Source organism: Bos mutus, chromosome 5 (genome assembly GCF_027580195.1).
Source record: "Bos mutus isolate GX-2022 chromosome 5, NWIPB_WYAK_1.1, whole genome shotgun sequence".
In the NCBI taxonomy this organism is placed as follows: domain Eukaryota; kingdom Metazoa; phylum Chordata; class Mammalia; order Artiodactyla; family Bovidae; genus Bos; species Bos mutus.
In genome coordinates, this window is record NC_091621.1 from 4775655 (window position 1) to 4919833 (window position 144179).

Genomic DNA, 144179 nt, shown 5'->3' on the forward strand with positions numbered 1-144179 from the left:
GAGTGACTAAGCACAGCACACCACATCCCTGGGAAGGGAAAGACCCAGGGTTAACAGTTTTAATTACCACTACAGACATGATCCGTTTACCTGTAAAACAGATCCAGTAATCTATACTTCAAGAAGAAACTGAAGCTCTGAGAGGTTAAGTCATTTGACAAATGTCACACAGCCTAGCCACTAGGAAGCCAGGCTCAACCTGCATGTTATTTATACTGACTTTCTAATCTACATATGCAAAGTCTACAGATTTTGTATAAAAGCAGAATAGTTGCAGGAGGCAGGCAGGGGGACCCTGCAAGGGTGGAGGACACATTATGGTGACTAGTGTTACAGGCTATTACTCTGGCAGCGCAGAGGGGGCTTGCAGGGAGGACGTGCTGTTGCGGGATCCAGGGTAAGGTGATAAGGTATAGACAGGCCTGAAGACAGCAGGAATGCAGAGGGATGAACCTGAGAGCTGCGGAGGAAGGGCGAGTCCGGCTCACTGGTGAAAAAATGAACCACCACGCCATCTGCAGAACGCACCAGACATTCCTCACCCCTCACTCTTCCCATCCCAGTCTGGTATACCACACTATTGAAACAACTCCCGAAGCCTTCTTTTTCTCTTGCCTTCTTCCTTATTTTCCCTTGCTACTTCTTAGAAGGTGGCAGTCTTGCCACAGTCGTAGCCGTTCCTGCCTGACCCTCGCTTGTGGGGGTGGGGTGCCGGGTACCATCTCCAGGATCTGGCCATTTCAGTTAAAGGAGAAATACAAACGCCCAAGGGGCCAAGAGGCCTGCCTATCGCCTCTGGCTTAGCTAGTCTCAGGCCCTGCTCCATCCGAGGTCCCTGGTTTGCCCACCTCCAAACACAGCCTTGGCGGGCAGGGTAGGCGCCCAGCTGCATCCAGGCACCTCTAGCGACCCAACTCTCCTCCTCTCCCAGGCGGGAGTCCTGGATAGTGTCGGAAGGCTGCAGTGCGGCGACCGGCCGCAGATTCAGCCTCGGAGCCTCCCTTCCTCCCCGCCTTAGCCTTTCTCCGGCGAGGGCGCGGGGCCGAGGTCAACGCGCCCCTCTTGGGGTTTTCAGGGGCGCGCAGCTGCCCCGACCCCGGCCCGGGAGAGCAGCCCTTCGCCAGCCGGGATAGGGGTCTGCGAGGCGCGGGTGGCAGCCTGGGCTGAGCGCGAGGGGGTGCGCACCGCGGCGGGGGAGGGGGAGCCGTGACTCACCGCCTGTAACCCAACACCCGCGCGCCTCCCCTCCCCCACCTCTCCCCGTCTCCGGCCTGGCGGCCGCGGCGACACCCAAAAGAAAATGAAGGGGCGCCCGAGCCCGCAGCGCCCCCGGCCGGATCGCCAGCGGGCCCCGGGGGCCCCCGGCTCCGAGCACTCTCGTCTACCCGGCCCCGGGGCTCGGCGAGCCGCCGCCGTCGCCGCCGCAGCCAGGGCGCGAGCAGGAAGGGAGGCCGAGCGGCCGGAGCCGGAGTCCGAGGAGGCGGCGGCGGTGGAGAGCCCGCGGTAGCGGCGGCGGCTGCGGAGGGCGAGCCGGGGGAGGGGGCGCCCGGGCTGGGAACCCCCCCGTCTCTTTCCCAGCCGAGCGAGGACAAAGCCCCCTGGCCGCCGGCACGGCCTAGCCGGCGCTGCACAAAGGGCGAGTCGCGACACGCTTCCATCCCCCTCCCAGTTCGGGGTGGCCCCGGGCCCGGGAGGCGGGCGGGAGGTGGGGGGAAGCCCCGGCCGCGCCGCCCCTAGCCCCCCTCCCCGGGGGCCGGCCCGCGCGCCGCCCCCGCCCCCGCGCCCGCCCAGTCTGCGCGTCCTCCCGGGGAGGGGTCTGGGGGCGCGGCGCCCCACATAACACTCCCCCTCCTGCGCTCGGAGCCACCCCTCTCCCCTCCCTTCTGCGAACACCACCGCCTCCCCTGCCACCGCCGCCACCTCGCCCGACGCGCCGCAGCTCGCCGCGGCCGCTGGGCGGTGCGCGGATCGTGCGCGCCGGGGGCGCCAGATGTGCAGTCCCCGCCGCCGCCAGTGACCCAGCCGCAGCCCCGGCGGGAGCCGGCCGCCTTCCCGATGCTGCGGGGGCGACCTTGAGCGCGCCCCGCTTTCTCTCGGCGGGGACCCCGACACCGCGAGCGCTGTGCTCGGTCCTGCCCTCTCCGGCCCGGCTTGCCCTGCATTCGGACATGGAGGGGGCCGCTGCGCCCGCGGCCGGCCCGGACTTGGGGCCGGGGGCGCCAGGCTCTCCGCCGGAGGCGGGGGCGAGTGCAGCCCCCTCGGCGGCGACCCCGGAACCCAGGAAGCCGCACGGTGTGAAGCGGCATCACCACAAACACAACTTGAAGCACCGCTACGAGCTGCAGGAGACCCTGGGCAAAGGCACCTACGGCAAAGTCAAGCGGGCCACCGAGAGGTTTTCGGGCCGAGTGGTGAGTTGGGGGGACACCCGGCGGGCTCGGTCTAGACGCGGCTGGGGACGCAGCGCTCACGCGACGGGGTTTGGGGGCGCAGAGGGGGGGTCTCTGGTCCGAGAGGGGGCTTCCCCGGAACCCCCAGACAGATTCCTCACTCTCACCCCCGCCCCCGCCGCTCCAGCCCCCCGTGGCTCAGGCGTGTCTTTCTCCCGAAACACTTGTTACATCCTGTCTGCGCATATTTTGGGGGTTTTGATCCCAGCAGCAAAGTAGTGTTTATGATTTGCAAACACTTTGCACCATCGGGACCGTTGGGGTCTCCCTCGCGGGCACGCATTCATGCCCTGGAATGCCTTATTGCTGTAACTCCACACACAGCCACATCCGCAGCTCGGAGCTGGTTCGCCTGGTCCCGTATCCTATGGATGAATGAGACCCCCCCCCCATCCCCCGCTCCCCTTCATCCTCCCAGTCCCCGTCGCCGCGGTGCTGAGGTCGCTGCAAGGGAGGACGGACTCCTGCCTGTTTTTAAGAGAGAAGGTTAGGGAATAGAAGTGAAGGTTCAACACTCATGCCTGAGGGTTGTGACAGTTTGCTGCTGGCTTCTGGAAGGACTGAAATGCCTAGGGCATGGATAGCCATACTGAGTTGCAGATTCAATGGCCTTTCAGGCCCCGGCTGCAAGACTGCTGTATTGTGTAAGGGGTCTGACCCAGCCTCCCCACTCTTTGTGACAGCTGTAACCCTGCCAGGGTCCTAAGGCCATTTACTCAGCCCCAAGTAACATCTTGAGTGCTTTGGAGTCTTTGCATTGTCCCAACTTTGGCTTGTTGTCATTTTCCTTTCTGCAGAACAGGCCCTTGCAATCCACGCTGCTTGTGGCTAGAGGGTTGGGTTTAAAGTGACTGACTATTGTAGAAAGATTTTGTGTGGTGTGTGGCAGAAAATTAACATGGTTCTTTCATTTTCAGCGTTATCAGATGGATTTTAATCGATTGAGGGCCAAAGTCAGGAAGTAATTATGAAACTCCTTGTGCACACTTTTGGGGGGTGTTTGGGAGCCCAGGGTTGCTTATAAACTTAACAAATGATCACAGGGGAAAAGCAAAATGGGCTGCTGAATAAAGTAAGTGGTGGGTTGATGTCAGTATTTTTCTTTTGCATCTGTGCAGTGACAGTTCTGTGGACAAAACCTGACACCAATCAGAAAGTTCAGCCAGTCCAATTCTCAAATATTGGTTTATCTGGATAATTCCTTCATTCTAGGCTTCACTCTTTGGGTTGATACAGCTTTATCCCAGATCCTAAAAATTAAAGTCCATTATAGATTAACTGGAAATTTGAGAGATTGTACATAGTATTTTAAAGCTGTCTCCTATCAACAAAATCTATAGCAAGTAGTCGAGAGGGCAGGTGCCATTTTTGTAGATTGAAAATTTTCAAGAGGAGATGCAGGAATGTCCTTTGAGGAGCACACTCGAAGGTCTGTGGAAGAGGAGGCTGAGAAACGTGCGCTTCATTCATGCTTTTTGTCTGAGGTGATATTCCCCAGGCTGGATGTTGAATAAGCAAAACCTAAGCCTAGCTCCTTGCTCATGTTGTCTTAATAGCTGTTGAAGAATCATGCTGGGAAGTTCGAAAGCGGAGTAATGAAAACCAGACGCGGTTGGAGCTGCAGGTTGAGGATGTGAGCTTGTGAGGGGTTGAGTGGTAAGGGTGTGTCTGGGATCTGTGAGGGGGCACAGACTCCGGAAGGCTGAGTAGCTTGCCGCCAACTGCAAGAGTGAAAGCTTGTCTTATGGCAGACATCTTTCTGAGCTTCACTGGGGCCTCAGGTATTCCCTCTGATAGCTGTCTGATCCACGGACTAGGATAGAACGAAAGGGACTGATTGCATCAGTAGGCGCGAGCCTGCCTTTCTCTTGTGGTGGGTGTCTCTTTCCCTTTATTTGCAGAAACTCTGAACATTCCTTCGGAATTTAATCGAATGGCCACTAGGGGGCGCCCTGAGAACGGAAGAGGCTCATTTCACAACAGCAAGCTGTTGGGTCCTCCTCTGTTGTCCAGCTCTCCGTTCAGTTTCCCATTGTGCTACTCATTACAGCTCAATCTCTTGTTTTACTCAAAGATTATGTAAAGATTCTCAATCTGGTAGCAGATCCACATCCAGAAACTGGCAATCCCCAGACTGCTTTCTACCTGATAAGCTTAGGATGTTAGCAAAATCATCTAAGTAGATGCATTAAGCAGATGAGAAAACAGATTGAGTGAAGGGAAGGCTTCCTTGACTTCAACTCCGTCCCCTCAGCCCCCCTCGTGGAGCACACTGCTCACAGATGGTGTCAGACCTTAAGTGAGAAACAGAAATTGTCAGGTGGAAAATTCCCTATGCCTGACTGGACAGAAAATAAAACATACGTTAGAAAAAATTGGTCAGCAAGTTGTTCTTGCCTGTACAGTGCTTGGTGACTCAGAATCTGTCAAGAGCAGCAAGAAATTTTCATCTGAAGTGTGACTTTGGAGTTTTCTTGTGGTTCCAAGGATACACTGAATATCCACTTGCTTTTGAGGTGCGATTCCAAATTCAGAGCACATTGTCTCAATTCTGCCTTTTAGGTCTTTGGGTAGAATTGCAAAGTGATGCTTTATTTTCGTTTGTACTCAAGCCTTTCCGAGCACTTTCCAAGAGGCGCCGCGCCTTTCAGCTGCTTTGCCAACGCAAGTGGCCCAAGTACAGTGCTGGGTGTTAGGCTGCCTGAGATGCTATGAAATCAGCACCCTTGAGACAGAGAATTGTTTAAGAATCTTGTGGCTTTTAATTGCACGTCTGGAATGGCCTTCTGAGTCAAACAGCACACCACGGAGCATCAGCATTCTGTGAAAGACAGTTCGGAAGAGAGAGTTTGCAGAATCAGGAACTTGGAGTCAGCTGGTCCAGCCCTCTACGTGGTCCAGGCATTCTCCAGGCATCCTTTTCATCCCAAATGTAGTCTTGCTGCTACTGTCTGGGCATGTCTATGAGAAAGGACTCAAAGTGGCTTCTTCCAGAGTTTATAAGCTGCACAAGTGAGGCACTCTGGCAGAAGGACTAAGAGCCCTGGCTTATATTCAAATCCTGACTGATTCCTGACTAGCTTTGTGACTTTGGGCAAGCTATGTTAACCTTCAGAAGCCTCCATTTCCTCATCTGTAAAATGGGCTAATATAGTACCACCTCATGAACTAGTTGTAAGAATTGAATAAAATAACCTATATGAAAGTGAAAGTTGCTTGGTTGTGTCTGACTCTTTGTGACCCCATGGACTATACAGTCCATGAAATTCTCCAGGCCGGAATACTGGAGTGGGTAGCTGTTCCCTTCTCCAGTGGATCTTCCCATCCCAGGGATTGAACCCAGGTCTCCCACATTGCAGGTGGATTCTTTGCCAGCTGAGCCACCAGGGAAGCCCTTAGAAAGCCTTAAAAGGGGAAATTAGCAAATTCAGTTTCTTTTTTTAGCAGATTTTTTTCCCCTTCATTTCACTTGGACTTTCATTTAGGTTTTAAGACCATCAGAGAGGCATGATGCATTGGACAATTAACTCACTCAGAGAGAGGTAGGAGAAATAAGCAACTTTTCAGGTTAATTAGGGAAGTGCACCCATAGGAAGCCAAGACCATCAGCCAGATTCTGATAGGATCTGAACACATTTCTAAGGCCTTGAATTTGGGCTTTGTTTATTGCACAACTTTCGTTTTGATACAGTTTCGGGCAGGGCTGCAGAGCGGGCCCTGTGTTATAACATGGCATTTTCTTTGAGCCAAGCTCCCTGGACCCTCAGGCTGCACTGAGAATTGCCAAAAAATCCAAGAGCAAAAATAAACAACGTTTTGGGGAGAGGTGTTATGCGATCAGCTCACCGTCAACTAAGTTCAACTCTCTCTCTGCTCCAAGTTATCTCTTGTGAGTAGTTTGAGGTGTGGTGTGAGCAGGAAGCAGGTCTCCGGGAGGGTCTGGCATGGGAATGGCAGAGCTGGTGGGTCAGTTGTGCCCCCAAATTACTATGATGCCTTGGGATGGGTGATGGAGCATCCTTACCCGGCAAAGCAACTGATTTGACTAAAAGTGGGCATTTTAAGCACTGGCCCAAAGTTATTCATAGCTTGATGCTGGAAAACTGCAGCTCAGGGGTGCAAATTAGTAAGCTGGCCTGCCGAACCAGGGGTGGATGACTGTCATATGCAGGGTGGCTGGGGTACCATATTGCAGCTAAGGCCCAAACCCAGTTTTAAGGTATAAGGGACCTCGACAGATGTGTAGTCCAAACTTTTCATCCATCCTTAAGGTGAGAAAAATAAGGCACAGAATTGTCAAGTGACTTCTCTGAGGTTGCACAGCTGGTAACTGAGTAGGCTGAGTCTAAAAAACCCGATTCTTCATTTGGTATTTCTCCATCACTCATTTAATACATCTTTACTAGAACAAGACATGATCTTTACTCTTAAAGAGTTTATAATCTAAAAAAAAAAAAAAGAGTTTATAATCTAGTAGCAATGATGAAATGTACTTACAAATATTGAACTAATTCTGCTCAGTTCAGCAAAGATTTATTACCATCTGCCATATGCTTCTCACCATGTTAAATTCTGGGGCATACACATGGATAAGACCTAAGGAACTTATAGTCTGGTGGAAGAGACAAGAGTGAGCAGTTGCTAGGCTGTGGGTACCTCTTCTGTACAGGAATTGATTACTTCTGGAGATTTTCAAGTTGAAACATAGCTCATTGAAGATCAGTTCATTAACTTGAGTGCCATGCTAGATAGGAACACCCCCTCCCTCAAATGCCACAACTGCTCTTATTACTACCAGCCAATATTTTTGAGAGTTTGGGGTATGTCAGGCTGTGCTAAGTGCTTTACAGATATTTTCTCATGTCTGATTGTCACCATGACCCTAAGAGGCACACACTTACCTCAGACCCATTCAACAGATGGGGAAAACAATACTTGGGAGTTTAAGTAACTTGCCCAGGGTTAAGTAGCAAGGAAGCATCAAACAAGTCTATTTTGAGACCCACTGCTGCTGGAGACATGGAGAACCTTTTATCTTTGTTGTGACCTCCGGATTTGGATGTGGTATTTTGCTCCTGTTCAAGAGAACTATCCATGAGGAGATGCTTTTCCTGAGAGGTTTCTCATTGTTCAGGAAGGGGATTGAGAGAGGGCCAGGGAATACTGTAGGATTAGGGAGGGCAAGGGCTGTTGAAGATGACCCTTGATTTGTATTTCCAAAGACCGAAATATGGAAGCTTTCAGGCAGAGGGCAGATTCTGGGGTGAGCAGGCCAGATGTCTTGGAATATGGGCTTTATGCAGTAGGAGGCAAGGCAGGTAAGATAGGAATAGGGGGATAATAATAACATTTAATAACAATAAATAATAGCAGCTAATTCTTCTTGAGTGCTTATAACGTGCCAGGTCCATTTAACTAATTTAATTCTCATAACAATCCTGTAATCCTCTCATCTTCCAGATGAAGAGGCTGAGTCACAGAGAGGTTCGCTAGCCTGCTGAGGTCACACGCTGCAGCAGAGTCGGGGCCTGGACTCAGGCAGTGTGAACGTGAAGACTGTGGCCAGCTCCCTTCCCCTAGGTGGGCTGAGCTGGGCTCTGATCACAGCGGGGCTCCGAGCCCAGGGATCTGCAGTGCTGGCTTGGAGCAGGGAGCCAACCTGGAGGTTTTCTCAAGAGCTGAGCTATGAGAAGATAAAGATCGGAATGGTGTCAGGGGTGAGGGCGGGGAGAGAGGTCTGCTTGTTGGGCCACAAGTCTGTTAATGAAGCAGGTCCAGGAGCGCTTCTCCTGGGCACACACTGAGTTCTTTGTGCCTTCAGCAGCCTCAGGTTCTGGAATCCCTTGGGGCCCTCTGGAGGTCACCTGGTTCACTTTGCAGCGACAGAAGTGCTCCCTCACCACTCCAGGATGTCTGATCTCACTTCCTCCCAGGAAGCTGCAGGAGATAAGGATTGAGTCAAGGTGTCTTGTCTGCTGACAAGTCCCATCCAGCCATCTTGGATCTGCTGTCCATTCCTAGCAGAGTGCCAGGCACATAGGAGGTCCCGGGCAAAAGGCTTGTGGGATGGCACAGAAGGGAATACAATAGTGAGTAACTATTTCAGGAGGTATGGGAGCTGTAGGTCATCACCCCTGACCTCAAAGAGCTTTCTGATTTGTGGGCTTGAAAAGACAATGGCTGGAAATGAATGGCGGGTAACATAGCAGTGTCTGCAAAGTCAGGCAGACCCTTCCCTGCTCGAATTCCCATTCGGTCTTGTGCTCGTGGAGAGGAGAGAGCCGTCCTGGCTGTGGCTTCCTGTCCTCAGTGGCCCCGGAGTCAGACAGCTTAAGTCTCATTTGTCTTTCCCACATGAAAGTCCTGGAGCATCTGTAAGTTATGATTTGCGAAGTATCTGCTTTAAAGCAGAATGCATTTATCATCCCGCCAGCCCAGACGACACTGTGCAGTGCAGGAATGAGAAGATCCCAGGCCCAGGGCCCAGGAGGGGCCGGGCCAGATGACCCACCCGTGAGTAGAGTCTGGCTGTATTGATAAAATTCTCTGGAAATGGTCCAGAGGCAGCCAGATGTTGACTTCACAGTGAGGCTCTTCAGTAAACTTTTAACTGCATGTTCAACCCGGGGCTGGGCTAAAGATTCCCTATCATGAAGACACAGCCTCCACTAGGGTCGTCCCATCTTTTCCTTTCCTTCTGGCAAGGTATATTTCCCGAGGGCTTCCTAAAGTGCCCAGGACAGTGGGAAGTTTCAGAACAGAATATGACAAGTCCTGCCATGGAGGTACTGAGGACTTAGTTGGGGCGTGTCATGAACACATCTGGAATAACTGAGCACAGCACAAGGGTATGAATGAGGAGGAAGAAATGGCTGTAGAATCAGACAGACTTGGGTTCCTATTCTCCCCTGCGGCTCAGCACCTGGATGATCCTGGGCAAAATCACATATTTCCTCTGAGCTTCTGTTTTCTCTTCTAGAAAATGCGGCTGCCAACATACAACAAAGTGGGATTGCCATGAGAAGTAGGACTGGGAGCCTTCCGATGCAGAGCTTGTGCATATTAGGCTCTTGGAAATCAGAGCTAGTGAGAAGTGCAAGCAACGAGCACCTTGGTGGCCTTCTTATTCCTGGTCGTGGCTGTCCCTGCTTTAAACTTTCGCATGGATGGCTGAGGACTTAAACTCTGAATTTGCATATCCTTCAAGTCCTGCCTGGCTGCCCAACTCTTGCTTCCATATCCTCTTGTCTTGGGCCTGTATCAGTTTCCTCCAGAGCTTGTGGGTTTGATGATTTGTCTGTACACACACCCTCCCCTTCCTCCCCCATTAGGAGGGAGGCAGGGTCACTGTCTTACCACTGCATCCTGGCCTGTAGCCAGGCAATATAGTAGATGCTCAGTGTGAATGAATGAATGAATGAATAAACAGCTGCATGAAGAGTACACCAGCAGTCCTGAGAAGGGAGGGGTCTGTGGAGGTGGGAGGCAGCAGGGAAGGCCCCTTGGGCCCCCATCCTCCCCCTTTTCCGGGTCACCCCTCTCCTTATCACCCTTTGGACAGCTGTGGAGGGTCGGCCCAGCATGGCCAGGTGCCTCTCCATCATAGCTCTGCGCTGAGGCTGCAGGGAGGAAGAAGGGAGCTGATTCCCACCCTTGGCGGCTGCTTCCCGCAGTTCTTTGCAACTCTCTGGTCTCCCTGGTCACTCCCACACTTCCGGGAGCCACCAGCAACCGCCCCCCTTCACTGCATCCCCCACCCTGTCTGAGAATCCCCGGTGATCAGCTCTGGGAGTAGGCAAGCTTGAGATGCAAAATGCATTTGCAAGATTTTCAAAACATTTTCTCCCTGGGTTGTAAATCAAGTACTTAAAGAATTGTAAACCAGCTGGAGTGCAGAGTTAATGTATGTCTGGAAAAGACACCGTCGTGATTTGCCTTTAAAACTTGAGAAAAGAATTCCACTTGGTTTACTTTCCTTAGAGGTATTGAGGGGCAGCCGGAGGTGTTTAATGGGAGGGTGCTAAGAGGCCGCCATGGTTGGTTCCCTCTTTCCCTGGAAGGGAGGGGAAGGGCGGTGTCCAGATGGCTCAGAGCGCAGCTTGCATCTCTGTGGCCAAAGGGGCAATTCCCCAGCGTAAGAAAAGGGAGCTGCTGCTTTGTCAGTGTTTCCTTACGATCCCGTCCCCTCCCGCTGGTGTCACACTTTGTGTATCGCTAGTTCTTCTGACTCTAAAGCCACGGAGGCAACTGATGGGTGCAGGTTGGAGGGAATCCTTGCTGGCTGTTGTCATTTCATTGTGATTGGGCTCAGTTCATGTATGATTCACCCCAGCTGCCAAGGACACTCATAACCCCAAGCTCCTACAGGAAGGTGGAAGGAAAGTGTACAAAAGGAGTGGTTCTGAGTCTGCCTCTGGAGCCAGGCACTGGGGTTTGAGACCCTGCTCTAACATCCTGTGTAAATTTGAGACTCAGTTTCTTCATCTATGAAATGGGGAGTGGTTGTGAAGATCAACGAATTGTCTGTCGAATTCTTAGAAAAGTGTTTGGCCCATAGAGAAGTGTTATTCTTGAAGGAGCCCTCTTCTTGGGAAAGGCGGGACAGGGGCTCAGCTGTCTTTGTATCTCCAGCAGCCTGGGCACGGGACAGCACACAGTAGGTGCCCCAGTGTTGAATCCCTTTTCTTCACCTATAAATCGAGAGACCAAGACAAAATGCTCAGCAAGGTCCCTGCCAGCTCATAGGAAGAGAATCCTGGGATTTGCTGAATGGAACTGATGAAACAGACTTCATTTCCTCTTGCCTGGTTTTTGGCAGGAGGTCTCTTTGTTGCGGGAAAGGGAAGTATCTTTGGCTCCCCAAACCCTTTTAAGATTGTTTGGTGCAGGCTTTGTCAAGTGTAGGGAGAGCCTGCATTTCCTTTCAGCTCAAGGCAGACATTGCTTTTTAAGCTTGTTTATGAAGTGGGTTCTGGACAACCCATGTGAGTTAGAAAATACTTTCAAAGAAGCTATCAGTTTTCTCATCTATAAAATGGCATGATGGTAGAACCTACTTCCCAGGTTGTCAGGGACTGTGCCAAGAACAGTGCCTGACATGTAGCTGGTTGTCAATAATTATAGACTGTTATTATTCAGGATTCAGAGGAAGGCAGTCTCATGTTCTGCTGGGTTGCTTGATGGGATCTTCACTCATTCCTTGGGTACTTTTAGTTTAGGGGACTTTGCCTTGGAGGCTGGAGGCCTGTGGCCACCTCTGCTCTCTGTTGTGCATTTGGGTGTCCCGTGCTTTTAGCAGTGATGGGGGGCATTCGGCATCCAGGGAGTTCCTTCATCCGGGGGACAGGTGGGTGGAGGCAAGGCTTCAAGGAGGAGGCCCTCTCCCCACAGAAAGGCATGTTTTTGGCAGCCTCATTTAAAAGGCAGAATAGATGCTCATGTTTACTACTCTGCCATCCTTAAAGATGAAGTCACGCCATCAGACTCACTTCTGTGGAGCACTTTATATCCGCCAGGCCTTGGGGTAAGTGTGTTGCCTGCATCGTCTCACTGAATTCCTGGTCATTCTTAGACCCTCCCTCCTCCAAGAGAGATGCTATCACAGCCCCCGTTTTACTGCAGAGGGAACTGAAGCCCCCAGGGATGCACTGTCTGTGACGACCTGGGGATGATGGCTGGAATGAAACTCACGTCTGTCTGAGCTCTCGGCTGTGACTCTAGATGGCTTCCAAGAAGTAGAAACAGGTGTCAGTTTTCCTTCTGCCTCTCCCAGGTCGCACGTTTAAACATATTTGTGCACATTTTGGCTGAGCTCTTGTTCTGTGCCAGGCACTGTGTGGGCACTGGGGAGGCCGGGGCAAGGGGACAGAGTATAGCCTCTGCCCCAGAGGAACTCAACCAGCTCTGGGTTCTAGAACATGCAGCTGCCCTTTGTCATTTCTACATCCCCAGCCTCCCAGCCTTTGTGGTGCGCACTTACCCCTCCCGCCCGTCTATTGAAGGAGACCCATTCCCTGTTGTGTGTTTTTTCCCTTTCTCTCATCTCTTAGAATTTCATTGCTTTGTATCAGATACTTTGGTTATACAGCCTTGACTTTCTTGTTATCAACTAGAAGAGCTGCCAGCAAACTTTGAGAAGCTCTCAGCGGTCCTTGATGTAACATTCCAGCTTGTCTAGCTCTGGGTAGACTAGAAAGTGAATCTTTCTCACTTAGCAGAAGCCGTGGGAGGGAAGAGACTGAGACTTGGGTTGACCTGGTGAGCTCAGCCCAGCACATGGACGTGTTTGAATGGAAAGGCAGGACTGTGATGCACCCGCTCAGGAGAACCTCACTTTGCGTCTTCCTCACAGTTAATTGATCTCTGTTTCCCAGGCAGAATCAAATGGAATGCTCTGGGAGGGAATCAGTGTGTGAGTGGGAATGCTGGCAGCTGGTGGTATCAATCCTGGAGATGGGAGGGATGAAGTGGAAATCTCCACTGATTCGTAGCCACCTTCTTGAATGTGTAGGAAGGTCCAGAGTGGAAGGACGATCCTTTCCCTAATGATCATAATAGCAGGAAACACGCATTGAACGGTGCATGTATGCCAGGCACTGTTCTAACCACTTTAGGGGCCTTCTCTCCTTTGAACCTGCATTATTAGTATGTTCATTTTGCAGACCGGGAAGGAAAGTCTTAGAGAAGTCACATGACTTTCGCAGAGTCATGGAGCTGGGCTCTAGGCCTGGGCCATCTGCCTTCAGGTTCAAGGTAGTAATTGCTGGGCCTCTCACGGGTGTGGATCCTTGGAATCTTCTGCAGCTTCCTGCTTTGGTTCTTCACACACACTTGGGGGCCAGGGGTGGAGTCCCACTGAAGCCAGCCAGACTCACTGTTGTCTCCGGGCTTGTGAAAATAGCAACTGGAGGAACTTGTTTCTGTGAAGCCAGTTGTTCCATGTCTTACTCCTGGTGCCTGGTTCCGTGTCTGGTGCACAGGAAGAAGGCGGTCCATGTTGGTTGAATGGCTGTGGAGTGTTAGGAGTCTGGGGATGTGGTCAGGAAGCTTGGGGGCTGGTTCCTCCATTGCACCATGTGAGCCGCTTGACCTTGGGAGAATTATATCCCCTTTTCTGTACTTCTTCAGCTACTTTCTCTGTGAGATGAGCGTTCTAGGATTGATTTGGACTTCCACTCCAGCCCCATCCAGATTCTGCAATTGGTGAGCCTTTAGGTCTGGTCTCCAAATTGCTTCAAAGTGGGAGTCACTGAATCCTCCGTTGTTGGTCTCCCTTCCCTGGAAGGCGGGCTCTCCCAGGGCTTGGATTTTCACCAGTTTTGTCTCCTGGTGTAGCCCAAGTGCCTCGCACAGTGCCTGGCAAATCAGTATTGTTGACCTGCCTGCATGCATGCCTGAATGAATGATTGCAGGTATCTCTCTTGCTGATGAAATCTCAGGATATCAAAAATTCTGTCACTAAAGCCCAAGAAGAAAGTTAAGGAGCAAAAGTACAATTTTCCAGGAAAAACACCCTCTTTATAAAGCCAAGATGCAGCCGAGATGGGGACAGTTATTATCCCTGCTAGCCGAGGGATTAGGGAGGCCGGCAGGATTCCTCGATTTTTCATCATCTGGTGATGCTTTTTGCAAACCACAAAGAAAACAAAACAAAAACAAAAACTCTCCCAGCCCTCCCCTCCCCACCCCACCGCCTTCTTTAATGTCAAGCTGAAAGAGCCCTTGCTGGTTGAAACAGCTCATGAAGGAAGAAATTATAACAAATATTTTGCATTTCTCTGGTGGCAGCACAGTCTGAATTCCTTTCAGCCCCACAATGAGTTCTAATTTTATGAAATGTTTGGATTAGCCACCAATTTTCCGGTGGAATTTAGGAGGCTTGTATTCGTACTTATGCTTGAAGCAAAGAAATCTCGTAAAATCCATGCAAGGCCCAGTGGGATGTTGTAGCCAAGGACAAAATGACCGTCAGCGGAATGACGGGATGAGAGAGATCTCTTTGGCAGCTGTGGGCAGGCTTGGTGGACGATGGGATGTTCTTGAACCACGGTCTCTGGGGCTTGGCCGGGCTGCATACCACTTCCAACTGATCGTGGCCTATAAAAATTCCAGCCCAAGTACAATGCCTTGTACCTGACCTTGTTCTTTCGATTCCCAGAGCCAGAGAATGTTAGAGCATCTGGTAATTGGGTGAGAGGCATTTGATAACACATGGTGCTTGACCCCCCTCACCCCCCAGCATAGCACTGAGTGCCTTGTGTTATAATTTCCCGTTTACTAATCTCTTTCCTCCTCCAGACCTGCACTGTCTCTTGTGGACACATGTGCCTATTAAAATTAACATTCATTACAATGAAATAAAATTAAAACCTTAAGTTCCTTAAGCCACATGGTAAGTGCTAGATAACCCTACGGGGCCAGTGGCAACCATCGGACAGTGTGGGGAAGATAATTTCCATCATCACAGAAAGTTCTAAAGGATGGTGTTGCTCTAGAGGCTGAGCTTAATGACAGCATGCTCCATCCGCTTCCTTGTTTATTAGCTCCATTCATAGCTCTTGTCACCATCTGTAATTACCTCTAAGCAACCTCATTCATCATCTTTTCTGCATTTCCAGGGTCTAGTACAGTTACCTAGTATATAGTAAGCATGGTGAAGATTTTGAGTAAATGAATGAAGTTGTCTGTCTGATTTAGCATCACTTTGCATGTAGCTGCCATATAGCAGACCTTGACTGAATACTTTCAGAGTTGTAACGCTTGAATGGATTCACCTGATACCTGTCCAGCATGTAGTATATGTCAGGCATACTCTGTGCAAGGCTTAAAGGCTGTGATGGTGAGCAAATGGACATGACTCTAGTTAAGGAGCTTAGCCAGTCTAAGGGCTCTTAGATTTGCAGGGACATGGGAGTCTCTGGGTGTGCCTGTTAAAATGTACCATCCTTCACACCCACCCCAGAGAGCTTGGTCCAGCGGGGTAGGGGGACTTATGGAGACCTGCGAGTCTTCAGCAATTTGACCAAATACCACAAGGAAACGTGATGGGGTTGGTCCATGGTATGTCCTTGGGAAACACAACAGTGGGAAGCTCTCTGCATTCATCTGAGGATATATCACCCCACTTTCTTCATTCCACCTTTTGTGATAACTGGAGCCCTCCTAAGACTGCAGACCTTTATATTGGAGCCATAGTTTGAGATCTCTTTGTCTGTTATTATCCCATGGAGGAATAACAATAATAGCAAACAATTACTTAGCAGGAATTGGGTCAGGCAGTAGTCTAAGCTTGTTGAATCATTGACTTAATTCATGGTCCCCCTAGGAGATGCCCAGCATTATCATCCCCATTTTACAGTGGATAAACTGAGGCACAGAAAATTAAGTCACTGGCCCATGTTTACACTACTTGTAGGTGGAATTCCAACCCTGAAGTGCTGTGAAGCTGCTGCTCTCAGTCACTGGGCCTTGAGCTGCTGCTCCCCAAAAGTCAAATGTGCCTTTATATCCTTTTCTGCCAGTTACTCAGAATCAAAGTTCCAGGTATATTTATGAAATGCCTGTTTAGGGACTTAACACATGTAGGCCTTAGGAACTCTGTGGATCTACAAATGCCCATCCCTGGCTTCAGGGAGCATAATTCATTCAGACATTCCCTTGGGCTTAAGATGACCTTGCCCTGTGTGGTGCTGGAAGGTGAAAGAGGCTTGCAGCTCATAGAGGAGACAGAGGCAGGGGCAGGGACCTCCCAAGAAAGTGTTGCCCCCAGGTTAGGTTGTCCTCTGGACAGGAAGAGCAAAGCAAATCTTACCAACTAGCTGTTCCCTCATTTTGCTGCTTGGGACTCCATTCTTTACATAGTTTTGCTATAGAATATGCCTATTTCGGGGCTTCCCCGGTGGCTCAGCAGTAAAGAATCCGCCTGCAATGCAGGAGCCCACAGGAGACGTGGGTTTGATTCCTGGGTGGGGAAGATTCCCTAGAGGAGGGCATGGCAACCCACTCTAGTATTTTTTTGCCCAGAGAATCCCTTGGACAGAGGAGCCTAGCAGGCTATAGTTCATAGGGTCGCAAAGAGTCAGACATGACTGGAGCGACTTAGCACACAAGCCCATATCACCCAGTAGGGGTTCTGAGTGTGGATATTTTGTGTGTATGATGGGGGGGATTCAACATAAGGAACGACGTGCCCTTTCCCCCCACCTAGCAAGGCAGGCAACCCCTTAGAGTTGAGAGATGCCAGAACTCCTGACCCTCTTGGGAGAACCTTGAAAGAAGGAGAATAAAGTGAGCTTGGTAGGATAATCACCCTCTGTAAGTGTTTCCATGCCTCATTCCATTTCACAGTGACTCTGTCGTGAAGTGACCATTATCCTTACTTTGCGCTTAGAGAAGTTGATCCTCAGAAAGGGTAACTCATCTGCTCAAGGAAGCAGGGTAGCACCTGAGTTAAAGACTCAGGCACATTTGACCCCATTGTGGGCTCTTCCCCCTACACTGTGGGTTCTCCATCCCGCTGAGCATTAGAATAGCCTAGGGCCCTTTTAGAAGCTCTCGAGGATGGGGCCCATTTTTGAACAGATGCCTCAGTGCATAGCTGAGTCCATGGTGGAGCCTGTTGACAACAGGGGCCCTAGGGTCTGCAACTCCTGAAGGTGTCCCCTCTGTGCCTGGTTACCCTAGGACCTTGCCCGCAGCAAGGCAAGGCCCCTCCCCTGTGTGGCCTCCTTCCTCCAGGGAGGGCTGGTGGGGCCTAAGCCATCCCACTGGACCTGAGCCGGGGACCTTTTGCTCCGTTGCATCAGAGGCTGCCCGTAAATCGGCAGCTGGCTTGTTTTCTTTTTAGGCTTCAATTGTAGCGACCTTTGTGCATCTGTTTATTTCAGGGAAATAATTCCATCCTGCAAAATCGATTCCCTGAGTGCTACAGAAGTACATTTGGAGGGACTTCTTTACTGGGGTGACCCGAATTGTCCCCTTTCAAAAGAGGCTACAGCTGTTCCTTGTCTCCCAACCCCCGTCTCCCTTTGCCCTCTGACACCGTCCTCTCAACCTCGTATTTGGAAGGTTTTGCTGCAGGATTTTTACTTACACACATTTCTGCATATGGCCTATTTGTTAATAACAATAATTTAAAAAGCAGTTTCGTAGCACGTACTGTATGTTGGACAGTATTGGGCATTTTTTATACATTGTCTCATTGCATTTCGCCTTTTCTTGGCAATAATGAGTGTAAACACTTCTGAAATCTGGGGATCTTTATCCTTGAGTGGGGGAAGTTACAGTTGTAGCCTGGTTTGCTGGTGTTTTTTGGAGGATGAGGAGAGGGGGCTTCCCGGGTAGCTCAGTTGGTAAAGAATCCACCTGCAATGTAGGAGACTCCAGTTCAATTCCTAGGTTGGGAAGATCCGCTAGAGAAGGATTAAGCTTCCCACTCAAGTATTCTTGGGCATCCCTGGTGGTTCAGATGGTAAAGAATCCACCTGCAATGCGGGAGACCTGAGTTTTGTCCCTAAGTTGGGAAGACCCTCTGGAAAAGGGAATGGCTACCCACTCCAGTATTCTTGCCTGGAGAATCCCTTGGACAGAGGAGCCTGGCAGGCTGCAGTCCATGGGGTCACAAAGAGTTGGACATGACTGAGTGACTTTCATTCTTCACTTTCACACACTGGGAGGATGAGATGTCCCATGGACTATAGAAGCTGCCATATTGGGGCAGTTGGCTTGGCTGGGATGGTGGTCGGTCATTGGCTGATTGAACAGAAGAGGGCAGGAAAAGCAGAAAGCAGCCCAGCAGTCTCTAGGATTCAACCTGCCATGAGTCCCAATCAAGAAAGTGGAGAATTATCGTTAGTCTGATGCATTGGTCAAGTGGAAATACTAAAAAGTTATAAGAGAGCTCCGTATATATTTTTTCAGGTAATTGAAACTCATCCATGTACAAGCCAGTCTTTTTAAAAAAATTGTAGCCGTTTCTTAAGGAAATGTTTCTCAAGATTTCTCAAGATGTACACTTCCTTCCTTCTTAAAGCAAAGTACCTCGAAGGTAGTTAAACATTTTCTTCATGTCTTTGGGGGAACTTCTAGACTGTTCTCAGTGCTGTATTGTGGCGATCCCATGCCTGCTGTTCATAGTTTCTCAATCTGCTCCTTCATCAGCTTCCATGACTTTTTGTGACCCTTTTACACGATAATGTTTTTCTTTCACCTCTAGCAAACATAATGCATGCTCGGTAACTGAAAACTCACAAGGTACAGAAAAGTTAAAGATGAAAGGTAAAGCTAGTTATCCTGCCTTGATCCATCAGTGAGGCTGTCTGTAGTGGCTTCCTAGTTTCATGTTCCCACTTCCCTACAGATTTGCCATGACAAGCTTATTAGAACCATGGTAGCAGGAAGACGCTGGGCGACCATATTCAGGGGCTCAGTGGATAGATTCTAGGCCATTTCTTGGAGTGGCTTTTCTAAGAGTTTATTTCCCTTCCTCATACAATCTTCAGAGATGAATGGGCCACAAATCTAGAAATGAATCTAGAAATGAACCTAGAGTCTAGAATCGTGACAGTGAATCTAGAAAAGTACTGTTTTCTCATGTAATGGAATGAGCCATTTTGGGGGGAGTTGGGCCAGCCAGACTCACTCAGTTTAGTATGTGGGTGAGCTGGTTCTGTTGATTCAGGGTCCACTGCATTTTCCATTTTGTTCACATTTTGCCTGTGTTCCAGATTGTGGGTTAAGGGATAAATGACTTCGGAGTATTTGGAAAACTAAAACCAGGAGAAAACCTACCTTCACCTCATTCACCTAGGTTGCTCGAGTGACAGATTTTTTAACTTCTGAAGGAGTAGGAAGCAGGATGCAGGGCTTTCCTGGTGGCTCAGTGATAAAGAATCCGCTTGCCAATGCAGGAGACAGATTCGATTCCTGGCCTGGGAGGATCCCACATGCTGTGGAGCAACTAAGCATGCTCGCCACAGCTATTGAGCCTGTGCTGTAGAGCCAGGGAACCACAATTGCTGAAGCTTGCATGCCCTAGAACCCGTGCTCCGGCACAAGGGAAGCCACTGCAATGAGAAGCCCGCATACTGCAACTGGAGAGTAGCCTGGGCTTGCTGCAACTAAAGCCCGCACGGCCACAAAGACCCAGCACAGCCAAAAATAAATACATAAATAAATAAAATTAATTAAAAAAAGAGAAGCAGGATGCAGCCTCCTCTTCAGCATGCCAGACCTACTGTCTTTTTGAACATCAGTCTTAGATTAATACCGAGATGGACGCAGAAACACACTTGAAAGCAACTTGCATCAGTCTCCATACATAGCTTACATTTTATGACCTGCTTAGAGATGCAGGGCGCATAAATCTCGGGGAGGACGGTCTTATTTACTTGTTCGTGTTTTCTGCAGATGGGGCGCTTGCATCAGAGCCTGGCTGGCCTCAGATGTCGGCTCCAGGATATTTTAGCTGAACTGTATGAGTCCATTAAACAAATGTAAGAGTTTTGGGGCAAGGAGGGCTGTGTCTCAAACCAAATGTTTTACATGGAGAACATCTGGGGAATATTGGTATTTGTGTGTACAGTACATCAGAAAGCAGCTTGGCGGGCTTCAGCTGGGATGTTTCTGGCCTGTGGTTGCTGGATTTGACAGTTTTGTTGTAAGGGAATGGTTCTTATGAAGTGTTGCCATAAAGGCAAGGCTTGGTCCAGGAAGGGGTGTCCTCGTTTAGCCGTGCACTCAAATTGCTCTGATTAGCTCTCCGGCCAGATCGCCCACGGGGAATAGTTCTATATCTGAACTAGTTTTTCCCCAAGGTTTAAATGACAGAAAAAGGAAGCATCGCAGTGCTAGGACTTGGGGTGTTTCTTCTTTTCCCTGTGGTTCCATTTGATGACACTTGGAAACAGGTATGTCCCAGGTAGTATTGGGTGCACAATTCAGGTACCTCGGTTGAACTTGGGATGTTGCATTGATGACCTGCAGGGACTCGGGGCACTCCTTTCCCCAGTATTAGTTTCCTTCTTCTGCAAAATAAGTAGCCTGCCTTATGGGTTGTAGAAAGTGCAAAATAAAGTGGATGACATTGTATACATGGCAGTTGTTGTTTAGTCGCTAAGTCACATCCGACTTTTTGTGACCCCATGGATTGTGTAGCCCGCCAGCCTCCTCTGTCCATTGGGTTATCCTGGCAAGAATGCTGGGGGGAGGGGAGCACAATTCAGTTTATAACAACTGGTAAATATTTTATAGGGGCTTCCCAGGTGGCGCAGTAGTAAGGAATCCCCTACCAGTGCAGGAGACTCGGGTTTGATCCCTAGATTGGGAAGATCCCCTAGAGTAGGAAATGGCAACCCGCTCCAGTATTCTTGCTTGGAAAATTCCATGGACAGCGGAGCCTGGTGGGCTACAGTCCATGGGGTGGCAAAGAGTTGGACATGACTGAGCACACACACACACATATTTTATAGGGGTGAACATCATTTGGCAGAGAATATAGTTGGACTTCCTGTACCTCTTTTGCAAGATAGATCAAAATGACCTGACTGGACCCCCTGTCAACCAGAAAAGAAAAGGGCAAAACTCCATAATAATTTACTCTGGCTTTATTGGGGCGTGAGAGGAAATTGTAAAAATTAACCTTCCTGGGTCCTGATGATGGTATTTTGACTAGTACTAGTGAAGTGAAGTAGTCAGAGGTCCATCTTATACTGGAGGTGATGGAGAGTAAGGCTCACAACAAGAGGCGTATAAGGGGACAGGGCAGGGTCTCTTTGTTGGGGATGGGACAATTCATACTCTGAGCATAGTGGGACTCGTTTCCGTTTTTAGGAGCAAGAGTGAGACTCAGGGGTGGAGATGGGGAGTGAGGCAGGGAAGGACTTCTCACGAGGCCCTGCCTCTGCACACAGACATCAGTTTCTGCCTGTTACCTCACAAAAGAACCCTTTGCCAGGGACTCAGAGTCCTAGAAAGAGCATCTCCTTGGCCAAACCCTGGATCACGTGTCTACTCATTGGCACAGGGAACGTGAAGCATCTCGTCTGGTAGTCTCTATAAAACTGTATCCAGTGGGGTAGGGGTGATCCCCAGTGCAAAGTCAGGGTGCTCCTACTAGTAGAAGGATGAACAGGTGCAGGGCAGGACAGAGCCCACCTGTTCTTTGCCCTCTCTAGGGAATTACAAGCAACCGGAAGGGTAGGCCCATGATCTGCTAAACCTTGATCAGTGCCTTATCCAGAGCAGATTTCCCAGAATTGCTTGCTGGAGAATTGACTCGTTGTTGCATCATTTTAGGGGTGCACTTCCCAGACCCTCCTGTCTGATTCTGGCCTTTGTTCAGCTGTGTTGACTGATCCCACAGAGAGCAGCAAGGAACAGCAGAGGTTGTGTTTTTGAAGATGAAATGATTTAAATTAAAAAAAGAAAAGACTTAGGGTGGGGACAAAGCAGTGCAGTGTGGCTTTGGTGGGACCTGCATCTCCAGAGACTCTGATTCAGCTCTTTCTTTTTTTTTTCCTCTAAACATGCACTAAATGCCAGGCCCTGTGCTCCTTGCTTTGTCAGTGTTGGTACCGAATTTCGGAATGTGGTCTTTGGGTTTAGTGAGACCCAGCTCTCCTATTCATTAGTCGTGTGCCCTGGGGCAAGTTATTCACCTCCCTCAGACTCAGTTTAAATTAATCAAGCAAGCAGAAATAATGTTTTAGCAAGACTTTAATGAGTGAACGAGCAGTGGAGAGGTTTAACAGAGTGGTGCCCAGTGCCTGGCACACAATAAGGGCTTGATAACTGGTGATTATTATGATTACCATTAGCTGTTGTTGTGAATTCTCTTCCAGCCCTTCTGGAGTGGGCACTATTACCACTCCATTTTAAAGACAAGGAATTTCAGGCTCAATAATTTGTGGATAAGTAGGGATTTGACAGTTGAGAGTTCAGCAAGAGAGGAGTCAGTGACAGGAAGCTGGGGGCTAGGTTGGGTGGAATAAGATGCCCTGTTATTGTTTTAGGGTTTTATAAAGGTCTTTTTGATATGCGGGAGGGTCATTTCAGACACAGCTTTTTGGCATTTACAAAACACCAGTCACCTGCTAGGCACTGGAGACATTGCAGTGAATAAAAGATTAATGGTCTCTGTGTAAGTGAAAGCTACAAGTAATGGTGAGTGAGGTTATGAAAGGGGATCTGTGTATGTGCCATGGGGGCTCATTGCAGGGGGTGGATGTGGAGGAGGTGGTCAGCTGGAGAAGTTAGTTGCAGACAGTAGGGCATGGAGGGATCTGGGCAGAGGAAATGACAAGCACAAATGTCCAGGGGCATGGACACACCCAGGCTGCTCCCTGAGTCCTTGTGGAGACCAACAGACCCTGCCCCAGTGTCCCCAGGGGTGGGAGTTGAGTGATGGGTGCTGGGTGAGGGTCCCGGAGGCAGCCGGCCTGATGTGGTGGCGGATGCAAGGGGGCTGAGCTTGCTCCTTGAGAGTCAGGCTGTCAGTGCTGGGTGGGGTCTGTATGTTTGTAGCCGGAGGTCCCGCTGTGACAGCATCCCTGGAAGGATGGTAGGGCGGTAATTAGGGAGCTGACAAGCATCCAGATGGATTGTGGGTGTGTGTGCAGGGGGCTGTGGAGTAGGGACCAGCCTGTGAACTCTCTGGCTAATGGACACTGAGAGCCACTGCGAGCTTCCTCAGAAAGAAGCTGCTGCTTCTGAGGAGATGATGAATGAGGCCTCTGGGGGGACCGACTGCAGCCCATCCTCTTGTTCCTTCCTGTCTGCTCTGTCTGTGCACCCTAATTGCTATGCATCCCTTTTCAGACTAAGGGGGATTGAGTCAGGATAAAAATAACTTCTGAAGACTCCCTTCTTTCACTTGTCTGTGAAATCACCCATGGAAAAAAAGGAAAACTTAAAGCCTTGTCCTTTCATTTGTGTGTGTGTGTTATGTGTATCCTACCATCATAAGATATGAAGAATTTCTTTTCTTTCTTCTGTTCACCTGGATCAGCCAACTCAATTAGCTAATTTCCTCTCCCTTTGGAAAACTAATGTTGTTTCTTAGGTCTTTTCTGTCTCTTTTTCATTGGTTCCCGGGGTCACTGATCCAGTGGGAGTCTGAAGTTAAAATTTAAAAGAAGTGTTTTCAGTGAATTAAGAAAAAATGGGATAAGAACCTCCCAGGTATGCCTACCCATGTGTGATATCAAATCAGGCTTCAGGAATTGCAGCAAGGTTTGGACTGAGTTGGATTGCAAACTGCGTCCCTAGCATGTCTGTGTGAGGACAGCTCCTGGCATCAAATGGAATGAAATCACGCGTCGTGCTGTGAAATGGATCCTGATTTGCCAGCACACTTACGAATGGCTGTCACTGCCCCCCACCTCAATTTATTAATAATAGGAACTTTGTTGTGCTGGGGCCTGCTTTACATGTAAATGTTAATTTAAACCCCTTTAAAAATTTTTATTTTTAATTGGAGGATAATTGATTTACAATGTTGGGTTGGTTTCTGCCATACAACATGAATCAGCCATATTTATACGTAGGTCCCCTCCTTCTTAAATCTCCTTCCCACCCCCCACCCCATCCCGCTCCTCTAGGTTGTCACAGAGCACTGTAGGGAGCTCCCTAGGTTATATAGCAACTTCCCACTAGCTATCTGTCTTACATATGGTAATATATATGTTTCAATGCTACTCTCTCAATAGTCCCACCCTCTCGTTTCCCCTCTGGGCCCACAAGTCTGTTCTCTATGCGTCTGTATTCCTGCCCTGCAAATAGGTTCATCAGTATAATTTTTTTAGATTCCATGTATATGCCTTAATATATGATATTTTTGGGGTGGCAGTTTCATTTCTGAAGCTAGCTATGGTTTGGAATTTGTTAGGAATCCTCACCCTAGGTGTGTTATATCCCAGACTAGAGAGGAACTGAGGACCTTTGTTGCCGTTCCAGTGCTGCTGTTAACTTCGTGAACTTGGGTCTGTACTTTAACCTCCCTGGGACTCAGTTTCCTCATCTGTAAAACAAGGGGGTTGGCATAGAACATTCGGGGGTCCTTGCAGCTCAGACGTCTGCTGGCAGTAACGGTACTGGCTATGCCTTCTCACCCTTCACCACGTGCAAGATCTGATCTGATGTGATCCCTACGGCCACCTTGTGGGGTTGGTGCTCTGTCACCTCCCCTACAGATGAGGTAACTGAGGCTGTGACATGGTGGCCCGAGGACCTCCCTGTGAAGGGGGGGCTCCTGGGCCACGTTCCTGTGACTGATGACAGGGCCGAGGGGCTGAGGCTGGCTTTCTTAGCAGCACTGCTGGCTGGGGCTCTGCTGGGCTTGGAGCTGGATGAATCAGAGTTGCACAACCCTAAGCTTATTCAAGCCGTGGTGTAAACAGTGTCAGAGTGATCAGATGCTACTGCTTGAGGCTGTCCTACTTAGAAGTAACCTCAGCCCTCTGGTCTGGTCTGTCCTCTCCCCAGAATGATTAAAACCCGGAGCAAGAGCTGCTGCCCTTTAGATTTCCAAGTTGCTGTTGTATTTTATTTCTGAGTTGCTGTGGCATCTCACTTTCAGTGTGAGTCCCCAGATAAACCCTGCGGTCCCAGCCTTACGTTTTCAGTCGTTTTGGGACTCTGGTGTTGCCTTTGTGGCATCTCTTCTGCTACCAGATGGCCTTTCCTGCAAGGAGCCCTGGGGTTGTTTCATAGAGATTTCCAGCAGATCCCAGTAAGAGGGGGTTCCTCACAGCCCCAGGCAGACCCTCTCTCACAGAGCAGGCAGGACTGGGGGCGGGGCTCCAGAGCTCATTTGCTCTTTCTTCCTTCGGACACATTCACTTTGACCCGGCGTGGGAGCTCCAGGTGGCCTGCGAAGCCATAAGTAACCCATGAGCAGCAAGCGTCTGTGGTCTCTGGGCATCCACAGGCCTGCCTTGGGTTAAGACGGGCCCCAGACGTCCAGATGACCCAGATGTCCTCTGGGAACAAACCTTCCTTTTCCCAGGGGCAAATTCATTCAGGTCACTGAGTCTCCTCAAGGAAGTAACTTGCTTTAAATTCCTTTCTTTATAGATAGGCAGTTCATGAATTTCCCTGAATTATCTAGCTTTTTTAATTATCTAGCTTTTTGGCTACAGGGTATTTTTTTTCTTTCTTTTTTGACTCAAGCTCTATCTAATTCATCTTTATGTATTTATTTTTTATTTTTGGGTGTACCGTTTTTATTTTATTCTCCGTGTGTACGTGGTTAGTTGTGTCCGACTCTTTGTGACCCTGTAGACCATAGCCCGCCAGGCTCCTCTGTCCATGGGATTATCCAGGCAAGAATACTGGAGCGGGTTGCCATTTCCTACTCCAGGGGATCTTCCTGACCCAGGGATCAAACCTATGTCTCTTGCATCTCCTGATTGCAGCTAGATTCTTTACCACTGCGCCACCTGGGAAGCCCTATAGTTCCCTGACCAGGGATCAAACCTGTGCTCCCCGCTTTGGGAGGGTGAAGTCTTAACCACTGGACTACCAGGGAACTCCCCTCATAGTTTAAGTTATGGAATGAGTGCCCTTTTAGCCTCATTGATTGGGCTTTAAGGTGATGGGTCTCAGACATCACTATTGTAGGATCACCTGGGTGCCTACAGCTTGCCCTCATGCTCGAACTCAGTAGGTCTGGGGTGGACCCTGGGGTTTGCATTTGAACAATCAAATGCAAATGCTCGTGGCTAGCTTTGGCATTGCTGCTGGCACTAACTTTCCATCAGTGGCTCTTTTGGTTTCTACTTGGTCAGCCCTGGCCACTATCTCCTGTTTACAAACCTCAGTGCCATACAGGGAGTGTAAATCTGCCCTCAGTTTCTTAGTCATTAATTCTACTCCCCTTGCAGCATCGCCACGTGTAATGATGACATGCTCCACTCAACCCTTGAAGGGGCGGGCATGGAACCAGAGATGGCTATACAAGTAGATAGAAATGTCCCTGGGTCCTAGGTGGGCCCTGGCCTGGTCAAATCAAAGTCTGGTTTGCCATTTTAGTTCTGGAGATAGAACACATTTTTCATGGCAGTAGAAAAAAAAAAATCAGTGTCATCTGAGGAAACAGCATCTTTTATGGGGAATTTTGATAAATTGAAGATTGAGAGCTGATTTACTTAGGATTATATTTTCATAACCTCTTGCATGATTAAAGGGCTGGTGGCAGCAAATGGTAGGATGCTTTTCTTTGAAGAAAAAGCTCTTTCTTACACATGCCGTGCTCCCTGGCATCAGGATGCCTCTCCTCGGAGCCTGTTGATACAACTCTTGGCTTCCAACCCGCTTCTGTCTGAAAAAACATCCATGTATCGTGTATCGACATGAATCAACAGGCCAGAAGGGAAGAGGCCCAGAGGCCCTGCGGCGGAGCTGGCTTGCGTCCCTGCGGGGCTGGTTGCATCACGGCAACTTGCAGAAGTGAGTGTTGGCCTGAGTTGGCCGGACTCCTCACAAAATGCTGGGGGTCATTTGATGAATCAGGGGCTTTGGCTAGAAGGTGGCCTTCTGGCTGGCATCACCATGGTCACGGCTGGGCATAGCCTTTCTTAATGGGAGTTCTTTGGTGATCCTAGGGAACTTTGGACCCATGGGTCCCACAAGGAGCTGTGCCTGGCCTTGAACTCTGACCATCAGCCAGACCAGGGCAGGAACCCCCACCTCTCCAACTTGACTTGGGTAACCATTCCCACTGCTAGTGGCCTCTGGGCCCCTTGGTAAGAAAAGACCCCCCAAGCTACCTCTGATGCAGTGCCCTGCAGCTCCTGTGGAATGTGGCTGGCTATGAGATCATACCTATGAATGGCAGGGAAGTGGCCAGCTCCCGTTGCTGGAGCAGAACTCAAACTTGTTCTCACTAAGTGAGACTGATGCCATATTTATGGCCCCATTTCTTCCCTGCTGCTTGGTCCCCTAGTCCTGCCTCCCCGGGACCTCACATGGGACCCTGTAAAAAACTTCATCTGCTTGGAGGATGCTCATCACACTGGGTTTTGGAGATTCTTTGGGATCTTCGGAGAAATTCTCTCACCTGCCGTGTTTGCTGTCCACCCCAACTTTATCCATAACTTCAAGAATCAGCAGCTTCTGGGCTCAGCCAGCCTGGGTTCAAATCTTCGCTCCGTCTTTTACAGGCTGTGGAATTTTAGGCAGTATTTATCTTCTTGGTGACTTGGTGGCTTTGTTCAGTGGGGATTAGGATTGTAGTTAGGATTAAATGAGATACGGTCCATTGGCATCTGGTTCAGTTCAGTTCAGTCGCTCAGTCATGTCTGACTCTTTGCGACCCCATGGATTGCAGCACACCAGGCCTCGCTGTCCATCACTAACTCCCGGAGTTCACTCAAACTCATGTCCATCGAGTTGGTGATGCCATCCAGCCATCTCATTCTCTGTTGTCCCCTTCTCCTCCTGCCCCCAATCCCTCCCAGCATCAGAGTCTTTTCCAATGAGTCAACTCTTCGCATGAGGTGGCCAAAGTACTGGAGTTTCAGCTTTAGCATCAGTCCTTCCAAAGATATCCCAGGGCTTATCTCCTTCAGAATGGACTGGTTGGATCTCCTTGCAGTCCAAGGGACTCTCAAGAGTCTTCTCCAATACCACAGTTCAAAAGCATCAATTCTTTGGTGCTCAGCTTTCTTCACAGTCCAACTCTCACATCCATACATGACCACTGGAAAAACCATAGCCTTGACTAGACGAACCTTTGTTGGCAAAGTAATGCCTCTGCTTTTGAATATGCTATCTAGGTTGGTCATAACTTTCCTTCCAAGGAGAAAGCGTCTTTTAATTTCATGGCTGCAGTCACCATCTGCAGTGATTTTGGAGCCCAGAAAAATAAAGTCTGACACTGTTTCCACTCTTTCCCCATCTATTTCCCATGAAAGGATGGGACCGGATGCCATGATCTTCGTTTTCTGAATGTTGAGCTTTAAGCCAACTTTTTCACTCTCCTCTTTCACTTTCATCAGGAGGCTTTTTAGTTCCTCTTCACTTTCTGCCATAAGGGTGGTGTCATCTGCATATCTGAGGTTATTGGTATTTCTCCCGGCAATCTTGATTCCAGCTTGTGTTTCTTCCAGCCCAGTGTTTCTCATGATGTACTCTGCATATAAGTTAACTAAGCAGGGTGACAATATACAGCCTTGACGTACTCCTTTTCCTATTTGGAACCAGTCTGTTGTTCCATGTCCAGTTCTAACTGTTGCTTCCTGACCTGCATACAGATTTCTCAAGAGGCAGGTCAGGTGGTCTGGGATTCCCATCTCTTTCAGAATTTTCCACAGTTTATTGTGATCCACACAGTCAAAGGCTTTGGCGTAGTCAATAAAGCAGAAATAGATGTTTTTCTGGAACTCTCTTGCTTTTTCCATGATCCAGCAGATGTTGGCAATTTGATCTCTGGTTCCTCTTCCTTTTCTAAAACCAGTTTGAACATCAGGAAGTTCACAGTTCACATATTGCTGAAGCCTGGCTTGGAGAATCTGGAGCATTACTTTACTAGCATGTGAGATGAGTGCAATAGTGCGGTAGTTTGAGCATTCTTTGGCATTGCCTTTCTTTGGGATTGGAATGAAAACTGACCTTTTCCAGTCCTGTGGTCACCACTGAGTTTTCCAAATTTGCTGGCATATTGAGTGCAGCACTTTCACAGCATCATCTTTCAGGCTTTTAAATAGCTCCACTGGAATCCCATCACTTCCACTAGCTTTGTTCGTAGTGATGCTTTCTAAGGCCCACTTGACTTCACATTCCAGGATGTCTGGCTCTAGGTCAGTGATCACACCATCGTGATTATCTGGGTCGTGAAGATCTTTTTTGTACAGTTCTTCTGTGTATTCTTGCCATCTCTTCTTAATATCATCTGCTTCTGTTAGGTCTATACCATTTCTGTCCTTTATCGAGCCCATCTTTGCATGAAATGTTCCCTTGGTATCTCTGATTTTCTTGAAGAGATCTCTAGTCTTTCCCATTCTGTTTTTTTTCCTCTTTCTTTGCATTGATCGCTGAAGAAGGCTTTCTTATCTCTTCTTGCTAATCTTTGGAACTCTGCATTCAGATGCTTATATCTTTCCTTTTCTCCTTTGCTTTTCGCTTCTCTTCTTTTCACAGCTATTTGTAAGGCCTCCCAGACAACCATTTTGCTTTTTTGCATTTCTTTTCCATGCGGATGGTCTTGATCCCTATCTCCTGTACAATGTCAGGAACCTCATTCCATAGTTCATCAGGCACTCTATCTATCAGATCTAGGCCCTTAAATCTATTTCTCACTTCCACTGCATAATCATAAGGGATTTGATTTAGGTCATACCTGAAGGGTCTAGTGGTTTTCCCTACTTTCTTCAATTTCAGTCTGAATTTGGCAATAAGGAGTTCATGATCTGAGCCACAGTCAGCTCCTGGTCTTGTTTTTGCTGACTGTATAGAGCTTCTCCATCTTTGGCTGCAAAGAATATAATCAATCTGATTTCGGTGTTGACCATCTGGTGATGTCCATGTGTAGAGTCATCTCTTGTGTTGTTGGAAGAGGGTGTTTGCTATGACCAGTGCATTTTCTTGGCAAAACTCTATTAGTGTTTGCCCTGCTTCATTCCATATTCCAAGGCCAAATTTGCCTGTTACTGCAGGTGTTTCTTGACTTCCTACTTTTGCATTCCAGTCCCCTATAATGAAAAGGACATCTTTCTTGGGTGTTAATTCTAAAAGGTCTTGTAGGTCTTCATAGAGCCGTTCAACTTCAGCTTCTTCAGTGTTACTGGTTGGGGCATAGACTTGGATTACTGTGATATTGAATGGTTTGCCTTGGAAATGAACAGAGATCATTCTGTCGTTTTTGAGATTGCATCCAAGTACTGCATTTTGGACTTTTTTAACTGGTTAACACATTATAAATATTAGGTGTTGTTGTTATTAAGAATATTGCTACTGTTTTAAGAATGTTGGTAATGTTAAGGCTCATGACAAAGCATTAAGATCTTGCTCCTCAAAGTGTGGTCCCTGGGCTGACATCACAGGCTCATTACCTGGGAGCTTGTTAGAAATCCAGAATCCCAGGCTCCATCTTAGACCTTTGGATTCAAAATCTTCACTTTTGACGTGAAACCCAGGACCCCTTTGACAGATACTCTTCTCGAACCCTCTCTTCAGACTGACATGTGTCAATCAATGAGCATCATGGGAGGAGGCTGTGGAGGGAGCAGGGTAGTGATTCTCTTGGTTAGAGGCTCAAATATGCAGTCTGCCTAGGATTTCCCCCACTCTTCAAAGCAGGCCAGGAAGATGGCTGGCTGCCCTGCTCTTTGTAGGCAGGCAGGGTGGATATAAAATTTCACCTATTGCCTCAGTACAAATATGGGGAAGGGGAGGATATGTGTGGGAGAAATCAGCAGGGGGGAAGTCAATATGATGATATACTGTGGGCTTGTCACGCCTTTACATGTGGCCCAGGACCCTGTATCACTATATTGTCCTGACAGACCTTGTTATAGTCACTGCCATTCAGTGAATACCTGAGTACCAGTCACTTTACTTACATTATTTCCCCTCCTTGTAACAGCCCCAAGAGTTAGGACTTGCCGACTCCATTTTACAGATGAGGAAACTGAGACCTGTGAGGTTTGGGTTCACCTGAGGTCACCCAGTCAGCAAAAGCCTGAATTTTGATCATACTGCTTTGCTCTGCATAGCCCTGCCTACATCCCTGAGCTCTGAACATTCACAATAGCCACTGTGGAAAAGTGGCTGCAGAGCAGGTGGTTTTGGGTGATTATTCAAAAAAGGAAAAATGAACACTGCAGAAGAGAAGGCTGTTACATTAAACAAGGGATCAGCGTTGGCTGGGCCGTTTGCCTCTTAAACAGGCAGGCACCGCGGGGCAGAATTTGCAGGTCCACAGCCAGAAGGTTTAATCATTAAACGATAAGGTGGCCTTATTTAAAAGCAGACCATTTTATAAGGCACACGATGCTGTCTAGACTTGGGAACACTTCGGAAAGGGGCCGGGCTGTGTGTTGGGCTCACACACCTGGGTTCCCAGCTTCAGTGAAATCTCTCCAACCCCTGCAGGGACAAACTGAACCTATTTTTTAGAGGGTTTATGATTTCAGACGTTTGGTAGTCTTTTCCTGCTGGGCCCTTTCCTTCTGTTTCTTTGTAGATGTGGGTGTGTGTGTTAGTTGCTCAGTTGTGTCGGACTGTTTGCGACCCCATGGACTGTACTCCATCAGGCTCCCCTCTCTGTCTGTGGGATTCTCCAGGCAAGAATACTGGAGTGAGATGCCATTTCCTACTCTCGGGGATCTTCCCGACCCGGGGATCAAACCCGCATCTCCCGCATCGCGGGCAGATTCTTTACTGTTTGAGCCACCTGGGAGATACGGGTGAGGGTTGAGGAAAACTGGAGAGGAGGTTTGCTCCATAACATCGTGTATCTGTGGGTCTCTTTGGTAGCCTTTGGCCATGAGGGTAATCATGTAATTACTTGTGTGTTTTTTGCTTATTGCCCTTGTCCTCTCATCCCCTGCTCCCCAAGGGCTGGGGCAGAATCACTTTGCATCACGACATCTCAGCACTGTGCTCAGTCCCAGGTGGGCACTCAAAAGGATTAAGTCCACGAACAGTCAAAATCCAGAAAGGCTCAAGTGGATGCCACGCGTCAGACTTCTGTCTCTAAGTGGGAACATTTGATTCCCATGTTCACCTGGCAGCCACTGTTAGAAGAAAGGGGAAAATGGCCCCGAGGCTGTGTTTTGGATTCCAGTTGTTACTCCTCCTGTCTGGTCTCAGACTCAGGAGCCACGATGCTCCCGTGAGCCCAGCTGCTCTGAGTTTCTGGACGTTTCCGCTGAGGGTACAATTTAAAGACCCAGGAGAGAAATTCTCATTCACTTAATGCCTTGTGAGAACAAAGCAGGGTCCCCATTCCCTAGACCTTCTCCTGCTGCCCCATGAGGAAGCAGGAGGAATTAAGTTTGTTCCCAGCGTGGAGGGTAAGAAAGGAAGGCTCTATCTATGGGGCGTTTTCTCTGCCTTAAACATTTGTTGAGCACTTATCCTGGGCCAGGCATATTCTGAGCCATTTATTTAATCTTTATAAGGACCTGTGAGACAGGTGCTGTATTTTCCTGCCTGACAGATGAAGAAACAAGAGCACAGAGAGGTTTTGCCACCTGCTCCAGGTCACACAGCTGGCATGTGGTTTCAGCCCGGACTCAAAGCCAAGTTCATAACCCATCCTGCCATACTGCTTCACTGTGTGCTGCCCTCCGTTTATATCCTTCCACTCCACAAAGGAGGCACTACCTTACGTTACAGGAGCGGCATTTAAGAGCTCATTCTCCTCTTTTAAACAACTCTTCAAAAAAGTGACAACCATTCTGAGCTCTCTGGGTTTCCTCTGGAAACATCTTGGTAGCTGGATTTGGCTTCCGGCTGAATATGCAGCAGGCTAATTTCAGATTGTGCAGGAAGGGAGTGAGAGGGTAGGGGAGGAGCTCTAAGCAGCTGGAGGGTCAGGAAAGGTCTCCCTAAGGGACCATGGAGCTGAAGCCTGAACATTAAGGACGTAAAGAACCACGGTCTGATGTCTGTACCATATATTAAGTGCCTCTTGAATGCCTGCTATTATTCTTATCCTTATTGCTCTCATGGTTGGCCAGTAATTGGATCTGTGACCTTGGGTGAATCATCACACCGCTCTTGGGAGTTGAACTGAATGTCTTCCCTCTGTCCTCGACAGTTGCACGGTTCTAAGTGATTTCTAGCATTTGTCTCCCACTATGCCTTTGACATAGGGGCAGAATGAGTCCTCTTTTACACTTTTAATAGAAGATTCATTGTCGGATGAGGGAAGCTTTTGTAGAAGGACAGCCACCACGGCTGTTAACATATATGGAGCCCTTTTAGTTTTCTCAGTGCTGGGGTGGGGTTTGCTTAGAATGTGGGCACTTTCCTTCATTGGACTGTTGGGGAGATTGACAGGTGGGATTATTTTCTTACCCCTGAGAATGTCACTACCCTCGCCTGACCCTGAATGGTGAAAGAATTTATTTCTATTGTCATTTGACAATAGGGCCTCCTCAAGGCCAAGTTCAGCCTGCTCCATAATCACCGGGGTGGTTTCTCCCCTCAGCCCATCTTTAGTTCATAGAGGAATGCAGTAGTTGGTCCAGGAGCCACCCACATCCTCCCTGGCCTGCGTGTGTTCACTGTCGGCTTCCTCCAGAGCAGGCTCCCAGGATTGCAGGCCCCGCTTTGATAAAATAAAGCCTCCCAGTCATGTCTTTACATTTGACGTAAGCAAAGGCAGGCTTTTCTTGTTGTGTCCTGAATGGGGCTGAGGTGAGGGCCTGGGTGAGCTGGGGGGCCTGACACCCTGGTGAAAGGGGGCCTTGAAGCTGGAAGCTCATTCATCTCTGTGCAATCTCTTTGTCTCCAGCCGTGTGGTCCACCCACAGTGTAGGGCAGATGCTGCCTGCCCCTGGGCATCATGTATTCCTCCTCTGCTTTCCCCATTCCTCGATGGCCCATATAGGTAGGATGCAAAGAAATCCTAAGCCATCAACCTAACGTTCCTGTCTTGGTGGTGACGTTCGACTGGAATGGTCCCTCCTTTTGTGCTTCAGTGCGACTATCACTTCCCTGGTCTGGCTTCCCAGCCATCCAGTAGCATCAGCCCCTCCCCGTTGTCCACTCTCCTTCTCTCCTTCTCCCTTTCCTTCCCTCTCCCTGCTTGCCCATGCTCAGTGTTTTCGCAGGCCTGCCATGTGCCCGGCCTGTTGTTAAGCTCTGGAGCTAAAGCAATGAATAAGATCCCCACTATTATATTAATGACACCAATATGGATTTAACGACAACTGGGGAAAGTTCTGCAAAAGAGAAATCCGGGGACCTGCTGGTTGATTTAACCAACACATAGCAAAATCAAGAATAATGAGAGTTTCCTAGTTCTCTTGGACTGGTTGTATTTTATGGAAACATTTCCAAGTCTAGGGCTGCATGGGTATCTGCTGCAAGTCAGAAGTTGCAAATGTTCACAGAGATGAGTGCATTCCTGCGGAGACCACCCCTGCTTGACTCTTAGACAGTCAAGGTGTGACCCTGGGCAGCTGCTAACAAGGACTTTTTCTCCAGAGTGCTTTGTGATTTTGCAATCCGAGGGGTGGTTTTACTGCCTTTCCTCCAAGAAAGAGTGCTAAGTTGAGGGCTGAGGTCACAAGAGGACCAGTTTGGAGGGAACCAAGCAGGCTTTCAGAGCTGGCAGCAAAACCTGCCCCCCCCGCCACAAAGTAGTTTTTGCCCCCCTTAGAAACAGGGCAGATGAAATTATCAACCAACTTGTTTATGAGCAGAGATGAATCCATTGGCAAACATAGTTTTTCCCTATGAGATTCCCATTGTCATTTAATTAAAAAAATTGTTTTTTAATTTTTTTATTTCTGTGTTTCTTTTGAGTAAGTGCTCTGTGTCATGGCCCTGGGAATTCTCTACAGTTTGGATTTGCAGACCACATTGGCATGGAGCTTTGGGATCAACCGGGGCCAGGCAGGGAGTCTAGCTTTGTTTTCTTGGATTTACTCTGATTTTTTTCTTTAGCAGAGCTTTTTGGTCATATCATGTGCTATCAAAGGTACCTTAGTGAGAGGAAGGATGTAGGGAGGATTTGGCTTCTGAGCAATTGCATTAGCACAGCATAGGCTAAAGTCTTAAAATCCAAGCTTTAATCAGAATTGGCCTCCAGACAGGCCATGCAATAAGGCCTTTTCTGTCCATCACTGTGGCAGCTGCACGGTGGGGCCGATTGATGCTGATTTCATCTTTTGGTGTTAGTCACTGACCTCCTGTACACCAAGCTCTTTTTTCTTTTTTTTCTTCTTTCAAAAAGGATCAGGATTCCTAGAGTAAATGAATCTGGCCCTGTTGAAGGAGCCCTTTGCTTTGTGGGCGGGAAACACCATCCCGAATTGAGGCTGTTAAAACCTGATATTTTCTGTTGTCTGGAGAAGGGTGTTTTTGCTATAAATGAAAGACATGATAGGGGGTATTTCGAAGTTTTGTTTTGGTTATTGTCAGTTCTGCCAACAAGTAACATCTGTATTTATTTTCTAAACTCTCCCAATGGCTGATTTGCATCTGTTTAGGTCTCTGAGTAACATTTCATTTCCTGACTTTATAGGTGGCTATAAAATCCATTCGTAAGGACAAAATTAAGGATGAACAAGACATGGTTCACATCAGACGAGAGATTGAGATCATGTCATCCCTCAACCATCCTCATATCATCAGTATTTATGAAGGTCAGTGATTTTTTTTTCACCCCCGTATCAGTGACCATTTCTCATACCATGGGGCCTGCCAAGATTTTTAGGTAATTGCCTTTCTGGGCAGAAGCCAAGTATTTTTCCTCATGATGCAAAAATAGCCGGGTGTTATCTCTTATTTGGTTACCTTGAATGCAACCAGACACATGTAGCACAGTGTACTTTGGTCATAAAATAGCTCTGGCTGGTGCCTTCTTCCATCTTCCCAGTTTCTTGGCAGTTGCTAAGCAACCCACATTATTGAAAGCCAGTATGTGAGACACCCATGCTTTCTGGAAAAATGGCAGTTTTCTGGGTGGCCAAGTAACGGTGGCTCTGTTGTAAATGTCATTCCCCAAAGCTGACGCTTCAGGGGTGGTGTCATTACTTATTGAAAGTTAGCCTGTTTGAGTTAAGAATTTCCAACCGGACCAAGAAATACCAAGAAAGAAGAGGGATCAGTTGGTGTGACAGATATTTTACAAATAGAACGCACGTTGTTGGTGTTTGGTGAAACATAGGGAGGGAAAAAGCTTATATATATGCTCACGCTTCACTTCTGTGGTCCTTCACAGGAAGAAATCAACTCACATTAAAAAAATATCCTTTAAAAAATTAGAAAAGCAACATGTGTTAATTGCAAAAATGATCAAAATATAACTGTTAAAATTAACATAATTATTAGTATGATAAATAGCTCTCTATCCATATTTAGATTTTTATCTACTTCTCTGTATATGTATGTGTTTTTTAATCCAAAATTAGATCATACTGTTTATACTGGGTTTTAGCTTTATTGTTTTTCATTTTTTATATCATACATCTCTTCCTATGTGAATAAATATTCCCCTATAAGAGCATTTTTGAAAGGCTTTATAGTATTCCATTTATGGGCATACCATAATTTATTGGCTGTATCTCCTTTTGTCAAATATGTAAATTGTTTCACATTTCTGGTTATAATAAACAGGGCTTTTAATGACTTCCCTTGCAGATCATTTTTACATTCATTTCTGATTATTTTCTTATGAAATAGTCCTAGTCTTGGACTTACTGAGTCAAAGCAGTTCTACAGAATATTTTTAATATATGATTCAGAAAAATAAATCTATTTTTAATTTCTGGTCTGTTCTTCATAATTTATACATTAAGGGCTAAGAGGAAACCAGATGGTAACCCTAAAGTTTTTCTGATATTTCAAATTTTCCTTCTTCTGGTTCCCTATTGATTTTTGCTATTTTTTTTTCCCCCCACCTGCTATTTCTGTTTTTGCTCCTCATCTAGAAGTAAGTGCTGGTAATATCTTTTATCTTGATTTTTCTAAAGCTCATTTTTTGGGGCCCTTGGGGATAGGGTTTTATGGGAAATTTATATTTATTCAGTCATTTATTCATTCCACAAACATCTCTTGCAGTGAGTCTCTGATTTCAGCCCCTGAACCAGTAGTAACAGCATCAGTTGGGTTTGTTAGAAATGTAAGAGTCCTAGGGCCTGCTGTAGATATGTAAATAACATATTCTGGGACCATGGAGACCTAAGCTTAGACGTTTTCATGGAAATATATGGCATCCAGGCTGGACCTTGAAGGGAATTTTTTCTTGAGGAAGAATTGCATGCCTGTGTGTGCTCAGTCGTGTCCCACTCTTTGTGACCCCATGGACTGTAGCCCACCAGGCTCCTTTGTCCATGGCATTCTCCAGGCAAGAACTGGAGTGGGTTCCCATTTCCTACTCCAGGGGATCTTCCTGACCCAGGGATCAAATCCACATCTCTTGCATCTCCTGCATTGGCAGGCAGATTCTTTATCACTGTGCCACCAGGGAAGCCCGAGGAAGAGTTGACAAAAGGAGAATTCCAGGCTGATAGAAACAAATCTGAATACGCCTGGTAATTGAGGGGAATTTCCAGAAGTGAGAAGTGAGTCGAGATACAAAATGCAGGATGAAAGTGAATTTTATTAAATGTGGAGTGTTTTTGCCCAACGTGGAAACCTGAAGGCCACCGTGCATGGCTTGGACCAGTGTGGGTCACGTGCTCTGTGCGCACTTCCGTGTTTGAGATTTCTTGGCCTAGAGCTGAAAGCTTCTTTGCCGGGAAGGCAGAGAGAGTTTTAATCCAGTGTGAAGTTTCCAGTTCTTTATTTGGGAGGCAGTTTATGGTCACAGAAATCTGGCATCAAGAAGCCTGCTTCTTCATTAGCATCATGCCCTCCTTGGCCTTGGGAATTCTTCAGGCTGAATGGGAAACAGGAGTCTGTCTACTTCTCAAAGGAAGGCCAGAGATGAACCTCAATGGAATCATATACTATTATCAAGGTCAAAATGGCCTTACTTCAGGCCTTGCTGGTGGCTTCCAGAAGAGAAGCCTTTGCTTGTAACTTTAAAGATGTGCATGCATTAAAGTTCTTTGGGTGACTAGAAATAATTTCTACTAAGGCCTCAGGCGAGAGCTTGGGCTTCAATTTCTAAAACCCTTCGAACTGGTCTAGGGAGTCAAGAAAGAGTTTGAGTTACACTAGACATGAGACTTTGGGCAGGATGGTTGGCTTTGCAGTGCCTCAGTGACTGTACCTATAAAATGGGGATAGCCATTCTACTCCTCTCCTAGGGTTTGGCAGCAGGATTAAATGAGATGATACATATACAGGTAGGTTCCAAAAAGTCACTGATGAGAAGTTTATGTCAGCTTCATCCCAAGTGGTTCTTAATGTGGGGTCTATTGACAAAGTGTTTCATGGGTGAGCAGCAGGGGTCTGTAAAGCCTCTGGAATAGTATATAACTATATTGTCTAAAACAGAAGTCATTAGTCATAGATGGATATTTGAATTAAAATTAATTGGAATAAATAAAAAATACTGTTGCTCTGTCACATTAGCCACATTTCAAGTTGCTCAACAGCCACTAGTGGTTCATGGCTGCCATATTGGACAGCACAGATATAGAGCATTTTCATTATTGTAGGATGAGACCATGTTGGTATATAATATTTTATGTGTTAAGTTCATGAGTTATTTTTCTCTAGGTAGCGGGTGAATGCATAGCTTTCATCAGACTCTCAGAAGGATAAACTGTACAGTCCGTGGAATTCTCCAGGCCAGAATACTGGAGTGGGTCACCATTCCCTTCTCCAGATCTTCCCAATCCAGGCATTGAAACCCGGTCTCCTACATTGCAGGCGGATTCTATACTGTCTGAGCCACCAGGGAAGCCTTTCCTGACCTCAAATAGGTTAAAAAGAACTATATTGCCTTTAAATGTTTTGTGACCAGCAGTGTACCTTACAAATAAAAGGTATTGTTTTAATCCACAGAACTCCCAGGAACTTAAATATGCCTTTTTTTTTCTTTTAATTTCTTGGAGATCTCCAGTTTCTGTTCCATTCTCTTTCCCTTCTCCCACGCAAGTTCTTTTTCTCCCACATCTACTAAATAACTGTGGAGGAGGGCAGCTCCCCTCCCTTCCCAAGGGGTTAGAAACAGGTGATCCCCAAAATGTGTTTCCAGCTGTGACCCTCCGCCTGTGACCCCAGAGTCTCCAGGTCTTGTGACTTTATCTGTCTCCTGTTCAGGACCCGAGAACGCAGCACCCAGAGTGAGGTTAGACATCCTGATGTTATCTGTAGAACTCTGCCTTGTGCACAGAGCTCTCCCATACCTACTTTTGTTTGATCCCTGCAGCCTACCCAGGAGGTAATCAGCCTAGGTGTTCCCATTTTGTGGTTGTAGAACCTGAGGCAGGTTCATGACTTGCTGGGTGTGTTGGCTTGCCAGGGCTGCTACCACAGACTGGGTGGCTTAAACAATAGAAATTTATTTTGGATTTGGAGGCTGAAAGTCCAAGACCAGGGTGTGGGTAGAGTTGGTTTCTTCTAAGGCCTGTCTCCTTGGCTTGTAGATGGCTGTCTTCTCTATGTATCTTCACATCTGTATGTGTCTGTATCCAAATTTCTCCTTCTTAGAAGGTCACTAGTCATTTTGGCAACCCCACCGATTGTAGCCCGCCAGGCTTCTCTGTCCTTGGGATTTCCCAGGCAAGAATATTGGAGTGGGGTACCATTTACTCCTCCAGGGGACCTTCCCCCAGGGATTGAACTCATATCTCCTGCATTGGCAGACTGATTCTTTACCACTGAGTCACCAAGGAAGCCCATTTTTGGATTAGGGTCCACTGTAATGACCTCATTTTAACTTAATCATTTCTTTAAAGACTCCAAATAGGGTTGTATTCTGAAGAATTAGGTGTTTAGGACTTTGACATATGAACTTTTTCAGGGGGGGATATTCAGCTTATACCTGGCAGAGGGCATTGCAACCCACTCCAGTATTCTTTCCTGGAGACTCCCCATGAACAGAAGATCTTGGCAGGCTATAGTCCATGGGATTGCAAAGATTTGGACACAACTGAGCAGCTAAGCACAGCACATTCAGCTTGTAATATTGAGTATGCTGACTAGTTGATGGCCCTAGCACAAAGTTCTTACTGCATTTGTTTTTTTCCTCTGCCAGTCCTCAGCCCTGGACCTCTGACCTCATGTCATATTTTGCTGGTTCTTCAGCCCACCACTGTGCTCCAGGCATCCCCCTCAGCCTGGCCTTTGTCCCCTCCTTTTGAACCCTGGAGCATGGCATGGACAATGTGGTGACAGCAATGGTGATGAAACCCGAGTTTATCAGTTAATACACTGGTCTCTGCAGCTCACAGAGTGAAAGGGGAACCTTCTTCTTGACAGCTGATTATTTGATGAGCCAATCAAAAGCCTTAGCTTAGTGCTGAGATGCATTAATTTTTGGAGTGAAAAATCAGTGCCCAGGCATCTAAGTGGCTGTTGGGACATTAGCCAAGTGAACTTTACAATTTCTTCTTGAACAAGGACCTTTGTGATTTAAAACACACACACACAAACATATACACCAAACATACCCTAGCAACAACAGCAGTAGCAGAAACAATAATAGCAGTCATGACAAAATTCCTGGCCTTCATAGTGGTTACTGTCTTAAATATGTGAGAGCATTCAATCTCAGCATGGTGTGTACCTTAGAAAATAATTCTGCATATATCTCAAGAAGAAGCTTGGGTCCCCAGTCTGGTGAACTCACTGGTCAAGTGTTTTCTGAGCTTTAGTTCATGGAAATGTAAGTTATTTGTATATTATTCACAGTACTTGCAGCCTGGCAGGCTATAGTCCATGGGGTTGCAAAGAGTCAGACATGACTTAGTGACTAAACCACCACCACACAATATCTGCAGGCTCATAAAATCTGCAGCTTCACTAAATCAGTGCTGCTGGTCACCAGATCTCCAAAATAATTCCTTTCAAATGTTTCTTTCTTAAACCAGACCCCAGGGTTACTCTCGTGTTGACCTGTAGTGAACGTGATTGGCCCTCAAATTTGTCAACTCTGTGTAAACACAAACCATCACTGGCTGCTAATGCTAAGTAAATAAGAGGGGATAGACATCTACCTTCTGGTGTGTGATACTAAGGGTAACCTAATCAAGAGAGAAAAGGAAGAAAGAAATAACTGGTCTCAAGATGGACCCCTGTTTTCAGTCAAAGGGATTCCATGCTCTCAGCAGGGAGGTAATTGACAATAAGGAAAGAACAGCTGAAAAGGAAGTGTCCGCCTGAGCATTCAACTTGGTTGCCTAGGATGGAAGAGATAAAAATGGTTTTTGCCCGGGGTTCTGATTTCAGGACCCAAGTTCAAACATCAAAGGCACATTGTCTCACCCCCATTTCCCCTTTGAAAGCCCCGGAGATTCAAATCTGCAAAACCATGAAGCAGTGTCTTGCTGCATAACACTTCAGGGAAACAGCACCCATCTGGTAACAGTCACGCACGTAAAAGCAGAAAGGTGGGGAGTGGGGGAGATTGGGCTGCTGCTTTCACTTTGATGCCCTCGGTGTTTTTGTTCCTGGAAATCTCTCTTCTTGGCCCTGAAAGATTACATCTCTCTCTTGGCCCTTTGCATTGTGATATTCTGGAACTGGCTAGCCCTTTCATCACATCCCTTGTCTTAGGTAAGAGGGAGCCTGGCTTTCTGGGACAAAGTAGGATGGCTGTTTGGCATCTGTCAGCTATGATCGCTTGCCTTTGGGAGAGTCTCTCAAACTTCAGAAACAAAATCGCAAGCAAATGTGTCTCTTTTGATAATCATGTGAGTTTCATGGCCTGGCTCCATCTGCCTTAAACCTGCTGCCCATGAGAAGATGTGAAAGATGTGAAAGAAGATGTGAAAGAGACTGTATTCTACTCAATTCTCAGAACTCCTACCATGGAGATGTCTTGCATGAGTTTACATCAGTTAAAAGCTCCTTCCAGCTTCTTAGAAACATAATATGCTTTCTCAAGCAAACTGTGCCTTCTGAGATTCCATTAGATCTTTCTGGAAGGGGATATGGGCTTCTCCCATGGCTCAGCAGGTAAAGAGTTTGCTTGTCTCTTAGTGAAGAATCACTGCTTTAAAAATCCAGGCTCCAATGAAGGGTGTTCCTGCCTTCTCCTCCCTCACAGCTTGTGGCCAGAGACAGTTGGGCCAGTAAAACATGTTTCCACAAACCCAGCAGAGGTCCTGGAGTCAGAAACTGTTGCTTCCCTGGAAAAGAACCCCTTGAGGGTGGCAGGATCCCAAGAAACTGCTGAATAATACATCTGAGCATGGTTCTCTGACAGAGACTCAGAACCAGTAGCATCAGTGTCTCCTGGGCCCTGCCCTAGACATACAGAATCAGAACCCTGCAGGTAGGCCTGGATGTGCTGTGTAATAGCCAGTCCTCTAGGTGACTCTGGCACCCCACTCCAGTACTCTTGCCTGGCAAATCCCATGGACGGAGGAGCCTGGTAGGCTGCAGTACATGGGGTTGCAAAGAGTCGGACACGACTGAGCGACTTCCCTTTCCCTTTCTAGGTGACTCTAATGCACTCTCAAGTTTGAGAAGCATCATAGAATAACCATTACTCAGTAGGTTAGATTAGAAACCAAAGCAAGGCTGCTCTGTGAGCATCAATGGTTTGGAAACACCTGTAGTAGAGCAATTAACACTTCTCCTCTGGCAGAAGAAACCTTAATCTAGGATTTTCAGGCGGAGAAGGCAATGGCACCCCACTCTAGTACTCTTGCCTGGAAAATCCCATGGATGGAGGAGCCTGGTGGGCTGCAGTCTGTGGGGTCGCTTAGAGTCAGACACCACTGAGCAACTTCACTTTCACTTTTCACTTTTCACTTTAATGCATTGGAGAAGGAAATGGCAACCCACTCCAGTGTTCTTGACTGGAGAATCCCAGGGACGGGGGAGCCTTGGTGGACTGCTGTCTATGGGGTCACACAGAGTTGGACACGACTGAAGCGACTTAGCAGCAGCAGCAGGGTTTTTAGGCAGTAATCCAAGTCTATGCCCCAACCAGTAACACTGAAGAAGCTGAAGTTGAACAGTTCTATGAAGACCTACAAGACCTTATAGAACTAACACCCAAAAAAGATGTCCTTTTCATTATAGGGGACTGGAATGCAAAAGTAGGAAGTCAAGAAACACCTGGAGTAACAGGCAGATTTGACCTTGGAATATGGAATGAAGCAGGGCAAAGACTAATAGAGTTTTGTCAAGAAAATGCACTGGTCATAGCAAACACCCTCTTTCAACAACACAAGAGATGACTCTACACATGGACATCACCAGATGGTCAACACCGAAATCAGATTGATTATATTCTTTGCAGCCAAAGATGGAGAAGCTCTATACAGTCAGCAAAAACAAGACCAGGAGCTGACTGTGGCTCAGACCATGAACTCCTTATTGCCAAATTCAGACTGAAATTGAAGAAAGTAGGGAAAACCACTAGACCCTTCAGGTATGACCTAAATCACATCCCTTATGATTATACAGTGGAAGTGAGAAATAGATTTAAGGGTCTAGATCTGATAGGTAGAATGCCCGATGAACTATGGAATGAGGTTCGTGACACTGTACAGGAGACAGGGATCAAGACCATCCCCATGGAAAAGAAATGCAAAAAAGCAAAATGGCTGTCTGGGAGGCCTTACAAATAGCTGTGAAAAGAAGAGAAGTGAAAAGCAAAGGAGAAAAGGAAAGATATAAGCATCTGAATGCAGAGTTCCAAAGAATAGCGAGGAGAGGTAAGAAAGCCTTCCTCAGTGATCAATGCAAAGAAAGAGTAAAACAACAGAATGGGAAAGACTAGAGATCTCTTCAACTAAATTAGAGATACCAAGGGAACATTTCATGCAAAGATGGGCTTGATAAAGGACAGAAATGGTATAGACCTAGCAGAAGCAGAAGATATTAAGAAGAGGTGGCAAGAATACACAGAAGAACTGTACAAAAAAGATCTTCACGACCCAGATAATCACGATGCTGTGATCACTGACCTAGAGCCAGACATCCTGGAATGTGAAGTCAAGTGGGCCTTGGAAAGCATCACTACGAACAAAGCTAGTGGAGGTGATGGAATTCCAGTGGAGCTATTTCAAATCCTGAAAGATGATGCTGTGAAAGTGCTGCACTCAATATGCCAGCAAATTTGGAAAACTCAGCAGTGGCCACAGGACTTGAAAAGGTCAGTTTTCATTCCAATCCCAAAGAAAGGCAATGCCAAAGAATGCTCAAACTACCGCACAATTGCGCTCATCTCGCATGCTAGTAAAGTAATGCTCAAGATTCTCCAAGCCCGGCTTCAGCAATATGTGAACCGTGAACTTCCTGATGTTCAAGCTGGTTTTAGAAAAGGAAGAGGAACCAGAGATCAAATTGCCAACATCTGCTGGATCATGGAAAAAGCAAGAGAGTTCCAGAAAAACATCTATTTCTGCTTTATTGACTATGCCAAAGCCTTTGACTGTGTGGATCACAATAAACTGTGGAAAATTCTGAAAGAGATGGGAATCCCAGACCACCTGACCTGCCTCTTGAGAAATCTGTATGCAGGTCAGGAAGCAACAGTTAGAACTGGACATGGAACAACAGACTGGTTCCAAATAGGAAAAGGAGTATGTCAAGGCTGTATATTGTCACCCTGCTTAGTTAACTTATATGCAGAGTACATCATGAGAAACGCTGGGCTGGAAGAAACACAAGCTGAAATCAAGCTTGCTGGGAGAAATATCAATAACCTCAGATATGCAGATGACACCACCCTTATGGCAGAAAGTGAAGAGGAACTAAAAATAGTCTTTTGATGAAAGTGAAAGAAGAGAGTGAAAAAGTTGGCTTAAAGCTCATCATTCAGAAAACGAAGACCATGGCATCCAGCCCCATCACTTCATCGGAAATAGGTGGGGAAACAGTGGAAACAGTGTCAGACTTTATTTTTTTGGGCTCCAAAATCACTGCAGATGGTGACTGCAGCCATGAAATTAAAAGACGCTTCCTCCTTGGAAGGAAAGTTATGACCAACCTAGATAGCATATTCAAAAGCAGAGACATTACTTTGCCAACAAAGGTCTGTCTAGTCAAGGCTATGGTTTTTCCTGTGATCATGTATGGATGTGAGAGTTGGACTGTGAAGAAAGCTGAGCACCAAGAATTGATGCTTTTCAACTGTGGTATTGGAGAAGAGTCTTGAGAGTCCCTTGGACTGCAAGAAGTTCCAACCAGTCCATTCTGAAGGAGATCAGCCCTGGGATTTCTTTGGAGGGAATGATGCTAAAGCAAATGATGCTAAAGTCCAGTACTTTGGCCACCTCATGCAAAGAGTTGACTCATTGGAAAAGACTCTGATGCTGGGAGGGATTGGGGGCAGGAGGAGAAGGGGACGACAGAGGATGAGATGGCTGGATGGCATCACCAACTCGATGGACATGAATTTGAGTGAACTCTGGGAGTTGGTGATGGACAGGGAGGCCTGGCGTGCTATGATTCATGGGGTCGCAAAGAGTTGGACACGACTGAGCGACTGAAGTGAACTGAACTGAAGCAGATCTGGACTTTGGCCCTTTTGAAGGCAGGGGACAGCTGAATCGATCTAACAAGATCTGTTGGTCACTAATAGTACCCCATGTTCTTCTTCATTTCTGTGGTCATTCATTCATTCATTTTACAAAAATGTATTAAGCACCTATGTTCCAGGTACTGGTCTAATAGGTCTAGTAGGGTGAGTATGTATTTCTTGTCCAAATGGGCTTAGATTTGAATGAATCAATTGCTTTGCAATTACTACTGTGTGATTTTGGGGTAGTGACTTAAGCTCTCTGAGGCTTGGTTTCTTAGCTATAAAATGAGGTCAATAGCTAGCTACTTTATAAGACTGTGAGGATTAAGCTAATGGGTAGGGACTTCCCTGGCAGTCTTGGTAAGACCTCACCTTCCAATGCAGGGAATGCAGCTTCAGTCCCTGCTCGGGGTACTAAGATCTCACATACCTTATGACCAAAAAATCAAAACATAAAAAAAAAACCCAGAAGCAGTAAGATAAAAAAATTCAATAAAGATTTTTAAAATGGTCCACATTAAAAAACATCTTAAAAAAAGATAATGAATAAAATTGCTAAGCATGGTCCAAGCTCTATGCTCAATAAAGTCATATTAGTTGTTCTTGATGTGATGTTAGAGATCTGAGAGGTCATTGCTGGCTGGAGTAGAAACTTCTGTTGGGTGGTGGTGGGGTTGAGGCGAGATTGCCCAAGTCAGTGATTCTGAGCTCTGGATGCACATTAGAATCTCATGGGGTGTTTGTAAGAAGGAATGCTGATGCCACCCCTAGAGATTTCAGTTTAATTGGCCAGGCTGAGAAAGATTGGCTTGATCCTCCAACTAGGAGGAAACGGTTGTCTTGGTCCGATCATTTGTCATCAGTGGATTCCAGAGCAGAACATGCATCTGGCAGTCGTCACCAGTGAGCCGTGGGCGATACCTCTGGGCCTGGGTTTCCTTCCTCAGCCCTTTGGTTGCTGCCCTCATCAGGGACTCAGAGCCCCATGAAACAGTTTGTTGAACTTGGCAAAGTGGTGTGTTATGCTTGTGTTTACTCTTCTGAACCCATGGCGAATTGCTGAGTACTTTAACACACTCCCTCTGCTGCCAGATTCACAAGTTCCACATGAAGTCTCTCTCATCAGACTGGATCCAAATGGAGGACCCACCCCCAATCAATTGCACAGCCCTCAGAGAGTTTTCTTCACTTAGAATCAGATGAACAAGCTCTTGGGCTATGAATCTGTCCAGTCACGTTTTTAATGAGTTTCCTATGAAGTTAGCTATTTGACCTTCAAGTGTATTATTTTCATTGTTTTCATTTGATTACACCCAAGTCATTTTTCTAGAGGCAGGAGATTAGACATAAAACAACCAAACGCGAATGCTACTCCCTGGCTGTCCAGCCTCGCCCTCTTGGGTTTCCTGGAATTCAATATTTTCTAGTGCCTCAAATAATACCACTTGTACTTGAAGCTAATTTTTAAAGAAAAAAAAATGAACTGTATTGCCATGTAACATAGGGTCTTTTGAAATGAACTGGGATGTCTCTGTAAATTTGCCAAGGCTGCAACTATTAGAAAGGCTCATGGACTTGTCTTTACAATGACCATACCCTCCAGGGGCATTTGGATCATGAAAGGGGGACTGGACTTGATGAACTGTAACTTATAACTTTCAGAGTCCAAGATTTCTTTGATTTGGGAATTTGTGCTCTGCCCGCTCTAGCAATTCTGTAGAGTAGGTTCATCTGGTAGGTGTGAATCCAAGATCGACATCGGTGCTTTGGGACTCCACTGGGAACTGAAGAATGGACCCTAGTTAAGAGAGCCAGGCTTGCTGAGTCCTTTGATGCCTTTGAGTGTTAGTTCACGATCTCCTCTATTCTGGAACCTCTCTTGTCCAAGGGCACAAATACAATCTCAGGAGTGGATTCTGCCAACACAGATTCATAATAATCCTGGATTTGATCCAGGCATGTCTTCATTTGTTCTTCATTGTTAAACCAAGACCTGCTGCCTAATAATAACAGCTGATACTTATGTGTCTGCTTACTGTTATGTGCTGGGGTAATCCTTACGATGAGGTTAGAAGCTTCCATTTAACAGATGAAGAAACTGAGGGAACAGAAAGGTTAAGTAACTTGCCAAGGTCACTCAGCTGGGTAAATGGCAGACCTGGATTTGAACTGGGAGTCAAACTCTTAAACTCTGCACTCTATTGTCTAATGAAGCAGACTAGGATTTAGGGTTGAAAAGAAAGTCATGAGCCACTCCTGGAGGGTCAAGCAGTGACCAGAACCAAAAGTGTGATAACCGCAAATCTGACTTATCCACCCTAGGTGATAAGGGGGGATGAACCTGAAAACTATCACAACACTGTTAATTGGCTATCAGTTCAGTTCAGTTGCTCAGTCATGTCCAACTCTTTGTGACCCCATGGACTGCAGCATGCCAGGCCTCCCTGTCCATCACCAACTCCTGGAGTTTACTCAAACTCATGTCCATTGAGTTGGTGATGCCATCTAACCATCCCATCCTCTGTCGTCCCCTTCTCCTCCTGCCCTCAATCTTTCCGAGCATCAGGGTCTTTTCAAATGAGTCAGTTCTTCAAATCAGGTGGCCAAAGTATTGGAATTTTAGCTTCAACATCAGTCCTTCCAATGAATATTCGGGACTGATTTCCTTTAGGATGGACTGGTTGGATCTCCCTTGCAGTCCAAGGGCTATACTCCAATACAAAATTGTTGTTAGTCACTCAGTCGTGTCCAACTCTTTGCGGCCCCATGGACTGCAGCATGCCAGGCTTCCCTGTCCTTCACCATCTCCCGGAGCTTGCTCAAACTCATGTCCATTGAGTTGGTGATGCCATCCAACCATCTTATCCTCTGTCGTCCCCTTCTCCTCCTGCCTTCTATCTTTCCCAGCATCTTTTCCAGTGAGTTGGCTCTTCGCATCAGGTGGTCAAAGTATTGAAGCTTCAGCTTCAGCATCAGTCCTGACAATGAATATTCAGGGTTGATTTCCTCTAGGATTGACTGGTTGTCTTAACTGGAATCCATTCTTCAGTTTCCAGTGGAGTTCCAAAGCAATCTCGGAGCTGCACATACCAGATGAACCCACCATCAGGAATTACAGGAAGGGACAGAGCACATATTCCAAAATCAAAGAAATCTCAGACTCTGCAAGTTAGATCCTGAAGGAATCCAATACAAAATAGAAAGTAAAAAAAAAAAAAAGGTGGAATGAAACCATATAGAGAAATCCCCTACAGTGATTTTCGGGGGAGGGAGATGAAGGTTGTTTTCACAGAGGATGGGATTTCTACCCCTTCACTGCCCAAACTGAAGAAGCATGCTTTTTCCTAGAAGTTCATTGGAGGAGGGTGGAGTCCAATAGTTGGTCCAACATGGCTCCCTGATTGGCATCTTTCTCCCATACAACCCCTCTGCTGGCTATTTTCCTGCCATCTCGGTATTTGCCGTTGGTCCCTTCAGATAACACTGATGAATAGTTCTTGGCCAGGCTTTTGCATCCACTCTTCCTTAGGTAGTTTATATACTTTCTTTCATTTCGTCTGCCTTCTGTGGAGTCCACTGCTGGCTGTGGGTGGCCTGATTGGCTCTGGTTCTCCTTGGGCATGCCAACCAACATCCAGAGTTTTGGTTTAAGAAAAGACAATGAGTGAATTAAAGAGTCTTTCATTGTCCACACCAGGAAACACATTGAGTCAACACTGACCAACTCATGGACAATGGGAGAGCTGCCAGTTTAGGTTATTTTTCTCACTCTCACTGCCCTAGGCTTTCTGATGTAAGGGTTTAGAGGACCGTTTTATGAAGCCGTGAACCCATGAGGTGTTTGAAATTTAGTTCTGGGGAGGGAACTCTTGAAGAATGAATCTTGTATTGACTAAATGACCTAATTAGGCTGCAGACAATTCTTGCAAAGGAAAGATCACTCTATTTCTGAAATGAAAAAGAAAGAGGCTTTCTGCGAGGGTCCTTCTGAACTTTAATAAAAGAGCATCCCTGAGGAGTGGAATGGTCTGAGGTTTTAGGAAAGTAATAAAAATGCTGGCAATGTGAGGAGGCCCCACCACGGAGGGAAGGGCAGCATCCTGGAACTGATTTAGAAAATGGAGCTAATGGAACGCAAAGGCGTGAAAAGAATTCTGACTGATCCATTTTAGGCCCTTGGCTTTTTGCTTAAAACTAACAAATGAGCCTTCCTCTTTTTTTTTTTTTTTTTTAATTTATTTGGCTGCATTGAGTCTTAGTTGTGGCATGAGGGCTTATGCCCTGAGGCAGGTGGGATCTTAGTTCCCTGACCAGGAATTGAACACACATCCCCTGCATTGCAAGGCAGATTTTTAACCACTGGACCACCATGGAAATCCTGCCTGCCTCTCTTGAGGTTACATGTAAAGCAGAACGATAGCTTCAAATTTTTATAACCTGCTTCTCTTGGAACATTAAATGATTCCCACCCTCTCCCTTCCCAAGCCCATTTTCTTCCTAAATGGCCTCTTTTTGGCTCTAAAGCAGCCAGTGGATGGTTGAAATCCCACGATCTCCTCACTCATCAGCATTTCTCCCAGGCCAGGGCATTGTTTTTATCATATGCATTTTCTCAAGTTCTACAAGTTGTGTTATTAACCCTGAGGGCAGCAGGAGGGAATGGTTAGGAGTCGGGTAATTAGGGAGATTGTGAAAGCCAGGCAATCAGAAGGCAGAACTGGACTGTCAAACTCAACATCTGATGAAATTCAGAATTAATTGGGAGAAGTAGCTGTTACCATAGTAACCAATTCCCACTCTCCCTTAAAATGGAAAATAAACAGAAAACAGGACAAATACTTCAAGTGAGTGTCTGGAAAGAAGGCCCTTCTGTGGAACAGTAGGAGAAAAAGGAGAGAGTCTGGATATTTTAGGATTTGCTGAGACAATGGTAAAACCAGTTCGTGCAAACAGAATGCAAGGCGTTTTTGATGGTTCAGTTCCACCCTTGTTTTCTCTAGGAAATCTCTGCACCCCCTTTCAGACTGCCTTTCCCATCTTCCTCTCTGATCATCCAGGTACTTAAAGTCTGTATCTCACAGGTTAGCCCTTGACTTGTAAGTGCTGGAAGGGAAAGGCAATCCACTCCAATATTCTTGCCTGGAGAGTCCTATGGATGGAGGAGCTTGTTGGGCTACAGTCCATAGGGTTGCAAAGAGTCGGACATGACTGAAGCAACTTAGCATGCATGCATGCATGCATGCATGCAGTTTTATTCAACTAGATAGCAACTCCTCCATAAAACAGTGTCTTATGCTATGTTTGTATCCCCTTTATCATGTAGCGAGATGCTCAGATAAATGCTTCAGATAGGCTGATAAACAAGCATTTTCAGAAAAGGGAGTGATGTTGGTTAATGAAAGAGAGTCTTTATTGAGTATTAGGCAAGAAGGGTAAACCTATGATGGAGGAAGGTGGTGCAGAGTCATGACGAGAACACACGCTTTTGAGTCACACACATTTGGGATCAAATCCTAACTGGTTATCTTCCTGACAGAAATGCATACGGAGCAGTGTCAAAAGACAAACACAAGAATGTTCGTAGCGACTTGGTTCGTAGTGACCCTCACCTGGAAACAACCCAAATGTCTCTCACCAGCAGAATGGATGCATTCACAAATTGGAGTACTCTACCGCAGTGAAGATGGATAGTCTTTGACTCCATAGAACAGCATGGATTAATCTTACAAATATAATGTTGAACGAATGAAGCCATACACAAAAGAATATACTACATGATGCGATTCCACTTTTAGAAAACTCAAAATCCAAAACTAATCTGTGATAGTGGCCTATATACATACCCCTGGGGAGATGGTTAGTGACTGAAGAAGACATGGTGGGTACTTGCAGGGTGCTGGCCACATTGTTTCATGATCTGAGTGCTGGTCCCCTATTTATGAAGTAGGGATAATGTTAATCTCATAGGATTGTTAGGGTTGGATGTGACAATCCATGGTGTGTAGTAATTGCTCAATAAATGTTCACTACAGTGATTATGATGAACTTCCCTGGTGGCTCAGACCATAAAGAGTCCGCTTGTGATACTGGAGACCCGAGTTCAATCCCTGGGTCTGGAAGATGCCCTGGAGAAGGGAATGGCAACCCACTCCAGTATTCTTGCCTGGAGAATTTCATGGACAGAGGAGCCTGGTGGGCTGCCATCCATGGGGTTGCAAAGAGTCAGACATGACTGAGCAACTAACAATGCACAGTGATTATGGATCAGCCTTCTTGGAGGGATCACTGTCTGGAGAAGTTCTCGGGGTGATGTGATGAAATCCTGCACTGTTTCATGGGTCCAGGATCCTAGATGCTACCCTGTCCCTTGTTCCATCTGTTTATTTTTCTTGGCAATGTCTTGGTCTCATGTCTGCTGAGCTCCTTATGGGCTCTTGGTCACAGGTTTTCTTGGTCACATGTCTGCTGAGCTCCTTGTGGGCATTCAAGGACTCTGTGTTCTATTCATAGTCTGTTCCTTCTTTCTCTCGTCTTAGTCCCCGGCACTGTCCACTCTGGTGAGCCTGCTTAACACGCTCCTGGTTCCCCCACGCTCACGCTGCTCCTTCTGACGGCTGGTGTCTCCTCCCCTTCTTACCCTGGTAGAGATTTCTTCCACTGACCCCCGTGGGTGCTCTGTAAAGCTCTGTTGCTCTGTTAAAAACCTGGGTCTGCACCACATGGACTCGGGCCCCACACTGTAGGCTGACTCAAGCTGAGCTCAGTTTCTATTCAGGGGTTTTAATTTTCCTGGTAGGCCTGGCTTGTCAAGGGCCATAGTTTTCCTTACCATTCTGGAGCCACCAGGCTTCTGGGTAAAACTGTCTGGCCAAGAGACACAGGCTTTCATTTTTCAGAAAGGAAACCCTTCCCAACTGGTGGAAAATAAGCTTTTGCTTAGTGACTAATAACATAAACACAGACGAGATTTCTGGGCTTATAAATAACCAGTTGTAAAAGTGCCCAAGGGAAGCGGCCCTTTTTTGCCCAAAGAATGGCTGAGAGTGTTCCTATCACCTGGCTGATAGAGACCTTACAGTAGGCAAGCCCGAGCCGTGAGCTGGGGGTGCGGAAACCGGTCATTCTTCAGGACGAATTCCCAAGGCCTTGCTCTTATATGTGATAAATCTTGGGCTACTCTGGAAAAATAATAGCTGATCTCTAAGGTTCTTCCTGCTCAAAAATCCTGTGATTCTGGAGCAGCCACCACATGTTTTAAAGAGTGATGCCAGTGGGGAGAGGAAAGTCTTAGGGTTTTGTTTTGCCAGAGCTGCCTAAGAAGCAGACAGAGTAATTACAAGAATAGCTCACGGTGACTGAGCAGTGGCTTGGGCACCGTGCTTAGGGGGCTAGGGCCCGTGAGCTCACTGAATCTCCCCTTACTGTGTGAGGAGGTTCCTGGCCTTATTTACTGATGAAGAGACTGAGATTCAGAGAGGTTGATGTATGTGGATAGTAGGATAGGGGCTAAGAGCGTGGAGTGTGCAGTCATTCGAGGGCTCAGGCCTTGTATTTGCTTTGTGGCCATGGCAGTCACTAACCTCACTGTACCTGGGCTTTCTCATCTGTAGAACAGGGATAGTCATAGGACCAAAGCCATGTGATATAATTCATGCAATATCGGCACAGTGCCTGCATATAGTAGGCCTTCCAAAAATGCTGCTATTATTAGGAAGGGCTCAGAAAGCTTCATATATAACACTTCATGGCCTCCTTGATGAATCACTGATGCTCCAAGTCTAGAAATGTTTGCAGTTACCTTATACAGGGTTGCAGTTATGGCATTGACCCCGAGACTCCAGCTGCTTCCTACTGGAGGACTTAAGAGTGGGGTTCCAGAGCCAGGCCTGGTCACGTGAACAGTTCTCTTAACCCAGCTGCCCACCAGCCTTGCCGGCAACAGTGGGGCTCTTGCCTCATTCATCCAGCATTTCCCAAACTGGCTCCTAGTTAGTTCAGTAAGAATATTGAAATGGCCAAATCACCCTGCAAAACTCAGGGTTAAAGAAGCCAGGTTCTCCAGGGGTGATCAAGTATCAGCATTTTCCAAGTATTTTACCGATGTTTGACCGTGGAACCCTTTATTCCTCTGGATGTCTTGCGGGACTAGTGCTCCATGAAACATGTATTTGGCTGTACCCCAGCCCCTCCAAACACAGTCAGCAAAGGAACAAGAGTGAAAGGATTGGGGGAGATTATTAGGAAAGGCATGCCTGGGAACGTGAGACAGGTGGACAGAACCAGGGTCTATTTTAGAGATAGGAGCAGCAGGACTGACTGTTGGAAGCTGTGTAGTAAAATATTTGGCACATTGAACTATGTCAAACAGAACTGTGTTTATACCTCCTTGATACCAAGTTAGCCAGTTGGAAAGGGACACGTCTGGTCACTGTCACAGGCCTCTTGTATGCAGGCAGCCAGTGACCACACCTTCTGCTGGTCACTGAAGGGACCAGTGGCTTTGGCCTTCTTTAAGCACGTATCAGGCTTGTTGGAAGTGTGAGGCTCCGTGTTTATTTCCCTATCAAAGTACTTTCTCTCTCTCCCCCTCAATTACCTACCCCCAAACCCGCTCTGCCACCCCAACTTTTAAAATTAGAAAACCTGCTGCCCTCTCCAGGGCCTGTTACTCTGTCATTTTTTGAGGCTGAGCCATGCATCTTGAGGCAGGTTTTCCAGTTTCCAGAGTTTATTGTCAATGAAAAGTGCACAACAGGCTGAAATCCCCAGCAGGAGCCAAGACTGCAGGGTGCAGCGAGGCCAGGAGACTTGGGAGCAGCCAGTTTTATCTGGCTGTTCTCTCTCCTCCTCCTCCCTGCCCTCCTGCTTCTCCCTTCTTTTTTATCAGAGAGGTTTGGCTGGACTTGAAGGAGCCAAAAAGGAACTGGAGGGGCCTGAGCTTCTAGCAGCCAGTGACAAGATGTGGGAGGACAGGGGACCCAGGCCCGGGCACGTTCCGGTTCACTGAGTGTGTCTGTGTGTCTGGCTCAGTGCTAGGTCCTGGGGTCCAATAGTATTGATACCAACAAGAATAACTAACATTATTGAGTGAAAAGGCAGGCTTTGTTATAAGCATTTAAAATACCAGATATCAATAAATCCTCCCCAAAATTCTAGAAGTATGTACTGATATATTTACATTTTACTGTTCAAGTGAGGCACAGAGAGGGCAAGCAACTCTCCCAGAGTCAGACAGCAAGTAAGAAGCAGATCCAGAAATCTACTTAGGAGTGTCTGGTTCCAAAACTAGTTATTACGTCTCTAAGTCTAGGCTCACAGTCCAGACAGAGGAAATAAATATGTAAGTCAGCAAATATATCCACACAGTTTGAAAGTATGGTAAGAGGTAGAAAGGAGGCAACATGGATGCCATATTTGAGTTTATTGTTGCCTGATGAGTTGGAGGGGCCCTGGTAGGTCAGACAGGTGGGAGTAAAGAAAGAGGGAAGAGCATGGAGGTAGGAGACAGCAGTGTGTGTGTGTGTGTGTGTGATAGTGAGAAACAGTGAACAGTCTGGCATCAGTGGGCATAGGGGGCCTGACAGGGAGCGGCAGAAGCTGATGAGATGGAGAGAGGTAGGCAGGTGTCTACCTGGGAAGGAGGGCCTTGGGTATCCTACAAACATTTTTATACTATATCCTTTGGGACTGATGGATTTCAACACAATGATTATTTTGTCCTTGCTCAAAAGACATCATATGTGAAAGCCCCAAGCTTTCTGCTCATAAAACAGCAGTGGAATAGCTTTGGCTGAGGTGGAGCTGAGGACCTGGAGCCCGTCTTTCATGTCCTCCTCTGACCTGGCCCCATGGGCATCTGACTGCCTAGAACTCCTAGGTCAGTCTAACAGAGTTTGAGTGTCATTGCTAGAGAATATCAGGGTTGAGCAGAAAGAAGCATTTAGTGCCATGCAGTGGTTTACTGTAACAGTCCAGAATGCATTTATGAAGTTTTGAGTGCCCCTCATTTAATAAATATTGATTGAACCCCTTTGCCAAAAGGCCGTGAATGCTTGGGATACCTCAGTGAATAAAACAGACCCGCCTACTTTACATTCTAATGGGACAGAGAGAATAAATGTACAGATGTGTAACAGGGATAAGAAGGGCCCATAGGACTTGTAGGACCTGGGGGCCACATTTGGAAGTTTGGGTTTTGTTTTGAGTAAGATGAGAATCTGGAAGGTTTTGAGTAAAGAGGTGACAAGTTCAGCCACCCATTTGGGGATCCAGGTAGCTGGTCCATATCCAGTGATTAATAAATGGTCGTTGTGTTTGTTATTCCCCATCATCCCATCAAGAAGGGAGATGTAGAAGTGGGAGAGGCTTGTGAGAAATGAACCTGGTGAAGTGGGTGGGGTCCTCAGAAGAGAGGCAGTTATCCTGCAGCGTTAGCAAGGCGAGTCCAGTCAGAGCAGCGATGATGTCATTGTCCACCTGGCTGGGCAACTTGCCCCTCTCCTCGTCACGCTGATGGCCTGACTGGTCTGCTCCCTGTGCAGTGACATCTCCACCATCGCCTCTCTCTACTGTGCTGTCTAGTCCTAAGTGAGCTTGTCGGTTAAACTGGCTGTTTGTGTGTCGCTGTTCCCCCCGCAGTGTTTGAGAACAAAGATAAGATTGTGATCATCATGGAGTACGCCAGTAAAGGGGAGCTGTACGACTACATCAGCGAGCGGCGGCGCCTCAGCGAGCGGGAGACCAGACACTTCTTCCGGCAGATCGTCTCCGCCGTGCACTATTGTCACAAGGTACGGCCCGCCCACCACTGCTTCCGCTGCAGGTGGTTTCCATGGGACCACGCGATTCTGTTCATGTTATGAAGGTGACATCTGTTCTTTGTAGTATCAGTTCAGTTCAGTCGCTCAGTCGTGTCCAACTCTGCAACCCCATGGACTGCAGCACGCCAGGCTTCCCTATCCATGACCAACTCCTGGAGTTTGCTCAAACTCGTGTCCCTCTAGTCGGTGATGCCATTGTAGTCATTGTAGTATATACAGAGAATTTATAAACTAGAAAGAAGAAAATCACCATCACCTTGAATCCCAGAATCCAGGAATCATCCACTATCAACATTCTTGTTTGTTTCTTTCCAATCTTCTTCCCTCTACTCCTCACATTTAATAAAAGCTTAATAATTTTAGGTTTATAGGAGTTTCCATGATAGTACAGAGTCCCCATGCACCACACTCAGTTTACCGTGATGCTGACATCTTACAAGATTGTTGTACACTCATTAAAACGGAGACACCCACATTTGTATACTGTGATTAACAAAACTCACAGTTTTGTTTTACTTGGGTTTCACCAGTTTTCCTTGGGCTTCACCAGTTTTCCAACTTGGGTTTCACCAGTTTTCCTACCAGTGACCTTTTTCCATTCCAGGATCCAATCCAGACACCACTTTGTAAGCATTTTTATATTTCTGTCTTGCTACTTTTTTCACTTAGGGTTTTAATTTAAACAGTTTCCTATGTTACTAAAAATTCTCTGTCATTATTGTGATTGTTGGATGTTTAGACGTTCTGCTGCTGCTGCTGCTAAGTCGCTTCAGTCGTGTGCGACTCTGTGTGACCCCATAGACGGCAGCCCACCAGGCTCCGCCGTCCTGGCTATTATAAATAATGATTGACATCTTTCTACAGTAACCTTTTTTCTATCATTTGAATAATTGACTTAAGAGAAATTCCAGAACTGGAATTAGCAGACCATAGGTTCTGAACCTTTCTATGCCCTGGTTTCTTTTCCTTGCATAGGTTACATCCACATAGGTTATGTACGAGTGTGCGAGTGTGGGAAGTAACTTCAGTTGTGTCTGATCCTTTGTGACCCTATGGACCCTATGGACTGCCAGCCTCCTCTGTCCATGGGATTCTCCAGGCAAGAATACTGGAGTGGGTTGCCATTCCCTCCTCCAGGGGATCTTCCCGACCCAGGGATTGAACCCGAGTCCCTTAAGTCTCTTGCACTGGCAGGTGGGTTCTTTACCACTAGCGCCACCTGGGAAGCCAGGTTTTGTACACACATGTACAGTTTATTGCCACACAACTAATGGGATGTACTCTTAATACCCCTAGTTTAGCTACCCTTGGCCTCTGCAGAAGGGAGTGAAGTACACAGATAACTCCAAGCCGTACTTCACCCAATTATTTATCACTTTAGTCCTGATTTTCATCCCATTCATACTTTTCCACAGAACTGTCACACCTGGAACAGTCCCTCACTTTGAGGACTGTAATGACTTGAATCCAGCATAGCCTCCAAACTAGAGTCATTTTCTTCATCGAAGTGATTGCAACACAGGGCCTTCTGGTTTGTTCAATATTCCGGTTAATTGAGAGTCACTCTGGGATGACCATCTTCTAATTATTTACAATTTAAAATCCTTAACCCATGAACATTATTTGACTTCCTAGCTGACTCAAAAGGCACTTATGATTCAGATTGTACAGTGTTTTGTATCTTATCATCATGCATTATCATAAAGCATCATAGATCCTATTTTCATTATTTAAGAGTGTGAAACTTGGATTGTGTATGAATGGGGTTTCCATCTTATGAAAACTAGGAATGCAGCCGTGTAAACCAAACTACTTCCAATGCTTAAACAAAATCAGCCACCTTGTGATCTGTATCTTTTGTTCAGGAGCCCTGCTTTGTGCATTTCTGATTTCAGAACACATCCCTGAAGGTTTGAATTACAAAGAGTGGTAGAAATACATGTTTTCAACCTCTTCGGTCAGTGTTTTTGGAGAAACTAAGAATTGTCAAATGGAAAGGAAACTAAGCAATAAAGTACCAGCTGTGAACATGCAGATTCTGAACTAAAGAAATCCTGAATGAAAGAGAATTCCTAGCCAGTTGGTTTGCTTAAAAGGGCAGCTTCAATTGCAAAGGTCTTTTATGCTGAATGATGTTAAAAACATCTCCCGGTCTGAGTAGCTGGTTCTTTCAGTTCCTCTTCTCTTTCCCTGCCCACCCACCCCCTTAAAAGATCGTTGGGTTTTAAAAAGAATTAAACTGGACAGTTGTTACTGCTGTATAGACCAGCGGCCTATTGGTTAAGGATTTCTTTTCACTGTTCAACTGGCTGTGTGCTTGTCACTGGGCTCAGCAGCCAGCCTTGCCAGTGTTTGCTTGAACGGAAAGGTCCTGCAGTATGGTAGTGGTCTGCTTTGGTCTCCTTGGCCTCTCCGCCTTTCACCCTTCACCCCACATTGAGTTCTGCCCAGAAGAGAGGGATTTCTAGAACCTTCCCTCCCAGCTGCTTAGGAAATAACCCTTGAAAGGGCTTCTGTTATCCTCAGGACAGTTGTGCATGGTTTTCTGGGTCTAAAAAGGTTGAACCCAGTGTTGGGGAGACAGGTAGACCAGAGAGACAAGCCCGATCTGTGAGCCCTGCATTCTGAGCCGCCAGCAGGGAGATCTGCCTCTTCCCTGGGAATCGCCATCACAGACAGACGATGTCTGCCCCTGCCTGGGACGATACTGCTTTCACACGGTGGAATGACATTCCCACAGAGAATCCCCCCGCTGTTTTACAGGCTCTGGGGGAGAATGGATTCCAGTCATTTTTCCCTTAACCACGCAGCAAGTGACTAATGCTCTTCTGTCGCTGGTGCTGGTTGCTGGCGGGATGCTTCATGACAGTGAGAGAGGCCCCCGAAGGATGGGGGCGAAGACCACCGGCGCTGGTGCACTTTAATCTGTCAAAGATTTTTCCCTTTGCTCACCCTCCTTCCCCTTCCTCCCCCTCCCCACATTTCTCCTTCATCCCAACTACTCCCATTCAATTCCCTGCATGTCTTCTCATTTCAGAATGGTGTGGTCCACCGGGACTTGAAGCTGGAAAATATACTGCTCGATGACAACTGTAATATTAAGGTAAAGCTCTTGCCACGCTGATGGATGTGCCAGACCTGGGGATTGTAGCTGGTGGGGGGCGGGGAGATGGTGGTTAAATGCTGCTTCAAGCTGCAGCCTACGAATAAGACAGCCACTTCCTTCCCTGGCTGGCCGGGTGGGGAGCATCACGAGGCTTGAGCCCTCAGTTTGGTTGAATTCATGCAATGAGCTTTTATCGATCTCCAACTCCATGCCAGACATTGTCCTAAGAACTGACTTAAAATACTGTCCCTGCCCTTGGGAAACTCATAGTCTGTAATGATCACCATCAAAATACTTAGAGTAGCCCAGTGCATTTGTACGTCACATCATATTTGCCCGATATCACTTAAATAGAATCTTCACAACAGCCGTGTGAGATAGAGACTGTTATTTATATCATTTAACAGATAGGGAAACTCAGGCACAGAGATGTTAAATAACTGTCCTGAAATGACACAGTGGTAAGCAGCGGAGCTGGGGGTTTGAACCCACGTCTCTCTGATCCACTGAGCCCAAGTTTGAACCATTGTGCTGGGTTTGCCCGCAGGCCCCCAATTTTATTATCTATCCTGGTCACTCCTCTGTCACTCCCATCCCCTGTCTCCTACTTCTCCTTCATCCGCACCCCCACCCCAGCTGTGGAACCGGGAAACTGAAATGCTGTTGGGAAAAGAACATACCAGCAAAGTGATGGGGTTGACTTTTATGGGGAATATTATTGCTGGCTGCTGCCGGAGCTGGAGAAAGCTCTCCTGGCCAACAGGGTTCCAGTGCCTCCCGCAGAGCACTCCAAATGGCCTTTTGATCATGGCTACAAAATAAGCAAATGCAGTTTCAAAATAAACGGGAGCTCACCGCATGGGTTTCATTATGAAATGGCCTTGGTACTCCCGGCACCAGGGGTCCCTCCCATTGGCTGCTGGTGACGTTAGTGTCTCAGCCCTGGTCCCCAAACCAGGCACGGGAATGACCTTGCATCATCCCCTCCTTTGGTTGTTGCTCTCAGTTGGGGGAGTGCGTCACAGGGAGACTATTTCCTTGCCAGGGAGAGTGGAGTTGCCTTGCTGTTTGGATTCTGTTCGTGGATCATGGTGGCAACCATTAGTCACCATCGTCCTGTGAGAGGCCCCTGGAAGACACGTCAGGGTGATCTCTTTTTTTTTTTTTTTTTTTTTTTTTTTGTGAGTGGTTGGCGGTGATCACGTATTTCTCTGTAGTCCATCGTGTAAGAAGGAAACAGTTGGTCAAATTAGTCTTTCTAGGAACAGGAAGTGAAATCTCAGGGTTTCTCCATTTCTGGCAAAGTGGTTGGATGATTCTTGAAGGAGCAGTGGCTGCAGGGTTAAAAAGAGTTCCATCTTGTGTGGTTTACTAGCTGCTTGACCTTGGGGGAGCCACTTAACCCTGTTTCCTCAGCCATAAAACAGGGAGGTGGTAATGCCCACAGGCTTGTCTTGAGGACTGAACAAGATACTCTGTTTAGCTTTATCTGAGCACTGTTCAGTGAGTCACAGTTAAGAAAAGCAGTGACTTTGGGGTTGGAGGGCCTGGTTTGGTAATGCAGCCTTGCCCCTTACTGACGGCAGTGTTTAGAGGAATTGTTCACTTATCTAAACCTCAGTTTCCTCATCTGTCCAGTAGAGATGCCAGCCCATTTCTTTGGGGATTGTTGGTTATCTGTTCATTACCATGTGTCAGGCCCTGTGCCTAGTCCTGGACAATCCACGACAGATGTGAGGAATTTAGACAGTCAAAGCTCTTAGCACTTGACTCTTCATATCCAAGGTACCTGCTGATAAGGCTGGCTGTCCAGGAGGAAGTTGAACAGGAAGTCAGCTGCACTGAAGGTGCCTGGGGCTTGGTGGTCAGACCACAGCGAGAGAACTGGGTTCTGCTCCAAGGGACACATTCTAAGGGCTTGTGTCTTCCACCCTGGCAACTTTCTTTGCAGGTTCTTCCTGCCACCTGCTCCCAGAGCTCTCAAAACAAGACGTAGTCTTTACAAGGCCTGGAATGCAAGCCTGTCATTCAGGGATTGGGTTCTGTGGTACAGCTTGACCTCCTGGTCCCACGATGTAGTAGCAGAAGTGATAAGGCACATAGCTTCCTATGGAGTCATAGAATTCCCCAATGGAGGAGAAGAATGGTTAGCATTCAGAAAGCAATTGTGCTGGGAACAATGGGCAGGAGGCCTGAGAGAATGGCTCATTTACATAAAGCAAAAGGGCAGTGATATAGGGCCTCTCAGCTCCCAGGACCAAGTCTTCCTTCCAGGGTCCCTGACCATTATGTAGGGAAAAAGCAGATACATTAAATATTATGAAAATTGAGGTTTTGATCCTTTTGCCTTAGGAGTCTTTAAGAATTTCTACTCCTGGCATTTACCAACCTAAAATGCCTAATTGAGAGTGAGAAGAGTGTGTGTGTGCTCTGTGTCCAATTCTTTGCGACCCCATGGACTGTAGCCCACCAAGCTCCTCTGTCCATAGAATTTCCCAGGCAAGAATACTGGAGTGGATTGCCATTTCCTCCTCTAGGGGATGTTCCTGATTCAGGGATTGAACCCACTTCTCTTGAGCCTCCTGCATTGGCAGGCAGATTCTTTACCAGTGCATCACCTGGGAAGCTATAACCTTCCCTTTCTCTGATGCTATCCCTTCCTTCTGCTTGTTCAAGGACTCCTAAAAGGATCTGAGAAACCTAGAGCTTGAAGGAGTCTTTAGGTCATTTTCTGACTGCTGTTTTAACCGTTATGGCCTACAAAGTCTGATTGCCTCAGTACATCACTGTGTCTTTGTTTCCCTGGAAAGTGGCACAGAGCTTGTCACACAGTAGGTACTCTGAACTGTTGGATTTTGCAGCGAAGGGATGACAGCCAGGATTAGAATTCGCATGTTTGACTTCCAGGAAGATTCTCTTTTCATCATCTCACACCCACTTCCAAGGTTTTTGAAAATGTGTTTCAGCTGCTGTTGATCTCTCTTCTGGCTGCATGTGCTCAGCTCTTCCTGACTCAGCATTTTGCTGGAAATATATTTAGAAAGGGCACTTGTAGCAAAGACAGACAGACACATGGCTGCAAGCTGGCCTCCGAGTTCAAGAGATCCCATGTCATCAGTGTCTGGACGGGGTAGGGGGCAGGGGGTGGAAGGGGTGGAGGTGGGCATTGACCTTGAAGGTCTGTTACCAACCAGCAGAGTATGAGCAGCAGGTGCCTCTCAAAAGGTGGGTCCATCTTCTGTGTTTCAAGGGTAAGGGGCTTTGCCCAGGAAGCCTATAAAAATGTTACTGGTGGAAACTTGTCACATGTCGTTGCAATTTTGGTGTGAGCCATGGCTCTTGTTTCGTTCCTCTTCCCTTCCCTTCCTGATGTTGACTTGCAAAGAGCACATCTGGCGTTGGGAATTATTTATCTGGCCACTGCACAAGGGTGCGGCTTCTAAAAATATTCACACAGTCAGTCGGCAGAAAGAATGAGAGCAATGTGCTTCTCTGGGTTGCATTCCGTCCTCTGTGGAGAAGCATGTCTACCAAAATAGACACCCAGCATAGCATTAATTTGCAATTAATAAAAACGGGCCAGATTCACATCCCACTCTCTGGGAGAATGGAATGCTGACAATTCCCATAGATGGCTCCTGTTAAAGTGCCTGACAATGAGAAGAGGGCCCGGCACCAGGGTCAACCGACCCCAAGAAAAGAGGGCTGGGAATTTGGTGAGCTCCCAGGGCTCAGAGTAGAAGGACGCAGGGGAAATGGCCCGTTGCCCCTGATGACAATGGAAACACCCACTGCTGCAGATAAGAGCGGCTCTGAATGGCCAGGGCTGAGTTGAAATGGAAGGCCCGAGGCTTAACAAGACCAGGATAGGCAGCTCAGGGTACGGACCTCTGGGCTTTGATTATGTGAATGTGAGGATGCTGCGTTCATGCATTCACACATCCATTCATTTGCTTGTTCATTTGTCCACTTATGTGTGTGTGTGGGTACATATATATCCATGAATGCCTGTATTCACTCCTCCATCCTTGCACTTATCCGTTCAGCAGAGTGAACATCTCCCATAAGCACTACTTATTCGACCACAAGTATTTACTAAGTTGCTACCGTGTACCTGATGTGGTGCTAGATGCTGGGCATTTAATAGTGAACCAGATGTCCAGGTTCTTCTCTTCTCGGAGCTCAGGCTCTAGCAGTTGTTAAACTAGCTGTAGTAATAATGAGGCCTGAGAAGGTTACGGAGGTGAATGAGGAAGGTAAGGTACCTGCCCTAATGGATTTAGAATTCCATTTGGGGTCACAAACAATAAATACATCATGTAGTTCCCTGGTGGTGATGAAAATCCATGCAGGGTGAGGCTGGAGGATGGGGGTGTTATTTTGGCCAGGGGCCAGTGGGGGTGGGGGCAGTCAGAGATGGCCCCTTGCATAGGACTCAACTCAAATTCACTAGGCTTTTTGGCCTTTGTACACACAATTCCCTCCACCTGGAATGCTCTTCCTATTGATCTTTACCTACCCATCCTTAGAGTCTCACCTTCAAGTCCTCTTCTTCCAGAAAGCTTTCTTTGGTCCTTATCTCTTAGCAGGCCCAGATGCTCTGCTGTGTGCATTATAGCCCCATTGTAACCTTCCTGTTAAAAGGAAGCAGTGGGTCTGAACTATGGGAGGATCAGAAAGTCATTGCTGAGGTTGTGGTGACTGAACTGGGTTTTGATGGATGAGTAGGAGTTCAATAGAAAGGAATGTGATGACAGCCTTCCAAGGGGTGAAACAAAAAGTGGAAGTCTCTCAGTTGTGTCTGACTCTTTGTGACTCTTTACAGTCCATGCAATTCTCCAGGATAGAATACTGGAGTGGGTAGCTGTTCTCTTCTCCAGGGGATCCTCCCAACCCAGAGACCGAATCCAGGTCTTCTGCATTGCAGGTGGATTCTTTACCAGCTGAGCCACCAGGGAAGCCCAATGTGATGATGACCTTCCAAGGGGAAGAAGCAGTAAACACAGGAATAGGGCAAGTCATGGAGGCTAGACTAGGAAGTCTAGTCTAAGCCCCTGCTAGAAGCCAGAACCCTGTGGCAGAGCTTCCACATGCCTTATTTCATTTGGTTCTGAGAATGCCTCCACTAAGGTGGGTCTGATTACCAACCATTTTACAGATGAGGCTCCCATAGCTGATAAGCAGTGGGGCTGGCTACCATCCTAAGGGCTGTTTGACAGTGAAGATCAGGCACCTGATAAATTCTCTAACTCTCCCACCCAAATTTGCCCTAAATCCAACAGTGCATCCTCACACTCACAAGCGTTCTTGCTTCAGTTGCCTGACGTTGTGTGTAGGCGGCCTGGAGACAGCAGGCCCAAGGGGAAACCCTCCAAGTGCCGATGGTGGCTGTGGCCAGGCGGCCCGAGTCACTGTGGTCAGAGCAGCTGTTTTGGGAAACCATGGTTGAACACGCCTCCCTTCCCCAGGTGGCTTGGGGTGCGTCATTTCCTGTCTCTCTTGGGAGGAGGTGTGATCTTAGATCTTAAGATAGAAGCCAACTCCACTTACTCCTGCTCACTGGTTCACTCCCTACCTTCACTTTGGGACAACTCGAGCGAGGCTGTTATGGGGAGAGCCACGGTGGTGAACTCCAGGTTCCAAGAGAGCTATGGAGTGTGTCTTCCTAAAGAGTGACACAGAGAGCCCATGTCCTCCTTACCCACCGAGAGCCATAACTCCCCTTTATGTGGAGCTTTACAGCCAGCGCAGCTCTTCACCCACATCTCAGACTAGCTGCATTCCTTCCCTTGGCCTCAGCTTCCTCATCTGCAAAATGGGGATAACACCTAGGGTTGGTGTGAGAATTTAATATACGTACCACTCACAGAATGGCGACTGTTGTGTAGCAATGCTGCTGTTATGATTTTCTCATTTAGTTTGATTTTGCTTTTCACAACAGCGTGTGGTTGGGCCTGTTGCAATTCCCTTTTCCAGAAAAGGAAACAGACTCAGCTGGAAGTAGTGATCACTAACATTGACTGAAGGCCTGCTATGTATAAGGCATGGTTTAAGGCACTTCAGTCAGTTCAGTTCAGTTCAGTCGCTCAGTTGTGTCTGACTCTTTGCGACCCCATGAATTGCAGCATGCCAGGCCTTCCTGTCCATCACCAACTCCTGGAGTTCACTCAAACTCACGTCCATTGAGTCGGTGATGCCATCCAGCCATCTCATCCTCTGTCGTCTCCTTCTCCTCCTGCCCCCAATCCCTCCCAGCATCAGAGTCTTTTCCAATGAGTCAACTCTTCGTATGAGGTGGCCAAAGTACTGGAGTTTCAGCTTTAGCATCATTCCTTCCAAAGAACGCCCAGGGCTGATCTCCTTTAGAATGGACTGGTTGGTTCTCCTTGCAGTCCAAGGGACTCTCAAGAGTCTTCTTCAATACCACAGTTCAAAAGCATCAATTCTTTGGTGCTCAGCTTTCTTCACAGTCCAACTCTCACATCCATACATGACCACTGGAAAAACCATAGCCTCGACTAGACGGACCTTTGTTTGCAAAGTAATGTCTCTGCTTTTGAATATGCTATCTAGGTTGGTCATAACTTTCCTTCCAAGGAGTAAGCGTCTTTTAATTTCATGGCTGCAGTCACCATCAGTAGTGATTTTGGAGCCCCCCAAAATAAAGTCTGACACTGTTTCCACTGTTTCCCCATCTATTTGCCATGAAGTGATGGGACCAGATGCCATGATCTTCGTTTTCTGAATGTTGAGCTTTAAGCCAACTCTTTTACTCTCCTCTTTCACTCTCATCAAGAGGCTTTTTAGTTCCTCTTCACTTTCTGCCATAAGGGTGGTGTCATCTGCATGTCTGAGGTTATTAATATTTCTCCCGGCAATCTTGATTCCAGCTTGTGTTCCTTCCAGCCCAGCGTTTCTCATGATGTACTCTGCATATAAGTTAAATAAGCAGGGTGACAATATACAGCCTTGATGTACTCCTTTTCCTATTTGGAACCAGTCTGTTGTTCCATGTCCAGTTCTAACTGTTGCTTCCTGACCTGCATATAAGTTTCTCAAGAGGCAGGTCAGGTGGTCTGGTATTCCTATCTCTTTCAGAATTTTCCACAGTTTATTGTGATCCACACAGTCAAAGGCTAACATCTACCAATTCATTTGATTTCATGTTAGCCCTGTGAGGTAGGTTACATCATAACCATCATCCTCTAAGTTACAGTTGAAGGACCCCAGGGTCAGAGTGGCTGACATGCAGCAAATCCCCTGGGGATCTTGTGACAGTGCAGACCCTGACACTGTAGGCTCTAGGCGGGGCCTGGGAGCCTCAGTTTCCAATGGGTTCCCAGCTGGTAGGTGGTGAGGCCAGGATTTGAGCTCAAACATTCAAACCCAGCATCCCTTGCTTTTCTCATCATATGATGCAGCCTCTGTAAGGCTGGACATGCTTATTTTGGAAATGGATGTTAATCATTTCTCTTGGCTCTTTGGTGGACTCTGAGCAAACAGTTGTTAAGTAAACCAAACCCTTGGCATTATCCTAATGGCTGTAGTTTATAGAGTCGGCCAGTACTAGGGCTATTGCAGGGCTTTACATACATGTCTTTAATCCTCACAGCAGCTTTAGAGGTGGGTTCTACTATTATTCCTGTTTTGCTGATGAGGAAATTGGTGGCAGTTCCCACATCACCTGGCAGTGCCGAGTCTAAGGCTAGCTCCAGGTTCTTCTAGCTGCACAATCTCTGATCTGTCCGATGCACGTCCTCTTAGTCACCGCAGTTACTGTCTGACCACAGCTTATGTTATCAACATCGACTTTCTTTCCCAGAGGTTAACCATCAGCAAGCCAGTACTTCCTTTTTTCATTGGGTGAACTCCCAGGGATTACTCACAATAATTTTTAAAACAGTGGTGGTAAAATATACGTAACATAAAGTTTAGCATTTTTAGGTTTTCAGTTCAGTAACATTAAGTACATTCACGTTGTTTTGCAACCACCGCATCCATCTACCTCCAGAACTTTTACATCTTCCCAAACTGAAACTCATTCCCATTCAACAGAAACTCCCCATTCCCGAACCCCTGCCCCTGCATCCCCCGTCCCCCATCCCGGTCCTGGCATCCCCGCTTCTTGATGAACCTGACTCCTCTAAGTACCTCACATAAGTGGAATCATGTAACATTTATCCATTTGTGTCTGGTTTGTTTCACTTAGGCGAATAGTATTTTCAAGGGTCATCCATATTGTAGCGAGGCTAATTCTTTTGAAATATGAATAATCATTTTCCAGTTTGTGTCTCTGATTTTCATCCAGCAGGGCACGCCTCTAGAAAGCAACAAAACTCCAGAAATTAAGGACATGAGCATTGACGTCTTTTTCAGAGTTCAGGCTGAATTGAACAGCCCAGTGTGAGGACAGAGGTGGTTCCGAACAAGGTAGAGCAGCAGTCCATTAGCAGTACAAATGCCAAGTGGTTACCTTCCTCCAAAGCTTACTAGTGTGTCAGCAAAGTACAACTTTGAAAGCAAAACCAGATGCCTCCTTGGTGGAGAGTCAGTCTCAATACACAACTGATGTTCTGCTACAGAGAGTCTTAGAGAACCCAGTGTTCACATGGGTCTTCTGTCTCTGACCTTCAGCAGAGATTCTTTTTCTTTTTTAAACTGATTTTTACCCGAGTATAGTTGGTTTAGAAGGTTGTGTTAGTTTCTAGTGTCCAGCAAAATGAATCAGCCATACATGTACATATACCCCTCCCTTTTGGACTTCCCGTTCAGGTCACCATAGAGCACTGAGTGGAGTTGTGTGCTGCACAGTGGTTCTCACTGTTGTATACATAGTATCTTCTTACGTCCTCTAACCTTCATATGCTTCACTTCCAGAGCAGGGGCAGGACTAGCTCCATTATGACTTTTTCAGGTTGGAACTATTTCTGGGATTCTTTTTTGTTTTATTATGTATAAAATCAGAGAAGGCGATGGCACCCCACTCCAGTACTCTTGCCTGGAAAATCCTATGGACAGAGGAGCCTGGTGGGCTGCAGTCCATGGGGTCACGAAGAGTCGGACGCGACTGAGCGACTTCCCTTTCACTTTTCACTTTCATGCATTGGAGAAGGAAATGGCAACCCACTCCAGTGTTCTTGCCTGGAGAATCCCAGGGACAGGGGAGCCTGGTGGGCTGCCGTCTCTGGGGTCGCACAGAGTCGGACACGACTGAAGTGACTTAGCAGCATGTATAAAATAATCATTTCCCCAAATCCCCAAATATCTTTTATTTCATTCTCTTTGCCTTTTTCTAGTATCTTCTGTGTTATTTCACTTTCATATTTTTATTGAGTTCAATTCACTTAAAAAATCCTATGTATTTGAAAAAGAAACCTTACATAATTACTTCCAAGGGAAAACCAGTATTGCTTTGAGTATAATGAAGCTAATCAAGTTACCCATGTGGATTTAAAGGGGACACATGTATTTGAGCTCCAACTTTGTAAAAATGCTTAAAATGGTAATTGGCACATACATTATGTCATTTAATTTTCACCATGACATTGTGGGGTTGGATACTATTCCTACCTCCATTTTACAGGTGAGAAATGGAGACTTTGAGAAGTTTTAGAACCAGTGGACATTCCCTGTCTTACCGTTGTTATACGCTCCATGCGGTGTGGAATTTTAGAGCTGCAGCCCAAGTTCAAGTGGCTCAAAGATGGAAAAGTGTATGTGTTGATTAATATTGCTTTTCTGTTGAAGTGCCAGGAACATGGACTAATCTAGATTTCTATTAATTTTATGTCAGCAGCAATGACAGTTTTACTGGGAGAGGCTGATAGACATCAGTCTGTAAGGATGGGAGTGGGACATAACATAAACACGCTTCTCAGAAGGGCTACAAAGAAAGCGAGGATGCCTAGACTTGGAGCACTCGGGTGTGCATGTGGGGATTTGCACGTAGTGGTGGCGGGTGTCTTGTGTGTGTGTGTGTGTGTGTGTATTTGGAAGCTCATGCAGTGCCCCAGATGCCACCAGCATTCACAGTGCTGTGTCGGCTCCTGCCTTAGCCAACTTCTTGGAATGTTCCAGGGCTGCAGCTGGTCCCTTCGTGTCCTGATTGACAGGGCATGCTTCCTAAAGCTTCTAACCAACTTCCTGCAAGCCAGGCAGGGAGGGACCTTGATAAGAAAGTGAAATTCAGGGCAATTAAGTGCAATCTGAGTCCCGAGAATGCATTTTCTGAGTGCGGTTATGTGCCAACTGCTTTCTGTGCCATTCCATTCATTTGGGGTGACTTTACAAAACTGGCTTCTTGGCCCTGCATTCAGAGCCTCAGCTGGATGGATGAAATCACTCACCCTATTTATAAGGCTCGAGTGGAAATGGGTGTAGGGTAGGGCAGAAGTCTTCAGAGGCTCAGCATGGAAGGCTGTCTTAGACTGGCTGAAATTTGCAGATTGCCCACGGGTAGCACAAGGCAGCGGCTTGAACCTTTAGAGACACCTGGTTTACATTGTCGCTTGCTAGTTAGCTCTCCTGAGATGAAAGACCTAATTTCCCTAAACCTCAGTTTCCTCATCTGTTCAGTGGGTTTTTTAAAAACTGTGATAAAACATCCATAATGTCAAATTTGCCATTTTCGATATTTTTAGATGTACCGTTCAGTGGCATGAAATACATTCACATTGTTGTGTAAATGGGATTTTAGATAGGATTAGATTGGAGAGTGTAAGGAGCTAAGGTGCTTAGGACAGAGCCTAATAACTGGAGGTTATTCAATAAGTGGTAACTAAGTTTATTATTATTATTTTATATTATCTACTAATTATCTTGTGCTTTTCAAAATATAAGGCCTATTCTGGTGACAGGTGTTTCTTGGGTGAGGACAGGGGCTAAGCAGTGGATGATACAAAGATGAGGGGTGGATGTGGAACCTGCCACCTGACTCAGGGGACTCAACCTAGTATGCAAGGTGAATTTACATATATATGTATGTGTATATTTGTATATACATATGTCCTGACGTATACATACACACATAAGTAGTATATAGTATATAGATACTATATATATGTAGTATCTATATACTTATATATACTACATACTTATGTATATGTCAGGATATATGTATATACAAATTTATACGTACATATGTAGTATATATGAATATATGTGATAATTCATAATGTATAATATACATATGCATGTGACAATATGTGTATACATGTAACATATATGCCTTATATGAATATATGAATAGGTGCACACACAAACACATGGAAGAGCACTGCCATGAAGGATAATAAAACACTTCAAGAAACCAAAGGAGAAGAGAGTGATTCCAAGGGGTGTGTGATACAAGAGAAGCAAGGTTAAGAAAAACATTTGGCTGGACCCTAAAGACTTGAAAGTTACAAAGTACCTTGGCCTTCACAATCTCACCTTGATTAATTTTTTCTTATCATTCTCACAATAGTCCTGCAATCTAGAACACGGTAGGGATCATGGGTTTCCATTTTCTTGTAGGTAAACTGAGGCTCAGAGTGGCTAAGTGACCCTGCTCCATGGCACACAGATGGCTGGTGGTGGAGTGTGGGCTGCAATGTGGTGACACAGAGCCCGGTGCTCTGGGTCCATTTCATCTAGGGTTCCAAGGTGTGCACAACACAGTTCTGATCAGTGTGTAGGCGATGTCTGGTGCACAGGTAGGTGCATATACCACATGGATGGATGCCATGAGATTTTCGGTAGGCCGCAGACAGTTCTCAGAGTAGCAACTATAAACATTAGTGTTCATCAGAAACACCAAACATGTGATTCTGTGGGTACTTCTCAGGGTACATCTTTACTGATGTGAGAAGAGAGTCCTTGCACAGAGTGATTTTTAAGTAATAGACCACGCAGTGGGTGCCAAGCACTGCAGTCGGGAGTCACAGGCCCAGTTGTGCAAACTGGTCCTTCTGTGAAAGCTCAGGGCTGGAGAGCAAAGGATGACTCAACCCAGCTGGCAGAGCCAGCCAGGGGCGCCTCAGATGCTCTAGTCTGGGAGGTGTGAGCGGAGCTCGTGCAGACACTGACTGCAGTGCTAACAGGCTCCCTGGGTCTCACTTCTCTTTGTAGATTGCGGACTTTGGGCTTTCCAACCTGTACCAGAAGGACAAGTTCTTGCAAACGTTCTGTGGGAGCCCACTCTACGCCTCTCCTGAAATTGTCAATGGGAGGCCTTACCGAGGGCCAGAGGTAAGCAGCTTGCCTGGTGTGTAAGGTGGGGGGCTTAAGGGAAGGAAAGAACTTAACCTAGGAATACTTAAAAAAAAACCCATAAAAGCAAGCAAGCAAAACCTTATATGATTATAAAAGCCATAACATATATGTGTATATATATATATCTGGAAGAAAAATCCAGAAAAGCCTGAAAGAGAAAATAAAGTTGCCTCCAAATTTCCCCATGAGAGATAAGCACTTAATATTTATGTGATTTTTTAAAAGGGTTTTTTCCCCCCCAGTGTAGATCTCATATTTCAAATAATTGAGACCACTATATATGTGTATATCTCACCTTTTATTAACTTAAAATTGTCACATTTTCTCAATTTGTTATTAAAAACATGGTTTTAGTGATGACACACTTATTTTATGCATATACCATAATTTATTTAATCACTTACCTAGATTTAGATTGTTTTTAGTTTTTCCCTGTTATAACAAAACAGACAAAACAGAAAGCAAACTGTCTCAGTCTGCAGTGAATCTTTTTGCATGCATTTTGGACAGCATGTATTTTTGATCCAGGAAATACATTAATGGAAATACATTTCCATTAATACATTAATTGCATCTTCTGACTCATGAGAAATGCATCTCTCTATATGCCTAAACCTATCAGGGCCAATGAAAGACGTATATGTGAGAAAGTCCTTTTGAAAATGGGTGAGTTGTGACTGATTACTCATTTTTAGAAAGATAGTTCTATTTGCAGACAGAGTCATCTACTTAGGATCCTTTAAATAGCAGCCGTTCAGTGGATTGAAATGTTTTCTTCCAAATATTTATCTGTTTGAGAGTGTTTAGGGGCAGGGCAAGAGGGTAGAGAGATGGATGCCAAGAGCCTCCATCAACTGCAGTAAAGTCTTTCTAAAATAAGAATGTAAGGGAGGAGCCTAGGATCCAATTTACAAAACTGCAGAAACTCGACACTAAATTTATCATAGATAACGGATGCTCCTGTGATCGCTGATGGTCTGTTTCCGAGGTTACAAGCTGGCAGCCTGTGATCTGGCCAGCAAGCATACTTTATTTGGCCACGTTAGTCTTTCTAAAAAAGTGGACAAACATTTAATCAGTGGGCGATTTCACATAAAAGTCTGTTTTCTGACTTCTCTTGAAAAACCAAAGGCTCTAATAGTGCTGGGCCTGCTTGACTCAGTGGCACCCACTAGCCGGAGGAGGCTGCCTGCTTAAGATGGGTGACTGCCCGCCACAGTTTGCCTTCAAACCAACACTCCACGTTGTACCCCACCCTGTGTCTTGCCTTGTTCATGTTTGTTGCCTGCTTGGCTCTTGTAGCCATTTGGGTTTGCAGCCTCTGAGCCATTTGAAGACGGTGCAGGATTCCTGAATTAGGAGTCCAGAGATCCGTGTTCCTGTCTGACCTCCATCACTGGGATGGGGCGTCTCCGGAGAAACCATTTAACTCCCTTGGGCCTCTCTGTCAAATGGGGCTGAAAATAACGCAGGGCCCTACCTGTTTCCCCAAATTATAGTGAGGATCAAAGAAGATCATCTATTGAAGAAAGTTCTATCAATTAGGACTGTTTGAAACGGAAAGGTCAGGCTCTGAAGCAGGCCCCAGGTGCACTACATATCAGGTGTCAGGCCATGGTGGGAACCTGGCTGCCAGGTGCTAAATTCCCTTCCTGGGGTCGTTGCAGGTGGCTGCTCATGGTCTGTGATGCTGATGTTTGGGAAGGGAATCTACTTGTCCTGTCTCTCTCTGCTTCAGGTGGACAGCTGGGCCTTGGGCGTACTGCTTTACACTCTTGTTTACGGAACGATGCCCTTCGATGGTTTCGATCACAAGAACCTCATCCGGCAGATCAGCAGTGGTGAATATCGGGAGCCCACGCAGCCCTCAGGTATGCACCCATGGACAGCCAGCGGCTGGGCTGGGCGAGGCCAGCTCACATGTCCCGCTTTTGTGTCGATGTCTGTAAGGAAGACAGCTGCTATTCCTCTTCTCCCCAGATCTTTGCTGAGCTGACTTGTTAGTCCGCTTTCCCCAAACCTTTCCAATGTGGTACCTGCAGATCAGTTGTTCTACAGAGCAGGCTAAGAGTCCTGTTTGCTTGCTGTGCAAACTTGGGCAAGGCTCTTACCCTGTTTAGATTCTGTTTTCCGCTATTGGTGCACATTTTGGAAAAAGTATTACATGAAATCCCTTCGAGTCTGTGTAGACATAAAATCCCTTGGTAGACTCTAAGTGCACGAGGGTGGCAACTACTCTTTTTCACACCTTGCCCCACTGCAGGTCTGGTGCATGGGTGTTGTTTCATTACCATGGCCGAGAACAACTCTGTCCCATTGCCCCCACCTCCTAGCAAACTCAGCAGTTTAAATGACTTCGATGAGCCATGTCTCTTGGTTCCCAGATTGGTGAGAGCTCCTCTGGCCTGGCTGGGGTTTCTCCTGCAGTTGCAGTCAGATGGTAGCTGAGGTTGGGGCCAATTGTGGGGACACCTTGGGGTCCCTCTGTGTGGGCTGTCTCTATGAGCAGCCTCCTCAGGCCTGTCCCTCCAGGGAGTAGCCTGGACTTCTTACATAGCAGTTCAGGGCTTGAAGATGGAGGAAGAAGTGGCTGCCAGGTCTTCTTAATGTCTCCTTGGAAGCCAGATAAGGTCACATCTGCCATGTTTTATCAGTCAAAGTGACCAAGGCCATAAGCTCCATCTCTTGACAGGAGAGCATCATGTGGGTATAGAAGGGGTGTGTATAGGTAGTCGACTTTAGAATGTAATTAACAGACCTTTCATATACGTGCATCCTACATGTGTACACACACACACACACACACACACACACACACACAAGTTGATTCTCATTATTTGTGGCAATTCAGTAAAGTTGCAGTGAATGCTGAATTCCTGAATACTGAGCCACTGCTCCTAGGGAGATACAGGGCTCGACTCCTGTGAGCCTCTGGTCACAACGTTTTTGTCAACGGATCACTCCATGTCCTTGTCTTTTGTACATTTCTGTTTAAAGATGCCTCTTTTAAACTATACTGTTGATTCATGAACATCAAACTCACAGCCATCAGCACTTTAATTCATGCCTGAGAGCAGCTTGTCTGATACTTGTCTGATACCTGTCTGATATTTTCTCTGCATGGCACCTCACTGTCTTCTTGCCCTTACAATCACCAGACAGCACTTCAGCACCACACTTGGGGGCCATTTCAACAGTGAAATCACCAACAAAAAGGGCAACAATGTGAAAAGCATGAACTAAATGGATTATGAAAAGGACACTTACAGCACAAGAGCAGAAGCAAGAAGACAGTGCCATGTTGTTGCCTGGCTCTGGCTCAGCTGGGAACACACAATGCACAGTGGGGGCAACACTTTTTTTGCCCCTCTGTGGAAAGCACCCCGAGTGTTGATTTGGGGGTTACAAATACAGCTTAGTGAGTGGGCAAGTTTACAAATATAGAATCTGAATAATGAACATTGACTTATTTTATATAAATAGATATAGATATACACATATCTATATCTGTATATATTTTTCAATGAGCCAACCTGTGGGGTTTGTTGGAGAAAATTCAGGGTGACCTCTATGGTAGCCTTTTTGGCTCAGTAGCCAAATGGTCCCAACACAGTTTCTGGCACATTACAGGGATTCAGAGACTATTTCTTGACCGAATGGATGAACATCCTGTTGCTGTACAGAGGTGTGCCTCACCCCCGGCGCCATTGCCAGGCCCCTGCCAGCTACTCATTAGCTGCATAAGTAGCAGAGGGGAGGTGGCACCTTCCCAGGATATAATTCAACCCCCACTGGGGAAGCACAGTTTGATCTTAAAAAGTGATTTATAAGCTGCGAGAGTCAGTTGGTTCCTGTGGCCTCCTCAACATCCCTTTGGGGCTTTCCCTTAATTCTTTGGCAGCAGAAATTTGCAAATGGAATTTTTCAGACGGGCCATAAACGGATAGCAGATAGAGATCAGCTCTCTGATCCGACAGCTGGGTAGGCTGTGGATTATGTCTGAGAGGGATAGGAGGTGAACGCTGGGTGTGGGTCTCAGCCTGGCTGAGGCCCTGGGGTTCAGGCCAGCCTTGAGTACAGTGCCTTTCAGTGCCCAGGTATGCCAGCTATGAGCACCGCTCCATCCTTCTCTGTCTCTCCCTCTCTGATAAGCCTTTTTTTTTTTTTTTTTTTTTTTTGCCATTTTAGCCCTAAAATTCCCTCTCTGTGCTGACATACTTTCCCAATGACTCGAGCAGTGTGTATTTATATAAGTCTACCTTTGGAGGACTAAAGAAAGTCATGGTAATCTACACCTGTTTCCCTTTTGGTAAGATGATACCCACCAAAAGAATGGTGGGGCCCTGCTTGGGCTTGGGCCTGGATTCTTTCCTGGTTACCCGGTCTTCCCCATTTTATAAAGATCTGAGTTGATGGAAAGCTCAACAATTCGACATTGCATCACCTGTGTGAAGAAGCATGCCAGGCTGTGACGGCACCCCGGCCTGTGGCTCTGAGTCTGGCTGGTGCTTTCTGATGTCCAGTCTGGAAGGCTGCAGCTTCCTGCTCCACAGTGTGGCTGAACTAGGGCTTCCTTTGGATTTTCCTCAAATGAGTGTCTCCTGGAGTGTCAGCCCTGTGGCAAAGCCCAAAGCTCCCATAAAATGTATTGTTCCTAGAATTCTCCGGTGATCCAGTGGTTAGGGCTCTGCACTTCCATGGCAGGGGGCGTGGGTTCGATCACTGGTCCATGCAGGGCATGGCCAAAAATAAACAAAAAAATTTATTGTTCCTTTTGCTTCTTGTCCCGTAGATGCTCGAGGCCTCATTCGGTGGATGCTGATGGTGAATCCCGACCGCCGGGCCACCATCGAGGACATCGCCAACCATTGGTGGGTGAATTGGGGCTACAAGAGCAGTGTCTGCGACTGTGACGCCCTTCACAGCTCCGAGTCCCCACTCTTGGCCCGCATTATCGACTGGCACCACCGTTCCACAGGGTTGCAGGCTGAAGCCGAAGCCAAAGTTAAAGGCTTGGCCAAACCTGGGGCCCCTGAGGTCGTGCTGGAGCGTCAGCGGTCGCTGAAGAAGTCCAAGAAAGAGAACGACTTCCCTCAGTCTGGCCAGGACTCCGTGCCCGAGAGCCCATCCAAGCTGAGCTCCAAGCGGCCCAAAGGGATCCTGAAGAAGCGGAGCAACAGTGAGCATCGCTCCCACAGCACTGGCTTCATCGAGGGTGTCGTCAGCCCGGCCTTACCGCCCACTTTCAAGCTGGAACAGGACTTGTGCCGGACTGCTGTGCCCCTGCCAAGCCCCCCAGAGGCCGAAGTGCCAGGTAAACTCAGCCCCAAACAGTCGGCCACGATGCCCAAGAAAGGCATCCTGAAAAAGACCCAGCAGAGAGAATCGGGTTACTATTCATCCCCGGAGCGCAGCGAGTCTTCGGAGCTGCTTGACAGTAACGATGGGCTTGGCAGCAGCATCCCCTCCCCCAGTCCCCCGGACCCGGCCAGGGTGCCATCCCACAGCCTCTCCTGTCGCAGGAAGGGCATCTTGAAGCACAACAGCAAGTACTCAGCGGGCACCATGGACCCGGCCCTGGCCAGCCCCGAAATGCCCACACTGGAATCCTTGCTAGAGCCGGGTGTCCCCTCTGAGGGCCTCTCCCGGAGCTACAGCCGGCCTTCCAGCGTCATCAGCGATGACAGCGTCCTGTCCAGCGACTCCTTCGACTTGCTCGACTTGCAGGAGAACCGCCCCACCCGCCAGCGCATCCGCAGCTGCGTCTCTGCCGAGAACTTCCTCCAGATCCAGGACTTTGAGGGGCTCCAGAACCGGCCCCGCCCCAGTACCTGAAGCGGTACCGGAACCGGCTGGCAGACAGCAGCTTCTCCCTCCTCACGGACATGGATGACGTGACTCAGGTCTACAAGAAGGCGCTAGAGATCTGCAACAAGCTCAACTAGCTCCCGGGGTGCAGGGGTGGGGTGGGGTGGGTATGAGGGAGAGGAGTGGGAATGATAACTGGGCTCTGGAGCTGGTTACCTCTTTGATGGCCGTGACAACAGACTGACAAAGGGATTGATGATGTTTGGCTTTGGCCAAATTTGAAAGCTGAGTCAGTGCCTATGTGGGAGAGGTGGGCAGTTGGCCAGTCCTGCTGACTGCCAGTTAGAATTGGGATCCTAATTGGCATTTTGCTTTATGGCATCTCCTAGGGGACCAGCTGTCCAGGGGAGGTGGTGTTGGCCAGCACTTCCAGGATAGGGAGGGAGCATATGGGAGAGGAAGCATTTCTCTAGAAGTCATCCACATGCTTCTGGAGGAGGGCAGGACAGACTATAGCCATCTGTTGCGAAATCACTCAGAGCTTGCTCCTTCTCATGTTGTTAGCAGGCTTGGTCTGACTGCATAGGGTGGGCATGTCGATTTTAGTTATCTGAGCTTGAATCAGTGATCAATTGATAAGGGCTGCTGGGTGCATTGGTTTGAGTAGCCCAGTGGGAAGGAGTGCTGTGATTGATTAGTAATGGCTGTCATGGGGAGGGGAAGGGGTGTGGGGGCACTCATGCCTTGTAGTTGTCATCCTTGACCTGGCTAAGCCCTGGGAGTGTTAGTGTAGATCCCATGGGATCTATGTTGTCTCTTTATGCCACCGTGGGGCATTTGTTAATTTGCTACTCTACCTTGAATGGAAGACAGGGCCTTGGTCAGAGAAAGAATGCTCTGGACACTGCTAAGGACTTAGAGTCAGCCCATGGTGATTGTTTGGCTTCTTGTTGTCTGCCTCTTCTTTCCTAGTGTCTGCCTGGCTCTTTAGCACAACCTCCCAAGGGTGGACAGGGGGAAAGTTGGTGGTGTCAGAGGTCAAAACTATGGTGTAGAACAGTGCTCGAGACCCTCTGTGATCTTTCTAAATGAACGGAAATTGATCCATACCAGCGAGGGGGCAACTTGTCAATTTCTTTAATGTCTCAATATTAACTGGAATGCTGCCTTGTGGGTTCTCACCTGCATGAATGTTTTGAATTGGATGTGATACTGGCTATAGTCTCCAAAGGAATAACTGACTCAACTATTTACCCTGTTTACTCACAGTAAACAGTTTCCTCATCCACTCAGTGTAGAATCCTCAGAGGTAGGCGAGTTTGCTTCTGGGTGTTAGAGCGTAGGTGGGATATTTGAAGGAGGAAAGTCAAGTCAGGCAGAAGGTGTTTTCCCCCTCAAATCTAGGTATTCTCTGTCATGGGTTTGAACCCCTAGACTTTGAGGGAAAGGTTCCAGCCACTCAAATGAATAAGCTGCTGAAAGAGCAGAGTGGGTTGGGAGGAAGAAAGTGGGAGAGGGAACATTTCCCTGGACGTCTTCCTGATGGTTCTGGAGAAGACAGACGAGAGGTGTGACAGGACTCTTATCTTGAAAAGTCACATAACTCACTTGTGTAACTCCTGGACACCCACATTGCAGGTGAGAAGACATCACTCCCACAGTGCGACATCTTCAGATACTGAGTTTGGGATTGATGGTCATATTTGGGAGTTTGGGACGACCTCAGATTCTACTGGCCCCAGCTAATTGAAACTCTTGTTTCAAGATGGTCAACTTCTGAAAGCCACCTGGATATTTAAGAAGAACTAGTCTTGGGGGGTGTTTGGGGGGAAAACCAACATGGGGAGCTGAGATTGGAATTTACCTTCAGACACTAAGAACATTAATTAGAATGAAACTGCCCTTTGCCAAAGGAGATGGCTCCAGTTCTCCCCTTGTCACCAGCTCTGGGGTTTTGGCTTGTGCATCCCTTCGGGTTGAGCCGAGTAGTGTAATATGGGAAGCTTTGCGGGTTTCCTTTCATTCAATTCCACCTCCTTCCTGAATTCCAATATAGGTTCAAAGGGAAAAAAACCTATAGCTAGCAAATTGTATGTGGGGTATGTGGGTGCGTGGAGGGCATTCTCCAACCTCTAAAGCTCCCTCTTCCTTGTATCACTTTATGCAACCTTTTCTGGATAGCCTATACTGCCACATTGCTGGTCCCTCATGCATGGCAGCCTGTCTAGTTAGTGGCTGTCAGTGTGACTTAGGTATAACATCTACCTACTGGTTGATGTAGTTTCCTTTTGCCCAAGTGATTGTGTCTGTTTGGTATTTTCCATCCTTATAATCTTTAAGTAAAAGTGACACTATTAAGGAAAGTCATTCTATCCCTAGCCTCCAAAAGAGAAAACATGTATTTTCTCTTTCTCAGCAGACCCAGACAGTGGATTGTGGCAAAGACGGTTCTCCACTCAGAGGCAGAGACTGCATTGAGTCCTAGTCTGCTGGTGGTCTTAGGCACCTGCAGTATTTCAGGGGCTGAGTTTTCTCTTCAATGAGGGCTGGATTAGCTGGTCTGTCAAGTCCCTGCCTAGTTCTGACATTCTGCTAATGTCCTCTGATTCTGGATATGATGTTGACTCTGTCCTTTTAAAGAAAGAAAAAACTTGGAATAGAGGGAAAAGACCGCAAAGCAGCTCCCTTCCTTCTTAAGTAAGTCCTCTCATCCCTTCCAGCCAAGGAAATCATGCTTGATTTATTTCCATGGAATTACAAGTGAGAGACACTTTGATGACCTGGTGGACCAAGCAGGAGATTCGAGGTCAGCTCTCCTGGTCCTTTCCTTGCCTCCGTGGGCCTTTCAGTGTCTTAGTTTACACATCTGCCAAAGGAGTAGAGTTAATACTTCTTTTTACAGGTAAATTTCAAGGCATGATCAGTTTTCAGGAAGTGCTTCAAGACCTCAGGTGAAATGAAAATGCCAAGTGCTCTCTGAATTTCCATCCCTGTTATAAGGTGCTGCTTCTGCAGATGGCAAAGAGTACCTCTTGGGGTGAAACTCAGGTGAGTGTAGGCCAAGCCTGTTGTCTTGAGTACAAATGTGAATGACTGACTGACTGCTTATTGCCAAACTGGAAATGTTCTGTAGGGATTTACTGGCATGGTATCATTCCTAGAAGAAAAAAAAAAAAGAGAGAAACTTGACTGCACATTTTTTTTTTTAATCCATGTTGTGACTTTTATTTAATTTCTGTTTTTTTTTTTGGTAATAAAAAGTTGACTTTTTTATTTGAATTTGTCTTTTTTTATTTATTGGTCTGAAAGGCATTTCAAAGGTATTATAATAATATATTGGTGTAATTTAATTGGTGCAACATGCTTTATGGCTCCAGTCAAAATTGGTTTTCATTCATTTGATTGGTTTGAGCCCAGGACAGCCTATAGGGGATTAAAAAAAAAAAGCTGGATAACCACCCAAAATGTTTGTATTTTCATTGGAAACTGATTTTGTTTTTGTTTGTTTTTATTTTTAAATTAAATAAATTGCCATGAACTGAACTGGAAACTTGTGTCTTTATTTGGTTGTTTTTCTCTTAGTTAAGAGATAGACTGGGTATTAAGTAACAGAAACCCACCCATTAGCTTAAGTACAAAAGGGAAATTTCTTCAAAGTTCTCAGAAGAGGAAATGTAGCTGGCAGTGCAGTTGGAACCAGGAATTGAAAAAGTAGGATCCAGGCCCTCTTTTCTGCTCCTTCTCACAGTCCGATTTTATTATTCTGTTTCCATAGCCTTACTTTCTTCTCCCAGGTTTTAATGACCCACCTTGGCTTACCCGATAGCTTACAAATTCACATGTTCTCAGTTTTAGTTTCCAAAAAGTTGACCAGGTTCCTGCAACCTGTACTGGAGATAGCATCAAAGGTTAACTCAGCCACACTTGCTTGCCATGTCAGCCTCCTCTGCCTGCACCCTGCCAGGGTTCTCTCCATCTGGGCAGGTGTTGTCTAGTTGCAAAGAAGTGTCAGACTCTTTTGTGACCCTATGTACTGTAGACCACCAGGCTCCTTCTGTCCATGGAATTTCCCAGGCAAGAGTACTGGACTGGGTTACCATTTCCTTCTTCAGGGGATCTTCCTGATCCAGGGGTTGAATTCATGTCTTCTGCATTGGCAGGTGGATTCTTTACCACTGTGCCACCTGGGAAACCCTGTTGTAGAGGCTGAATCAAATGTGACATGTAAAGGGTAGCCAGAAAATAGAGCTGTCTGGATTGCCACAGCTAACATATTGTAAACTATGTCAGTGAGGTTATGTGAGGTTAATGTAAAGTGGTAACTTTCAGGAAAATCAAGAAAATTAGTATTAATTGAGCTTCTACATGGGTGCTCGCTTCATCCTATTCAGTGGCAAGTGGTATAAACCCAATTTAGACCATGTTAGGGCTTCCTAGGTAGCTCAGCAGTAAAGAATCTGCCTGCAATACAGGAGTCATAAGAGACTTTGGTTCGATTCCAGAGTCAGGAAGATCCCCTAAAGGAGGAAATGGCAACCCACTCCAGTATTCTTGCCTGGAGACTCCCATGGATAGAAGGAGCCTGGTGGGCTACAGTCCATACGGTCGGGAAGAGTCAGACACGACTGAAGCGACCCTGTTACCTAACAAGACAAATTTACTGCTTCGTGCAACTGAGAAGTCCAAGATGTATGTCTCAGGCACAGCTGATCCAGGAGTTCAAGTGATTCCTCTCTTTTTCACTGACGTTTGCCGGATGTAAGCTTTATTTGGGGGCAAGTTCTCTCTGTATGGCAGCAAGAGAGCTCCAGCTAGTAACAGAGTTATGTAGTCCTCTTAGAGTTTGATCCTAGAGTCAAGAGAGATGTTTAATATATTAGCTTTTATGTGCCAAAAAAGGACCATGATTGGCTTTTTGGGGTCACATGTCTCACTCTGACCCAATCACAGAGTCCATGTAGAGAGATGCTCTGATTGGCTAGCCTGGATCATGTGCCCACCCTTGTGGTATACTTGAGTGACAGCTCCTTCAGAATCACTGAGTGGGGGAGGGCTGCTGTCTGAAAAGAAGGGATGTGTAAACCTGACAAAAAGTGACCCATATTTGTTGCAACTTTTGGACATTAATTTCCTCATCTATAAAATAGCATTAAACGATCCTAACTTTCAGAGTTATTGTAAAGATTAAATGAAATAAATCACTTAATACAGGATCTGACACAGATCTCTTGTTTAATTTATAAACAAGAGATCAGGAAAGGCAATATAGAGAGGAAATACATTTTTTAGGAAGATTTTTAGCTGTACAATCAGGTATAACATCAGAAAATTCAGCTGAGACTGGTTTAAACACTACAGGGGCTTTAGTAGTTCATATATTTGGGATTTTAGATAGGACGGATATCATGGTTACTTATGTCTAGTGGGAAAAATGGATAGTAAATAACAAACACCAAAAATGGATAGTAAACAAACACCCCCCACACACACAAACACCACCCCAAATTAGATTGCAGTGACAGCTATAAATTAAATGGATAGGGCCCAGAATCAGAGAATTAAGGGAAGGCTACCTCTTGTAGAAAGAGTAGTCAGGGAGGGCATCCCTGAAGAGATGACCCTTGGGGAGAGGTCTGAAGATGAAGAACTAACTATATGAAGAGTGATCATTCCAGGCAGAGGGAACAATGTATGCAAAGGCTTTAGTGTCTTTAAAACAGAGCTTTATAGGGTTAAATTCAGGTCCATTTGTATAGCACAATCATGATCCAGGAAGTCTGGTGTTTTGCTAAACATATGTGGCCACGTTCTAATGTGAACTGGCTGTGATCATTTATGATTCTGTGTATCCTTAATTACAAATGGCTGCTTCCTCTGACAGGTGGTCCCCAGACGAGACATATGCCAGGACATGCAATTTTCAAGGAGAATATGTTTCCACTGCAGAAAATCGCTGCCAATGTATTGACATTTATGGAGAGGGTTCTTTTTTTTTAAATTCACAGAACCATGTGAAGTTTGGGGCATGGACGTGGAGCAGTGATGTTCTATAAAGATCAGAAAAATGCAGACTAAAGTTTTCATATCATAAAACCTGCCCCATTCTATCACAACTGTGTGGTTCCAGTAAGGAATTGTGTAGAAAATTAGCAATCCATTTTATTTTAAAACTGACAGTTATTTTCTTACTGATAAAAAATTTACACTTCCTGTCCCTACCTGACTGGGAATAGCAACTCTATCTTGACCAACTGGCTCCTCTGTCCACTCCCTGTGCTAGTTTTCATTTTTCAATTAGTCTGGATGGGCTATGTTATATTAAAGTAGCCAGCCCTGAAATGTGGGTTACTCAGGGGCCCTTAGTCTCACCAAGTGCAATATAACTTGGGCAGCTCTTCTGAGCATGCCATCTCCACGTGGGCACTCCAGGATCTGAGCTTCTTTCATCCTGTGGTTCTGTCATCTTGGGGTCCTTCTTTTCTATCTATTCCAGTGAAGGCAAGAGAGAGCACAAGTCAGGACTTCTTAATGATCAGGACTGGATGTGGTGTTCATCATTAGAAATCAGTCACCTGACCCCAACCTAACTTCCTGCATAGTCTTCAAGTATATAGTACTTAAAAAAGTGAAAAGTAAAATAAAATCAGATGGACCCATAACAATGGCTCTGTCATAACTTCCACCTGTTTACCATGGGTGAGCGGGCAGCATAAACAAAAATCAGTATTGTTAATAGCAACCAGGTACCTACTGAGCTGCAGCATTGAGTCTTCCCTTTAATGCTTTACCTCTTTTAATGTTCCTTGTGTTTCCTTATCTCTGGTTTTTAAAGATGAAGGGCTTCCCTGGTGGCTGAGAGAGTAAAGAATCTGCTTGTAATGCAGGAGACCCAGGTTTGATCCTTGGACCAGAAAGATCCCCTGGAGAAGTGAATGTCTTACCCACTCCAGTATTCTTGCCTGGAGAATTCCATTGACAGAGGAGGCTGGTGGGCTACAGTTCATGGGATCGCAGAGAGTTGGACGCAACTGAACAACTAACACTTCAAAGATGGGGAAGCAGTCCTGGAAACATACAGTAGCTTGTCCAGATCATCCAATGGTTAAATGTGGACCTGGGTTCCAATACAAACCAGACTGACCAGCTTCTGAGTCCAAGACTTTAATTGTTCTATTGTGCACCTGGGATGATCCTTCAAGTCAGGCTCCTTGATCACATGACCCATCCTGTCACCATTCCTGTTCATGGAAATGGCATTTCCATGCAGAAGCTAAGTAGATACCATCAGAAATGAAGATGCTGGCCCAAGTCTGTGCATTCTCCCAACAAACATGGAGGTTCTAGAAGACCTGATATTGGCATCAGGTTCTAGAAGACCTGATATCAGTAGATGGAGTTAACATAGTTGACTCAGATTTGTTTATGCTAGACTGGCATGGGATGAACAGTGAGTCTTTCCCATCCTGAGAACCTGCTGGGTCTTAGAACTCAGTAAAGAGGACATAGGCCTTCAGTGGCCAGGTCCCTTCTGTCCAAAGCTATGTAATCAGGTGTGTCCCCAAAGAGGGCTCCACACATTCTTTCCTGTGCTAGTGTGCCTAACACAACCCTGCTCCTAGAGACGTGAGAGCACAAAGCAACTTCTTGGAAACATATGGAAACACAGGATATCAGTCTGGGTTGCATGGATGTGCTTAGGGTCAGGCACAGCAACAGCATCTTCAATCACACAAGATGCAGAGCATCACCGTGTCTTCAAAGCCTAGAGCAGGGGGCCATTGTACAGGCATGGTTCCAGTTGGACTTCCAGAGGAACTCCTTGCGGTTAGGTGAAATTCAGGGTGGGAAAAATTCATTTACGAGGCAATGGAGAAAAGGAGCTCCCCAAAATGGCCATCCTGAGAAAGTCCTGCAAATTGGAATTTGTGAATCACTGAAGCTAAATAACATCTGATTCAGCAGTGCCTAGGGCATTCCAGAAGCATCAGCCATCAGACTTTGGAGCCCAGATGAAAGATGCATGCAAAGCAGAAAGCCAGATGTGGACCTCTGAACCAAGCCTGCTGGTTAGCTCCAAGGAGGCCATGGCTGTGGCTTTAATCCCTATGAAGTACAGATGGTCCCAGGTAGTGGGTGCTGCTTTAGGCTGACTTCTCATAAACACCATTTGGGGCATCATGATGATGAATTAAGACACTTGGGGGAAAATGCTTCCCCTTTGAGAGAAACAACTCATAATCACATGCTCAGGTCCTTTTGGGATCCAGAATCATGGTGGGTCGGAGGAGACAGGCAACAAACAAACACACACACAATGTGACAGATGATGATGAGTCAATGGAAGAAATAAAGCAGGACAAGGAAATGGGGATGGGATGAGGAGCAGTATTTTTGGTACGGTTGTCAGAGAAAGCTTTATTGATTAGGTGACAGTTACGCAGTAAGCCCTGCAGCTGTGTACTGAGAAAGTATTCAGCCAGAGGAAGCATCAAGTGCAAAGGCTTTGAGTAAGGAGTACATTTGAGGAACTCAAGAGGAAACAAGGACCAGGGTGACTGGAGCAGAGGAATATTAGGAAAATGACTGGAGATGATGCCACGGAGGTAGACGGCTGTGTCATCCCAAGCCACAGAAGCCCACATGGAGTATATGGAGAGATTATTTTCCCGAAACTTGCAAAAATATGGCCCAAGGATGGCTAGAAATCCCCCAGATCTTCACAACTACATATCAGAGTGAGGACAGACCTTTTTTTTTTGGTAAACTGATGGCTCTGCAGTTTACTGCATCCAACTTTAATCACAATCTACCTTCAAATAATATTATACCACTTGATATAATGTAAAAACTTTCACTTCCTCTACTGTTTTTACCCATTTTACTTTTACATGTTTTAAACCTCACAGTACATTACTGTTTGTTTTAATTATCTTAATATTATCTTTAAAATAGAGTTAGCTTCATTAAAGAATCAGACCATATAATTCACGTGTACTCCTGATTTCACTTTTGCTGTATTTTTATTACTTTGTGTGCCAAGTTTCTCTTTCTGGTATCATTTTCCTTCTTTATGAAAAAACTTTCATTAATATTTCTTTTAGTAATGATTAGCTGGTAACAACTTCTCTGAGCTTTTGTCTGACAAAAATCTTCAACTTTAGTTTGGAAAGATATTCTCCAGTTATAACATTTTAGGTGACAGTTTTTATTTTTTGTTCTTTAAAGATATGCCACTGTCTTCTGGTTTCCATAGTTTCTGATGAGAAGTCTATGAAAATTTTCCTCTTTCTTCTCTGTGTATAGCGTGTCTAGCATGTCTTTTTTTTCTGAACAACATTTCATGTTTTCTAGTTATCACTTTTTCTAAAGTAATTTGGCTCTGATTTCTCTTGGTATGCTTTTTTTGTGTGTTTATCCTTTGGGTTCATTGACCTACTTACATTTATAAGTCTATTGTTTTTGCTAAAATTTTGATTTTAAAATTGCCATTATGTATTCAGATACTCTTCATATTTATTCTCTTTCCAGAACTCAAGTTATATATGTTATACTGCTTGATATTGTTCACACATTTTATTCTTTAAAACAATGAGCCTTTGTTGGCATATTTTTTAGTCTTTCTGTGCTTTGTTTTGGATTTTTTTTTTTTTTGCGGGCAGGGGAGTATGTCTTCAAGTTCACTTTTCTTTGATAGTATTTAATCTGCTGTTAATTTCATCTAGTGAAATTTTTAGATGTGTGATTTTCAGATATTGTTACTTTCATCTCTAAAAGTACTTTTGGGTACTTACATGAATTCATCAATGTCTCTGTACTCTGGCTGGTGGGAATTTGAATTATTTCCAGCCTGGGTAAGCTCAGAAGTTGTTTGGTTTGCTGCTCCCGAGAAAGTTCTCTTTCATGTTATTTTTCTTTGCTTACTTTCCCCCTACACATTAGCAAATTAGTGTCCCTGTGCAGACTTCTGGAGATCTTTCTTTGCACAGTGCCCTCCTCTCCAGCACTCTGTGACCCAAATCGAGCTGCCTTAGTCTTCATGGTCTTCCTGAGTACCGTCATTTTCTCTGGTTCCCCTTCCTGGTGATTCTCACCAGAAACTGCCCTCTGGTTACCTCATTTTTTCCTTTCTATTGGCAATTATAGTCCTAGGTTGCTTATTGTCTAATGTCTGCAAACAACTGTTTAATATATTTGCCCTGTCTTGCAGGGTTTTTTGGTAAAAGAAAAAAATATAAACAAAACAAAAAACCAGTGGGGCAAGGCGTATCCCACAGGAGTTTCTCCTTCACAGATAGAAGTTGAAGTTTAGTTATTTGTCCAAACACAGAAATAATTCATGGCAGAACTGGATCTTAGACTCAGATATGACAGAATTTAGAGCCTGTGGCTTTCAATGTTACTAAGATCATGTTCCTCTTCACCATCCCCACCCTCTGTTTAAAAACACACTCTGGAAAGCAGGCAGGTAAAAATCCTGTCAGTGAAAGGCAAGTTGATTATTCTGCTTACTGGTAATTCCAGCAAAGAGGATTAGTCCAGGAGCTTGCCATTGTAGTTGGCTACATAGGTGCCAACTTCTCATAGGTGCCCTGCCAAAGTGAGCTTTCATTTATTCTTTTTACTTGTGACTGAAGAATATGCAGGGTGGCTCTTCACTTAATTTGCTCATTCATTCTCTCTATCATTATTTATCCATTCAAGATTATGGAATAACTACCACATCCCAGACACTAGGCTTTTCTTCATGCTGGGGGACAAGAAGTAACTCCTCTTAGGTTCTCTTTTGCTTTCTTCTTCTTCTCCTTATTCATTCTCCCAAAACTTTAATGTGATCGTGTGGGAAATGCCCAGATGGTGACGTTTTCAGAATGTCTCCCTGGACTCTGGTGAGGTCTCTAGTGGTTAGGAGAGAAGTTAGGGTCTCCTTCCTGATTAAGCACCATAACCCCCAGGAGGAATCACATATCAAGCCACTGAACATAAGCCAGCCATCAGTGCTTCAGGAGAAATGTATTAAAGGCTAACTGAGAATAAGAATGCAGACCAACATGGCTCCTTGGGAAATGGGACTGGATGAGAAAACAAAGAAATTCTCACAGGAAAGGTGGCAAGGATACATTCTGAAATTTGCCTCAAGCTGAGCCACTTGAGGCAAGCATATGTTTCTTGCCTTTTTCGGTCTGGGTGTCATAATAACAAAGCAAGTAATGTTTTGTAGGTTACAGCAATGGTTCCCAACATTTTGGTACCAGGGACTGGTTTCATGGAAGATAATTTCCTTCCATTGGAAGGAGTGGGGGATGGTTTCAGGATGATTCAAACACACTACATTTATTGTGCACTTTATTTCTGTCATTATTACAGCAGCTCCACCTTAGAGGATCAGGCATTAGATCTTAGAGGTTGGGGACCCCTGGGTTACAAGTTCCCTCCATACTATCTTTTTCCTTGAAGCTGCCTCTCAACAGGCCCTGGAGGCAAACATTAATTCCACTGAGAAAATGGATGCTTGGAGAAGGGGAGTCATGGACTCAAGTCATTCAGCTGGTAAGTGCATGGCCTGAATCTGAACTCAGGCCATGTAACTCCAGAGACTCCAATCCTAAAATCTGCTCTGTCATCTAAGCATGCAAAGTTGCTTGCTATGACCGAATCATCCATCTTCATTACTCGTGCAATCAATTGAGCATCTTGCTTATGCAGCCCCTCCACAGAGCACCAAGTTCTGTGCCAAAGGTCATCAGGGCTCTTGCATGTCATCCAGATGTTTGTTGCCAAACTTAGGAATGAGTTCTTCCCCTATGTGGCTGGTTGATTGGAATGGAAGCGAAAAGCAAGTCTGGCCAACAACTGCCCAGGAGACCAAGAAATGACAAACAAAAACATACAAAGATGTTCTCATCTTAAAGCTCTGCACTCCATCTGGGCAACTGCATTGGAAAGAAAGGACTTTTGAGGAGAGGCAGGACTTAAATGATGGTCTATCACTAGGTCTGCGGCAGCTGGAAAGCAAAATGTAATGTATTTGCAGGGTGAGGTTGCAGAGCTGTTCCTAAGAGAGGCTTAAGCAGGCCTTAAATGAAGGCTACATGGGTTAATGAAATAAATGCATTTCCTGCTTCTCCATGATTTATATTTCTAAGGCTGCACCACATTGTAATTCAATAAGGCTGAAATGGCAAGAATGTCTGGCAGATATTTTGGGAATATGATACTTGGCTCGTTGTGGTGGTTCAATGTCAGTATCTGGAAATGAGTGAGATGCAAAGGGACATCAGAAACACAGGGTTTTTTTTTTTTTTCTCTTTTCAGTCTCTACTACCTCAAACATAGCCCACACCTTATCAACTTTATTCATGTCAACATAAAAGGATATTTACTGAAAGCTTCCTGAAGCTTATGATCTACTTGAGAATGATGAGGTATTCACTGTCTGCCAGTTAGGGGCCTCACAATAGGAAGTTTATGCCTCAGTTCACGGTTTGTCTTTTCCTCCTGATGTAACAAGAGACTTCAGCTTTGTTGCCTAAGTAATAGTGGGGTGATCGTCTTCCACTTTCCAAGGATCCCAGGACTGTTTGAATCCACTTCCTTGTATGTGAATGTATGGGCCAGTGAGATAGGAGAGAGAGAGAAAAATATACTGGTTTTAGGAGAAGACTTTTTGTTTCCTTTCTACTGGCTTTTATTGACTACCGACTCTGTGCCGCTTATGGTTCCCAGGTGGAAATCTGCCCTTTTTGTCATTTCTGCATGTTCTGTGTCACTTTCCTTTGGGAATAGTCCCTCCTAAAGCAATGTGACTCCTGTGAGGTGCCACCAGCTGTAATGACCTTCTGCGCTGCACAAGTGAGTGCTTTACCCACTCTAATGAGTTGGAATTCTCCTTCTCCTGGATCCAATGATGGGTCCCAGATTTACTCCAAAACCCAAACGAGGTCAGTCAGTGTCATTTGGGTGATCAGGTGTGAATATTTCGAGAGAGGGGTTTGTGTTTTTTCCTTTTCTTTCTGGAATCACGGTAAGAATGAGGTAAACCTAGAGATATGAAGGGTGGCAGTTTTATAACCAAGTGATAAGAAAGATGACCTGAGAATGAAGCCAAGTGAGAAAAAAAAAAAAAAAAAGAACCAAGAAAAGTAATGGAATGTGTGCTGCAGCATCGTTTGAACTTCTGGGTTCAGCTGTCCCTAAAGCAAACAGTGGGCTTCGCAGATAGTGCTAGTAGTAAAGAATCCACCTGCCGATGCAGGAGACACAGGAGACTTGGGTTGAATCCCTGGGTCAGGAAGATCCCCCGGAGGAGGAAATGATAACCCACTCCAGTATCTTGCCTGAAAAATTCCATGGAAAGAGGAACCTGGCTGGCTACAGTCCATGGGGTCACAAAGAGTTGGACACAACTGAGCAGAAAGACAACAGTAGCCCAAGGCTTGAGTTATAAGAGTTAGTCTCTTTGGGGGCAGGCTTAATTAACTCGATTTGGATTTCTGTCACTTGCGCCCAGAGAATTCTTGTCTGATACAGTTTCTGAGCATAACCTGGAAGAAAAAGCCAAAGAGAACGCTTAGTGGTGCAGTGGTGATCAAGACAGACTTGGCCTCTGCCCTCATGTTGTTCATGGTCCAAGAGGCTGTCATTTCAATGGCTGTATCATTCAGAGTTCTTAGCTTCAAACATTAGAATCAAATTCTGGGTCTTTTATGTAGAAATGGAAATTATTAAAGGCTACTTTGTAAACATAGAAACTTTGGGAGGGCCAGACGTTGAGACTGCAGGTACAGAAATAGTTTGCTGTAGATTTTATTAGGTAGAGATTCCCCAGCCAGTTCCAGACATTCCCGCTTGCCCTGCCAACATCTGACAAGGTGATGCTGGGGACAGGCCACTAATGATACAATATTTGTCACAGATGCCGCTGAAAATTGGAGATAGCAGCCACCTCCATTTCTAGAATATAGACTCCATGTGGGGTCTGCCTGTGGGTCAAAGCTGGGCATGGGTTTGTCTAACTCATGGGAACTGGGTCACATGCCTGTACCCTAGCATCAAGGGACATGACTATCTGGTTTCTATAACAACCTCTACCTTGCACTAAGCCTCGTAAGATGAGGACTTCTTTGGACAAAGGGTGAGAGTCCAGAGGTGTTAGGCAGCTAGGTGGATGACAAATATCCACAGTGTTTACCATATTAAGGAATAAGTTTGAATATATAGCATCTTTGGCCCCAAGAACTTTGTTTATACTTTAGAGGAAGACTAAGATTTGACAAGTTCTGCAAAAATAGGTTCATATGGCATATTTTCTCAAAAAGCCAAGCAACGAATGCTACTTCTCTTTTGTTTGCAAGTTATTTTTTAGTAGAATAACAACAATAATAATGATGATGGTGATGATGATACCGAATCAACTTCTAGTTTAAGATAGGGTAACAATTTCATTTTTTCTGAAAACTGCCCCAGGTGTTAGCTTTATCATTAGCTATATTGATGATCAAGCAAAATTAGAGACTACAGCTTAGCCCTTAGACCATACGGAGCCTTTTTGCGTCTTCTCTTAAGGTGAACGTGAAACAGTGAGAGGCAGAGCAACTGATGAACATAGCCTCCTCCACCCAAGATGCCTCACCTGGCACAAGGGAGGAACCCGAGGCTCCTGTGGGTGGATGCTGAGCAAGGGAGTGACCCAAAGTGTCCTTGGATGACCTTGCTCTGTGCACTTCTTCTGGTCTCACCAGCTGATCGTTCTGTCCCATAGGAGAGAGGGGTGAAGAGAAGGATAAAATAGTCCTGCTATTCCCTCTGTTATGTAGGAAAGGAGTTCCCTCCCCTTTGTCAAAGCAGGAAGAATAAACACTCTCCTAGTACTGCCATTAGCTGGGGTCTTCCTTTGTGTCAGACACGTTTACCAAGCACTTTACAAAAATAATCTCATTAAATTTTCACAGAATCCCTATGAAGTAACATAAAAGCTGACATTTAGTGTTTATACCAGAAATTTTTTAAAGCCCTTGGCATCTTTTAATCAATTCATCCCTTATCAGCTTTAGGCAGGGTCCTGGCGTGAAACAGGATAACTTGATATTTTAATTAAAGGACAATTTCCGAAGTCCCCAGGGGTAGTGAGGTCTGTGTGATGAAGGGGGCAGGTGCTGGACTCTGGAAGGACAGGAGCTGTCATCAAGGGAAGCGGCAGCTGGGGGGACCGTTGGGAAAGCTGGTCTCCGGCCGGCCGTCTTTGAGCCTCCACTCAGCTGCCTACTGATGGCTTCCTTCGTGAGAAAGGGCCCACCCCACCTGCGCTGGGCCTCCCACTCTGTGGGATTATCTTTCCATGCTTCAGGCACAATGGGTGCTCTTTTTCTAAAGCGTGTGTGTCACATGGCACCTGGCCAGCAGCGCTGTGGGACCTGTCCTCGGGGAGGGAACAGGCTCCTTCCACGGTGGCACAGAGGAGTCCACAGAGGCCAATTGCCCTGTACCCAGCACCGAGAGAGACCCGACAGCCAGGGGGGACCCACACCCACTGTTGGAAGCTGACCTTGTCCCATCTCTTCTCTGTGAAAGTAAAGCTTTGCTCCACCCAGTATTTGACTGCACTGTGTTCCTGATGGCTCTGGTAACAAGATGCAGTGGGGGTAGAAGTGTCTAGAGCCTTCCCCCGGGACTGGCGACCTGGGCACCATACTGCTCCACAGTGACCCTGAAGGGAGGGAGCTTGGCACTGACCGAGCCAACACTCTTCTCCCTTCCTCTGATCTGCCAGTAGTTACCCCCCCTGCCACCCAGCCCTCAGCCGAACTTCAATGGGACCCACAGGGCAGGGACATCTTCTGATGTGATCGACACCTTCTAAGGGCTCAGAGCACATGGCAAAAGGTGGCGAGTACTTCTGGAGGGGCACATGGTAGATCCTCAGCACAGGCATGAGCTATTACTGCCTCTATTTCCTGGACGAGGAAGACAAGGCTCAGAGAGGTTAGATAGATGATGAGCCCACAATTACATCAATGAGAAGTGACAAAGACAGATGGTAACTCCTTCCTTCTCACTGTAAAGCTTGTGCTCATCACTGTCATTCTGGCCCTGGGGCTTGTGGTTGTAGCTTTACTGCTTCTGAAAAGAGAGCCACAGGCTGTGTGTCAGGCAGGATATGGGGACTGACCCTGATTGGGTTTCTACTTTGCACTGTATTAGGCAATTTACTCGCAACAGGCCTATTGACACCGGTATTGCTGATTTCTTTCTCTGTGTGAAGAAGCCGAGCCTCAGAGAGGTTAAGAAACTTGCTTGAGGCTACATAGCTGGTGAAGGTACTAACCTAAGTCTGTTGGGTTCCTGAGTCCATGATCTTTCCACGGCTTCACAGGGCAGATGCAGGAGGAAGGAGACAGATAAAGGGCTGCTGTGTAGGCCGTTTGGGGATGGGAAGCAGGAAAAGAGGAGAATTCAGGGGCCTGGGAAGCATAACTGACTTCCCAGAACTGACTCATTGGAAAAGACCCTGATGCTGGGGAAGATTGAAAGCAGGAGGAGAAGGGGACGACATAGGATGAGATGGTTGGATGGCATCACTGTCTTGATGGACACGAGTTTGAGCAAGCTTTGGAAGTTGGTGACAAACAGGGAGGAATGGTGTGCTGCAGTCTGTGGGGTCGCAAAGACTTGGACACAACTGAGCGACTGAACTGAACTGGGAAGCATAAGGCATGCGGGCAGGCATCCCAGAGTGCCATCTGGAGTTCCATGAAGTCCCCGCAAGCAGCCTTTATCTCTGCGAAATCAGGCCAGCCGGCCGGTGCCGAGCTGCAGCTTTGCCGGGAAGCTTAAGAGCCTTGTGCTCTGGAAGCAATGGCTGGCGTGGATGATTAGGCAGCAGATGGGAACTTGAAGTCACATGTCGGATGGAGCCGGCAGGATCTGAGTCCTCCGCAGCGCTCTCACGTGTTTGAGACGCTCTGAATTCTCCCTCCTTGACTGTGCTTCCCACTCCCTCCCAACCCCTCCTCCTTCCCTTTCCTTTGACTGTTTTTGGCTTTAACTTTTGTTTTCTTAAGTCCCTCTGCCTCCTCCTGGGACCTGGGGATGCATGTTAACTGTGATATTTTTCAGGCCTCTCCCATGCAACGCACTAGAATAAAAGCCACTTTTTCCCCACCCAGCAAACCTGCTTTTCTTCCTCCCTAGTTTCCCGCTTTGCTTGAAGGCATCAGATGAGGACGGAAACTAGGAAGAGCCGGCTCTCCACCTCCATCTCCAGTCGGTTTCTCCATCACCCTCCATGCCATGTCTGCTCCCACTGCCAGCGTCCTGGTTTTCACCCTTATCCTCTCCCACCCCAGCTAATCTTTCTTTCTTTCTTCCCCACTCCCTCCTGCATACTGCCTTCTTCTTTCCTCATTCCCTCCTGCACACTGCCACCACAGGCATCTCTCTAAAACACAGATCGGATCACGCTTGTAAAACATTTTCTAGGACAGATCAACAGTCTTAGTGTTACTGAGCAGGAGCTCACTATGTGACGCACAAAGAAGCCAATATTATGGCACTGGCTTTTGAGAGAAGAAAGAGCTGTATTGAGAGGTCGATTGGCAAGGAGACAGGAGGCCAAGCTCACAAGTCTGTTTCCCTGATCCAGAATCTAGGGTGAAATTTAAAGGGTTCAGGGAATTTAAAACATGGAAGCTGATTGGCTAGTCTCCAATCAGTCCATATTAGCTACTTGGGCTGCTGGAGGCCAGATTTTCCTTACTGCAGCACTCCTTGCTTTGTAAAGGGTTCTGGTGGCAGCATTTCTATTCTTTGAGCTCTGTAGACTGAAGGTTCTGGGTTCTGGGTCATCCTGGAGACTTGGACACCCAACTTGAACAGGTGCAGTGCTGTCTGTGAAATAACTCAAGGTTTGACTAATCAGTCAATCTATTTAAGGGAGGCAAACCACTTCCCTGGTGGCTTACATGGTAAGAAGTCTCCCTGCAATGTGGGAGACCTGAGTTCGATTCCAGGGTCAGGAAGATCCCCTGGAGAAGGAGGTGGCAACCCACTCCAGTATTCTTGCCTGGAAAATTCCATGGACAGAGGAGCCTGGCAGGTTACAGTTCATGGGGTCGCAGAGTCAGTGACTTGAGCGACTTCACTTGCTTCCACTTTCTTCTTTCTTTCCAAACCTGGTTTAAGCTGGTCAATGAGCAAGGAGAGAAATTTAAGGCTTGGCAGAGTAGGTTAGGAGAGGAAGATGTGGTGGGCTGAATTACAGCCCCTATAAGACTCAAGTCTTAATGGCAAAGGGACTTCATAGATGTGATTATGTTAGACTCAGACAAGGGATGTCTGAGCCCTCCTGGTGAGACTGCCCCTGCATGAGGAAGCCTCACCCTTCTGTCTCTCCTACCTACTCACACCAGATACCAGCTCTCTTGTCCCTTTGGCTGTCTTTCTCCACCTGGCATTGCCAGGAAATGGGATGGAGTCCTCAGAATCCCACTCATCCAGGAAGAGCCAGCAGTCACAACATTCCTTGGGTCTTGGGACCTACCTGGTGCTTTCAGCACTCCAGGTACTACCTAGCATCCTTTCTTCTTCTGCCACATGTCCTCTTAGCTCTGAGCCAGGCCAGCACTAGAGAGAACAACAGCAAAACCCCCTCTCATTTGGAGCCTGTTTTCTACTCAAGATTTTTGGAGCAGAAGAGGCACTGGCCGGTGATTATGAGGTTTGAGTTACTATGTTGGTGTGAAGGCCAAGCTAGATGGAAACAACTAAGCTCAGACCCCCAGAGAGGGAAACCCCAATTCAAAAACTGCCTCAGGTGATTCCCCAATAAGTTATCTTTGAGGATGACTAGTGGCACTGACAAGAATTGGTTCATGGAGGCATTTATTTATGATAAATATTCAATATATACCTATATATTCAAACCAGTCTATCCTAAAGGAAAGCAATCCTGAATATTCACTGAAAGGACTGATGTTGAAGCTGAATATTTTGGCCACCTGATGGGAAGAGCCAATGCTTTGGGAAAGACCCTGATTCTGGGAAAGATTGAAGGCAAAAGAAGAAGGTGCTGGGAGAGGATGAGATGGTTAGATAGCATCACTGACTCAATGGACATGAATTTGAGCAAACTCTGGGAGATTGTGAAGGACAGAGGAACCTGGAGTCCTGCAGTCTGTGGGGTCTCAAAGAGTTGGACACAACTTAGTGACTGAACAACAGCAACCTATATATTCAATAAAGATATAAATACACATTCAATATTCAAGTATATATGAGACAAATATTCAATACATAAACACTTGCTATTTGGTGCACACCTAGGGCTACACAGTGGAGAAGGCGATGGCACCCCACTCCAGTGCTCTTGCCTGGAAAATCCCATGGATGGAGGAGCCTGGTAGGCTGCAGTCCATGGGGTTGCGAAGAGTCGGACACAACTGAGTGACTTCACTTTCACTTTTCACTTTCATGCATTAGAGAAGGAAATGACAACCCACTCCAGTGTTCTTGCCTGGAGAATCCCAGGGATGGGGGAGCCTGGTGGGCTGCCATCTATGGGGTCGCACAGAGTCAGACATGACTGAAGCGACTTAGCAGCAGCAGCAGGGCTACACAGTAGAGCACAGGAATGAAGCACATGATTGTTGAACACCTACTATGTGCCAAGCATGCAACACACACGACCTCACTCACTAGTTACTGCAGCCCCAGAGGTGGTATCATCACTGCTATTTTATGAGGAAATGGAGGGTGAGAGCATGAGTTAGTATGAGGGAGATTGTTTTCATACCTCGTAAAGCACAGTGGATAGATGATTAGAATTCCTGCTATTATGATCAATCATTATAATTAGCAATAGTACTGACTATGAAATATAGAAAGTCAATGGTTGTACGTGCTCTCTGGACCACAGCCTGCTAGAGCGACAGGAGGACAAAACAGCAGGAAGCACAAGATGGCAGACTGGGCCCTTTATCCAAAACTGACTTCCTCTATGTATTTAGACACACCCTGTCCAAGTGCTTTGTTCACATAGCTCATCCAATCCTAACGACTATCCCCTAAGAAACAGAGCCTATTATTATCTTCATTTATAATCAAAGAACTTGAAGCATAGGAAGAGACTAAAAACACCAAGAAATTATTCAAGGTCCCATCACTTGTGGGGATTTGAACCCTTGTACTCAGCCCCTGGAGTTGGCTTGCTTTGCTGCTAAACCGTACAGTTTCCTGGCTAATTGCTAGCCTTTATCACCTGAGGGTGTAAGAGTGCCAGTTTTCACTAACAAAAATATAGCATGCACAATTCAATTCAAATTTCAGGTAAGCCACAAATAAATTTTTAGTATAAGTGTATCCCATGCTTTATGGTCATATATTAGGTTGGTCAAAAATTTTGTATGAATTTTCCATACGATCTTATGGAAAAATTCAAACAAAGATTTTTGGTCAACCTATGAATAGGTGTGCTAAGTCTGCTAAAATACCTGGCACATAATCTGTGCTCAAAAAGCCCATTTTCCTACTCCTTTGGCAGACACTGAACTCTCTCTCTTCACTAACAAACCATCATTTCCATTTGGGTGCATCCTCCAGAATGAAGGATGGTATTTCCTGGGTTCCATTACTGGGCTGTAATATCTAGGTGTGCCCAAGTGTCTAAGTTAGGTCAAATGAAATGTAGTCACAGTGTAGTGTTTTTTGGTACTTCTGGGAAGTTTAAAAGGGAGGGGACAAAGTGTTTTTCCTTCCTTTTGGTCTTTCACATTTCCCCCTTTATCTGGCCTGTAATGTAGATGTATCTGTGGCATTCTGGCATTCGTATTGAACCGTGAAATGACCTTGAGGCCAAAGCCATCAGACGAGGTCAGTGGAACAGGAAGACAGATGCCCCGTTCCCAGTGACCAATAGAGTGAAGTCACACCCGTCTATTTGGAGTAATCTGATAGGTGAAAAGTGGTGTCTTAGAGATGGAAATGGCAACCTACTCCAGTACTCTTGCTCTGGAAAACCCATGGACGGAGGAGCCTGGTGGGCTACAGTCCATGGGGTTGCAAGAGAGTCAGACATGACTTAGCGACTAAACAACACAATAGGTAAGAAATGGTATCTTACTATAGATTTAATTGGCATTTTTTGTTGTTGTTATTATGAGTAAAGGGTTTAGGTCTTTTCATGTGTTTCTGGCTGCTCGCTTATTTTGCATATTAATACCGTCCCTTTGAAATCTATCCACTCTGCCCTAGGGATGTGAAATTTGTCACCTCCTTGCAACACTATGTTCCATGGACCACTTTCATTACATTTAACTTTATTTTCCCTGGCAACATCTATTACCATAAACCCTTACTGTGAACCAGAATTTCTCTGGGATATATGTACCCAGGAGGACATAGATGCATTTAATTTCACTCAGGGCTGATAGATTGCTTTTGGAAATGTCAACAATCATTTACCTTTCCATCAACAGGGCGTAGAGTTTTTACTTCTTAAATTTACTCATTTTACTGATATGGCAATGAGGCCTTGATAGGGGGTGAGGGCTTGTCATAAAGTTCACCAGTAAGAACCAGGATTTGAACCCCAGTCTTTTAAGTACATATTAATCAGAGAAGTTAGAAATGTTACTCCAGGGGAGGGAAAGAAAGTTTCCCTTTCAATGGTGAGAAGTGCTTGCTGATGCAGAGTCCTGGGCTCTGAGATTTGTGGAAGGTTCTAGGGAGGCTGTCTTGCACTGGCCCTCAAATTGTTCACATACCACAGATATTTGAGGGAAAGAGTTGGGGGGGTGATGAGGAGAGAGGAGAGGGGAAGACACAGTGGTATTGTAACCACTAAAATCCTATCCTTTTACCCAGCGTGGTGCAGTGGTTAGCTGCACAGGGTGTGCAGCCCAACAAATGTGGATTTATTCCAGCTCTGCCCTTTACTGTGGAACACAGAACACATCCTGTAAACTCCCTACATTGTGTCATCATCATCTATAAGACGGCAATCATGACATCAACTTTGTGTGGTTACTCTGAGATTTAAAGAGAGAGTATCTGTAAAATGCCTGGAAGGTAATAGATAGTCAGTAATACTATGAACACAATTCAACCTCCTTGATGTGGTCTACAAGCCCCACATGCTCTGGTCCCTCATATCTCTCCCACCCTGTCTCCTCTCCTCTCCCTGCTGTTGATTACACACGGTTGCAAACACCACTCTTTCTCTGCCTTTTCCAACATGCCAAGACTGTTCCCAGCTCAGAGCCTTTGCCTGTGCTATTACCTCTGCATGGTGAATGGTGGTGGTGGTTTAGTCGCCAAGTCGTGTCCTACTGTTGCGACCCCGTGGACTGTAGCCCGCCAGCCTCCTCTGTCCATAAGATTTTCCAGGCAAGAAAACTGGAGTGGGTTGCCATTTCCTTCTCCAGAGGATCTTACTAACCTAGGGATCGAACTTGGGTCTCCAGGGAAGGCGCATGCACGGAGAATGGTCCTCACAAACTTTTAGCTTCATGGCTCCTTCTTATCCCTAGATTCTTACCTCCAAGGATGCTTCCTCCTATCTCCTTATCCAAGTTTTCTCCCCGCTTGAGGACCCAAGCTTCTCCCTGCCATGTCACCATGTCTTATCTCTTTCAAAACATTTATCATTATCTGGTGTTTTCTGAAATTGTTTTATTGTCACTCTTTGATGAGGACGGGGGCTCCATGTGGGCGGAAACCTCCTCTGTGTTGCTCATGCTGTAGCTGCAGTTGTGTTGAACACATAGCTCATGCTCAATAAAATCTCCTGAAGGAGAGAATGATGATGGTGATGATGGAGGGGATGAGGGCTTATTAATCTCCTCCTTCCCAGGCTTCACAAATTTTATTATTTTCTGACCTACCTCAGTTTCAGAGCCTCTCTCTGTGTCTTGCAGGAATCTTAAGGATAACAGGCAGTGCAGGTCAAAAAACACACAACCCAAGGGGTAACATTTCAGAAGGAGGCAACTCAGCCTTTAGGAGATGATGATATGAAGCAGTTGGGTTCTCTTGGTCTGAGACTTGAGATTCTGGAGAGAGTTTACAGAATGCTATCCAGATATTGTTGCTGTTCAGTCACTAAGTTGTCTGACTCTTTGCAACCCCATGAACTACAGCACAGTCTTCCCTGTCCTTTACTATCTCCCTGAGTTTGATCAGACTCATGTCTATCGAGTCGATGGTGCCATCTGACCATCTCATCCCCTTATTACTGCTTGTTCTTGTTATCATCTACATCTCTCTTCACATTGTCCAGGATCTTTTACAATGCCTTTTTATCAGATTTGCAGAGAGCTTTGTACACATGTTTGATTGCCTATTATTAACCTGGCAGGAGTTTCCAGTGTCAAAAATTGGAATGCTTGCATTTTATGGGACTGGAGTACTTTTCTTTCTCAGATGTCTGACTTCATCTTTTCAGCTAGTTGTGTAAATATAAAAGGACAAAATGTCAAGGACAATGTGAGCTTTTTGAAGGTAGGAACTACATCTGAATCATCTTTTTATTTTCAATATAATACCTGGTGTGTAGTAGTTAGTAAAAGTTTCTTGAATGCAATAAATGGAGTGAACATAAGTTAATAAATAATTGAGACCTTTCTGGTATAGACACACATTATGAATGGAGGGAGTGGTCATCAGAAGCCAGATCCCCTGCCTGCAAGGTTTAGCTTTACCCTCTGTTCCTGGGCTGTGTCCTGTGAGCCCTTCTTCTTTGTACCCACATTCTTCCTCCCCATGCTGACCAATCCAGGAACAGGAAGAAGGGCTCAATCCTGCCAATGGCAAATTTGCAGGTCTCTTTCTCCCTGACACTAACAACCCAAGCCCAGGTCTCAGGGAGAAAATGTTCTTTTGTTAACTGGCTATTGATCAACTTGTATATCACTGTGTTGCAATATAATTTTCAGAATCTCAAAGACTCTTCTAAAATAATTAAAAAAAAACCTCAAAAACCTGTTATGTAAGTAACACATGTCTCTTATAGAATAGTTAATAAATATAAAGGGAAAAAACCCAGAAATCACCCATAAGCCTACCAACCAGAACTAATTACTGCTATTTATCAAGGATTTAAAAATATTTATAGATAAATGAATAAATCAGTAAATAAATAAATACCTATAAATACACCTGTAAATTTTACATGTGTGTGTGTGTGTGTGTGTGTGTGTGTATGGAGAAGGAAATGGCAACCCACTCCAGTATTTCTGCATGGGAAATTCCATTGACAAAGGAACCTACAGGCTATAATCTGTAGGGTCACAAAAGAGTCAGACATGACTTAGTGATTCAGTTCAGTTCAGTTCAGTCGCTTAGCCGTGTCCAGCTCTTTGAGACCCCATGGACTGCAGCATGCCAGGCCTCTCTGTCCATCACCAATTCCCGGAGTTTACCCAAACTCATGTCCATTGAGTCGGTGATGCCATCCAACCACCTCATCCTCTGTCATCCCCTTCTCCTCCCGCCTTCAATCTTTCCCAGCATCAGGGTCTTTTCAAATGAGTCAGTTCTTCACATCAGGTGGCCAAATTATTGGAGTTTCAGCTTCAACATCAGTCTTTCCAATGAACACTCAGGACTGATCTCCCTTAGGATTAAACAACAACAAATATACGTGTGTGTGTGTGTATGTGTATTGTTGTTCAGTTCACACTCTGTCTCCAAATAATATAACATTCTGAGGTCCTGGGGTTTTGACATTTTTCATAATTTTGGGGAGAGGACACAATTCAACCCATACCAGTTCCCAATCACCACCATCAGGACAGTTGTCCATACATATCTTACTGGAAGTTTTGCTATTGTAGCCTGCTGTGTAAAAAAAAAAAAAAATATATATATATATATATATATATATATATGACATCCATTAAGGACTTGAAAATTAGATAATGTATGTGAAAGTCACTTACAGTGGAATTTCTAGATCGAAGATGTCCTTTGAATAAAGATGAGCCTGATGAGAAGAATTTAGTCAATGAGAGATCAGGTGAAGATGAACAGTTCGTGGGCAGATGAACAGCTAGTTTCATAGCAGGAAAAGCTTGGGAGGTTTGGGATTTGGTATTCAAAAATGGAAAGAAGACTGAGGCATAGCAGGTAACAGGAGGATCCTGGGAGAAAGTTGGAGATGTAGACAAAAGCCAGATTGTGAGGAACATTGTAAGCATGGAGGGCAAGCCTATTAGATGTCCTCCTCATCCTCCTGGGCACACAGACCACAATTTCCAGCCTTCCTTGAAGTTAGGTGTGGTCATGCGACTTGAGTTCTAGGCAATGGCACCTCCATTAGCCCCATACTTTATGCTCTTTCTTCAATATGATAACATTAGAAGCCACATTTTAAGATGGTGGAACCATAAGATGGAAAGAGCCTGAATCCTGAATCATTATTTAGAGGCCAGGTACCCTTCATTCAGGAGCACCCATTTGGACTTTATCCATGTCAGCTTTGGCTGCCATAACAGAACAGCACAGACTGGGTGGCTTTAACAACAGACATTTATTTTTCACAGTTCTGTAGGCTAGAAAGTCCAGGAAAAGGTATCTCTCTTGCAGATGGCTGCCTTCTTGCTGTACGCTCTTATCGCACACACACACACACACACACACACACACACACACACACAGAGACAGAGAGGGACAGAGGGAGAGAGAGATGGCTGTAGTTTCTTCCTCTTCTTAAGAGGACAGTAATTCCATCCTGGGGGCTCTACCATCATGATCTCATCTATAGCTAATTACCTCCCAAAGGCCCCAAATACCATGACATTGATGATTAGGGTTTCAACATATGAATTTGGGTGGGCCAGGGCTGGAGATGGGGTGGACACAAACATTCAGTCCACAGCACAGATATAAGAATTAAACTTCTATTGGGTTTGGCCACTGAGATTTGGGTCTGTGCTTGATACAGCTGCTAGTACTGCCTTAACATCTGGATAAGGATGTATCCATGATTTTTTTTTTTTAAGTGCATGGGAGACCATTAGAAGATTTTCAGTGGTAGCATAAGAGCAGCCAACTTAAGGTGTGACTGATTTAATATTTTGGATGTAGTTCGTTTGCTGACAGAGTGAGGAGCTACTGTTAATGAAGTGAGTGAGCATTTCAGTTATCACTGAATCTATGGGTTTCATTCTGTTTTTGCACCCAGAATGCTATCTGGCCACTTCTAGAGGGACACTGAGGTAGACATTGAGAAACTCTGCTCAAATCATCTTTCTTACTGGGCAGACGATCCCAAGCGTCCAGTCTCCTCATGGCTAGTCCCTGCTGTCTCCAGGCTCAGCACTGTAGCCTTTGTGAAACAGAGAGCAAGTCAGGCTATGACCTGTCCCAGCCTATAGTGCAGTCAGAGGAGAGAGGACGTGATGGCCCAGACATCAAGGGCCAGGACATGTCATTGTGGGAGCAGGACGGAAGAGTGGCCACTGTTTTCTGGGAGGGGACATTGGTGAGCACACTTGAGCCCCACCTGGGGCCCCCACAGCTCACTGTGGGGAATCTGATGGTGGTTGGATCTCCCCTGAGAGATGTGTGGGGTTGGAGCCAGAGAAATGCTGTTTGTTACTGGTACTGGGTAGAGGGTAAAACTGTGGCTAAATGACAAATCCTCTTCTTGAAGGGAGGTGGGGTATGGTGAATGGGACTTAGGCCGAGAGCGGGGTAAGGAATGCTGATTTCACTTGGTCCTCGGCAGTGGGGAAAAGTCAACCCCACAGGACATTTTTGTGGGCCAGTTTTATCTAGTGATCTTGGTTGTGAGGGACTTTGGGGTTTATTGGTCTTCCAGCTGCGTCAGTCCATGGAGCGTTTGAGGTGGGGAGGTTTTGGGTATGTGTTGTGATGTGGGGAGGACTCTTTACTCTGGCCAAGTAGTAGCTGGATGCTTTGAACCAAGAAGCCCTTTAGGAGAAATTTCCCCTCTTTCCTTATGTTTCCAGGAGGTGAAAGTATTTGGAAATAATGCATTTTCTACCTTTGTTCACTGAATCTTCCCCCAAGGGATGAAGAGGATCTAATCTGATTGGCCAAACCCGGAGAAAGAATGAACATATATGCCCACCTCTTTTTCTCTTTCTTCCTTCATTATGACCTGTCTATAGGCTGAAGTCTTTCTCCCAGGGCTCCCACATACAGCTGCTAATGTTGTGCACTGCAAAACTCCTTGCAGTCCTTTGCATAAAGGGGCAATGGCACTCCCTAGAGTTGAGCAGGGTGCTGGCCCTTCATTCTTCTCCATCTCCAGCCTCCAGTGGAAAACACCTCTGGATCAGGGCTCAGAGACAGTTTTTAGAGGCAGGTCTGCAAGTGCATCTCTTGCTCTCCCCATTTAGGCTGTTTGTGGTCAAAATAGTGCCATCTCACTAATGTGCCATCCACATCCTAAACCCCCAAACCTCCAAATATTTTTACCTTACATGGCAAAAGGAACTTTGCAGATGTGATTAGGTTAAGGATGTCCAACTCTTTGTGATCCCATGGACTGCAGCACATCAGGCTTCCCTGTCCTTCACCATCTCCTGGAACTTGCTCAGACTCATGCCCATTGAGTTGGTGATGCCATCCAACCAGCTCATCCTCTGTCATCCCCTTCTACTCCTGCCTTAAATCTTTCCCAGCATCAGGGTCTTTTCCAATGAGTCAGCTCTTCACATCACAGGGCCAAAGTATTGGAGCTTCAGCTTCAGCTTCTGTCCTTCCAATGAATATTCAGGATTGATATCATTTAGGATTTTACTGGTCTGTTCTCCTTGCCATCCAATGTACTCTTAAGAGTCTTCTTGAGAGGTTTATTCTGGTTTATCTGGGTGAGTCCAGTTAAATCACAGAGTCATTATAGACAGAAGGTGATGTGATGAAGAAAGAGTCTTGAAGATGCTGTGCTGGTATCTCTGAAGATTGAGGATGGGGCTGTGAGCCAAGGAATGCAGGAAAGATTCTCCCCTAGAGCCACCAGAAAGGAACACGGCCCATTGACAATAGGGTTTTAGCCCAGTGAAATTAATACATGTGTTTGTGACATTTAGGACTATAAGATAATAAGTTTGTGTTGCTTTTAGCCATGAAGTTTGGGTAATTTGTTACAGCAGCAGTAAGATACTAATACAGACTCAGTTGCTATTAGGCAGCAATTCCCTTTCTTGCTGTGTGGTGTCTGGCTCATCTTCATGGGTTGTGCTCCAAGGTCTAGAGCTGTGTTGTTCACACAGTAGCCACTAGCCATTGGTGGTGATTTAGTCACTAAGTTGTGTTCAACTCCTAAGACCACATGGACTGTAACCCACCAAGCTTCTCCTGCCATGGGGTTTCCCAGGCAGGATTACTGGAGTAGGTTGCTGTTTCCTTTTCCAGGGTATCTTCCTGACCCACAGATTGAACTTGGGTCTTCTGCATTGCAGGCAGATTTTCTAGGGACTGAGCCACCAAAGAAGCCCAGTAACTAGCCATATGTAGGTATTAAAATTAAATACACATTTAAAATTCACTTCCTCCATTGTACTAGTCACATTTCAACTGCTCAAGAGCCTTACATGGCTTATGACTACCTATTGGATGGTGCAGGTACAGGACATATTCATCATCGTAGAAAGTTCAATTGGATGGCACTGGGCTGGACGTTTGGAGAAAGTCATAGGAACCCCATTAGCCAGGAGCTATTAGCTGTGTTCTCCAGCCAGACAATACAAAACTGGCACTTTACCCTCCACCTGACTTCTGTGTTTATAGTGCTAGAGGTATTTTGCCCTGGGGGCAGTGGAGCAGAGGCAAATCGGTTGTCACTCAGTCGTGTCCGACTCTCTGCGACCCCATGGACTGCAGCACGCCAGGCTTCCCTGTCCATCACCAACTCCTGGAGCTTACTCAAACTCATGTTCATAAAGTTGGTGATGCCATCCAACCACCTCATCCTCTGTTGCCCCCTTCTCCTCCTGCCCTCAATCTTTCCCAGAATCAGGGTCTTTTCAAATGAGTCAATTCTTCGCATCAGGCGGCCAAAGTATTGGAGTTTTAGCTTCAGCATCAGTTCTTCCAATGAATATTCAGGACTGATTTCCTTTGGGATGGACTAAGTGGATCTCCTTGCAGTCCAAGGGACTCTCAAGAGTCTTCTCCAACCACAGTTCAAAAACATCAATTCTTTGGTGCTCAGCTTTCTTTACAGTCCAACTCTCACATCCATACATGACTACTGGAAAAACCATAGCTTTGACTAGATGGACAGTTGTTGGCAAAGTAATGTCTCTGCTTTTTAACATACTGTCTAGATTGGTCATAACGTTTCTTCCAAGGAGTGAACATCTTTTAACTTCATGGCTGCAGTCACCATCTGCAGTGATTTTGAAGCCCCCACAAACAAAGTCTCTCACTGCTTCCATTGTTTCCTTATGCTATGAAGTCATAGGAACAGATGCCATGATCTTAGTTTTCTGAATGTTGAGTTTTAAGCCAATTTTTTCACTCTCCTCTTTCACTTTCATCAAGAGGCTTTTAGTTCTTCACTTTCTGCCATAAGGGTGGTGTCATCTGCATATCTGAGGTTATTGATATTTCTCCTGGCAATCTTGATTCCAGCTTGTGCTTCATCCAGTCCAACATTTCTCATGATGTACTCTGCATAGAAGTTAAATAAGCAGGGTGACAATATACAGCCTTGACGTACTCCTTTTCCTATTTGGAACCAGTCTGTTGTTCCATGTGCAGTTCTGACTCTTGCTTCTTAACCTGCATACAGGTTTCTCAGGAGGCAGGTCAGGTGGTCTGGTATTCAAATCTCTTTCAGAATTTTCCATAGTTTGTTGTGATCCACACAGTCAAAGGCTTTGGTGTAGTCAATAAAGCAGAAATAGATGTTTTTCTGGAACTCTCTTGCTTTTTCAATGATCCAGTGGATGTAGGCAATTTGATCTCTGGTTCCTCTGCCTTTTCTAAATCCAGCTTGAACATCTGGAATTTCACAGTTCACATACTGTTGAAGCCTGGCTTCATGGCAGAGGAGAATGGATCCCTTCAAATCCCAAAACAGTCAAGCAAGGACAAGGGTGAAACAGTCCAGAAACTGGACTGGGGAATGAGAGGGGGACTAGAAGGGAGAGACCCAGCTGCCAAGGACCAGCACACATTAGGAATTCTTGACCTCCCAAGAGATCTGGGGGAGAAAAAGTGGTCAAGTCTTTCAGAAACATAATTCAGACAACAGCTGGGTTTCTGGAACCCTTGAGATCCAGATAAGATTGGCTTGAAAACTCATCCCATTCTCCAGGCAGTCCAACTCTCTTCTCCAGACTTCTGAATATTCCTGACTTCCTCTAGGCCATTTTTGGCCTTGAGATGAACCTCTCTGAGCTACATCAACCCAAACCTAACTTTCAGCTCCTACTTTGATTTCAATGCAAAGCACCCCCTCTCCCTCAAAGGTTTGAGAGGCAGTGTGGCGTGGCAGTGAAGGGGGGATCCTGAAGTCAGACTTCCCGGGCCTGTCACAAGCTTTGGGACCTTGGACAATTTACCTAATTTCTCTATGCCTCTGTTTCCTCGTCTGGAAATTTAAGATAATAATTAAATTGTTGTGGAGATTAAGTGGGTCAATTTGTGAAAATTCCTAGGACACTTCCTGGCACATAATAAGTTTTAAAAGGGGTTGGCTAATATTTGTAGGTATATTGAACATTTCAGATTCACCAAGGGAAATCTGTACCCTGCCATAAAAAATTCAATAGCCGATTAGCCATTCTTGGCTAATTACCTCTGTTCAGTTTCTGCCTCTAAAGGTTCTAATTAGCCTGCTACTGTTTATGGTATCGGTCCCCTGGTCTTTCTCTCCTTTCTTTGGCAGGAGGTCCCCAGAGTGGGAGTTCCAACAGGCTGTAGCAGGGTAAGGGGGTTTAAAATGCAAGTCCCTGACTGCCACTTTGTTATTGATATTGTGCAGTGGCTAAGTCATGTCTGACTCTGCAAACCTGTGGACTGCAGCACACCGGGCTTCCCTATCCTTAACTATCTTACAAAGAGTGTTTTTTCAGACCGAGATTTATCACTCTGTGTGTGTCTACACCAAGGGCATTTCAGGCTAAAATAGCCATTGTTATCTCTTTCAGAGGAAGTGGGAGATAGGCGCCTCCAGACACTGTCTGTGAGCAATCGGCTGCGGCTCTGAGTCAGGAATTCCTGATCCCCTTTCTGCAGGGTCTAGGCTGAGGGCTGTCCTGGAGCTGGTAGAAGATTTATTCTGGACTGTTGCTTCAGCCCAGGGCAAGCATCACCCCTCTGAGAGAAGATGAAAGGACCCCGAGTGGTGCACATGGGAGGAATTAGCATTGATCTTGGAGTCGAAAAGATCCAGGTTTTTCCCCAGCTCTGCTCCTTACCAGCTCTGTGATCCTGGGCAAATCACTTCACCCCTCTGGGTTTCAGTTTCTTACAAGCAAAACACAATAGCTACAAGGCTGCTAGTACGGTTCAGCATGATAATAGATTTAAAAGGTAATGTGGTGCTGCTAGTGGTAAAGAACCTGCCTGCCAATGCAGGATATGTAGGAGACACAGTTTTAATCCCTGGATTGGGAAGATCCCCTGGAGGAGGGCATGGCAACCCACTCCAGTATTCTTGCCTGGAGAATCCCATGGACAGAGGAACCTGGTGGACTACAGCCCATAGAGATGCAGAGAGTTGGACATGACAGAAGTGATTTAGCATGTAGTGCATGTAAGGTATGAGGTAGGTACTCAATAAACAGTAGTTACTTTGGCCACCTCATGCGAAGAGTTGACTCATTGGAAAAGACTGATGCTGGGAGGGATTGGGGGCAGGAGGAGAAGGGGACGACAGAGGACGAGATGGCTGGATGGCATCACTGACTCGATGGACGTGAGTCTGAGTGAACTCCGGGAGTTGGTGATGGACAGGGAGGCCTGGCGTACTGTGATTCATGGGGTCGCAAAGAGTCGGACACGACTGAGTGACTGAACTGAACTGATAATATATCCAGTGCTCAGGACATTTTTATGAGGAGGGTGTTATTGCCCCATTTTGACAGAGTCAACTGCCAGAACTCAGAAAGATGATCTAAGTTGGAGCTAGGATGACAGCCTGACTGATTTCACATGTTATTTTCTTTGTCTTTTACATGGAATGTACAACTGCACTCTTTTTGTAAAAATTCAAAAATTCAGAAGCATATAGAGTGAAAAGTGAAATTTCCCCTTACCTATTGGCCTACTTTCAGAGATAACTATTATTAATGCTTCATTATGGATGAGTATTGCTCATTTTCTATGGAGTTCACTGATAATTTTCACACTGCTTCTTAAATGTGAGTGAGATCTATCATCTCACATCTATCCCATTAGTTCTGTGACTCATTTTTGACACAGCTCTATGTCTTAGAAAATTTTCTCCACCTGTATACATATAACTTTGCATTACTTTTGGTAACCAGTACTAAGATTCCATATAAAATTCCATACATAAGGCTTTGGTCCATGGGGTCGCAAAGAGTCAGACGCAACTGAGTGACTGAACTGATCTGAACTGAACTAAGATTGCATCAAAAGACTGGATGGTAAATTATGTTATTAAATTTATTAGTGATTACACTTTTGAAAACATTTATATTGTTTTTAGTGCTTCACCTTGGAACTTCATTTGCTGTTAATGTAACAGAGCCTTCTCTTTAAAAAAAATTTTTTTTTCAGTTTTTCATTTATCTTTAAAAAATGATTTATTTATTTTCGGCTGTGTTGGGTCTTTGTTGCTACGAGGGTTTTCTCTACTTGCTGAGAGGGGGCTGCTCTTTAGTTGTGGGGTACGGGCTTCTCATTGCAGTGGCTTCTCTTGTTGCGGAACACAGGTTCTAGACGTGCAGGCTTCAGTGGTCGTGGCCCATGGGTTCTAGAGCACAGGCCAAACAGTCATGGCACAAGGCTTAGCTGCTCTGCTGCACGTAGGATCTTCCCTGCTCAAGGATGGAACTTGTGTCCCCTGCGTTGACGGGCAGATTCTTTACCACTGCGCCACCAGGGAAGTCCTGTAGGACTTCCAATTTTAGTGTAGTTCTGTCTGTCAATCTTGTCTTTACAGCATCTGAATTTGTGTCTTATTTACAATGGACTTCTCCCCAGATCAAGGTTGTGAAAATATTCTCCTATGTTCTCTTTAGGTATACTAAAACCTCATGATATTCCTAGAAGCGGGGCCCAAAACATTGTCACTTAAGAGGTGGGGCTGGTGTTCAGGCCCTGAAGATGAGAATTAATTGCCAATCACTGGTGCTTTATCTGAATTCATTTGTTATGGGACATACTCTGTAGTTTGGGGTTTTATATTGAAATCTAAAGCATCTGGGATATATTAGTTTGAATAGCATTGAGTAGGATCTAATTTTATTTTTTCCCTTTGTAATTGAGCTATTGTGTCAATATCATGTATTGAATAGCCTTTTTTCTTTCTGAGTTAAATTGTCACCCTTATCGAAAAAGTATGGTATGTCTCTAGATATCAGTCTGTCTCTGGGATCTCCTGTTCCAGTTATGTATTTGTAGCCTTAATCATGGTCATCCATCTATTTTGTTCCATTGCTCTGTCCTTGAGCCAGTACTACATTGGCAAAGAGTAAGTGTTCAAACAACACAATAAGTATTTTTGAATGAGTTAATGTAATAAGTTACAATCACAGATGTCTTACTTCATGACTCTTTCCATGACTGTATTTCTTTTATTACAGTGCTAAATCTGATGTTAATATTTATTTGGAATTTGGCATCTATCTTAGTGAATATAGACTATGATTTTTATTTGCATTTTCTCCATGTTTAGTTTTGGCACAAGTGAACCGTTGCTGGTTTTTCCACTGGATCACACCTCCTCTTCATCGCATTTCCACATATGTTAGTGACACATTTTGTTCCGGCTATTGTGACAGACCTATAGTCCTGGAGCATCAGTAAGAAGTTTTGAATAAAGAAAAACTCAGATCTTGGTTCTGGATGAAATCACTAGGCTCTGGGGGTGTAGGGGAGGGGTCACAGGCTGGAAGACTCAGTTCAACAGAGGAAAGCAGGCATCAGTTCTAAGGGTCTGTGTTGTGAAGCTGCCTGAAGCGATAGTGGTTTAGTCACTAAGTCAAGTCCGACTCTTACAACCCTATGGGCTGTAGCCTGCCAGGCTCCTCTGTCCATGGAATTCTCCAGGCAAGAATGCTGGAGTGGGTTGCTATTTCCTTCTCCAAGGGATCTTCCTGACTCAGGGATCGAACCAGGGTTTCCTGCATTGCAGGTGGATTCTTTACTGACGAACCACCAGGGAAACCCCTGCCTAAAGGGGTGCCAGGTACTAAACTCTACCAGAGGTGAATGTGTCTTTTTGTTGTGTATTCTGCACAGGTATTTGTGTATGTGTTTGTGATAAGCCTGGGGGCATGACATGCCTGTGCACATATGAGTGAGTGTAAGTCCGTGTGTGTGTGTACCTGTGTAAGAAGATGTGCTTGTGTGGGACTGTTTGTCTGTGTATTGAAGAAATTTCTGCCTCATTCCAAGATGCTCAGGCAGGACACTGCAGGGATCACTTAAGGCTTTCTGGGTTTCAGGGGCAGATGGGTCAAGGGGCCAAGATAAGGCACACTTGGAAAGGGCTGAGGCAGGGCAATTGAGGCACGGGAATGGCCGTGTGGCTTTGAAAAACGAATTTAGTCTCTTAACCTCAGTGTCCCTAGATAGCACATGGAAGAGGCTCCCTTCTGCCCGGTCCCCTCCTCCCGTCCTTCGGTTGGGGGGAGACTCGAATGGAGTTGCCGTCTGTGAAAGCCTCTCACAGGTTAAAGGGGAAGAAATGCTATGAAGCTCTGATTTCTTGTTTCCCAGATGTGTTGTCACCAGCGAGTCTGGGGCGGTGACGTGGTGGCCGAGCAATGGCTCTGTTTCGCTTGCACTGGGCTGTCAACCAAACACCCGGGAATGTGCTTTTCCCAGGAGCCAGTGCCCTCCAGCCCCACGTCAGATGGTTTGGCCATTCTTCAGATCAAGCTGGCTTCACTTCTCTGTGTCCTGTGGATAGAAGTGCTGGCTCCTCGGCACAGAGGACCCGAGACAGACAAACTGCATCTCTCTCCGGAGCAGACGTTGGACCCGCGGTCCCAGCTTTGGAAGCCAGCGGTGGGAGCGATAGAAAAACTTTGACCCCTCCCTCAGGCTGAACCTGTCGGGCTGGCAGACTCCATCAACTTTCCCTCAGGTAAGTGCATTTGCAAGTTTAAAGGTGCCTGGCATAGACTTAAGCAGAGCAGCCCTGACTTGGTTTTTCCTGCTTTAAATGCTGTTGTGTGGGCCTTGTGCTTTGCAGAGGCCTGTAGGCATGATACCACCGAGGCCACTTGGTGGCTAAGGACTGGACAACAAGGAAGAATGGCCACTTTTGAGTATGGAGTAATGTGGGAGAATGCTGCCCATCTGACCAAATGATGCCAAAAATATTCGGTCAGGTTGTGTATCTTGGGAAGTGTATTAGGACTGTCTTTGACAAAAGTTACAAAAACAACAACAAAAATCCACAACCATCCAAGTCAAATTAGCTTAAGGAAAATGTAAAATGTAACTGGCAAGTCCAAGGTAGGTTTCAGGCATAGTTGGATCAAAGCCTCACTCAGCTTCAGAGTGCCCTATTTTTCTTCATCTCTTTGCTCTTTTTCCTTCTCTGCATTGGCCTTATTTTCTCCTCCTGTAGACAGGTTAACTCCCTGTTATAGAGGAAGATTACCTGGAAGCTGTAACTACACATGCTCCCAAGAACCCCCATAACAGGAAGTTGTCCTCCCAGATAGCTTTAACAGAAAAATCTCAGTGAAGACTGATTAACTTGGCTCAGGTCATGTGTCCACTTCTTGTCCAATTCCTGTAGCTGGAGAGATAAAGTGTTCTGGTTGGCTATCTTGGATTGCTGGCCCACCCCTGTGGCTGGAAATGGGGTTGGGAAGACTGGCAGTCCGCAGATAGTGCTTGGAGTGGCTTAAACAAAAGACATTTAAAAGGGCCCTTTCCCTGTGTCCTCACCTGGAGAACTGTCTGGTAGCTATCTTTTCTTATAAGGACACTAACCCCACTGGATCAGGGACCCACCTTATAACCTCATTTACCTTAATTAACTCCACAAAAGCCCTATCTCCACCGCGGGCTGGGGCATCAACATATGAATTTTGGGGAGGTAACAAACTTTCAGGGATAGTAGATTTATTCTTAATCTCAGTGAATCTGTCTCCCATGATTATATGTCAGAAACTGGACTAAGTGCTTTATGTGAATTATCTTAACTAACCCTTCAATCTCTATGAAATAGATATTATCTTTACCTCAATTTTACATAAGAGGCAACTGATGTTGAAGGCAGTTAAGTAAGTTATCTCAGGTCGCAGAACTAGTAACAGCATAGCAGGAACTTGAGCCCAAATCTGCCTAATTTAAAAACCTACACTATCATGTGTAAAATAGATAGCTGGTGAGAAGTTGCTGTATAACACAGGGAGCCCAGCCTGGTGCTCTGTGATGACCAAGACGGGCAGCATGGATGGAGGGGAGGGAAACTCAAGAGGGAGGGGATACATGGCTGACTCATGTTGTTATACAGCAGAAACTAACATAACATTGTAAAGCAATTTTCCTCCAGTTAAAAAATAAGAAAGCCCCTAAACCTATACTTTTAGCCATGATGGTCTCAGCCACTGACAGTCTGCCCAGTGAGGGTCTAAACTGTAATTCTCTTTGTATGTCCAGGTTCCTTTGAAGAATTTGGGCTTCAGTATCCACCTATTTCTTGAAGTATCTAGCTTTAAAGTAGTTTCTTATGGATAGAAGAGAGAACAACTTGGGGAATCAAAATCCCTTGGTGATTTGGTTTTGGAAACAATCTTATGTGCTGTCATTCACATTCAGGTATCCTCTGCCTTGCCAGCATGACTAGTTAAGCCATGCTCTTATTGACAGTCCAGCTCTGAAGTTAGGCAGCATCAGGTTCTTGGTTTGATGGAATGACATCAGGAAACAAAATCTGGAAAACTCAGGAGTGCATGGTCTTATGTCCCCATCAGAGATGAGTTTACCATGAAGCTAATGAAGCTTTGAGGGCCCCCCCACTTGCTTAGGTGTGTCTCTGGCTTCGTGTTCACCTGGCTGTGGGCTTTCTAAAGTCATTTTAGCTGCAGTGGGCTCCGCCTGCTGTTCTCTTTCCACCCCACTTCATTTCCTTCACACTTCTTGGGTTGAGTGGAGTTGGGATGACCAAGGTGGTACTGAATGGTGTTCCTCCCAGGTGGTATTGCATATTCTGTATGGATAGTTTTGTCTGGTTTTTCTCAAGAGGAACCCCCCACCCCCACCCCAGTTGTATAAGCTTTGTGTGTGTGCGTGCTCAGTCGCTCAGCTGAATCCAACTCTGCAACCCCATGGACTGTAGCCCGCCAGGCTCCTCTGTCCATGGGATTCTTCAGGCAAGAATACTGGTGTGGGTTGCCATGCCCTCCTCCAGGGGATCTTCCCGACCCAGGGATCGAACCCTGCATTTCCCGCATTGGCAAGTGGATTCTTTATCACTAAGCCACTAGGGAACAAGCTTTAGGCTCCTCAAGCTAATCTGCCTCTTCTTTCCTCTCCTGACTGGTTCTAGGACTCCGGATTCTCTTTCTCATGAGCAGTTGGTATGAAGAGATCACAGTGCCTCTGCCTTCATGTCACCTTTGGGGTTCCTTTCAGCTCTAAGAGCAGAGTTGACAGCCAGCCGGGCCTGAGTGACTGCCTGACCCAGGGGCTGCTCAGGAATGAGCCTAACATTCATTAACAAGCCTGGTTATTTTATGGGCCAATTAACTTGGGAGGACGTGGAAGGGAAATTCCAACATTGTGCAAGGTTGCCTCTCCACTCCTCATCTCTCTTTTCTCCTCACTGCCATTTGAGTCACTGCCACTGTTTAAATCCAAGCTGACTTGCTCTCCTAGCATCTGCAGTTTGATTATTTGACTATGGCCTGGCTCTTAATCAAACCACTGGGGAGCCCACTAGCCAGTGATTAAAACTGGGCCGTGATTATAATGGTTGTATTTTAGTTGGGCCTCTTTTTATGGGCCCCCTGGTATTAGAGGGCAGTGATATTGTGTGAGGTATTAACCTCATAGAAATAATCGTGTGAAGCAAGTGGGATGAGAAATGCCAGGCAATGCAGCTGATTATTTGGCCAATGTATCTTTCCTTGACCTTTCCTTCTGTAGTGAAAGAGAATGTATGGAAAGAGAGGAGATTGGCCATTACTGGAGCATTTAATGGGTGTTAGGCACAACTTCAGCATTTTCCCATGTTTTATTTCAAAATGACCCAGCAAGATAGCATTGTGAGCTTATGTCTATTTACAGAAAAGGCACAGAAAAATTAATAAAATTTCCCTTAGTCACACAGCAAGCAGATAGAGGAGGCATACGTGCAGCAGAGTCTGTGACTTCAAGGGCTATGTTTTTCCCACTTCAAGCTGACTGATGTGGACATACTAGTAGGGACACTCCCAGCCCCTCTGAGCCTTTTCTTTTTCTTTGTTTTTGGTCTAAGAGTTTAAGCATTAGAAACGCTCTGAGGTAGGTTCTACCTGGCTGGAGGAAACCATGAGGAGTAAGAATTTGGGTGGAGTCCTTTGGAGGAAGAATCACGAGGATGGTTTTGGAGGCAACTCGAGGTTGACCATTCTGCTCCGGACTTCTTAGTGAGCGCAATGCAGCCTCATGAAATGGACAGACTTACCACGTGGGAGCATCTAATTTTAGCTGGGTGATGATTTCTGGGTGTCTTCAGGCAAGTCTACTCCCTTCTGTCTCTCTGGTCTCTACTTTCCAGCATTACCACCGACCATTCTCTATCTTACTCAGGCTGCTTTGGCTCCGCAGAATGCAAGTAGTTTATTTAGTAAGTGATCCCTGGAAATGTGGATGAGGGACATGGAGCAGAAGACAAGGGGGAGAAGAAAGGCGATAAACGTGAGGTATTCAGTATGACCTCTCTGGGCACCTGGGGCTGAATCCTGCTCAGGCACCTGGGATCCCATACAGAACACACAGTCCTCATCCTCCCCAAGGGCAGAGTGACCTTCTGGAACTTTGGAGAAAGCCCTCAAAGAGTTGTACGTTCTGGCCTCTGGAAGACTGGCTGGTATGCACAAGAAGTGTCCACTCCCAAGAGGATATGGGGGTGCCACAACAAGATTCTGATGCAACAAGAAAAATAAACCACAATTTGTTTAAGCCCCTGGAGAAGGGCTTCCTGTGACCTGCAGCTAAAGGGATTCTCAAGGTGAGCATTTGTCTAAAGACACCTCACTTTCTTTTAGTCCCCTGAACATGTCACTCTTTTTCTTGTGTTAGATTGGGACTTGCCTTATACACTCACCTCTGCTCGGTCCTCTTTCTCCTCACGCTCCTCACCCGAGGCCTTTCTCCATCATTTCAATGCTCTGTTGTTTCCCAAAGGGGCTGTGTCTGACCAACCAATCGAAAATGCTTTCCTTTCTGCTCTTTGAACCCAGGTCTGCCCACATCCAGATAGAACAAAAATCCAACTTTTTAAAATTATTAGATTCAATAAAACCACCCCAAGAAAGCTTCTTAATACTTACTCTCATTTTCTATACTGACTGGTAACAAACAATTCATTCTCCAGCCCTGGGCCAGGGGCCACGCTTTGTGTAGCTATGTTTCATGTAGTTTTGGCCACTGTGTGCCCATCGAATGAGGCTCTGGTTAACTTTAACTGCATAAAAATGTCACTATCAAAACTTCCTGGTTTAGAACAATTATTTTATTATTATCTCTCATGATTTCTTCGGAGAAGGCAATGGCACTCCCCTCCAGTACTCTTGCCTAGACAATCCCATGGACTGAGGAGCCTGGTGGGCTGCAGTCTATGGGGTTGCTAAGAATCAGACATGACTGAGCAACTTCACTTTCACTTTTCACTTTCATGCACTGGAGAAGGAAATGGCAACCCACTCCAGTGTTCTTGCCTGGAGAATCCCAGGGATAGAGGAGCCTGGTGGGCTGCCGTCTATGGGGTCGCACAGAATCTGACACGACTGAAGCAACTTAGCAGCAGCAGCAGCAGCATGATTTCTTTGCATTAGGAATTTTGGGAGGGGCACAGTTGGTCACTTCTGGTTTGGGGTCTCTTGTGAAATTGTAGCTGGAGATGGCTGGAGTTGTTAATAGTGCTGGACTGGAGCAACTGGGGGCTGATCAGACATCTCTCTTTCTCTGTGTAGTTTCAAGGCAATGTCAAGAGATCTCTCTTGTGAGCTAATTTGGGCTTTCTCTCAGCATGGTGGTCTCAGAACAGTTGACTGGTGGTGTGGAGGCATAAATGGAGACTAGAGATGTCAAGAGTGAGTGTCATAGTGAGTAAAGGGTTATCTGAATCATCATTTAGGAATTAGCCTCAGAAATCATATAGCATCATTTTTGCATACTCTATTGATTGAAATAGTCACAAAAGCACATCTATATTCAAGAGAAGGGATATTAAACCCTACCTTTTGATGGAGTAGTGGCAAGATTCTAGAAGAATGTACGAGACGAGAGATACTGTAACCATCTTTGGACTATGCAATCTGTCTCCTATGGGAGCAGAAGATGATGGCAGAAAGCCTTATTAGCAATCTGGTCTGGGTGAAAGTTGAGTTGGATGTCAAATAAGCAGTAAGAAAGAGAAGAAGAGGAGGGCTTGATTTGTATTATGTGGGAGGTAGAAATCACTAGAAAATTGTGATCAGGAAATGAGGAGTAAAGGAGAAAGTGGAGCAAAGAAGATGTGCCAAAGATTCCTGGCTCTGCCGTTTGGGTGGATGGTGGGTCCTTTGCTGAGCTGGAGAACGTAGGAGGAAGAGCAGGAAGCAGGAGGGGGGCTGTTGATGGCTTTGGCTTTGGCCTTGCTGAGTTGGACTCACACTGCCTGATTCACGAAAAGTCTTCCCATGTAAGAATGAGCAACAGAATGGAGATTGGAAAAGGCTATATCCAGCTCTTAGAAACTCTGCACAGGGATGCGTAGGTCCCTGACAAAACCTGGGCAACAGGAGGGCTGGGTTCTAGAGCAGGTGGACACACCTGATCGAGGAGGCTGGCAAATGCAGTGCAGTGTTTGCCAAACTGCCTGATGTCAGAATCACTGGGAGGAACTTGTTAAAAATAGAAATTCCCAGGCCCCACCCCAAACTTACCGAGTCAGAGGAGGGGCTGGAGATGCCTGTTTACATGCCCCAGGTGATTTTGGTGATCAGGCAAGTCCGGCCAATGCTGGGGAAGTGCTGTTGTGCATTTCACAATAATGCACAATAGCAGGAGGATCATCCACATGAACGAAATGTTAGCACTACCCCCGGCCCTGTGCTCAGGCTCTGGAGATAAACAAATCTGAGTGTAAATTTGGGCTCTATGGCTTCCTCCTGTGTGATTGTGGGAATGTGAATCCACTCTGTCTCAGTTTCTCATCTCTAAAATGGGAATGATTAAAATGTATATGTATAATATCGATTTAATGATTGATGCATTCCAACAGCAATTCTCTGCCAACAAATGGGTGTCCCACAATTCAATTCTGACACTAAGTACCTGGAGTTAGCATCAGGTTCCACAAGGGTCAGGTCCCCAACAAGACGGCTCTTACTTCAGACGTGAGAAGCAAGCGGGAGTCTCCAGGCGACACACATCCTACCTAATTTGGCTACAAATTCAGCAGTCCCCACGATCCCTGGGGCTTCCCTGGTGGCTCAGACAGTAAAGAATCTGCCTGCAGTGCGGGAGACCCGTATTTGATCCCTGGGTTAGGAAGATCCCCTGGAGAAGGGAATGGCAACCCATTCTAGTATTCTTGCTGGAAAAATTCCATGGACAGAAGAGCCTGGTGGGCAACAACCCATGGGGTCAAAAAGATTTGGACATGACTGAGTGACTAACATTTTCACTTTTTTTTGTTTTTGTTTTCCCATGATCCCTAGGTCCCAGGTCTGATAATTCACTAGAAAGACCTTATGGAACTCAGGGAAACTCTATTCTGAATGATGACCATTTAAAGGACACACATGAGCAATCAGAGGAAGTGGTACACAGGACAAATCTGCAAGGGTCCCAGTGCAGACGCTTCTGTCCCCAGGTGGCAGTGATGTGTGCTGATATTGGAGAAGCACCGCCCTAGGGCCACTATGTGAACAATTGTTTGAGCTGTGAGAGGGGAAGGCCAGGGACATAGGATCAGGACGTGGCAGACACTGTTGGGTTCCTACCCATCAGTCACCCTTCCACTTTGTTCTTGCTGCCTGGACAAAACTTAGTGTGAGGTCATGGGTGGCTGTGTTGTTCTGGTGAGACTAGACACTTCCAGCCTCAAATCCTGACTAGTGAAAGCCAGGGATCCTTCTTGCCACCGAAGGTTTGGGTGTGGCCCCGTAACCCAGTGCTGGCAGGGAGATAGGAACGGATGTCAACAGGGTCTTTGTGAATAGCTATCCTTGTGGATTAAAAAGATAATCACTCCCTCTTCTGGGGCTTCCCCAGTGGCTCAGTGGTAAAGAATCCACCTGCAAGGCAGGCGCTGCAGAAGCCATGGGTTAGATCCCTGGGTTGGGAAGATCGCCTGCAGGAGGGCATGGCAACCCACCCCAGTATTGCCTGGAGAATCTCATGGACAGAGGAGCCTGGTGGCTACAGTCCATAGGGTCACAAAGAGTCGGACACGACTGAAATGACTTGGCACTCACGCATGCATACACATTCCCTCTTCTGTCCCCAGACTTCGGAGTCTGGAAGATGAAGCAGCCATCTTGGGAACGTGAGGGGAGCCAGCCTAAGCAGATGGACTGGCACAGTGAGTTTGGCACCGGGGATGCCCCAGTCCCTCTCAAAGGGCCCTTGAAGAAGGATTGAGGTGCTGGATTGATCCAGTCTAGAGCTACTCTCCCTTGGGAGCTCTTAATACAAATAATAAAGGACAGATGTCTAATGGGACTTTTTTCTACTCTTGACCAAGGTCCCAAACCTGAGAGGCACCTGTCCACTCCCCCCAGCATTATATAAAGGGAGGTACAAGGCCAAGTTTCTCCATATCTTGGCACTATTGACATTTTGCACCAGATAGTTCTTTGCTATGAAAGGCTGTCCTGCTCCTTGTAGAATGTTTAGCAACATCCTTACCTCTCGACCCTCTAGATGCCAGTAACACCCCTCCAGGTGTGACAACCTAGACATTGTCAAATGTCCCTGAAGTGGAGGAGGGCACAAAATTGTCCCTGTTGAGACCCACTGTGCTAGACCATCCATGTACAGTGTGGTCCCAGACCAGCTCTGTGACCTGTGGCCATCACTCATTTCAGCCAGTGCTTAAGAGAAGACTCTTGAGAGTCTCTTGAACAGCAAGGAGATCCAACCAGTCCATCCTAAAGGAAATCAGTCCTGAATATTCATTGGAAAGACTGATGCTGAAGCTGAAACTCCAATACTTTGGCCACCTGATACGAAGAACTGACTCATTGGAAAAGACCCTGATGCTGGGAAACATTGAAGACAGGAAGAGAAGGGGACGACAGAGGATGAGATGGCTGGATGGCATCACCAACTCGATGGACATGAGTTTGAATAAACTCCTGGAGTTGGTGATGGACAGGGAGGCCTGGCGTGCTGCAGTCCATGGGGTCGCAGAGTCGGACATGACTGAGTGACTAAACTGAAAGACATGAGACAGAGCAAGGAAAGAAGGGGAGGGGGGGTTTTGTGTGCAGAAAGCTGTCAGAGACTGGGAGCTCCCCTTCATAGAGAGTAGAGAGGGCCACCAGGAAGCAAGCAAATATGCCAATTGCCCACATACCAGCCGAGTTGTGCAAACTCCTGGCCTCCAGGCCTCCATTGGGTTGGAGATGAGTGTAATTAGAGAGCTCTTGGGAGAATTTGGGGATGTCTGGGGATGTTTGGAGAAACGCAGGGACTGTTACTAGATTCTGGCTTGGAGAAGTTTAAAAGCGAGAAGCTGGTTTGAGTGGCTCGTGATAGGCTAGCCAATGGTGAGGGGAGCAGTGGCAGAGAATGGATGAGGAAGCCATGGCAGATCATCATGGCAGGATTCACCCCCTCCTTGGAACTGCAAGGTGAGCTGAGGGCTGTGTGGGGTGATGGGAGAAGGTTGTGGTAATCAGTCAGTCCGGGTGGGTCACCTAGGCCAGAGAAGGGCTAGAGAGAAGTGCCAAGGAGAGAATCTCCAACCACCACAAAATCATTCTCATCTGCTGCACGGCTGGCCACTTCACAAGTACCAACCCAGTCAGAGCTTCCTTTCGCTCCTGCTCTCCCCCTGCCCCTGAGGGACCAGAGACAGCATTAGGGAGTGAGAGAGGAGCTGGAGCAGGGCGAGGAAAGACCCTCTGGTCCCCACTCCTCAATGGCAGCTTCCAGACTGGAGTGTGGCTTGAACTGAGTGGTGGGGAGGGGCCAGGGTCTGGAGGGAGAAATTTCAGCTTGAATTAGAACCTGAGGTTTTGATATTAGACTATACATTTCTAGGAATTTATCCATTTCTTCTAGGCTATCCATTTTATTGGCATATAATTGTTCCTAGTGACCTCTTATGGTCTTTTGTATTTCTGAGATGTCATTTTGTAACTTCTTTTTTATTTCTAATTTTATTTATTTGGACCCTCTCTCTTTTTTCCTTGGTCTATTTTTTTTTTTTCTTGGTTGGCTGAAGGTTTATCAATCTTGTCTATCTTTTCAAAGAACTGCTCTTACTTTCATTGAACTTTTCTATCATTTTAAAATTTCATTTATTTCTGCTCTGACCTGTATTATTTCCTTCTACTAACTATGGGCTATTTGGTTTTGCTTTAAGAAAGTATATACATGCTTATTTTTAAAATTTAATTTAAAAAATTGGAGTATGATTGCTTTACAATGTTAGTTTCTGCTGTAGAACAAAGTGAATCAGACATACGTATACATATATCCCCTCCCTCTCGAACCTCCCTGCCCCATCCTACCCTTCTAGGTCATCACAGAGCACCGAGCTGGGCTCTCTGTGCTAACAACATCTTTTCAGAGCTATCTATTTTACACTTGGTAGTGTATATATGTCTCCATAAAAAAGAATGAAATTGGGTTATTTGTAGAGATGTGGATGGACCCAGGCCCTTTATACAGAGTGAAGTAAGTCAGAAAGAGAAAGACAAATATATATTAATGCATACATATGGAATCTTCCCAAGTGGCTCAGATGGTAAAGAATCTGCCTACAATGCAGGAGACCCAGGTTTGATCCCTGAGTTGGGAAGATCCCCTGGAGAAGGGAATGGCAACCCACTCCAGTATTTTCACCTGGAGAATTCCATGGACAGAGGAGCCTGGTGGGCTACTATCCATGGGGTCTCGAAGAGTTGGACATGACTGAGAGAATTAAATTGAATCTAGGAAAGTGGTACAGATATTTGCAGGGCAGGAATAGAGACACAAATGCAGAGAATGGAGATGTGGGCATGGGGCAGGGGGAGAGTAGGTTGTTTATTTTTATGAGTGAAAAATCATTCTTTTTCCTTCCCACTCCTCACCCAGACCCCCTCTGATCTAACTGGCACGTGGTCATCCCTCAGGTATAAGATTTCCCTTGACCTGTTCTCTTCCTACATGCCCCACCAGCACCCTGTACCTCCCTTTCTGGAGCACTCTCTACGCTTTGGTTAGCAGCTCCCACTTTCCTTCTGCAAGGCAATCTCCATGCAGGCAGGTCAGGCTCCTCCTTCTTGCTGGGTCCCTGTCCCTGTTGGCAGCACATAGTAGGGGAATCACTAAACAAATCTTACTCGGAGGAATGAGCTGCAGCCTCCCTCCTCACCCTTGCCATTCCTCCCCTCATTCTCTGGTCCTGTTTTTAAGTGACCTATTGGAGAAAAGGGCAGGGATGATGAAAGCGAGGATGGAAATAGGGGGTTGAGGAATTTTGCTCAAATGAACCACATTCAGCAACAGCAAATTCACCGCATTCTTTAGAAGCCTGTGAAAATCTGGCAGACAAAAAAGGGTTTTGTGAGTGGGTGTTAGATGATGAGTGTAGCCATGAACATTTTTTTTTTAGGAGTGGGGAAAGGGATAAGGAATTGTTACATCCTCTTGGACAAAAAAGAACAATGCCTTCTAATTTTAAAAGTCTCTCATTTAATGTGAAGGGTCCAGTGGAAGGTTTAGGAGTATTTTCTCTCTTGGAAAACGTATCTATGGTCTTAACATCAAGAAGGAAGCCTTCTCTGGAATGAGGCTGTGTCTACAGGTAAGAATGTAAGAAAACATGCCCCACAGCTAGTATGCTCAGGGGCAATCATGGACAAAGACTGATGCTTTGTCTTTCTTTTTCCAAAACACTTTGTCTTTGTTCTTGTTTCGTGGCTCAGTTGTGTTCAACTCCTTACAACCTCATGGACTGTAGCCTGCCAGATTCATCTGTCCTTGGAATTTCCCAGGTAAAAATACTGGATTGGGTTGTCGTTTCCTTCTCCAGAGGATCTTCCCGACCTGGGGATTGAACCCGCATCTCCTGCATTGCAGGTGGATTCCTTGTGCTACCATGGAAGCCCATCCAAACCACTTTATTTCAAAGTAATTCCAGATCTAAAAAATCTAGATCTAGAAAAGTAGCAAGTATATTACAAAGATTCCCCCAATATTCTTAGATTTCTCCAAAGTTTGCATTTTACTAGATTCACCTTGTCATTCTCTCTATATACATATTATCATTTCTTTTTCTGACCTTCTTGAGAGGAAGTTGCAGACACAATGTCCCCTTAGTTCTGAATACTTCAGTGTGTATTCCCTCCAGAACAAGGACTGTCTCTCGCAGTGATCAAAATCAGGCAAGTCACATTGATGTATGTTATTTGTAATTCACAGATCTTGTTCAATTTTGCCAACTGGCCTAATGATATCCTTTATAGCAAAGGAAAAAAAACATTTTTCTAACTCTGGATCCATTTCAGGCTCCTGTGTTGAATATAATTGTGAAGTCTCTTTAGTTCTTGAAACGTAAGATTGTCCTCAGTTTTGTCTTTCATGACCTTGATGTTTGTCAAGAGTGGGGGCCAGTTATTTTTAGAATGGCTCTCAATTTGGATTTATCTGATGTTTCCTTATAAGTTAGATGCAGGTTTGCATTTTGAACAGAAATATCATGGGAATAATGTGGTATTATAACGACTGACTTTGAAAAGGCGAGCATTTCAAAGGGTTTGGAATTCAAGCAAGATTGGAAGCATCACAAATTGGTTATGACTCCATGCCTTAGGATCACTTGTCAGAGACGTAGTTGAGAAGTATGACTTGAGAGAGTCACTTCACCTCTCTCAGGCTTTGTGTTATAATCTGTAAAATGGATAGAGTGGTATTGGCTTACATTATCAGGCACTTAACTGCTGCCAGTTCATGTGTGTGTTCAGTCTCTTCATTCATGTCCAACTCTTTGCAACCCCATGGACTGTAGCCTGCTAGGCTCCTCTGTCCATGGGGTTATCCCAACGAGAATACTGGATTGGGTTGCCACTTCCTCCTCCAGGAGATCTTCCTGATGCAGGGATTGAAACTCCATCTCATATGGCTCCTAAACTGGCCGGCAGACTCTTTACCACTTGAGCCACCTGGGAAGTCCTAGGTTGTTCCAAATGTCATATATTTAATAGTTCTCTTAATCCTCGTGACAACCCTATAACAGAGATATTTGAAAGCATTGTTAGAATAATAATGTAAATCATGTAAAAGGAGAGTTCTTTTATAGATGAAAAACTGAAGCACAGAGAGGCTAAACAACTTGGCCAAAGTCACATAGCTGGTGTGTAGCAGACATGGGCTTCCAAGGAGGTTACTCTGTCTCTGCTGCTGCTGCTAAGTCACTTCAGTCGTGTCTGTCTCTGTGCGACCCCATAGACGGCAGCCCACCAGGCTCCCCCGTCCCTGGGATTCTCCAGGCAAGGACACTGGAGTGTGTTGCCATTGCCATTTCCTTCTCTAATGCATGAAAGTGAAAGTGAAAGTGAAGTCGCTCAGTGGTATCCGACCCTCAGAGACCCCATGGACTGCAGCCTTCCAGGCTCCTCCGTCCATGGGATTTTCCAGGCAAGAGTACTGGAGTGGGGTGCCATTGCCTTCTCCGACTCTGTCTCTAGAGGCTGCCTATTTAATTTCCACACCATACTGACTCCTGAAAGTGATACCGTAGACAAAAGAAGGATATGTAAGGTAAGCATCTAACCCAGTGCCTGGAACGTAATCATAATAAATACTAAGAGATCATTGTTAGCATCTGCCTTTATTCTGTTTCTCATTTTATAAAGGATTGATCAAGGAGATGTTCCAGCTTGATGATGTTGAAGTGACTGGTTATCCCCAAACCAGCTGACATTTACAAGGCCCCTAGGCCTCATGAAGCAGTGACATCAACCTTGGGCTGTGTTTAGGAGCGTGGGAGAGCAGGGTATCCCAGCATTTGCTTTTGGCCATGGCTCTCGCCAACACCCAGCGGTGGCTCAGGCCGAGAGAGGAGACTGGTGACGTGCATATTGAAAGCTTTGCAGGTGCCTTATGTTAATGGCATTTTCTCAGGCAATCATAAAGTGTGTTCACATGTGCTAGCTGCCAGCTAGCTAGCTGGAGGGACGCAGGGAGAGACAGGCTGAAGAGATGCTGCTGGGCAGGCGAAACGATGCTTTGGGAGTAGAATGTGTAATGCTGGGGACGGGTGGAGGAGATAGTTTGAAGTAAGCTTAGTTCATGAAGTTTTTGCCAGAATAACCACCCCATAGCCATTTTTTTTTCTTGTCAGGATAAGAGAGAAGTCAAACTAAGAGGATGTTACCTGTGTAGGAAAGGGTTATTAAGTAGGTTCCATGAGTAGGTTTCAGGGGTGCTATGAACTCCTTGAATTGTATGCACAGAAGTGTGAATGAGTATGGGTCTATTTACATGTGTTTTTCTAGGAAGAGATTTGCAGTTTTTTAAAATCAAACCCTCAGTGTGTTCTGTTATTTAAAATAGAAAAAGAGTCCTTGGTGGTCAGGGAGAGGATATGAGAGACAAACGCGGAGAGGGAAGGGAAGGGAGGGAAAGAAGGAGAGAGAGAGAGAGCGCGACTAAGGGAGAAAGTGAAAGAATATTATTTCATAATAGTTATACAAGAAGTTGCTAGGAAACCATTCATTGATTTTGTGAATTATAAACATTTTCTTCTTAAGCCCAAATAAATAGATCTCATATCATTCCAATCATGAGAACACAGCTGTTTGTGTGTTAGCGAAGGAGTGGGGGCGGGTGCTGTGTGTGTGTGTGTGTGTGTGTGTGTGTGTGTGTGTTAGGGAGAGGTAGGATGGGGGAGAAGGGGAGGAAGAGAGGGTGGGTAGAGCAGAGAGCAGGAATGTGAGCTTCTTTCTGTCCTTAAGAAGAAGCATCTTGGAGGCCCCAAGATGACGATCCTGGACAGCCATGATGCTGAACACAAGGTGACAGGACCCGTCATTATTTACTGGGTGGATGCTTCTCTTCAAACCTGCAACTCTCACATAAGGTTCATGTCCCCTGAAAGGAAAAATGAAAGTGAAATGGGCTGTTTAGCTAGTTTGCTTCTCCGGTGGAGTGCATTGAATTTCTGTGGCTTCATTCTGGGTGTGGCTTTGGTCTGTCCCATGTGGGTACAGGGCTCCCCAGGTAGTGCTAGTGGTAAAGAACCTGCCTGCCAGTGCAGGAGATCTAAGAGGCATGGGTTTGATTCCCGGGTTGGTAAGATTCCCTGGAGGAGGGCATGGCAACCCACACCAATATTCTTGCCTGGAGAATCCCACTGACAGAGGAGCCTGGCAGGCTGCAGTCCATGAGGTTGCAAAGAGTCAGGCATGATTGAAGTGACTTAGCGTGGACACACACATGTGGGTTACAGGGACAAATGACCAGAATTCCTGGATTTTTAGGGTGTCTTTGTTTCAAATACTTGATTCATTTGACAGACCTTCCTGGCTTGGCTCCATCCCTTTGAAAGTCTCAGACCCTCAAAGGGATGGAAGGTTTCTGGGAGCAAACTCCCAGATCCCCCAACAGAAGACTCAGAGAACACTCATCTATTGACTCTTCCTTTCTCCTGAGGGCTTCCCTGATAGTTCAGTTGGTAAAGAATCCATCTGCAATACAAGAGACCCCTGTTTGATTCCTGGGTCGGGAAGATCCATTGGAGTGGGGATAGACTACCCACTCCAGTATTCTTGGGCTTGCCTTGTGGCTGAGCTGGTAAAGAATCTGCCTGCAATGCAGGAGAGCTGGGTTTGATTGCTAGGTTGGGAAGATCCCCTGGAGAAGGGAATGGCTATTCACTCCAGTATTCTGGCCTGGAGAATTCCATGGACTGTATATCCATGGGGTGGCAAAGAGTCAGACACAACTGTGTGACTTTCACTTTTCTCCTTGATGGAGTCTTACTCCATTTCTTTCCTTGTGCTGAAGACATTTACTAGTTCTCTGTCCTTGTCTCTTCTAAGTGGTCCTTCCCTCCCTGCCTTCCTCTTTTCCTTCCTTTCACTTCCTCCATGCCCCCCTCCACCCCAAACTCTTCTCTTATTTACTCTAATACATTTAGGTAGACCTAGCAGGTGCCAGGCACTGGTGCTGGGTGCTGAGTTTTAAGAAGGAACAACATAAAGTGTAATCCCTGCTCTCACAGCCCTGACACTCACAGAATGCATTTAAAAATCTTTTCTGTCTTCAGTAGGGAGTGAGATTACAGAGTCCCAGGAGAGAAGGTAGGGAGACAAGCTGGGAGGTTGTCACAATACAAAGAGAAATGAAAGGGACTGAGATTAGCAATGGAAGTTTTCACTTTATGAATACTGGGTCCATAAAAATTAGCGATGTCTTTGTGGTGGAGTCTACCATGTATCCATTTAAAATGACCCTCAATGGGCTTCCCTGGCGGCTCAATGGTAAAGAATCTGCCTGTCAATGCAGGAGACACGGGTTCGATCCCTGATTTGGGAAGATCCCATATGCTGCAGAGCTACTAAGTTACAGCTATTGAGCTGCAAATCTTGAAGCCCACGCACCCTGGAGCCTGTGCTCAGTGACAAGAGAAGTCATGTCCATGAGAAGCCCACGAATCCCAACTGAAGAAAAGCCCGAGCAGCAAGAAAGACCAGCACACTCAAAAATAAATAGATACATTTAAAAATAAAATAACCCTCCTTGTCCCAAATGCAAAGCACTTTTACTTTGCTTTCTGTATCATCTGATATGACTATGGGTGCCCTTGCTTCCTCTTTGTTCGTGGCTGCTCTTGTATCTGAGGACACAGAGGTCCTGGGTTGGGCTGTGTATTTAAAAGACTGACTTGTAGAAAAAATCGAGGTTGGACAACTCCCACACACTTCATTTACCTTTTGTGGCCAGAAGAGAACACTGGTAGAACAGGAGGATGGTCTTGTACAAGGAAGAGTTTGTGCCCAGTTCTGTGTAAGAGAGCTTTCACGATACTCTTGAATGCAGGCCAGCATGCCCAGGTAGGTGAGCATCCTGGGGGCAGGTAAGAGGCACACGGGCAGTAGCAATCAAAGATGGAAGCCAGGAGGAAGACAGAAAGATTAAGTAATGACTGTGGTAGTTTGATTTTACTGGCCTTGGTTATGATTTTTCCTGGAGTTAGTTGCTATGGTGTCACACTGAGAATTCATGAATGGATTCTCCTGCCTGCCCTAGCCCAGACAAGTCCGAGGGTCAATGATATACTCATCTTTTTGTTTTTAACCATTTTAAGCCATTTTCTTCTAGGTGAAACTCTTCTAAGCAGCACATAGTTCAACATTTTTCTCTTTTATGCACCTTTAAAGTCTTTGCCCATTAAAAGGGAATGGCAGTGTGAGCGGCAGTGTTGGTGTCTGCCTTTTGGGGGTTCTGCTCTTCTGCTTCAAGGTGGAGCATGTGAAACAAAGCTCTAGAACGCACTTTGTAGCAGCATTTCCTTCCATAAAGTGGATGGTGGAACTTCTCCCAGGAATGGTGTAATCTACAATCTTCTGTTCACTCTGTTGAGGATGATTTTGCCCTTTGGTACATCTTCATGGGCATTTGAATAGGAGGCTTGAGGAGGCAGGTTTGTAAGGGGTCTCAGCTACACTGCTATACTGTTCTGTTTGCTGCTGCTAAGTCACTTCAGTCGTGTCCGACTCTGTGTGACCCCATAGACAGCAGCCCACCAGGCTTCCCCGTCCCTGGGATTCTCCAGGCAAGAACACTGGAGTGGGTTGCCATTTCCTTCTCCAATGCATGAAAGTGAAAAGTGAAAGTGAAGTCACTCAGTCGTGTCCGATTCTGTGCGACCCCATGGACTACAGCCTACCAGGCTCCTCCATCCATGGGATTTTCCAGGCAAGAGTACTGGAGTGGGGTGCCATTGCCTTCTCCATACTGTTCTGTTTACCCAGACATTATTCCGTGAATCCACAGCTCACCCTTGTTTATTTTTCTTTCTTTTCCAATACTGCTCTGATTGGCATCTGAGGCATCTCACCACCTGGTTTCCCCTGTATCACCTCCCATCTTTGCCTTTTCACAGATCCTGCTGCTTCTATTCATGTCCCTGCAATTCCCCTCCATCACTGCTTTATCTTGGCTACTGATTCTTTAAGGCTTAACTCACATGACTTTTCCTTTCTAAAGGCTTTTTATGAGCTTTCCAGTCAACTTTTAATCATTTAAAAAAATTTTATTTATTTATTTTTGGCTGCACTGGGTCTTGCTTGGGCTCCCTTGGCGGCTCAACAGTAAAGAAACCACCTGCAATACAAGGAATGTGGGCTTGATCCCTGGGTGGGGACGAGCTCCTGCAGAAGGGAATGGCAACCCATTCCAGTATTCTTGCCAGGAAAATCGCATGGACAGAGGAGCCTGGCGGGCTGCAGTCCATAGGGTTGCAAGAGTCAGACGTAACTGGAGTGACTGAGTACTGCACTGGGTCCTTGTGGTTGGATACAGGCTTTCTTTAGCTGCAGCTCACAGAGGCTACTCTTCCTTGTGGTGTGCGGGCTTCTTTGGTGGTGGCTTCCCTTGCTGAGGAGCACAGGCTCTAGAGCTCATGAGCTTCCGTGGTTGTGGCTCATGGGCTTAGTTGCCCTGTAGCTTGTGGAATCTTCCTGGGCTAGGGATCAGACTCATGTGCCCTGCATTGGCAGGTGGATTCTCAACCACTGGACCACCAGTTAAGTCCCTAATCATTGTTTTTTTTTAATGTATTTATTGAGGGTCTACTGTGCACCAAGGGCTGTGATGGATACTGGAGAAGTAGAACAGATATGGTCCCTGCTTGTGATCTAGTGCTGGGGCGGGATAACATCTTCATATTTGTTAGATGAGAGCAGGGTAGGGTGAAAGTCCTTCCCCATTTTTGATGTTTCTTTTCATGGGGGAGTAATTCTGCTATAATTCCTGGCCTTTTGAATTTTTGAACTGGGGATAAGGAACTGGGAATGGGTATCTCCATCTCTTCTTCCTCATTTCTCATGTGTAATTCGCTTTGTAGGAACACACATTCTGCCTGGATTCTCCAAACACTGAGTTTGATATGACCAGGCCCCAGTGTGGGTCCAGGTGGGTTGAAGGTAGTGAAAACCTAATGTGACTGGTAACTGATCAGATGTATAAATTAGTCTCTTTCTGAGGTTTAGTAAGAAAATGTCTACTTGCTCATAGGCTTAAAGTCACATTCTCTAATATCAGTTTATTTTAAAATTTTATCTCTCAATTGGTTCAGGGTCAGGGAAAAAGAACACTAGTTGGGCTCTCTCAAACCTCAACAGGAGTACTACTGTTAAAAGTACTCAACAGTAGTATTAAAAGCAAAATTTTGAACACAACTCCTAGTTAATCCTCCTGAAGTGCCTTTCTCAAATCTTTTATTATATTAATTACATTGCTGCAATGATCCACTTATATACATCATCCCCTCCTCTAGATATGAGTCTTTGCTTTGGGTAAACAATTTGTACACTGGACAAAGGTATCTGGCCTGAGGGATGAATGGGAGCTAAATCTGGCCAGTGCTGTGCCGGTCAGTAAGTATGTCTTTACCTGGGGTAAAGATGAGGTGCCTTTTGGGAATTTGCACAAAAACTTGTCATGTGCCAGCAAAGCCTTATGTCCTTGTATTTGATGAATGCACAAATGCATTTTCTTCAGACAGGCAACACCATTACCTCACCTGAATATACTCATCCATTAGGGAAGAATCACATCCATTTTTAACTCACTATTCATCATCTCTTACAAAATACAAGAAGCCAACATATCACACAAGGCCCAGGCAGATGTGAAAGGCAAGTATATCTGCTTTGCCAGGCTATTCCCTTAATTTCCATTATTAATATTATATGTATTATTATTGTTACATTTAAGAGTAATGGAAAAATCAATGCCTTTTAATTCAGAAAACCTAAAATCTTAACATTCATCTCCTTAATTCTGAATGAAAATCCTGTACGTGTCAATGGTTTGTGGTAAGTACAAAGCAATATGGTATATGTGAAAAAGCAATATGCACCATAAATTCATACGGATGTTAGGAGTTATTCTGATCACTCCCTGAGTGCCTAAATTAGACTCAGAAGCATTTGCCAGCTTAATGAATGTGTAAGACTTGCTCTGACAATGTTGATTCTAATGATAACAACGTAACATGCTTATTTCTGGAAAACACCTAGAGCCATCTATTTAAATTATTCATTTTCCAACAGGTTTTTATAGGTTTCGCAATGTTATTTGAAGGGGTCTAATCCTACCTGCTAAAAGGCATTCCACTTAGCACCTGCATTTCTTACTCTGCACATGTGTTTCCTTCTCTTGCTGTTGCTTCAGTTCAGTTCAGTTCAGTCACTCAGTCGTGTCCGACTCTTTGCGACTCCATGAATCGCAGCTCGCCAGGCCTCCTTGTCCATCACCAACTCCCGGAGTTCACCCAAACTCATGTCCATCGAGTCGGTGATGCCATCTAGCCATCTCATCCTCTGTCGTCCCCTTCTCCTCCTGCCCCCAATCCCTCCCAGCATCAGGGTCTTTTCCAATGAGTCAACTCTTCACATGAGGTGGCCAAAGTATTGGAGTTTCAGCTTCAGCATCAGTCCTTCCAATGAACACCCAGGACTGATCTCCTTTAGGATGGACTGGTTGGATCTCCTTGCAGTCCAAGGGACTCTCAAGAGTCTTCTCCAACACCACAGTTCAAAAGCATCAATTCTTCGGCGCTCAGCTTTCTTCACAGTCCAGCTCTCACATCCATACATGATCACTGGAAAAACCATAGCCTTGACTAGATGGACTTTTGTAGGCAAAGTAATATCTCTGCTTTTCAATATGCTATCTAGGTTGGTCATAACTTTCCTTCCAAGGAGCAAATAGCAGAGGCAAATTGTTATAGAGGATGGATAAACAACAAGGTCCTACTGTATAGCACAGGGAACTATATTCAATATCCTATGATAACTGTAATGGAAAAGAACATGAAAAATATACATACATATATATAAAACTGAGTCATTTTGTTATACAGCAGAAATTAACACAACATCGCTTCAATAAAATAAAATAGTAACGTCTTGACTGTAAAATTAAATAAAGCAGTCGTGGTGGTGAAGAGCTTAGGAAGCCACTTGAACTGAGTTTGAAACCCAGCTCTGCCACTTCCCAGCAATGTGAACTTGGACAAGTAAACTCAACCTCCCTAAGCCTCAATTTCTTCCTCCAAAGGATGGGAATAAAATCAGTATATACATCACACAGTTCTGAGACCCCTAAATCACACAATGAAAGCAAAGAACTTAGGTACTGGACACCCTTGTGGACTAAGAGCCTTCAACCTTTTATGTTCCTACCCGAGACTTACAGTTGTTAGGGCAAGGGCAGGAGAACATGGGGGATTCTGGCTGTGGGCCACGGGGAAGTCAGAAGATGGTGCCCCCTTAAGTCTCTGCCATGTACCTGATGTTCTTTCCAGAAAGTGGGCTCATGGATTTGCGTGTTTCCAGGACCATCCCTGGTGACTCAGTGATAAAGAACTCGCCTGCCAATGCAGGAGACACAGGTTTGATCTCTGTGTCAGGAGGATCCCCTGAAGAAGGAAATGGCAACCCACTTCAGTATTCTTACCTGGAAAATCCCATGGAAAGAGGAGCCTGACAGGCTACAGTCCATGGGGTCGCAAAAGAGACATGATTTAGTCACTAAACAATGTTGTCAGGTCACGTTGCTTCTGCCAGAAGGAGCTAACAGGGCAGCACCAAGCATCATCCTATCCTGTTAGCATTCCAAAGGCTAAACCTTTGGAATTAAACAATTCAATTTCTACCTGTGGGACCTTAGATTTCTTGACCTTTTTGAGCCTCAGTTTCTTTATCTGTAAAATACAGATTAAAAAAAAAAAAACACCTACTCCATAGAGTAATATGTGGATTAAATGAGATGATTAATTCAAGTGCCTGGCTCAATAAATGGAAACTTTTTATTAGATCAGCAAAAATCATTTGATCATATAATTTAGTAACCAGTTATTGAATACTCACTCTTTGTCAAATATTGTGCCAGGTACTTTGAGGCTACCACTGATTTAGTGAATTTTTGGAGTATATGGTACAGGCTAGACATTATATGAGGTGCTTATCCATCAAAACCTTCAGAATTCTAGATAAAATCCTCCCCAAGACTATTCAGTTCTTCCACTGTGTGAGACCCCAGGTTATGAACCAGTTTGTCTTTAATTCATGCAATAAACATGATGCCAAGAATTTTATGAACAACTGAAAGTATAAAGAGAAAAAACTTGGCCCTGCCAAGGAGAGATTTCCAACCAGGTAGGACCATTTTGGAGGTGATGGATCCAGCTGAGCTATTTCAAATCCTAAAAGATGATGCTGTGAAAGTGCTACACTCAATATGCCAGCAAATTTGGAAAACTCAGCTGTGGCCACAGGACTGGAAAAGGTCAGTTTTCATTCTAATCCCAAAGAAAAGCAATGCCAAAGAATGCTCAAACTACTGCACAACTGTACTCCTCTCACACGCTAGCAAAGTAATGCTCAAAATTCTCCAAGCCAGACTTCAATAGTACGTGAACCAAGAACCTCCAGATGTTCAAGCTGGATTTAGAAAAGGCAGAGGAATCAGAGATCAAATTGCCAACATCCGTTGGATCATAGAAAAAGCAAGAGAGTTGCAGAAAGACATCTACTTCTGCTTTGTTGACTATGCCAAAGCCTTTGACTGTGTGGATCACAACAAACTGTGGAAAATTCTGAAAGAGATGAGAATACCAGACCACCTGACCTGCCTCCTGAGAAATCTGTATGCAGGTCAAGAATCAACAGTTAGAACTGCACATGGAACAACAGACTGGTACCGAATTGGGAAAGGAGTACGTCAAGGCTGTATATTGTCACCCTGCTTGTTTAACTTATATGCAGGGTACATCATTTGAAATGCTGGACTGGATGAAGCACAAGCTGGAATCAAGATTGCCAGGAGAAATATCAATAACCTCAGATATTCAGGTAACATTACACTTATGGCAGAATGCGAAGAAGAACTAAAGATGAAAGTGAAAGAGGAGAGTGAAAAAGTTGTTTTAAAACTTAACGTTCAGAAAACTAAAATCATGGCATCTGGTCCCATCACTTCGTGGCAAATAGATGGAGAAACAATGGAAACAGTGACAGATTTTATTTTTTGGGCTCCAAAATCACTGCAGATGGTGACTGCAGCCATGAAATTAAAAGATGGTGCTCCTTGGAACAAAAGTTATGACCAACCTAGACAGCATATTAAAAACACAGACATTACTTTGCCAACAAAGGTCCGTCTAGTCAAAGCTTTGGTTTTTCCAGTGGTCATGTATGGATATGAGTGTTGGACTATAAAGAAAGCTGAGCGCTGAAGAATTGATGCTTTTGCATTGTGATGTTGGAGAAGACTCTTGAGAGTCCCTTGGATTGCAAGATCTAACCAGTCCATCCTAAAGGAAATCAGTCCTGAGTATTCATTGGAAGGACTGATGCTGAAGCAGAAACTCCAATATTTTGGCCACCTGATGCGAAGACCTGACTCATTTGAAAACACCCGGATGCTGGGAATGATTGAAGGTGGAGAAGGCAGGGGGTGACAGAGGATGAGATGGTTGGATGGCATCACCGGCTTAATGGATATGAGTTTGAGTAAGCTCTGGGAGTTGGTGATGGACAGGGAAACCTGGCGTGCTGCAGTCCATGGAGTTACAAAGAGTCGGACACGACTGAGCGACTGAACTGAACTGACTGAGGGCCATTTTGACACCTCTGTCTTATCATTTCTTTCATTCTTCGAAGGTCATCTATAGTTGAGTTCTCTTTCATGATGTGCTCTATGGTTATATTAATTAATTAATTGAATAGACATGTATTGTGTATCTGCTCTGGTCAGCTCATAGTACTGGGTTCTGCTTGTAATATAATAGAGAAATAAGATATAGTCCCTAACTCTGTGAGGTTCTAATTTAGTGATGGAGATTAGGCACTATGAGAAGTTGAATAATAATTGTAGAATATTTTGCTGGGCACAATAAATTCTTGAATGAAATGATGACCTTGAGAAGAATATCATGGTTAAAAAGCATGGAATTTATAGGCAGATGGATCTGTCTCCTGTCTTGGCTCTGTTCTCAACTAAGTCTTGATTTTGCCAAGTCACTTAATCTCTGAGAGTTTTGTCACCTTTAAGGTAGGGCAAGACATTGTGAATATTCACTAACACAAGGCTGGTACACGCTTAGCACAGTTCATGACATAGAGAGGCTTGACTTAGCTATTATTGTCAGAATTAATATTATCATTACATATTCACACAAACCCTCCCAGTCCTGTGTGAGTGTACATGCACACTTGTGCCCGTTGTGTTTGTGTGGTTAGATATTTCACTTGTCATTCATACTCCAATCTGATCAGAGAGATTCAGTCAAGCATCCATTCATTGAATAAATATTCACTGAACACTTACTGGGTTCCAGGCATTGTCCTGGGCACTAGGGATACAGTGAGCAATCAACCCTGAAAGTCAAGGTCTCCATCCTCATGGAGTTTATCTTTTAATGGAGGAGCCAGAAGATATATATAACACACAGACTATCATGTCAGGCGGTGATAAAATGAAGTGTTATGGAGATAGGGGGTTGATCATCTTCTATCTTCCTTCAACACAAAGACGATTTTATTCCTGGACTTATCCCCTTGCATCCAAGCAATTCATCTGCATGAGTATCACCGGTCTCCTATGAAGCACATGGGCTGATAAGACTAGGAAAAAAGAGGCGGGAGATAAAAGGGAAAACCCGAGAGAGAGGACTTTGCAATAATGCTAGGAAAAGATAATTACGTGTGCTCAGATTAAGAAGAAATGAAAGTGATTCTCACATCTTATTTTATGTAAAGAGGGTCATATTGTACACATTGCCCTGTAATAATTATTTTTCTTCTAACTACATTTTAGAATTCACATGTCTGTATCTATGGGTTGACCTCCATTTTTAAAGAATACAAGCTACTTAATATTTGGGGTATATTGTGAGGTTTTCGGAGAAGGCAATGGCACCCCACTCCAGTACTCTTGCCTGGAAAATCCCATGGACCGAGGAGCCTGGTAGGCTGTAGTCCATGGGGTCGCTAAGAGTCGGACACGACTGAGCGACTTCACTTTCACTTTTCACTTTCATGCATTGGAGAAGGAAATGGCAACCCACTCCAGTATTCTTGCCTGGAGAATCCCAGGGATGGGGGAGCCTGGTGGGCTGCCATCTATGGGGTCACACCGAGTCAGACACGACTGAAGCAACTTAGCAGCAGTAGCAGCAGATTTGATCTGGGTTGGTCAAAATGCATGGCGTGAATGGCTAGTGGCCATCAGGCAACAGCTGCTTTTGCTGTCACTGGCCCCTTCAGTTAAAGGGGGAGATGTCTGGTCAGCCTGATGTATTAAATGATTTAACATCCACCAGTATTCTTTATTTTACCATTATTTATGACTTGCTGAGTCCTGGCATTAAACTTTGGAAGAAATAAGGTGCAGGTGGAAACCATGGCCTGGGGCTGGGGAGGTTGCAACATCAGGAAGGGACAAATCAAAGTGTCCCCAGTTGTCACTAAGCACGTGGGCTGAGAAGGTGGTGACACCTCCAGAGTGTGAGCCTGGCTTGTCCCTCATTCCCTGGATTCCTCACACCTCCAACTCACCCCTGCTTCCTCTTCTTTCCCTGCCTCTTTCTAGGGATGTGTTTCAACCTGGCAGCCAGGCCTTCATGGAGCAAATGAACCACGTATGCCAGACCCACCCAGATATCTCCAGGATTTGGCTTGTGAGCCCAAGCATCACATATTATGTTTATAAAAGTCGGGAAGAAAGAGAGCTGGGAGAGCAGAGGCCTGAGGGGGAAGCAGAGACACACACACAGAGCCCATTTTATTCCCTTGAAGAGGAGCAGACGTTTCTTCTGTTGCACTTTCCTCCCCTGGATGGGGCTGAGACTTGGGGGGACCATTTCTCCCAGGGTTCGAGGTGGGGGGTCTGACAGGAGCCTGGGAGGTGGGAGGTGGGTCAGGGCTCTTCCTTCCCTAGCTTTAGTCATGCATGGGGTCCTGAGGAGACCACGTGCTGTTTACATTCCCTTCTGGGGATCCACTGGGGAAGAAGCTCTCTGATTGCCAAACAGCCTCACATCGGCTCCAGAAACCTCCACTTGGAAGGTCTTCCACGTTGACCCCAGCCCATCCCATGTTTGACCCCAACTTGCAGGCTCAGGGCAGCCTTTTAAACCTTTCCCTCCTCACTGCTTTGGACAGCATGTCCCCTCAGCCTCAGTCATCCCGGACTCAGCCTCATTCCCAGACAGACTCCTACGAGCAGCCTTGGAAGCTCAGCGAGACCCCCCTGAGTCTTCCTATGCTCCCAAAATGCCACAGACTAAACACTGAGTCACCACTCACTCGCTACTCTCCCTGAAGCTCTGGTTTCAGAGGGAGGACCCGAGGGTTTGACTGAGGGAAATAGTTTCCCCCTTTTCTCGCTGGGTGGTTTTAAGGTGCGGCAAGATTGCTGGGAAAGTTGTGGGTGGGCCGAGGGCCAAGTACAATGTAGGTATCCCTGGGTCAGCATTTCGTCTGAGCATCAACCCTGGCCTCTCCCTCCGCCCCACCCCTCCAACTTCCACAGACTGCAGCCAGGCTTCCGGAAGAGAATGTGGCAATAGTGCCACCTGATCCTGTCCACAGCCCTACAGGGAAGCCCAGGGAGGCTTTTCCTATTTTGCAGATGAAGAAACTGTGCTCCAAGAGAACAGAGGACTTGCAACCTAGCTATGGCTAAAGAGTGCTGGAGCCTGGTCTCAGAGCCATATCTCCAGCCGAGTGCTCTCACCCCGGCCGTCGGCTGCAGGAAACAGCTGGAATGTGTAATGAGAAGAGGGACTGGGAAACTCAATGCTGGATTCTTAGGGGAAAAAGGAAACTGACCTCCCACAGTGAAATGAGCAAGGCGTGGCTCACGGGCCAACTGGGCATTTGTTCAGTGGCCTATTAAATGACCCAAAGGCTGCACTTTTCCATGGGTGAGGAAAAGTAGGGCAGAATCTGTTGGCTCCTAGCATCCCGACCTTGGAGCTAGACCCTGGGAACTTGCTTAGTTTACTCCTCAGGGGCTGGTCCACCCTGTGCAAACTGGTGCACAACCCAAATGCTTGGCATGGCTGTCTGAAGATTGGGATGATCTGTTTGTGGATGGGAGGGAGGTCTGGTCATTTGTATCTTAGTGGGAGAGTTCCAGGATCATGACCTGTCACTGTGAAGGCGTTTCAAAGAGCAGCCTACCAGGGGAATCCACACTGAGGTTGATGAGCAGGAAATTCTTGTCCAAACCATGCATCACTATTGCACATCAGTCTGTGCTGTTTCCCTTTTTCCTGCTCCGTATCAGTGGACCTCTTTATGGGTAAAAGGAGGATGGGATAGAGAATGAGAGGAAGGTAACAGAAGCACTTGAAAACTGAGGCTGACATACATCAATGCACCTCTTTAAAACACAAAACCCCAGATACTGGAGGGTTCTCTTCTGTCCTCATTTCAAATCTTGGAAAAGCCTCCAGTTAATAGCATTGACTTCCACACTCACTCCCATAAAGCCATTCCTCAGGAGAAGTTCTGAAAAGGAGAGTCTGACTCAGGCAATGTTCTGAAATACTTTTGACCATGACCTACACATCATGTAAATGTGACTGAAACAAGTTTCACAATGTGATATTTACCCTTACTTCTTGCAACGATTTCTATGTTCTATTCTGCTGCCATTTTTATCACTAAAAATAAATACAGGTTGACTCACTAATACATGATTGGAAAAGCTCTGTTATAGAAATCTTTGTAAATGGTCTCAATGGCATCTCATAAAATGGCTTCAGTTATTCGTCCCACAGCCTGAACGCTGTGCTGCAGGGCTCAGTCGCTTCGGTTGTGCCTGACTCTGTGTCTGGACTGTAGCCCACCAGGTTCCTCTGTACAGGAGGAACTCTGTACAGTATTTCCTCCTGAAATACTCCAGGCAAGAATGCTGGAATTGGTTGCCACACCCTCCTCCAGAGGATCTTACCAACCCAGGGATGGAACTGCATCTCCTGGGTCTCCTGTATTACAGGCAGATTCTTTACTGCTGAACCACCAGGGAAGCCTGCCTGAACCCTGTAGACAATGCCAATTATGGCCAGTTGCTCACTCTGCCCACCTATGAGAAGCAGAAGGATAATGGGGAGCAAGGTTTCAAATCCTCAAACAGATTATTACCCAAAAAATGACTTTGCAATAACAAACCATGCAGCTAACTGGGGGAATAGCAAAAGCCAAATGAGAATGACGGATCTACAAATAATCATTTATCCTGCTTCCTGGCCTTTGTTCATGCTGTTCCCTTCTCCTGAAACTTCTCTGGTTCCTCCACCTCCATCCAAAGTCAGCGGATCTCAAGGGTCACCTCTTCCAGGAAGTCTTCCCTGACTGTATTTCCCTGCTATGAAGTTTTGGATAGCATCTGACTCTAACATTTATTTGATGTGTCATCATGCCTTGCCAGCTGAGCTAATATAACATTAGTTAGTTATAATAGTATAATATAACTAATTACATTAGTTATAGTATAATATGACTAACTAATTAACATTAGTTAGTTATATTTTTCGAGAAGGCAATGGCACCCCACTCCAGTACTCTTGTCTGGAAAATCCCATGGACGGAGGAGCCTGAAGCGACTTAGCAGCAGCAGCAGCAGTTATATTTTGCGGTTGATCCCTTTTGGAGAGTCTGCCCAGCTTCATGTACTACCTGGAAACCATGAGGTGGTCTCCTGCCTACTGGTCCCAGTATAATGAACTGGGGATGGGAGTCGGGGGCAGGCGCTGGCACTTCACCAAAGCTGGGCCAGTTAGAGCCTTTCCCTGGGAAGTTGCAACTGGAAATGATGGAAAGAGAGAGGGAAAGGAAGACAGAGAAACAGGGACATGATACTGCCTTTTCCCTAGAGCTTTCTTATTATCAATTCTAGAATGAATGAGGTTCCCCTGTACCCTTGCTCTTGGACTCCATGACAGTCTATTTGTGTCTACGTTTCTGTAACGCATCTTTATATAATCTATGCCTAGGGTTACCCATGTCCTGTCTGCTGCCAGTCCTGGTTTATGCCTATTGCCAAACATTATTTCTAGTGCTCATTCACTCTTACAGTGCCTCGGTCTTGATGATCTAGTCACCTCAGCTCACACTAGCTCACGATGGCTTCTGTCCCTATTGCACATTTACAATGCCAAGGCTCACAAAGCAAGTTCACATGCATCCGCTCATTCTCTTTCCAATTCATGGTTTCCCCTCAGAACTGCTGCTCCCTCTGTGTGCCACCACTGGTCCCCTGTCATGTCCCCCAGAGACCCTGGGATTAGCCTAGACCCTTCCTTCTACTTCAGCTCATATATACCTTTGTTCATTTCTTTTAAAAAAATTGAGTGCCCACCAAGGATTTTGTACTGTGCTTGTTGCTGGATAAATAGTGTGGCAAATGAATCAGAGTCTTGAATTTATACTCAAGCTCAAAGGACACCCACAAGTATATAGTTTCAAGTTGTGATATGTGTGGCAGTGGAAAAGAACTGGCTCTGGGAGAGAGAAGAATGGGATGGGTATGGGGCCAGCCCACTCAGTATCAGGGCCCCAGGAAGGCCTCTCTGAGGAAGCAACATTAGAGCTCAGATCTAAAGACTCAGAGGAGCCTGTTAATGAAAGGATTTCAGTAGCAGGAGTTGAACCGAGTCTTTACATGTTAGGTTGATCACTCCAAAAATTATGTGCGAAGTGGATCTTAAAGGGCAAAAGTGGAAGTTGGTTTCCTTCCCATCTAGGTCACAACAGATCACTGAATAGAGTTCCCTGTGCTATACAGTAGGTTCTCATTAGTTATCTATTTTATACATATTATCAATTATATATATATATTTATTTATATATATATATGTCAGTCCCAATCCATCCCACCCACGCACCATCCCTCTTGGGATCCATATATTTGTTCTCTATCTCTGTGTCTCTATTTCTGCTTTGCAAATAAGATCCTCAAAACCATTTTTCTAGATTCTATGTATGTGTATTAATATACAATATTTGCTTTTCTTTTTCTGACTTACTTCACTCTGTAAGTTGGGAGACCAAGGAAAAGGCTGTTTTAGTTGTTCAGATGAGAGTTGATGGTGGCTTACATGCAGAGCAGTGGAGATGTGTAAAAGTGGATGGTATGGGGAGGGAGGTGGGAGAGGGGTTCAGGATGGGGAACATGTGTACACCCGTGGCGGATTCATGTTGATGTATGGCAAAACAAATATAATATTGTAAAGTAATTAGCCTCCAATTAAAAGAAATAAATTTATATTAAAAAAAGTGGACAGGCTGGGGAGAGACTTTGAATGTGAAAATCCACAGGGTTTGGCAGTGGATTGGAGGCAGTGGAGAGGAGGAGCTGGTGGTGAGGGAGAGAGGTGTCCACCAATGTGTGATTTTAGCATGAACCATTTCCCAAGATGGGGAGGAGAAGGTGTGGGTAATGTTTGATGGTGGAGTTGGTGGGTAGTTGAAGACATCAGTTGGGGATGTCTTTAGCTGGAGATGACTGTGAAAATTCCAAACAGCTGTTCCAGCTGCATGGGTGTGTTCCAGGTGCTGGGCTCAGAGGAAGGGCCCTGGGCTTGTTTAATTGCCATCTTGAAATGTTTAATAATTTGATCTTTGAACTTGAGTTCTATATGGGAAATTTGACCGGACGATGGAGCAAGCGTGTGAGCAGGAAACATGTCTAGCATACTTGCCTGCCACCCCTTCATGTATAGTAGTATTTGTGATGCCCAGAGTACAAATTCCAGTGTATTCATCATGTGGAGGGTTTCAGTGAGATTCCAAATGAGTGCACATGTGCCCCTTATATGCAGGGGATGCATTCCAAGACCTCCAATGGATGTTTGAAACTGCAGATAGTACTAAACCCTGTATAGTTTTTCTCTAAACTTACCTACCTCTGATAAAGTTTAATTTATAAAATAGGCAGAGTAAGAGATTAACCATAATAACTACTAGTAAATTAGGAGAATTATAGCAATACACTATAATAAAAGTTTATGTGAATGTGGTCTCTCTCTCAAAATATCTTACAGCACAAATTTAATGCCTTTTCATCTTAAGCACTTGTCATGAGCTGTGGTCCTAACTTTGAGGTGCAATGGCAAAACCAGCACGAATTTCTTTTTCCTTTTTCACAACTTTGCAATAGAAGATTCATTCTTACCATAGATCTTAGGAACCTAGGCTTATGATTTTTTCCTTTCCTTATTAAGTTGAGAACCTTAAGGGCACAATTTCATGACTTCTCTTTGGCAAATCTGAACTGCCAGCATCACCACTCTTGCCCTTTGGGGGACCATTATTAAGTACAATATGGGTTACCTGAACACAAGCGCTGTGTTAACTTGGCAGTTGATCAGATAACCTCAATGGCTACCATCTGACTGACTAACAGGCAGGATATGCTGGACAAAGGGATGATTCACATGGTGGGTGGGATGAAGCAGGATAGAAAGAGATTTCATCACACAACTTAGAACAGTACACAATTTAAAACTTACGGGTTATTTATTTCTGGAATTTTCCATGTAGTATTTTCAGACCTCAGCTGACCGCAGGTTACTGAAACTATGGAAAGAGAAACCATGGATAAGAGGGGACCAATGTACAAAGTAAGTGTGTTAAATCTATGGTTGACTAAGTAGGGACACTGGCTATCCCAAGAAGCCACACTTTCCATTTTAAACA

General features: G+C 45.8%; 1 protein-coding gene across 1 annotated transcript; it reads left to right on the forward strand.

The window, feature by feature from the left end:
- The first annotated feature begins 1286 nt into the window (after positions 1–1286).
- On the forward strand, positions 1287–81249 carry NUAK1 (NUAK family kinase 1). Its single transcript, XM_005893682.3, is given in 8 exon segments — positions 1287–2411; positions 35647–35767; positions 56359–56510; positions 59578–59643; positions 71755–71874; positions 73637–73769; positions 76691–77716; positions 77719–81249. Coding segments are annotated over 8 exon segments (1986 nt in total). The 5' UTR covers positions 1287–2168; the 3' UTR covers positions 77844–81249.
- The last annotated feature ends 62930 nt before the right edge of the window (positions 81250–144179 follow it).